The sequence below is a fragment of the Molothrus aeneus genome, chromosome 2, assembly GCF_037042795.1.
Source record: "Molothrus aeneus isolate 106 chromosome 2, BPBGC_Maene_1.0, whole genome shotgun sequence".
Taxonomy (NCBI): Eukaryota; Metazoa; Chordata; class Aves; order Passeriformes; family Icteridae; genus Molothrus; species Molothrus aeneus.
This window is the reverse complement of record NC_089647.1, coordinates 23,059,515-23,203,693: the sequence shown is the minus strand read 5'-3', so window position 1 is coordinate 23,203,693 and position 144,179 is coordinate 23,059,515. Positions and strand designations below refer to the sequence as shown.

At 45.4% G+C, this 144,179-nt stretch overlaps 2 protein-coding genes across 4 annotated transcripts in view; one reads left to right on the top strand and one right to left on the bottom strand.

The window, feature by feature from the left end:
• LSAMP (limbic system associated membrane protein) overlaps positions 1 to 47,021 on the top strand; it is a 988,586-nt gene extending 941,565 nt beyond the window's left edge. For 2 of the 3 annotated variants that reach the window (XM_066572102.1, XM_066572100.1), the window contains 5 exons: positions 12,275 to 12,409; positions 16,159 to 16,279; positions 17,245 to 17,393; positions 23,280 to 23,315; positions 39,688 to 47,021. In XM_066572102.1, the coding sequence (XP_066428199.1) occupies positions 12,275 to 12,409; positions 16,159 to 16,279; positions 17,245 to 17,393; positions 23,280 to 23,315; positions 39,688 to 39,785 (539 nt within the window). In that variant the 3' untranslated portion in view covers positions 39,786 to 47,021. The remainder of the gene's footprint in view (positions 1 to 12,274; positions 12,410 to 16,158; positions 16,280 to 17,244; positions 17,394 to 23,279; positions 23,316 to 39,687) is intronic. The other variant, XM_066572103.1, reaches the window with a different exon arrangement.
• Positions 47,022 to 64,329: 17,308 nt separating this feature from the next.
• Positions 64,330 to 122,237, bottom strand: GAP43 (growth associated protein 43). Its single transcript, XM_066572099.1, has 3 exons — positions 122,132 to 122,237; positions 91,427 to 92,054; positions 64,330 to 70,293 (listed from the first exon to the last, which is right to left on the bottom strand). Exons 1-3 carry the CDS (start codon positions 122,159 to 122,161, stop codon positions 70,205 to 70,207), a joined length of 747 nt encoding a protein of 248 aa, XP_066428196.1. The 5' UTR covers positions 122,162 to 122,237; the 3' UTR covers positions 64,330 to 70,204.
• Between the last annotated feature and the right edge of the window lie 21,942 nt (positions 122,238 to 144,179).

Genomic DNA, 144,179 nt, shown 5'->3' with positions numbered 1-144,179 from the left:
AGTATGTGTGTCCATGCACATATGTAATTTACTGAGTGCACATGAGGGAACCAAATGAAAGGATCCTGTGCATGATAGCAAGATATGTGCAGGAGAAAGCAGGGAGCTCCACTGCATGTAGAAGAAATGAAGGGAGTGGTTGAGGTAGGAGGATGTGCCCTGTCACATTTGTCTGTCTTTCATAACACTGTATTCCTGACACCTTTGCCTTGATATCTGCAGCCAAAAGGAGTCAGAACATTTGAGAAGATGTGGTGCTGTCCATCAGCACAGCTCATCATCAGCACAGCTCAAGCAGGGAGCAGCCTCCATGCAACTAAGACCAGAGCCCTCCAGCAAGGATTCTGTAGTGCTGTGAGGACAACTTAGGCAGAAAAAAGGGAAGGTTTGGGCTTTTTATGGCCCCCATCCTCAAATGGCAACCTTACTCTCCTTCTGCTTTCCAGGAGAGTTTGAAACCAGGTGTTACAGATTTTCAGCCATTAATGAGGGGTCTTTTCCCATCTGCCAAATGTGTTATGTCGCAGATATGCATGAGGCTGCATGGATGGAGGCACCATGAAACACTTGGGAGGCAAATGATACTCCATACTTCAGTCCTCCACATGCAGGTCCACAGACACTCCCTGGCTCATCCTCTCACCCTCTCCCCTGCCTGCCAGCCTTCCTCCCTTCACATCCTCACCTAAATGCTCTGTCCTACTTCCAATCCCACACCCATTATTCCACGTGGTTTTTCCACCACCTGTAGACATGCACACATATGTGCAATCTAATCCCCAGGCACCCTCTCACCCACCTGCATTTCCTCTTGCACCCCCACAGTCTTTGGCACTGTTTTCCTTACGATGCTCAGCAGCTCTTGCCCACACACCAGCTGGTACTCACTCATGCTCACCAGCCTCTCCTGTTCTCTGTCTCCGAATGCCCCATGCTGTAACCAAGCTGTTACTTGTTCAGTTCAGTCATGTGTGTGTCCTGTCAGACACACATCTGCAGTCAAGTGGCCCAGAACAAGACCAGCATGTATCAGGGTTAAAAATGAATATGCCGGGAACGTCCCTCTTCTCTAAACTCACACCCTGATATCATATCCCCCAGGGGGATCAGTCTGTGGTGTAAAGAAAGCTGTTGGTGGTTTTCACTGAAGGAAAGCACAGGGGAGGAAAGTCCAGCGCAACACCTAGCCCTTCAAATGAAGTGACTTGTCAAGTATGCAACTGTGGCAGGGATTTGAGAAGCAGTAAATTTAGCAGCACTCACTTCCACTGACAACCTGTCATGTGCTTGAAACATAAATAGTGGTGGAGACAAATCACTGCTGTTTTCCTATTAAGCTTTGGCCCACTGGCCCTCTAGTTTGCCAGCAGCATTTCTACCTGGCCTGCCTGTGTGCTTTGTCTCAGGGACAGATGTGCCTCCCCGTTAGAGGCTTTGGGAGAGTCAGGACAGGTATTATCATGCTGTTATTTCCTAGGTGTCCTTGGTGTCTGGGTGCTTGCTCCTCAGCTGATGGATTTCTCACGCAGGCTGTGTGCTGCTGGCATCTCCTACTTCCACCCAAGGTTGAGGAAACATGGACCCTCTCCTTAGAGGGCTTATGGTTTTCACCCCTGCCCCTGGTTTCTGCCACACAGACTGGCAAGGTCACACTGATGGAGTAAATGAGGCACTGATTTGAATAAAAGGGTAGAGGTGAAGTTTTCCAATGCACCTGAGTGACTTACAGGCACAAATGCCATTGAAAACCAAATGGTCTTGTCCTGTTAAAGCATTTAGTGGCTTTTGGAAACTCTGCTTTCAAATATCAATTATTTTATAACCATTTAATAAAACATGCCATCAGTAGCTCACATTAATCTTTACAGAGATGAGAGACATCCCTTAGTGCTTTAAATTGAGGAACCAGGGATTCAGTACATTTCACCTTCTTCCCTCTCTCTTATCAGTTTTGATGCCTCTTCCTCTCCTCAAGAAAGATGAAATCATGGCAGTGATTAAGGTGGCCTGCTCTGTGCTGTTTAATTAGAGCAACTGCTGTTTCAGTTCCAGTGAAATTCTCACAGGTGTGCAGTTGCAAAGCACTCTAATGAGACCCCTGCCTCTCCAGGAGCTTGGCAGAAAGGAGCCAAAGAGTCCTCAACATAACACGGATGGTTTTTCATGCTTTCTTGTGTTTTTTGACTGACTGGGCTTCTGTTGGAGCAAGACGTTTCTCTTCCCACAGAAATCAAATGTGTTTGGGGAGTCAAGAGAAGATAAATAAATGGATTCCTGTCCATGATGGTAATAGGGGGATTCAGAGAGGTGAAGCCCAGTGAGACACATTTTGATTGACATGATTGGCCATGGTCTGCTCATGCCAGCACAGATACAAGTTGTTGGAAATTTTATGTAATCATCAGAATAAGTATTAGGAAGTTGGTATGAAGGTAATTAAATATCTTTTAGGTTTGTCTTCAAACACAGACCCTTCCTTACCCCTTCCTAAACTTACGCGGTAAGCTGTAAGAAATCAGAAAGGAGTTGTCTTCACTGTTTCTTCTACTTACAGTTTTCTGCTTTGTTCCATTCTGATGACTCCTTTCTTTTTTTTCCCATATATCTGAGAGAGAAACCCTGCTTCACAGCCAGGATTTTCAAGTGTGCTGATGGCCAACAGCCGCACTAGCAATGGGAGTAGCTGCATCAGGGAGCTACAAGACCTCAAAATCAGTGTATTTCCTCTCTGCTTGACTCCCCTGTAGGACTACGCAAGATGCAGCATTAGGCATGGAGTAAATGCCTTCCTTCTCCTTCACAGCTACTGCCTTGCAAGTTTGAGAGAGGCTTTTTATTCTTTGGAAAGCAAGGGAGTGGCTAAATGCATAAGAATTAAATATCCTGGACCAAAGCAATCATTTATCTCAACTGCTATCACTATGAATCATCGGCAGGCACCTCAGATGATAATATCACAGGAGCCAGCCCAATTGATCAAAAGTCTCTGCAGCGTGTGAGCCCAAACAATCTCTTCCTGGCAAACCCCACCCTGCCTCAAACCTCTGTGATTCGCACCTTGATAACTGGCAGTATTTGATGCCTGCGGAATCCTGAATTCAGCTAGTTAGTCTCATCTCCCGATCCCTTGTTGTGCTCCCCACAAAGTATTCCCTTTTCCTCTTCCACCAGGACCAGATATGGGGGATGGTGTCACAAAATTACTATGTTGGATCTGATTGAGAAACATTGCAGCAAGGAGAGGGGTCAAGAGAAAAGCAAACAAAACGATTTTTCAAGAAGCTAATCCACCTATACAAATATTGGCGCCAGGCATCACAACACTCTGGCGTGTTTTTGAAAGGGTAAATCTTGCTAAGGGGTGGCTTAACTTTTTGACCTCATTTCCTCAGTTGAAAACTACAGCGGTTTAAAAGCAGAGTGGCTCGATCCAGGCTGATACAGAAATCCCAGTCTTTAGGTTTTGTTTGTGAAGTTGGTGTTCAGAGTAGCCTCGATGAAAACAGGGATAAACTACAGGAATTGCCATCTTGCAAAAGGACAGGAGATTCAGGGGCCATGTTATCTGGTCATGAAGCGTTTGGCTTCAGCTTACAAAGAAAGAGCCACAGCAATGCCTAAGCCTCTGCGTTAATGCTCTTTCCCATTTTAAGTAAATTTTTGCCAATTTGTAATTTCTCAAGACTTCTTCCAAGTTTCAAACATATAAGAAAATAATTCTGTGGGCTGAGTTGAATCATTGAGGAGGAGGGGTTCGTCAAATTTTTAAAATATTTTGAAGTTAGATTGAAGTTCTAGGTTCATCATTACTCTCTCATCCCAAGAAGTGGGCATAGGACAAAAGGGAACAAACACCTTATATTTAAAAACAGAGAAACATTCTGGTGGATGCTACAAAAGCAAACCACTTGATTAATGCACAATAGTGTATTGAGCATATCTTGTGCTACATAATACACAAGAGACTTTGTAGAGAACACAACAAGGATTTTTAAAGATGCCACCAAACACAGACCAACCCCTATAGTTCCTAGATTGAGCGACTGGCACAGCTGGTACCAGTGAGTGCCGTCACACGAGGTTTCCCTAAAGTCTGGGGCTGACATAGTGATTTGTGGAATTAAACTAGGGACTGCATTGTAGTCCATCATTGCTCTTCACTGGCAGGACAGAAATTACACAGCTCAGTCAGGCTTCTTGCCCCAGAAGGGACTTGTTGCTCTCAGTCTTCTCTTTGGTCTTGTGTTTGTGAGGAGGAACTTATCTTCAAACTGTACAACAATGATAGTGCAAGCGCATTGTCCAAAATAAGAAATTTTGTAGGAAAAGGAGTACATGAGGCCAAATGAAAGGAAGCTATCTGACAGAGTCACTAGAGACTGTAATAAGTTGACTGCTTGCTGTTTTATTTTATGCCTTTCATATGTGTCCATGACATGCAAGAAAACTCAGTACCCTGCATCAGCTCTTGGCTTGCATTGCCATCCTGTGCTTAGCACAGTGGGAAACAAAGACCTATTGATTACACACGCATGCCCCTGAAAACACACCCTGATGTTCCTCTTACCAGGGCCAAGTGTTGGCCCATCCTCTTCTTGTAGGTGGTGGAGGAAGAGGGCACAGGACCCTGCAGTGCTGACCACACTGCTGGGAGCCAGATTGGTGTGCTGCCATCCACAGGTGCACATCGAAGAACTCCTGAGCCTCAGCTGTAATTCTTTGTCTGACCTGTTTTCAGCCTCCATTTTGTTAGCTGCTCCAGCACTGTCCTCACAGCCCTGATGAGTTACTAGCCCCTGCCTTCCTAAGGCTCTCAAAGATGTGGTGGCATCTCATTGATTCATCTAGCTGATGATGACTCCTACCTCATATTGTTTTAAAATACCCTTCAAAAGGCAGCAGGCAAAAATTTTGTGATGCAGAAATGGTGCAGCTATTGGTTTGGTCATGTTTATATGTCATTTTCTTGGCAGTAAAATTAAGGCTTGGTGTTTGGTAGCATAGTCATGATAATTTGCATTGCAGTATGCAACACTTAGGGAGTATAATATTGTAGTTGTGACATTACATGACTTAATTTACCTCATGGTTCATAATTTACTTTATATATTGGCTTCACAGCCAAGTTCTGTTCAAGAGTAATTAATCTATCCAAAAAATGTTGTTTGTGTTCATTAAAAAAGTGTTAACAAATTTGGGCTAAATTCAGTAAGTAATTTTGAGGGGAAAAAAAGTGATCTTCTTTAACATGAAATCATGTGATTTAAATTGTATCTCAAATTGAGGTGGAACATTATTCCTTTTTCTGGTTCAGCACAGAGAAGGAGAAAACCACTGGTCAAACAGAGGACTTTGACCTGAAATGGGTCTGGATTTTTTCTGGGGAGATGGTTCACTTTCTTTCTGGTGTTCATATGTGGATTTCGAATGGAAAATCGAATCAGCTGCTGAGATGAAGTAGTATATTGCACACCTGCTCCATGCCCAGACTCAGAGCTGCGTGTGAGAGAGTGTGATGACCCTTAGTGGTCATTTATAGAAAAGAGGGGGTGGAAATTCAGAGATACAGCTGATCTGCTGAGGCTGCCTCAGGCAGATGACCCCCGCTGACACACACCCACAGCCGGAATGCAAACTGCATCTGAGCTGTCAGATTTTGGCTTCCAGCTCCTGGGTAGAGCCGTCAGCGATGGGTGAAGTCCCAAGTGGTTTGGTCAGTGCTGTCCCAAGAGAGAGAGCACAGAGACATTGTTCAGTCTGAGAAAGCTGCTCTGAGCCTGGAGGGTTTTGTTTGCATGCTGGATGCATGGAGTTTGAGAAGAAGGAGCCCATGAAAATCATGGGCTCTCTTAACCCTGGTCATGACAGCGGGTGCTCACGTTCCCTCAGCCAGGGAGCTCCTTGGGCACTGTCCTTGGCTCGAGAGGCAGGGCAGGCAGTTTTGGTGCAAATAAGGTGCAAATGTGATTGCTGATGAGCAAAGTCCTGGTGAACGCCAGGGGAAACCATGCCAGAGTGTTTCCTCCCGGTCTGACTCATTCTCATTCATGAAGCCAGAGCCAGGCCAGAGCCCTCCCTGGCACTGCTCTAGTTTTTTGGTTTATGTGTAATAGCTACAGACCTGAGGGCATGGGAGGCATGAGGCCAGCTTAAACAATAAATACCCTGCTGTGCCTTGCTGCTTAAACAGAGTAATTACTGCCTTACTACATGTGACCCCTCTGTTCCTGTCCCTCTGGCAGTTGTTATTTCATGGCTCCCTTTACACAAGGGATGGCTGTGCTCCTCTCCCAGCTGTACATCTCTCTGTCTGCCGCTGTCTCACCTCCTGTCTCTCTCACTCGCTGTGTCTCAATGTGTTTCTCTTTGTCAGTAGCTGAATACCATTTTCTCTTTTTCCCAGTCACTGAAGAATCTCCCTTTTTTTTTGCATTTCTCTCTCCCAGCCACTCTCCCTCTCTTCATTCTCCCTCTGTTTTTTCTCCATATATTTTTGTCTGCTCTCAAGCTTCCCCATTTTCACCACTTCCCATGCTACTCTAGGTTTTCTGCCTGCCTTCCTTACTGTAGCATGCTAGCACTAGTTGTCCCTTTGCTTATCCACCATCTGCTTCTCTCTACTGATCTCTTTGCTAAAAACAAGCTTCTTCAACTAAAGGATGGGAAAAAATGACAAGCTCATTGGAATCTGTGATGGCTGAGGAGACAGGGACTGATAAATGAAAACTTCAAAGTTTTGCATTTAAAAAAAAGAAAACCCTCAGCTGGAGGTAAAACAATAAAAATCATGTCAAAGGCTCCCTTAGCTATTTTTGTCTTTCAGAAGCCTGTTCCTAGGGAATAGAAGGTGCAGAGGGAAGGAGGAAAGTTAGGTGAGCAAAACCTCAAACACTAAATGGGGAGTGCAGAGACAACAAAACCTGCAGTTCAGCAATAGAAGTTGCTACACACAAAAAACTTCAAATGGCATCCATTGATTTCCAATCTTTTTTATCTCCTTGCATCTTGTTTTAAGCCCAACAAAGATGCATAACCCATTCTGCTCCCCTCTTTTCACAACTACAAAGATGCTTGGAGGGAAAACAAACATAGTAGCAGGGTGGCTGATCTCTTTCTCCACATGCCAAATGCAAACAGATACTTTCAGCAGATCTAAATTTCAGTTTAATTTAAGACTACAGCAGTGTTTAAAAAAAAATAAATAAGACAACTAAAGTAATCTCTGCACAAGAAGAAGGCCGGTGCTGGATGCACGGACAGGAGAGGAGATGAAACAAAATGCGTCTGCCACCTCTGGAGATCAGCTTCCCCTTTGGAGACGTAAGAAACTAGGGCATGAAGGGAAAGGCCTCTCTGGTAGACAATGTGACTGAATGCTTTGCTTTCAGGCCCTGACTACCTGAAAGAGCTGTCTGCACACAGTACAAGTGGGATTTTGACTGGGTATAGGTCATTTGTAGAAAGGAAGCATTTGGCCTTTGAGGAAAGAGTGATGGTGTGTGGCAGTGCAAGGGGCCATTTGGGTAGAGGTGAGAAGGGCCCATAAATGCCTGGGGGACACGTCAGTCTGTGTTTCTGCACACACAGGTGGATTTATAGATGTGAAAACAAATAAAATACACAGTATATAAAATATATACTGAATATAGCATATTATATAAAATATATACAGAATATAGCATATAGATATATATCACATCTATATGAGAGCACAGGCAGGTGTGCACAGCAACAGGACAATATGCAGAGCCAATGGGGTTGTACAAGGCTATTTCCAGAGGGTAAGGGGAAAAGGAAGGCTGCTTGCCAGCAGGCTAGCATAGCCAAGCAGATTTGCTGTTCAGCTTCATTATTTACTGGGTCCAATTAGGAAGCCAGGGGATAGGCAATGTGGCTGAGGCAAGCAGGCCTTCAAAGCCTTGCTGCTGCACACATCAAAGCTGCTGCCGCAGATCCCTCTGCAAAAAAGGCTCAGCCAGCTCCAAGCAGCAGCAGCTGCCTGGCTCACGCTGCTCAGGGTCGTTCCCTCTTGGTTTGATTGTCAAGCCTCCCGGGCTCATGCTCTCTCTATCTCCAGCCTCCAGAGCAGAAAGCTCTTCTTTCTGATTCACTGGGACAGAGTTAAGGAGCTACAGCTTGGCAAGATGGTGTTTAATGGGGCTGGAGCAACAAACCAAGCTAACTAGGAACATGTGAAAGACAAAAAGCCTGCAGGGAAGCAGGTTGCCTGCAGTGATGCAAGGGGATGGTTTAGGATGCCAAGAGCTGCACTGAGTGAGAAGTCATCCACCTAGGGAAACCTGAAAGGACCCTCACTGAGAAAGGGCTTTACTGAACCAGGCAGAACAGCCAGGAGACAACCCTTGTCAGCAAGGAAGTTTTGGCAGTACGGTCAGAATTTCATCCTTTGATAATCTGCTCAAGGCAAATGTCTTCTCTTAATGGGAATGGAGTGGCTCTCTTGCCAGGAGTTGGCAGTCCCTCTTTCACCTAATAGAATATGTTCATTGTTATCGGTACCAAAGAGCATTGTCCAAGCCTTCTCCCTCCCTGCTTTGATAAACTGCATAGTGACAACCATCAGTTCCCTACCAAAGCTGGCTCCTGTGCAGAAACATTTGTAATTTCACTCGATGTATAAAGCTCTGTTCCTGGTCCCCCCACCCCCTGTTTGCCTTAGAGGTTAGAGTTAATATGACTCACCTAATCTGGCTGCCAAAGTGAATTAGTGAAAACATCTCTACAGCTCTCTGCAAGATATCACAACCTGACATTTCTCTAACACACTGTGATACATCTTTCCTCTCCCTGCTCTGTGCTACAACACCTCAATTTTATATAAATGCTTTTTGTTAGAAATGGTTAATGTGCTCTTAGAGGGGACAAGGCGGCAAGGAAAAGGGTCTGTCCTGAAAGTGAGAGCAGCTCAGTTCTTGTAACAAAATGTTGATGCTCAGGGTCACCAGTGCAGAGACAAGAACAGTGCTACCACTTATACAGCAAAAGACTGTCACAGAAACTTTCCCTGAAGTATTATGTTTATATGTGTGTCCTAGAGCAGGGGAATGAGGAGCTGAAATGGGTTATTGATGTTTTTGACATGCCCTTTAGAACAGAAGTCCGGCCTTTCAGTTACTTCCAGAGCACTCCACTGGGCAAGCCAGCAGATCATCATGTCTTGGCAAGGGTTCTATGTAGCTGTGAAAGCTCTCCTGTCAGACATGGTACACTGTACACTTCAAGTGCATGTATGTATGCAGGGGAGAAGCTCAAAAACATCTTCCCTTGGGAAGGTATCTACCCTTGTAGGTTACTTTGGAGCTCCACTGATGCAGTTCTCTGACAGACTTAACAGCACCCTTAATGAGGGTGCCACTCCATTAGAGCTGGTTAAGTCACCCTCAACCCTGTCTTCATTATGGTGACAGTCTTGTGACAAGGGCAAATTGCAGGAGAAGCAAGTCCCACTTGGAATGAACCCTGTGTATAAACAAGGCAGAGTTGCAAAACAGAGGCAAATTATGTTTTAACCTTTTCTTTGGGAGTCTTTCCCTGATGTCTGATTAACTTTCCAGTCAACTCACTGACCTGCCAACTGGGAGTGCTGCTGTGAAAGGAGAGGAGTGTTGGTTGTCAGCTCAGTTTGGGGGTGGGAGTTTTAAAGTGCTTTATTAGCAGGTAGCAATGCAAGCAATGTGCCATAAGAAAACCTGGGAATTAAGAGAGTTTCCCAACAGAAATTATCCCTGCTGTAGCAAAACCAGAAACAATGTGTTGCCTCCACAGACAGCAGCATGGTGCAGTAGTTGCAATGCAATACTTCATTTGTGTTCAGCCACGGTAACGCCTCATCTGAAATGCTGTGTTCAGTTTGGGGTATCACACATCCAGAAAAATGTAAACTTGTCAGAGAGGTCTAAAAGCAAAGAACAAGAATGATCAAGAGCCTAAAAAAACATCACCTACAGAGGAAGTTTGAAAGACCTGGGCAATGTTCAGCCAAAAGAAAAAAAAAAAAAGATGACAACTGAGGGAGGAACTAAGTGATTTAAAAGTTGATAAGAGCCTATTGCTGGGAAGAAGGGAATGATTTGTTCTTTTTGTCTGTAGTGGCTAAGACAAAAGTAATAGCTTTAAATTGCAGCAAGGGAGACTCAGGTCAAATTTCAGGAAACTGCTCCAGTGGTAAGGACAGCAAAGTCCAGGAACAGATTGCCAGGAGTGGCTGCAGAATCTCTGCCACTGGATGGCAGAGGATGGCTGTGTGCATGACATGACTCATGTGTCCTGCCTTGGGACTGCAGAACAGATTAGATGGTGACTGAAGTCCCTTCCACATTTCTGAGACTCACCTAATTCTAGTCCTACTGGGGTTAGGACTCCCTAACATGTTCATGACTTCCAGCAATAAAAAACACCTGTGAAAAACCCACTCTGCTTCCTTCTAAAATGACTCTTCACAGCATCAGCCCCAGCACAGGGCAGAGGACTGAGAGCCATGTCCTGGCAGCAGGAGCCAACTTTGCCTCCTTCCCTTGTGCAAAACGCTGCTGCCATGCAGGAAGGTCCTGCAGCAGACTGTTGGGGGATGCAAAAAACAAAGCAGTTGTAAATTTTAGACATAGCAATGAGATTTTTGCTACCTGAACATCTGGTAGGAGCTGGAAGAAGGGACTGCTGATTAACCCTGCTGAAAGAGAGGGGGAGCCTTTGTCTTTACATGAGTTTAATAAGTACACTACTGTTTTCATGCTGAGTCTCTGTGACAGGGGGTGGTTTTCTCCTAGAATGATTCTGAAAATTGCCTGTGAAAAAGAAAAATTAAAAAAAAGACCAAAATAATTATATAAGGGACAGAGTTCTGAGAAGATTTTGAAGCTTCTGAAGTTCTTCTCTGATGCTGAAGGGAATTGCATTCAGATGGCATCACCAATGTGTGTGGCCAGGCTGACCTGGCCAAGACACTGCAGCAAGCCTGTTCCTCTGGGGTGGGATTTGTTGCAGGTGGCTCCATGGGAAGTTCAGTTCCAGAGACCAGACTTAGCCACTGCTTTCATGCAGTGCCATAAACCAAGGTGAGCAGTAGGTACTATTTGAACTCTCTCAAAAACTGCACTTTTGTGAAATGGGCAGGGTTTCAGAAGTGCTCAGCACCTGTTGAGCAGAAAATCCCTTCTGGGCAGAGAGTTTTTTGGAAAATCTGACCACTCTCTGAGGAACCTGAATGGGAGCTCTTGCGATCTGACTTCTTTTTTTTTTTTTTCAAATCTGTCTTTTACCATTTTAGGGTTGGGGGCTGAATATTCTCTAAACATACACAGGCACACAACTGGGGCTTGCCATTTCCAATGCTGCAAAGCAGTGCTTGCAGCCCTCTGAGAGGAGGAAATGTGCTTCAGATTCTTTTCAGGAGGTGACTTATTTTGCTTTCCTTTTTGAAGGAATAGGGTAGATATACCAATCCTAATATTTCATGCTTCCCTGGCAATTTTCATGCAATGAATCTAATGTGTTTTACATGGGTTAACCTCACTGCCCTGCTCAAACCAGGAGGTGATGGGAGAGGGGGTGCTATTTTCCGCAGTTTACAGAGGGAGAGCAAAGGAGTGACTCACTCAAGGTCACACAGTGAGTTAAAAGCAGGGCCACAGACCTCCCCTGATTCCTGCCCCTATCCATAACTCCGACTGACACTCAAGTCACTGTTTTCCAAAGTGTGTAAGTGAGGCAGCACACTTTAAAAGTGTCATTTCATATGTACAGTAGCTCAGGGATGCGTGATGATTATTGGTCTCTGCAGATCAAATTATGGTTTGTTTCTCTCAGTTTGGCTGTGTTTAACAGTAGCTTGATCTGATCGATGGCACTTCAGGGTGGTGGTTGCTCTGGGAGACAGAAAGATATTTTTCCCAATTTTGCAGGAGAAAAGGGTGCTGACAACACATCTGAGGACCCAGCTAGCCCCAAGTCCAGCACATCACCCACAGCATGACTAACCTCTGGTGGTACTCAGCCATCACAGTAGTGAACTTAGTCTGATCTTACGTGGTGGACATTTTGCTTCTCAGCCTCGGCAGCCTGTGAGATGCTATGGATTGTACCACCTGTATGGTGCCTTCCAGATTTGCAGTTTTCAGCAGCTTCTGAAATAACTTTAAAACAGCTCATGACTGTTGCTTGTTTGCAGACTCCATGTTGTGATTGTTCCTCCATAGCAATTTCCTAAATCTGAAAGCCTAACAGAACCACTCTCTGTATTTTTCTGTCCTACCAGGCAGAGAGTTTGAAGGTGAGGAGGAGTACCTGGAGATCCTGGGGATCACACGAGAGCAGTCGGGCAAGTACGAGTGCAAAGCTGCCAACGAAGTTGCCTCAGCAGACGTCAAGCAAGTCCGGGTCACTGTGAACTGTGAGTACATAGCAGCTGGGGCAGGGCAATGGGGAGAGCTTTGCCCACAGGCAGGGGTTACTTCAGGATAAACAGAGAAGCCTTTCTGGGCTTGGATTATACAATCTGAAGAGAGGACGCTGAGAAAACTATCTGCAATCAGACACTTGCCACAGGGTACAGTTTGTGCTTTAAACCTAGTAATATATTAAAAAAAGGCTGGGGGAGGTGTGGTACAGAGAGACAGACAGAGAGGGAGAAAGAGAAAGAGCTGTGATTTGCCCCCGTCTCTCCCCTCCGAAATGTTGGCAATGCCTTGTTTTCACTCATTGATATTCGGGTGAACAGTAGCGTGAAGAGAAGCTTCACCAAGGCAGCGGGGAGAGATAAGGGAGGGCTCAGCTGGCTCAGAGCAAACACATGCCTGCCTGCACCCAGCCATCTCTGCAGTGCCTACACAGCTATCACAGCCAGGGCACACGGGGCAGAGGCACGTGCTAATGACAGGGTGCAAAAACTTAACTTTTATGCTGGTTTCAAGTCATTAGTTTAAAGCTCTGTCTAAAAGACCCTTCATGCACCAGTGCAATACAGAAAGGGGTTTTGGCCAAAGGATACAGCAATCCCCTAAAAGCACCAAGTAAGCTGTGGCTCACTTCCACACATGTGGATTGGGGCACGGATCCCATCCCATATGTGCTTAGACAGATGTCCACTTCACTCTGCTGGCATTCTTCTCTCACAGGAACACAAGATATTTCAAACTGATATTACTCTTTAATCCTGCCTGTGTATATGTCCACCTCCATACTTGTATGGCTTATATTTGGCACTTGAGTGATGTAAAGTGAGCTATCCCCATGTACCTGCTTCATTTCCTTGCTTGGAGGCTAATAACTTTGCAGCAAGGATGGATGAATGGGATGTATGTCCTCTCCCGACCTTCTTCAGTTTAAATTGAGACTTAAACCAGAATATTAACTTAAATTGAAATTGGAGATGGCTACAGACATAATTCTGGGTGCATATTCATGCCTTGATTCACAAGAACTGCTAGGGAGCAGGTTAGGGCAGAGAGCTGATGGCATCAAGTGTTTCAGGCAATACCAGTCTTAATTTGACTGTAGGTGATTATAGCACCTTTTAATACCATTCTTGCTCTTCATTTTTTTCCCTTGGTCCAATGTGAGCCATCATATCAGATCAACTTTTCTGTCTCGCGTAGAAGTTGAGGTTATAGGCTCCCTGCAGCATCCTTCAAATCTACAGTTTTTTATAGTTCCCTTTGAAATTGGGTGGCAGTGGTTTAATATCAGCTGCCTCATGGGCCAAATTTGGCATTAATATGAACTGTAGTAGCAGATTTTCTGTGCTGAAAGTATACAAGTGTCAAAAACAGCTGAGTTTATGTACTGGAGACTTTCCATGAGAACCAATTAATAGTTTCAAACATTTCCGTGAAACATAATTTCAATGGTGCTTTAATGTGTTTGAAACAGATTGTTTGTATAAAGTCAGAATGTTTGATTTTGATTTAGTTTCAACACATAATAACTATGCTACGGTAAGATCTTAAACATTTTAACTGTTGAAAAATATGAAAAAGTGATGTTAATATGTGGTGTAATTTGTAATGTAAGCAACTTAAAATTCCTTAAGGACAAATTTTTTTTTGAAAGAAAGGGAAATAAATCTAAGAGACTATGAGGACCAAGCAGAAAAAAAACCAGTCCTATTAGAGGAAAGAAAACTAGATATTTGCATACATCCTTCCTCATCCTGCTTTGTTAAACAACACCACAAGCAGCATAAAGCGGGAAAACCACAGTAAGTTTGAAAAATGAGGATGAAAAATAGGGCCTGTCCAACCTCAGGAGCTTCTTGGCCATCTCTTATCATCTGCCGAGGATCACTGTCAGCTCAGACTGCAGGAGAAAGCATCTCACTTTGCTTTGGTCTCACACTACCACCTTCAGGCTTCCAAAGTAATTGCCCTTGCACATCACAGACAGGGAAACTGAGGCCTAAGGAGAGTGGGAGGAGAACAGCTAAAGGGAACCCACCCCTGGCTTCCCAGGCAGCAAAAGCTACACACAGAGCAGCTGATTCCTAGGTGCAATAGGCTGGTTTGTTTGGGACTGCCACCTGCTCCTTCTCCCGGGAGAGCACTGCACCAACTTCTTAAAGTGGTGAATAAGGGGACTGCTCAGAGTGAGGGGCTGGGCTCCCTGGCAGCAGGCCAGAAAGCAGACACTTGCTGGAATCATTTCTTACAACCATGGAGAGATGCCTATTCATTCTGTGACTCACCTCTTGTACCAGATTCATGAAATTGAATGGTTTGCCTAAGAAGATAGACTGCTCAAACCAAAAAATCAAATAAGAAACGTTAAAAAATCACCTTTGCTATCCTTTTCTTATCCCTCCTCCTTTTCAAATTAAAACATTTACATGAACCCACAGCCTTTGAATGTAGGATCCTATTTATGTAAACTTATTAATATTTATGATGTTAGAGGGCGCACTGCAATATCCCTAAAGCCCTGCATAAAATCCCGATTAAGGTCAGGGAAGGGATCATATTGAGATGGCTAATGTGTTCACAAACAAATTTCCTTCCCTACATTCTCCAGACAGAATTATTCTTTTTCTTTGACTGACATAATCTGTTTTGCTGCTTTTTTTTTTTTTTTTTTGGCCTTTCAGTTCTGGGACAGATACAGATGGCAGAGTGCGTTTCATGGTAACTTGAGTCTCAGCAAAGTATCTGTCTGAGCCGCAGCCCTGTAATCTCAGGGTATGCAAGTATTAGTGACGAGAGACAAGGCACTTATTCCTTGATCCCTCTCAGCAGCCAGGTGGAAATAATTCTGCCTTTTAACATGTAAAGCTTATCACTTAATATTTTGAACATGGGGCTGGGATTGAAGATGCTGGTGCCTACCCTACCTGCTATCCAGCAAGTACTGAGACCAAGCTCCAGCAGAGCACACCAATATGCTTTCCAAGTTTGGTATGCCCATGGCACAACACTCAGACTTCAAAGTAAGCAGAGGTGGGAGCAGCGTGCTGGACTGAGGGCAAACTTCAGGCAGAGCAGTCACAAGCAAGCCCTTCTGGAGCTTTTCACAAAGCACTATGTCCAGGTGATCAGGATTTGTAACCTTGGACACCTAAGGGAAGTGTCTCAACATTAGCTCTCTGAGTTGCACCCACAGCTTCTGCTAAAGTTCTTCTCTTTGAAACCATTAATGTATTTCTGTTTTATACATGTTGCCTCAGTCCTTTCTTATATTTTTGGCATTAGGTAAAGAGTTTGTATGGAATATAATTTTCACACTAGTGTTAAACTCTTACTTTATTCCTTTACTTTTGCTGTCTTCTTTTACCCTTGATGAAGTCTTTCTCTCATCTTCTTCTCTCTGATAAGCTCATGTGAACTACAGATCCATAGGTAAATATTAATAAATTGCAGAAGTCCATCATTAACCTTAACTTTGCCTGTGTATGCCTATGCATTTATGACAGAACTTTTTTCAGCAGTGCTGAAGAGAAGCATGTGTAAGGAGTGCTGCTAATGTTGTATATCAGGGAATGTTCAAAGAGCAGCATTCTGCAGAGGAGCAGGGGGGAACAAGGGCCACAGCAGACAGCTGCTGTGGGTCTCCAGTGGCCCAAACAGTTTGCATGAGGCAGGCAGCCCTGACATAGTTTCACTGTTTTGTTCCACCTGGAAGTGTGTGGATTGACCACGTGTTTCCTTCCTGCAGACCCTCCCACCATCACAGAGTCCAAGAGCAATGAAGCGGCCACGGGACGACAAGCCTTACTGCGGTGCGAGGCATCAGCAGTGCCCACGCCCGATTTCGAGTGGTACAGAGATGATACCAGGTAAGGCCTTTAGCTCCCCTCCTCCCTCCTCTCTTCTTCAGTCCATTGAATAGGGGCTCCTGTCATCCTCCCCAGCTCCTCTCAAACAAATTGCTCCTTACAATCCATTTGAGTCACAGTGTCCCATCAGTCTCAGCAGAGCCAGCATGGTCATGCTGGCAGGAGGAGGCAATTCCTCTCTGCACTGGGGATGCTGACGGAAGTGCAGAGGAGGGAGCTCCTGCCTTGAAGTCAATTATGGGCCAATACCCAATTAATACACTGTTCACATGTTAAGTAGCCCATGATACAGACAAAAAAGTAGGTGTTATAAGTGTTCAATTAGGTAATGCTGCTCCAGGTGCATTCTTCTAGGGAAAGGAGCTGCTGAGGTATGAGATTCCCCCACCTGTGCAACCTGAGCCTCTCAGACTTGCATATGAGAATAAATGAGAATAGAAAAAGGATCTGTCCTTCTACCTGAGCATTTACCTAACATTAAGAAGTTGTGTTATTACCCTACATTTTAGGATAGCCAGCCCTGAGCAGGGTGCCCAGGTTCAGGGGTGACTCAGCATTGCTATAGGCACATATTGAGAATCTGTGTGTTTCACTAAGAATATGATGCTCAAGTACAGACTAGCCTTCAGCTGGCCATGGTGTGTTCACTTCCAGAGTGACTCAATGCTGGGTAAATGCTTCCTCCCTTTCCCGTGTCTTTGCTTGGTTCTTCACTGATTTACCAGTGGCATTTAATCCCACTGAACTACTACATTCCTTTTATTCCCTCCTCCTGTTTTCCATCTTGGTCTCTTTCTTTGGTCTTCCTTCTTTGGTCTCTTTCCTCTCACATCCCTTCCCTGCTTCCCTCTATCCTCACCTGCCAGCTGGGCTGAATGACTTTGCTTTGCTGTGTGCTGGGGAGGGATTTCCTTCCCAGTACACAACTGCCATTGCACTAAAAACCTCTTCTCCTGCCTTCCCAGGATAAACAGCGCCAATGGTCTGGAGATAAAGAGCACGGGGAGCCAGTCTCTGCTGATGGTGGCCAATGTCACTGAGGAGCACTACGGGAACTACACCTGTGTGGCTGCCAACAAGCTGGGAGTCACAAATGCCAGCCTATACCTTTACAGTAAGTACGGGACAGAGTGAAGGGAGGCTCTCACAAAGCCACGGCTGTGCAGGAAGCACATGGTAGCCAAAACTCATGAAGGAAGGCATCTGCTTGACAACCCCGTCCCCTCAGACCTCCAGCTATGACCTGGCTTCCAGCATTCTGCTTTGGATACCTAAGTGTTCATACTTGCCTTGAAGCACAAACAACCAAATCAAAAGGTTTACAGTCAAGCCCTTTGATTGACTGGCTTTGCTGAAGACAGATTTTGTTAAAATAATAAAAATGTGTTTGTTTTAAAGCTGGAAACAAAAAGCCCTTTAGAATGACAGCCCCTTTAATAAGTAGACAGAAGGCCAGGGCTCGGAGGATCCATGACAGCTGAGAAATGACAAGTAATTCAGAGAGATGGAGAGAACTAGCCACCGAGCCTGAGGAGAACAGTGACAGAGTCAAGAAAAAGAGAAATTGGTTTGAAACTGGAAGGGACAGAAATGAGAAAAGACAGAATGATTTTAAAGGGATATACCATAGGGACCATGGGGGGAAAGGTAATCAACAGATGAAATATGGAATAAGGTTCCTTGGATCTCATTCTGCTACCTTTCAATGGCTGAGTTTGTCTTAGTAAGTATAAACACACAGAAGCTGGGACTAGACCAAGCACTAGAGCAGAGTTACCTGCTGATTCTGAATTTTGCAGCGGATTCAAACCTGACCCTAAACAGAGGCCCCGCCCCTCACCTACCATCCACACACACATACAAACTGTGGTGTATTTAAAATGCAGTTCCCAATTCCAGGTCTAAAACTTGGGCTAGATTTGGCCCACGTGTTATTGGCATCAGAGATACACTGCAGCAAAATGACCCACTCACACAAATGAACACGTAGACACAAAAGTGACTGATGGCAGTGTTCCTGTGACGGTCCCAAATTGAATTTAAACTCTCATGTCATGACCTGCATGTCCTTTTAAACAGAAAAAAAAAATAAGCTGTGTAAAGCAGTCAGTATAGGATGCAGTTTGGTCTAGTTTCTGCTCTCACCAAAAAAAACCAAAGTTATAGTTTGGTTATTTTTAAGAGATGGGAGGAAAAGGATAAAGCCATGGGCATTCTTTGTTTACCTCCTTTGGATTTATTTCATGGCAGCTTGAAATTTTGTGAGTTTGGGTATATTTTGTGGCAGCTATTTTTTAAAGAACAGATATTATCATAAAAGAACATATATTTGATTTCTTGTAGCATTGCAGCACACAAAGCAAATTTCTACTTTGAAAGTCTTTTCACCCTGGTCTTGTGACTGTCATGAGATTAAAAAAAAATCCTCAGGCAGCAATCTGGAACAAAATTTTCAAATACTCCAGATTTGTTCTTGCTGATATTAATATAATTCTAAGTTTAGAATCCATTATTTGTGACTGAATTCTAAATTTGGCCCTCTCTGTTGCTTCCTGTTACACAGATGAACTGAAATGCATCACTGAAACAAAATATAAGATGAAATTCAATCATGTATATATGCACATATGATTTTAGTTGGGGGCTTAATTTTGCTAGGGAAGCATTTTGCATGACTCCAGAACTTCACCTCAAAGGATCTCAAAGGATTTGCTAGCAATGAATATTTAAATATCTCAAGTAATTTAGAAATGGGCGAGTGTTGCTGGCACCATTTTGCAGTAGGAAAGTACAGAGTGAAGAAGTGGTTTACCCATGGTCATAAAATGAGTGGCAGAACCAGCGAGAGACTCGGGGAAACCTTGCAAAGTTGCTGTAAACTGTTCCATGAGGAAATGTGGCAACTCTTAAAGATGATTTTCAACAGTGAGGATCCTATTTTAGCCCCCTTTTGATGTGTATGAAGAACACTTTCTTTCAAGTTGTTTGATTTGGTTTATAATTTTTTAGAAATTCAAGGCCTGTTTATACTGGAGGACACTAGAGAACTTCACAAGAGCCACGAGAATGGAAGTGCAGGAGCTGAGAGAGATTTGATGATTTTTAGTGAAGTCTTTCTAACTTGTTTTTGCTGCTTGGTTAATCCCTACTTTTTTCACTGTGCAATTGCTTCATATTGTTCCAGGAAATCTCTGTTCTTCTAGTTAGTGTGGAAGAAGGAAAGGCAGAGAAAAAAAAATAAATTCAGGCAGACTACAGCTGCTATTTTGAAAGTTAAGAAATCAGGGGGGAAATGAATGAAGGGAATCCAGCTTCAGAAAGATAAAGAAAGCTGCTGAAAAAACCTACAAGCCCAGATGAAAGAAATACTGTAGTGATCACACCGTAGCTGAAATAACAGGTAATGCACATTCCCAGCCACACACCCAGACAGAAAAATAAAGCAGTGCCAAGTTTTTGCAAGGTGTACAGCAGATACTCAAATACTTGGGAGTGTTTTTCATCCCTGGAATCAGAGATCTTATTTCCTTTTTAAAGAGAGAACAAGCTCACTGTAGAGCAACATCCCACCGGGGAGGTAAGTACAGTGATGGTTCCTCAGTGTCCCATTGCAGCACAAAAAAGAATGGCAGCAAGGAGTAAAGAAACAACCAGAGAGTTAATAATGAGCTACTGGCAGCTTTGCCTGAGGTGGAGGGCAGACAGGGAGCGAGCGAAATGATGTGAAAGAACAGTTAAGCAATAGAGAAAAATTGGTGGCTACCATTTCATGAAATCTCAGTCAGCACTGAAAAACTCTCAGAGAGACTGAGTGCCTTAGATGCCAATGTCATAGATAGAAGATGGATTAAAATACAAAAACAGCCTCCTTGAGCTGTATGAATAGATAGCTAGTGATCTTCCTTAAAGGATGTAGCAGCAGAATTGCCTGCTGTAGGTGAGATTTATACCCCTCACTCCTGGAGACTGAGTTTACAACAACATGAATACAGCCCTACCAAAGGTTTAACTTACCCAGGAAACTGTCTCCAACAACAAATATGGAGTATGTTTGTAGAGAGGGTACTCAGGTACAGTGTGATGATACAACTGATCTGATAGCTTGCTGACATTCCTTGCTCCCCAGTCCTTTTGCCCATCCTGCTCTCTGCCACATGGTTTTGTTATTTCCCTTATTCTGCCACACAGTGGACATCCCACTGAAGCTGTCTAACCTGCTAAACCAGTGAATAGGTAAATGAGCTTTACTGCTCATCTCCCTGAAATGCCGCAAATGTTTTCTTTCATTGTACTGAGCTGAACAAGTTCCTGACGGGGCTCAACAGGCACCAAAGCCCATGCAGGAGAGGAAGCTCTATCACACATCTGTGGGTATGAAGAGTTGGGAGGCAGGGCCATGTTTGGCAGCACTGGCGAGCCAGTCGGTTAATTCAGCTCTGCAGAGCCTGGGAGCAAGGTTTTTAACCCCTAAGCACAAAAAAAGGGACAGTAGTACAGATCTCTGTGAATATTACCTGATAGAGAGGCAAAGCCAGGGCTTCCATCACAGAACAACAGAGGTGAAAAGCATTATCAGTGAAAGTCACAATTTGTATCTTAACACATGCTACACAGAAGTTGTGCATATATATATATATATATGTGTGTGTGTGTGTGTGTGTGTGTGTGTGTGTGTGTGTGTGTGTGTGTGTGTGTATATATGTATAAACACATACCAGATACACATTTGCTGGAGGAACACAGATACATGGGTTTGTGTGTAGGTGAATATGTATACATAGGCATGCACCTCTGTGATGTAGAAGCAAACCCACATGCCCCTCCACAGGCACACATAAGCAGGTGCAGCACTATGTGAATTCTAGCAAAGCAGAGAAAAGAAAGAAAAGCTTTTCCAAATTAGTTGTCCTCTGCCTCCTGCCGAGCTAGCTCATCCCATAGGCTGAAACAGGAGACAGCAGCACAGTGCTGCACATCCTGATGCAGTCCTGCTGGCTCAATTGGCTCAATTATGGGAGACTGCCACATCAGCAGGTCCCCTGCTGCATCCTCTGCATCCTTTGGGGAATCAGCAAGCGTGGAGGTGAAGCAGAAGCTGGCAAGACAGTGCCAATTCAAGCAGCTTCAGGTGGAGCCCAGCAGTTTTGGTTGCAGCAAGGCATGTTCCTAAAAGCTGGCATTAACCTCTAACTTGTCATTATTTGTTAGTATCCTGCCACGAGTGTGCACACCCCTCCTTCCACTGTGCCCAAGCTTTGTTGTGCCCTGAGCATTTGGTTACAGTGGTGGCTGCTGGGGTTTGGAACCTCGACTGTGGCCGAAATCCCTCTTAGTGGCTTAGTGCACACCCCCTGTTTTCCTCAAGGCTGTCAGCAACAGGGAGACTCAGGAGGGAGGAAAGTGGTTTGGGCTGACAGTCAGAGGGGGCAAGGCTGAGACACTGCTAATGAGCCAGGGTGGAGCAATAAAAGCAGCACACAGTGGGAGAGAGGAACAGAGACAGAGTCCTTGAATAGAAAGCAGCATGATAATGAGGCCGTAGTGCTTTGCTTTAACTGCTTATGCTGTGCAGCCTGCAGCCTGCTGTGCAGGAAGAAGGTAAAGGGGAGTTGAGTTATTTAACCAAACTAAATAACAAGGAAGTCTTGTCAGCACAAACAGCCTGCTTTCGCAGAACAATAGTCCCCTGTTGCTACATAAACAGAGAGATCCAGGCTAGACTTGTATTTGATCTCTGCTGTGCCTGCTGTGGATTCAAACAACTCCATTACCACCATGAGGGCAGGAGTTCTGCCAGTGTCATAGGGATGGGCCTGACCTGCTCAATCCTCATGAGCTCCAGCAAGACACAAACTCAAGTCTTTGCACCAAGGATACTGTAGAAAGAGCATTGGCCTCCAAATAGCTGGGCCTAGGTGATCAGAGAGTAATAGTGGCCTACTGATTTATCCTGCCAAGTTCTGTGTCCATCAGCAGTGATCTTAGCAGGTAAGCCAGGAGATAACCCATTGCCCCAGACCTATGAGCTGTTGCAGCTAAATGTCTACCTATGGATCAGTCCATGGGTAGGAGCTTGTCTCAGTCAGTACAAGGCATCCAGCAAGCTCTGTAGGCAAAGAAAGGAGACCCAGTGATACCAGTCAGGCCTGGGGGCCTTGTATTCTTGGGTTTGTGTCTGGCTCTGCCAGCAGTTCAGCATTTGACCTTGGGCAAATTGCTTCCTTGCTCCGTGCATCACCAGTACCATGTATGAAGTAGAATTAACACTACTGTTAGCCTCAGACTGAGGTCTCTGATACTGGTTTCCCTCATTATCTGTGCAATTCTTTTGGGATCCTTTGTGGAAGAAGCAAACTGTGAAGCCAGCAGTGACGTATATCAAAGTCCTGCTGTGACGCATAGCAAGGACACTTTATAAAAACCCTATAAACAAGACAGCAGGCTCTGCAAAAACTCTGTCCCTCTCTGAGGACAAAAACTAAAGAAGCAGAATACCTTTGAGGATTCACCAGGGTGACTGCTTCCATGCACAGATCCTCAAGGGAGCTGTCATTGGCAAGAAATCCACTGTGGAAAAGGTTTTGGGTAGGCAGCAACTGCCCATGGAAGACTTCCACAGCTCACCTCTCTGCCAAGACTAGCTTCCAGGCAGAGGTGTAGCTAAGAGGAGCTGTAGAGTGATGACATGAGTGGTCTTGAAAGTCAGAGGGAAGATATGGACCATCAACTCCAATTACCTTCACTGCAGGTGTTTAATCCCTCTTGCTGTTTGGCTATTATTTGTTTAGTTTTTCAAATCACTTCTCTCTCTGACTCCCAGTCCCAGGGGATGTTGATGTGTATTAGGCGTGTTGCTAGCAAAATGCTCTGTATATGAAACCTACTCTAGTTCATTTAATTTGGGGATGGACAACTCCATCAGGTTTGTATCTGCTGCTTGCTTGGTGTGAAAAGTGGCTTTTCTCCTGCACGTTGCTTATTGTTTCTTTTCCCCCTTTAGAACGAGTTTTACCCACACTCCCCAATCCTTTTCCAGGTCAGTATATGCTTTATGTTGAAGTAGCTCTTTAGCCGGGTCATTCTCCGTCATCCTGACAAACTCTCAGACCTAGGCATGGGCAAAACAGCTCAGAAATGCAGGAAAATAAGGGCTTTCCCTTATCATTTACATGTCATTTTCTCATTTCTGCTCACTTTCCTCATCCTTCTTTTCCCCCCTCCCTCTTCAAAAAAACAATCAGCTGAATAGCAACAGCCTTTAACCAAGCTTTGAGCAAGGACATTGAGTTGTCACCCAGGTGTGGACAGTCTTTAGTGAGGTTCAGTCTCCCTGCAGACCTACTTTTAAAACACATTCCCATCCTAAGCTCTCTTTGCCCACTTGTTCACATTTTGGATCAAAAGCATAAGCAGACCTAACATTTTGCAGTGACGGTGAAAAGGACAAGTGGAAAACTGAAAATTAAAACACTGCCAGTTTTTTTTCACTCTAGCTGAGCATCTTATCATCCACAGTGAAACACTTTGTTTTCTCATGCTTTTGTCCCACCTCTCCAAGTCTTCCACTCACATAATCCTACATCTGAGGCAGAGAGCATGAAAAGAGGCACATGGTGAGGTGTTACTGTCTGCTTTATTCCAAAAGGGAAGTAGGTATGAAGGCAAAACAGGGTCTGTGTGTTTTTTTTTTTCTGTCTCTGTGTTGCCCACTCCTGCCTTAGGCCTAGAGAGCATGGTCCCAACATCAACATGAGATTTGGGGCTTGGTTGTGACGCTTTCATTCTGAAAAAGCACAGAGACCAGGCATGTCCAGAAAGCAGGCTACAGCATTTGAAAGTGGTGTTTGAAACTAAATCAACAATAAGACAGCAAATCCCTGTGTTTGAAAAAATCTTGGCCTACATCTCCTCAGTATCTTTGTTTTACTGCCATATGAGGAGGATGCACTCAACTTATGGGTTGCTCAGAGACCTAAATTGTTAATGTCTGCACAGAGCTTTGGGATAGAGCATTATTAGGAACCCATGTTGTTTTGCAAAAGAGCACCTGCTTGAACAAAGCACCTGCAGGTACTCCCATGAAAAGAACAATAAATGCTGCGTGTTACACATGCTCCGTTTAACTACTCTGCTGTTTTCAAATCAAGCTCTGCTCTTGGCAACTTATTCAGGCTCAGGATGTAGTCACAATTGCCTATTTAAAAGGCAAATCCACAAATACAATTAAAGAAAAGTACCTAAAAAAAGTATAAAAAAAAAAAAGGAGGTAGAAATCAAGCAACCATTAAAATTAAATCCCAGAGAGTGATTTGTAAATAACATTCAAGGAGCTGAGAAAAGGAGTAAAGTAGGCCATTGGGAACCTACTGTGGAAAAATAAATCCAATTAAACACCATTATCTTATGTATTGCAAATAAAACTTGTGCTTGGATATGAAATTAAAGTTGCTGAGGCTGTTTTGGATGTAGGGTTTTGAGGAGTTTTCCAATTTTAGGTGTTCTTGTTTTTCAGCAGAATTTTCAATGACAAATATTTTTGCCTGATGAAAAACCCAGGGCTCTTTGGTTTTATGATTATTTTTATTATATATCCTTAAATTCCACAGGCAGGCAGTGTTAATTTTTTTCACAGCAGCCCTGTTTACAGCTGGTTTTGAATTAGGAGCCCATTAAGCTAAATGATAAAGCAAAATCTGCGAGTGAGCAAGGCCAGGATTCCCATTACAAATACACCTCCTAATCAACTTGCCAAGGCCATCCTGCACAGCTTTAGTTGATCCTTTAAAACACTTACCCCTCTGTCTCTGAAGCTGTTATATTTTTACTGCTCCCCAGTCTCCTGAGATCGTCTTGAAGGACATCCTGGTATGCCATCCCTCCTGTGAGGAGTCTCCAAGAATTTGTGGTGCCAAATGCTGGTGTATCTCCAGTGACCCAGGACACCCCAAGAGGATTTTGCAGAGTGGGAAAGCAGAGTTTAAATACTCTGGGCCTCACTTGTTTTCTGAAAGCCCTTACCAGCTTCTCTGTTGTGGGCCTTCAGCACAGATGCTTTTCACATTTGCTTTTACTTTGCTGCTCACCTTCAAAGAAACCTTGGGCATACAATTTTGTTAGACCTTTTTCTTCCTATGAGCTGATGTTCTGAAATGTAGTCCTCAGCCCTCAATTAAGCTGTTCCTCAATGACCAGAACCACAGCCTTCTTCCTCTTTCTCCCTCAATTTTCATTTCTGTTAATCCTCAGTAACACTCCCTGCCCTGTGGGGTTTTGAGCATTAATTTAAAAGGAAGGTGATTTGAGACGAAGAGTGCTGTAGTCCTGCTAAGCATTGCTATCATTAGCTAGCTGCTGTGGAAACATCTTGCTTTCAGGCAGGCTGGAGACTCAGAAGCAGCCCATTCAACTAAACAAATGGGACTTGAATTTGATGAGACACTTTCCTAAAATGCTGGTGGAGCCCAGCTGATTCAGCTCTCAGCTGAGTTGTCCTTGACAAATTTTCCAGCTCTCCTTATTTTGCAGCCCAGCACTCAAAAAGCCTTGAAATGTCTTCTGGGATGATGCCACATCATCACATCTTTCTGTCTGCATTGTAACATCATGTTATAATGGGCTGACACAAGACCTGGCAGTCACAAAGCAGGGGCCTTACTGCATCATCAGATGCCTTTTCAAAAGGATTTTTCTTCTGAAAAAAGAGAATTTGTTCATTCCACACCACATCTGCCAATGGAAGGGCAAGCGTGGCCACTGTTGAACCTCAAAGGGACCTGTCACAATTATGGCACTAGCTCCATCTTTGTCCTTCATTGTCTCTCATCCTCAGCCCTTTGAACATGAACTCCTTCCCTTGGATTAGCACCCAGTGTCCACATCAGAATGGCTTGGCCAGACTGATGGGCTGCAAAACCTGTGAGTCTTCCTCATAGGAGTTTTGTGATGAGGGCTTGCCAGAGGCTAAGTAGGGGCTTTCTCAGGGTGGTGAGCTTGATGCCCTGGGAGCTAGGCAAGGGAGATACGGTGTCTCAGAAAGCAGCACATTCAGAGCTGCCCACAGGGCAACAAATGTGTCAGTCTTTGGGGCCTGATAAGACAAAGTCACAGCCATCAATAGGTTGACACAAGATTTATAGCTGTAGTGTGTTAGCAATTAGCAGAGTGGGAGGGAAAAGGAGAATGAGGAGTCCTGCCTTTCTGCCAAAAGGTGCACTGATCGGAGAATGACCCTGTGTGACTGTAGATCGTAGCTAGTCTCCATTTAGCTGTAGCCTGTGTAGCCTGTACTGTCACTAATGCCTTCATCAGGTGGGTGGGAGCTGGGGGAAGGGAGAAAAGAGATGTTCATTTGGGTCTGATGGCCAGAGTGGGAAACAGAGAGCACATTTCTTTCTAGTACCCTCTCAGTCCTCTTTCCTCTCTCTGGGTGTCCTATCTGTGCAGAAGAGAGCTCCTCTGTTGCAGTGGGCACCTCCCACCCATTTCTGCTCCCCTTTTGCTTTCTGCAGTGCATGGCCCTGCCAGTTCTGCTGAGCTGGCTGCTCTCGAGTCAGCAGGGCCTGCTTTGGCAAAAGGGTAGACATCTGAGTCCACCAAAGCTAAGGAGAGAAGCAAGGGAGATTACAGCAGAAACTATAGGCTGTAAAGGGTTAACTTTGTATGGAAGTTTGCTGACTAGGCAGTCAGCCCTGCCAGTATGATGTGACCAGCTGAAAGACCCATCCACCTCTGGAGCCCTCTTCACTGAGGCCTGAGGGTGCTGTCTCATTTGGGCTCCAGAAAAGGGTCAGTGAAAATCCAGGCCTTCAGGCCCATGAAGCAAACTGATTGGCAGAGCTAGGGAAGCATAGACAGGCCAAAATAGACAATCTTGTATTTTTGTGATCCCTACAGAGAAATAGAGAAAAAATAATGACCAGAAAAAAATAATAGCCGTAGGGACCAAGCACAGGAGGGTGTATTTGAAACTATGTCAAGTCTGGTATTCCCATGAATCCTAAGGCATTTGAGGGACACAGTTCAGCTGTATGGGTCACTGCACAGGGATGTGTGGCTGACTACTCGGGGTATGCCTCCCTTCCCTGAAAGCTGCCTGAGCCCCAGGCACCAGCAGCTGATCACACCCATGGCCCCAGGTGGGAAGCACAACTCACAGCTCTCCTTGCTTCTCACGGATGCTGTCCACCCAGGTTTTCCAAAGAGCTCAGTGTCCATTTGGGGAGTGCAGAAGGGATTGGCCCTGCAGGATGGATGCTCAGACAGACCAAGGTTGTCTGGCTGCTCAGGGTCAGAGTCAGTCCCTGCCAGCGCTTCAGGCACTGAGGGCTGGCACTGAACTGGGTGCCAAGCCTGTGGGGCCTTCAGGCCAAGGGAACAGGGAGGACAAGGCAGGGTGAGGGCAGGCAGCCAGCATCACAGCAATTGCTTCGTGCTGTTTCATAGGTACAAGGCAAGGGATGGCACTGTATCTTATTTTGGCTGTGTGGTTTAAAGCGAGTAATACCAAAGCCAGAGGTGAGGATACTGTCTTCCAAAAGGAGGTAGTATGAATGTAGACAAAAACAGCAACTTAGGGAAAAGAGACATGCCAAGAATTGATGCCAAGCTACCAACATTGCTTGGTGGGTTTTGCTGAATAGCAACAGACAGCTTCTGTTTGTTGAGATTGCTTAAAAAAATTAAAAGCCAATCTGCTGCTTCCCACCCCTCCCCCCCCCCCCAAAAAAAAGGTGTAGAGAAAAGAAACAAGCTTTCTTAGAGAAAAAAGAGAGACACAGGGGAAAAGAAAGAGAAATGTCTTTACTGCCTGATCCGTTTCTGTACTTTTTGTTCATTATTTTAATTTAGATTGATTTATTCCAAAATGAGCCTTGGGTTGTATATATTTGCATAGTACAGTGCTGTGGAGGATCCAGTGAGTGAAGACGATCAGCAGCGGAGGGTGGGAACTGAGACTGGAAGTCCCAGAAAGATATTCCTCCAAGCTGAGCCCTTGCAGTGGATAAGGAAGACATTTCAAGGTGTGTGCAGTCACCAGTGTGGCTTTGCGTGCATGCAGAAGAGCCCTGCAGAGCAGAGGTCAGGGCACAGCAGTCAGGTAGGAGAGTGGAGCTTGGGTAAATCCAGTGGGTGAGAAGACACATAATTGCACTGCAGAGATTAGAAATGAACCCATGGAAGAGCAACTGCCATAGAAAATCAGTCATCTGACAGGCACAGTGATAGTGTTAGTGTTGTAGCATGGACAGAGTACCCTGCAGAGCAGAGCTGGGGCAGGCTCTAACCCTCCCAAGGCAGATATCCCCAGCCCAGAGGACACTCGTAACCTGAAACCATCTGCATGTTAGATGAGCTCCTGAAGCCATCAGCTGAACCTTCCCCCTTTAGAGACTCTGAAAACAACCCATCCCCACTGCACAGCAGGTGTACTTAAACCTTTGCTCTCTCCCTCCTGTTCTCCTTATTTCTTGTGTTGACTGGCTGACTGGAACTGTGGAGGGCAGCAAAGAGGAGGATGAAGAACTGCCACTGTTGTCTTGATTTAATCCTTATACACACGCAAAAAACTCCTCCAACCCCCATGAGAAAATGACCAAAGAGTAATTTCCACCTTCCTCCTCCTCCTCTTAGCCCTTCCATTTCCAGAGTAAACCTTGCCTAAGGAGCTGGCCTCCCCTCTGGTTATTGTCCCAAGTGAACAGTCTCTCATTCACTAACCCATGACGGTAAGTTGGTTTGGGAAGCAGCAGGTTTATCTTCCCAGCTCAGGCGGTGCACCAGGCCCGCTTGTGAACCCGCTGCCATTCAGTGTCTGCTCTGCTGTTGATAAAGCACATTACACATGGCTGGGCTTGCATGATTAATACAGCTGTCTAAGCGCTCTCTCTAAAAACAAAAACAACCAGAAACGAGAAGGGAGGTGTGGGATTTGGGAGGGAGGGAGGGTGTGCATGGGGATAAAACCCAACCATTCCAAAGAAATCAGGCTTGCAGGAAAAGCACAGTGCTGTTGGAAGGCCTTCCCTCCCATGGGTGAGCAGGTCTGTCAGCAGAGCTCCCCTGCAAAAGGGAGAGGTCTCGTGGCAAGGTGAGCAAGGAGCAATGTGTGTGGTCCTTCCCCAGCATCCCCTGCATGTCCCTCTGCAGCCTGGGGAGTGGATGCATGGGTGGGAGCATGGGATCAGGCCCTGGAGAAGGATGAGCTCTGACCAGCACGGCTTCAGCAGGGTCTGGTCAGGCAGCCCCTCCGGTAGTTGTTGCAGCCACACAGGCACACTGACCCTTGGTGACACTGGCCAGCCACATCACTGTACTCACTCTGTGCTCAGAGGCACAGCCCACATGCACTGAGCAATCTCCAGGCACCCAAGAACATCTAATGAGGAGCAGGAATAGCTTCCTGCATATTTCCTATTGCTCCTACGTATCCAGCTGAAGGCCTGCTCAGCAGCCTGTGTAAGCTGTATTAACTTTCCCTTTTTAATACTGGTTTTTAATGGGCTGTGGGAAGCCACAATGGCTTCCTGCTCTGGCTTTTCCCAGGCCTGGGCCAGGTATTAAAGCCATGCTTGCATTGTTAGGGTGTTAGGTGACCAGGAGTCTCACTCTGGCACTGCACACACACAGACACTTCCATATTTTGATGAGAACTACAGGGAACACAAGGTAATATTTACTTAGACCCCACACTTCAGAGACATATACCAGCACCTGGGCCCAGCTTGACTGTCATGACATCTCTAATTAACTTAAATACTGAGAGTGACATCCCTAAGAAGATCTCAAGGATAGACTGGGAGGACACTTCTCTGCAGATGTTAGAGAAAGATAGGGAGACCAGAGGTTCCAGTAGGACTGGATTTCAGTACCAGAGTAACCTCAAGCATGCTGGCCACTCTCCACCCCAATTTAGTTGTTTTTCTGCTCCAGTCACCCCTATGCATGTCCCCTGCCTCTTCATTTCTGTCCACAGCCACTCAAATCTTTCCTATGCCATATATCCAGTAAAGCCTGTAGAAAACCATAGCAGGGATGAAGTGAGTAAACAGACAGACATGAAACTGATGAAAATATTAATTTTTCAAAAGGTTCCAGAGCCTCCAATTAGCAAACCTGCTTCTTAGGGCTGTGCGTGCTCTGGGTGAGGGGGGCTATGCTGTTTGTCTTCTATTGAGACACTAGGTTATGTGCTTGGTATCACCTTTGGTCTGCTGTGCCCTACACATGTGCTTGAGAGCTGAGCAGGAGAGGGATTTCTTTATCCTTGGAAAGCAAAAAGCAGAAAAAGCTCAGATCTTCCCCATAATGACTCCTGAAAAAGTCTGTGCTGTGTGCTTTGTTTGTTTGGTTTGTTTGCTTGTTCGTTTGTTTTATTCTTTGCTTGTAGAATGAGAGTCTTTAATGTGTGATTTGAAGACAATACAGTTTTAAGTATATGATTTTGTATCAGTCACTGGGGAAGGTGGGTTTTGGGGGGTGGTTGATTTTTTTTTAAATAAACTTTCAGTTGCTAGGGAAATAAAAAGGGTGGGAGAAAATTTCTTCAGCAATGAGAAAACATTGAAACTTTTTATATATACCATTCAGATCTGATGATGAAAGATCTGTGTAACCTTGAAACAAAGGTGGTCTTCTATCCACCACCAACCTCACTGGTCAGGATAACAGTTCAATTTTAGACTAGGATTACTGTAAACCAGCTCCAGGATAAACGGTGTAAGCAGACAGCTCTTGAGCACCACGACCTTCTCAGAAAGACACTGAGAAATACAATTTCAGGGATATTCTTCAGAACTTAGGGAAGAATGGGTGAGCTGCATTACAGAATGAATCTTCATTCCTCTAAGACATGAGGTATGATAGATGAGTACTTCGTACACCATGAATGAGCTCCAAAACATGGGGAAGAACTGTTCAGTGCTAAAAAAAGTATGAGCAAATTCTGAAATACATTAAACCAAGTGCAAAGACTGATAGACACCAGAGACATTTCCTTAATCTTGTTGGAGAGTTGCTGGAGGGCATCCTCCCCGGCTTACACAGCGGTACTGGCACCTCTAGGAAAGCCAGCCTAGTATCACTGCAGTCACAGTCAAGTTTTAATTACAGGAGCAGAACTGGTAGTGACAATGGGGAATGAGCAGGCAATGAGCAAAATAGCTTCAACACTGAGAACAGGGAAGAAAAAAAGTGTCTTCTTCTAAGAGGGGGGGGAGGAACAGGAAAGAAATAAGAAAAAAGGCCCCAGATGAACCCTAGTAAGTAGAAGCTGGTAATCCCTAAAGCCTCAGAGTAGAGTGCAAAGCCCTGGAAGAAAGAAATTAATAACTTTCAAAGTATGACCTTGAAAATGGAATTAACAGTATTCCTCCCTTTTAAGCCTTCATAATAATAAAGATTTCATCTTCTGAAGCCCTGGCAAGAGAGTCAACAGACTAGGAAAAATTGCTTCCTGCAGAGCAGCTGGCAAGTGCAAACCCTGAGACCCCTACAGGCCCCAGGGAGTGAGATGATAGAGACAACTGCATGATACACATCCTCTTTCCCTTGTGCCTTCTGCTTTGGAGGTGGGGTTTGTTCTCCCCCCCCTTATTTTTGATCCTATTTTTTGCTCAAGAAGTAGAACTTCAGCCTTCACTGTAAGTAGAGTCAGCTTATCAACAACATGGAGGCCAGAGCTTCTCAGAGTGGACAGCACCTGGAAAAACAGCAGGCTGGCTATACTTGGTTTATCATCACCCCTTCCTTCCCAGCACAGACAAGTTCTCCAAGCCCATCCCATGCTGCTTTCTGGCTTCTCTTCCATTCAGAAACTCATAGGGACCAATTACTCTCAAACACCAGATTTTTACCTTGCACTCCCTGGCAGGATCCCAAGGGCAGAGTCCCCAAAGCAAATCAAGAGCCAGGAGCTCTCTGATGCCCTTTGAACCTTCTCTGTGGGCTCTCTTCCATCAGCAAACTGCAGATATGTCAAACTCTGGAGTCTTGTTAATGTAAATAAGAGAAAAACTGGCACCCACTGTCTCTTCTTCTGCCTTCATTTTGGTTTACTCAGATGATGGGATTGGCAAATGTGGATGTGAGACATATAGATGGGTGGATGATTTTTTTCTCCTTTAGGAATATATCTGCTCTCTGCTTGCATCTCAAATGATCTTTTTAAAAGGTCTGTGCTGGGAATCTCAAAAGTAACGTGTTCAGTTTCTGCTGGTGATGATCATGGTGCACACATTTGGAGGCATGTCTCTGGTAAACTTGTGGGTTTACTTACACATCTGCCTTTATTTGCTTCTTGAGCAAGGCTTGTGTGTCATGGCACAGTCTCTCTCTAATGGGCCCCTTCAAGGGTGCTGCTGGTGTTACAAAAGGGAGCTGGAGGAAGTGGAGACAGAAGGGGAAATATCTGTGTGGGGGAAGTAGAATAATAGGATGGCTTGGGTTGGAAGGGACCTTAAAGACCATCTGGTTTCAAATCCCCTGCTATGGGCAGGGCACCTTCCACTAGACCAGGTTGCTCAAATCCCATCCAATCTGGCACTGAACATTTCCTGGGATGGGATATCCACAGTTTCTGTGAATGCCTCACTACTCTTATAGTGAACTATTTCTTCCTTATCTACAATCTAAATCTACCCTCTTTCAATGTAAGACCATTACCACTTGTCCTATCACTATACACCCTTACAAAAAGCCCTTCTCCAGCCCTTGTCAGCCCCTTTTAGGTACTGGAGACCACGGTAAGGTGGAGCCTTTTCTTCTCAAGGCTGAACAACTCTGACTCTCAGCCTGTCTTCATAGGAGAGGTGCTCCAGCCCTCTGAGAATCTTCATGGTCCTTCTCTGGACTCACAGCAACAGGTCCATTTTCATGCTGGGGGCCATCATAAGAATAAGTGGAATAAGTAGAGAGGGTTGCAAACTTCACCACCAGCCCCTGCACCCTCGGTTTCTGCTGCCATAGTGGGTAGATATCCTGCTTTTCATGTATCTTCCAAAGAGGTTGTGCCGAGACTGCAGATGTAGTAGTTGTGGAAAGATGCAGGCTGGTGGGGACCAGATTCCGTGCCACGTCCATGTGTCCGTCCGTGGCTGCCTCTGCTCGGAGCGCAGAGCCGGCCCCTCCCCTGTGCCGTAGGACCCGGGTTTTCCCGGGGGGCTGTGCAGAGCCGCCTAGCCCCGGGGTTATTCCCAGCGTTTCCCGGGCCGTTCCCAGCCCGGAGGCTGCCGGGATGGCGAGGCGGGTTTGGTGTCCTTCGGCTGCCACCTCGCGGGGAAGCAGCGGCGCTTCGGCGGCGGCGCCCGGGCGGGGACACAGGGACAGGGGACAGACCCGCAGCGAGCGGCCGGCCAGGGCAGGTGACAGACCTGGCGAGTACGAGCGCTGTTCCCCGGCATGAGACCACAGCCCTGGCAGCACACCGTGGCTTGCTGCTGCTCGTTCCCCTTTTTCGGACCTGCTTCTTGGTCTGAGCTTCTCCGGGCACCACGTCCATACCCGAACAGCTCTGCTGGAAACCCCGCTCTTCCCTGCACCTCTGAGCCCGGGCTGGTACTGATTCCCTCTTCCCATGAGCACCATCACTCCCCTCTCCCTGTCTCCCTCATCCTTGCTTTCCTGTGCCTGGTCAGGACTGATTTCTTCTCTTTATCTCCCCTTTTCCCAGGACCCGTTCTCATTATTTTCCTAACCTTTGTGCTTACACAACTTCATCCGTTTCCCCATTCTCACCCTGGCTGAGCTTTCCTCCCCTTGTCCTCTTCCATGTCATGAGCTGAGCATTCCAATATTGCCATTTCAGCTGAAGATCTTCCCTGGTATCATTTCCTGTGCTGTAGCCCAGCATTGGTACAAGTGCAAGGTTCATCCTGTCACCTCAGTCCCCATTAACCCCTTCCTATATCTCTCATCATAGCAGCCTTTTCCTGTGCCTCTGCCCAGATGCCCTTACATATTTTTCACCTCCTCATGCAGCCCCCAACCCCCAGTTGTCACTGTAGGCTTTAGGAGGCCAACACAAGCCATGAGGCAGGGCCTGTGCAGGGCTGGCCCTCCAACCTCGGATACTGCTGCAGAAGCTGGGTGTGTTGCAAGCTTTCATGACAAAAATACTCATCTTTCCCTTTCCTGGGAAGATCTGAACACTCCACAGTGAATTCTTCCCACTCTGAGCAGTTTCCTTAGCCTGGCTCTCCCATAGTCAGCAGAGGAGGCTGCAGAGCAAGGAATGACTGAGACAGTTTTAATCTAGCCAGTTCAGGTAGCAACTAACAGCAGATGGTGTGCCAGGCCACCTATTAATGCCAAGGTCCTAAAGTCACAGGAGAACATAGCACCCAAATTTAATGTGGGGCCACAATGTCATTGCTGGTAGCTGACTGCTGCTGTCCTTCTTAAAGAGCTGAGGGAAGTCCAGAAGTGACCAGACAACAGAAGAAGAAATTCATCCCAAAGGGGTCAAGCTTCTTCTGGCTCATAATGACTCTGAAGCAGCTGAGGTAGGCCAGTATGATGCCATGCTGGCCACATGCTCCTGGCTGGCCCCCACCCAGCCCCCCCAGAGGACAGGGCTGAAGCTTAGACAAGACCCTTAGACTGACCCAGCAAACATCTTTCCTTGTGGTGTGTTCCTCAGGCTGGTTTTGAGGATGAGAGCAGCTCTTGGCTTTGCAATCTGGCTGTGGTTTGCTCTAAATGCAAGCAGCACCATGCTTTTCTCATCTTCCTCTGCCATCTAATCCAAGTCCCCCCATCCTTCTTGCTGTGTCTTTTCCTACACCATTCATGGGAGTAGGAGCAGTTGTTGAACCATCACACACACAAGCACTACAGCTATCCCACACCAAGCCTGGAACAGTAGCACACACCCCACGTCCTCTCTAGTGAAACCTTGGCTAGGCTGACTTGCAGCCCTCTGCACGTGAAGGCATGCAGCAACTCTTCTGCCCCATGCTACATGGAATGCAGGAGTGTTAGGCACTAGGTGAAATTAATGATGTCCCAAATTGAAGGGTCTCGCCACCCCTTCTGCATCTTCACTCAGAAGTATGTGGAAGTTCTCCCAGAAGTGTTAGGGGGATTGCCTGGAGCCTTTCTGTGCCAGGCTGTTGTTCTGGGCTGTTGCACACAGGCAGGTGTGGCCGGAGCAGTGAGGCCACCGTGGCATGGTTGTTTTTCCCATTGTTAAATTTAAGGATGCAGCTAGGGTTACATTGTCTTGGGGAGAGGGGTGGGATGGGGGACGGGGGCTGCACATGGTCCCCTTCAGCCATGCGAGAACTACAGCTCTCTAAATCTTGGCCAAGGCTACCTTGTGCCGTGGCACCAATGCAAATCACCAGGCTGGAGGTGTGGCACCAATAAAGCCTTGGAAACACAGGATGCAGTGTCCCATGCACTTGTGTTGCAGCACAATTGGGCACCATGGCAGGGCTCCAGCTGCCTCTGCACCAGATATCCAAATGTCTCACTTTTGGAAAAAGGAAGAGCAGTGCAGTTCTGCCTTTGACAGCTTTCAGTCTGCTCCTTCTTGATTTGCTTAATGGGATCAGACTCGGTCAGCATTTAGGGTCTGGGGTCCCTTAGGGGTTTAGCTGTGAAATTCTGCCAGATATTCATATTAGCTTATCAGCATCAGAAACCGAATTTCCTCCTCTTCAGAGCTGTTGCATGGTCACGGACTTGACAGTGCTGTCCAATTGCCCGGGCGGGGTGGGAGGATGAATAGCCCGGGATATTATAGGAAATTCCCAGAACACAGGCTCAAGGTTACCGAAGCGGGAGACCTCAGGCACAGCCCGAAGCTCCCGGTGCCAGCAGGGAGCAGGGGTGGGCAGCCGGGGATGATTCGGGGGGGCTTTCTGCCGGTCCCCAGCGGCGGGGGCGGCTCCGCGCGACGGCCGCCAGAGGGCGCCGGAGACCGCGGGCTGGCCCGCGGCTGCTGCGGGACCGGGATGGCGAGGGGAGGTGACAGGGGGATGGCGAGGGGGTGTGACATGGGGATGGCGAGGGGATGTGACATGGAGATGGCGAGGGGGTGTGGCATGGGGGCGATGGGACCGGGATGGCGAGGGGAGGTGACATGGGGGCTACGGGACCCGATGTGTAGGGGACGTGACATAGGGGTTGTGGAACCGCGACGCCGAGGGGATGTGTGGGGATGGCGAGGGAGCTACAGGGCAGGGGGTTTGCGAGGGGCCTGCGCTCTGGGGGCTGCAGGGGTGGGGGCTGTGGGGGGGTCTGTGCGCTCTGGGGGCTGCAGGGGTGGGGGCTGGGGGGGGTCTGTGCGCTCTGGGGGCTGCGGTGTGCGTGTGCACGCCTGGGGAGCTGTGCCCACGCGTGCCTGTCCGCATGTGCCGCGGGGTGGGCGCGCTGGGGAGGGCGGTGTGCGGGTGGCGGGTGCGCTCAGGTGTGCGGGTTCTGCAGCACACCGTGGCCGCCGTGGGAGCTGGCACTGTCCCCCCCGCGTGGGGCTCACCCGTGGCCGTGCGGGTGGGCAGGGGCACGCACAGCCCGCAGCAGCAGCTGCTTCTGCACACACATGGAGAAGTCATCATGCGAACATGGGCTGGCGTAGCCTGAGGTGTGCCTGGGAAGGGAGGGTGACAGTGATAGAATGAATTGAAAACAGATGTTATTTCCTGCAGAAAATCTTGCTCAAAGACAAGCATTTTACTTTCCAGCACTTTCACTCTTTTTCTTATTACACTCGAGCAGCTGTTGTCCCCCAAAACATTATTTTGTGATAGAATTATAAGCTTCCCACATTTTTACAGTAATTGTGACAGTAAATGTAGCGCCCATGGAGTGTTCTCTAGCTAGATGTGCTGTAAAACCCAGGGATTCCATGTGGCCCCCAGGGTTATCTGCAGAGGCCACACTGGATCCCAGTGCTCCCAGTCAGCCTAACACAGTGCCCAACACCTGCTGGTGAGAACAGCTGCTGGTGTAGCCTGTGGTGTGGCACAGGAGATGATAAGTTCTGCACATGGAGAGGTTTCTGCAGCCATCTAACTGGGACACAGGGAACCACGAGAACATGTATCATTTTTCATCTCTGGAGATGGGAGTTTTGGCTTTTCAAATGCCCTCAAACTTAGGCACACAAGCTCAAGCAGAACAGAAGCTGGTGTGACCCTCTCCCAAGTCCTCCATCCCACCACATGTCTTTGTGTGTCCTTTCTTACACCTAGACATTGCAGAAGCTCATCTCTTCACCACACCACCACCACACCATGCCATGCCTCTGTCCCCTCTGTCCCCAGTCCCCACCAAGCTCACAAACACCGATCCATGCATTTAGATGCATTAAGGCAGCAGTACCCAGCCAAGGGCAAATGTCCCCTTGCCTCTGCTATGCTGGGTGTGCAGTGCTTGCCACCACTGGTGCAAATGCCCTTGCTCTGGTTGCAAGGACACCCTAGAAAAGTGGCAAAGAGGAGGAATGGTTGTCACAAGTATGTTTGTACATGTCCATGTATGTTTTAAGACAAATAGTATTTAAGCCAGAGAGTAAAAATGTGGTGGCTGAAATTTTTTGTGGCAATACACCCTGCCTGGTATGCTGTACTCTTGTTTATTCTGGGCCAGAGGAGTCATGTTTTGTGCCAAAAAGGGATGCAAAAGCTCCCAAACAGTCTCCACACCATTATTTGACTGTGAGAGATGCTTTTTCTGAAACATAGGTGAGGTAGGAGTAGTAGCTGAACTGAAATGTGTTCCTGAGTTTAGGGGAGGAAATAAAACGAGTAAAAAAAACAGTGCTGTAGGATTTGTGTGACAAGCCACAAAAGTTGCAGGTGGACTAGCTGAAAAAAAGAAGCCATAGATGGAACATAAATTTTCCACACAAATCAGCACATAATTACTTAATAAAATAATAGAACTGAGGCACAAAAGCTACTCTAGTCAGCTAGCTTAGGAAGAAATCAGACAAATGAAAGTGCAATGGAATTTGAGGGATACTGGAGATATCTCTCTTGGATTTGCTGCCTTTTAGTCACTAGCTTGAGTTTAATAGCGACTGTGCTGCTGAGCAAGCCTGTGGCACCTGTGCTTCACCCGGGAGAGCAGGGCTCTTCACCTCTGCAGGTTGTGAGGGAGCAGTTGTACTTCAGTCTCATGGAGCTCTCCTGAACAGGGCCTTTTTTAATTTTTTTTTTTTTTTGCTCTCCTCTGCCATCACAGCCTTTCTTGGTAGTAAGCATGATTTCTTTTTTCCACAGCAGGATCAGTTCTAACATAAAACCTCATCTCCATCTTCACACTCCAGCATCTTACAGGCACATATACGTATAAATGCACACATACATGTGTGTGCATGCTTACATACATGAGCATTTGTGTGCACATACACAGGGTGAGCCTGTATTTACAGACCCACAGACATGTGTCCTGACCAGCTATAAAGAAAAGGCTGTCGAGGCTTGGGATTGCAGGGTGAATTTAAAACAGCATCACTGCCATTAAAGTCATCCAGTAGAGGGAACCCATAAATGAGAGGATGAATGAGAAGATGTCAGGAGTGTTAGCATTTAATACTCCCGGAGCGGGGCTGCATTATTTGTTGCTGCAGCAGCGCGCTCCTCCCTGCCCCCTCTGACAGGAGCCTGCGGATGCGCAGCACACACGTGCAACTTCACTTCCCAATCTTATGAAAAATCAACCTCCTTGGCATACCCTGCACCCTCACCCCATAGGTGTTGTGCCACAGGGCTTTAAGTGCCACAGCCAAGCCTTCCTCCACCCTGATTCAGAGACAATTCATTACGGTGCAGCCCTGGGAGGGAGGGAGGGAGGGAGGGAGGGAGGGAGGGAGGGAGGGAGGGGAGGTGTCTGCTGGTTGGGCCCATGTTTTATTGATCGGACCACGGTGATGAATCAGCTCCTGTGGAGCTGGTGTCTGCCTGCAGACAGGTACTGGCCACTGTGCACAATTATAAGGAGTCCTGGCATCTCAGGGCCACCACTGGGAAGGCAGCAGAGCGGAAACGTGTGGGGGTGGTGACCAGGGGCTGGATCTGCAAAGGGATGAACCATATCCTTGCACTGAAAGGCCAGCAGCTCCCAGCTGGAGGCACAGCAAGGGCTGGGATGTGGTCAGCAGCCAGGGTTGAGCCTTCCCACTTGCTTCAGGCCCTGTTCCTCCAGCGTGGGTGTTGTTTAGGGAGAGCCACATGCCATTGGAGTGTTGGGCTGGGGGAAGGAGGATGCGGATGAGCTGGCAGGCAGCAGCCTGTAGCTGGGCTGGAGGGAAGCTCACCAAGGTGGGAAGGAGGCTGTGCCCTGCAGCCCAAACCCAGCACTGCAGGAGCAGCCTGGGACTGAAGCACTGTGTTCCTGTGTCACACCCATCTCACTCAGCCTCGTGTAATCTTGTCTTCTTTTCTTTCCCTTCTCGCACCCTGCAGGACCCGGCACAGGGAGAGTAGACAACGGCTCCATGAGTTTGGCCGTCCCACTGTGGCTTCTGGCAGCATCCCTGCTCTGCCTACTCAGCAAATGTTAATACAAATCAGAATTAAAATAATAATATTAATAATAATTAAAAAAACAACACGACAACAACAACAACAACACACAAAACAAAACGCGTTATACAGGAGACAGAGCGAAGAGAGGGGAGAGAGAAAAAAGAGGGGGGGAGAGAGAGAGACGACTGCTTCTTTCACAACTTTTGTGTGTTCAGGAGCGAAGAGGGGGGAGAGGAAAAATTACAGCAAAGACTCAGCAACATTTAATCCAAAACCTGAAAAGCCGCTGTCAAGTCATCGACTGCCTAGGAGGCAACACGAAGCAAGGGAGAGAATGGGGCACCAGCAAGGATCGTGTCGCCAGAGGATGCTGCAATGTAAACAATCCAACAAAACCTGCAAAGCCAATCAAAAAGAAGATCCCTTTTCTTTTCTCTCCTCCTTCCTCTTTTCCATACTCCCTCACTTTGCTTCCTTCCTCCTCTTTCTTTCTTTTGCAGAAAGAGGTCTTTGCTTCGTTGTCTATAGCCATTTAACTTTTTGGATGCCCTGGGTCATTTTTGTGAGCTAATGCTCAGCCAGTTCATACTTTTAAAAACAAATCTAAAAAAAAAAAAAAAAAAAAAGAGAAAAGAAAAAAAAAAATAACAGCCACAAACCAGAGCAAGTCACCTGAAGCTCTCTGCACACTGGTGTCCTGTGAAGAACCCCTTCCTCTCTTCACTTCACCCTGTGCTCATGTGCACCCAGCCCTTTCTAAAAACCTTATTTCCTTTCCTGTCCCCTCCTTCATGCAACATCACCCCCACAGGCCTAACCTAAAGCTGTGTCAACTCTACTGAAAGCCTACTTTTTTTTATTTTTAAATCCTCTTCCTTCCCCCCCTTCAATTCAACCAGGTGTCTTTCTCTTTCTCCTGTGTATGCCTGTGTGTGTGCGTGCATGCATGTGTGGCTTTTGCTCTGTCTTCCCTCTTTCTCTCTTCCTCTTGCTCTCTCTAAGCATGCAAAACGAACAGCCCATGTGTACATATGCTCATCCTGTTGTAGATAATGTCCTGCCTTGTAAGTGTGAGACAAGATACAGAGAGATCACTTAGGCAGAGAAGAGGGGTGAGGAGAGAGGGGCAGCTGCAAAACAGGTTCATATTGTGTCCCCTCTCCTATGTCCTCACTGGCTTTTTGTCTTCTGGCCATCTTGCTTGCAAGAGTCAGTCTGCACCGTTGTCTAGGCTTTTTCTCCTCTCCTACTTCCAATCTGTTTGGCTCTCAGCCTCCAAGTACCAGTGTAGCAGCTCTTGCTATGCATGAGTGCTTGCACACATGCATGGGGCTGTGCACTCATGTGCAATTGTCCAAGCAAGCAGAAGAAACCAGGACTGGCCTACAACACTATGGACTGAAGAGTGCAGTCACCATTCCTCCTGGGGATGGGAGGCTGGGCCGGTGGGATGTGAGTGATGAGACCTTGGACATCACCAAGCAGCCATTCCTTTTAGATACAGTGTGCATAGGAACAATACCTCAACACGAAAACCACAATCTGGTCATTCCTAACCGTTTTGGTAGACATGCAAAAATAGAGCCAATACCCTTTTTTGTTGCTTTGTTGTTTTTGTTTTTACTGTCCTCCCCAGTATAAAAGCAAATGTAGGCTGTGTAAGGGGGAGTGTGTGTGTGTGTGTGTGTGTGTGTGCTCTATACCACTGCTATTACAAAACACACTGCAAATTCCACATTTGAAAGAAATTGGGTCAGAAAATGTCCAGGACTTGTGAATGTAAGAAATAAAACAAATGTCAGGTCCAAAATCCTGGGCTTACAAAGAAGGAGCATAAAATGATGCAGCGAAGAAGTGGGCAGTACAATTTCCCCTGCTCTCCTCTTATCTCAAGGGTGCTGGTTTTGCTGGAGAGTGCCCCACACTTCCCCTGTGGCAGAATCACATACAGAGGTGCCAACAAGAGAGGCTTTAGTCGTTCCAAGTGAGGAAGCGAAAAAAAGCTGTGAGAAACAGGACTGAGAAAATGGTGGGCAGTGGCTGGAATTTGCCACACCAGCACAATGTCTGCTGCAAGAGCCAGTGAGCAGGGGCTGCAGTGCCTGTGTGTGGGTGGGGGCAGTGGGGAGAAGATTCCTGTGTCCCCTGGCCTGTCACGAGCCATAGTATCCACCAGCAGCAAAGATGATAAAGCACAGGGTTTATCAGGTAGGCCTTTTTTGGAGAGAGGGATGTGCAGGGGAGAGCTTGATTTAGCCCAGGGAAGTCGAGTGACCATCCCACCACAGCAGAGTGTTTTACAGGTGCTCAGCCACTCGGCTTTCAAGCAGCAGCCAGTTTGCTCCTCTGTCTTTGCCCTGGGCACCAGGGCAGTGGCAGCACGCTTGGCAGCTGTGCTCACATGAAGGCAAGGGGGAAACAGCTTGGCCTTGCAGTGTGCGGGAGGGGATGCCCCCAGGTGTCCCCTGACAGGAGGGAAAGTGGGAATTGCTGCCTGCGAGCCCGTCCCCACCTTTGCGTGGGCGGGACACAGTCCGGTGAGGCTGTGCCTTGCACTGCGGCACTGCCGGCGCTGCTGAGCTCAGCTCTTCCGAGAAGCAGCAGGCATGCGATTAAGCAGGCAGTCAAGGGCTCCTCCTAGGCAGCCAGAAGAGCAAGGAGATTTATTAAAGAGATACATGAGAGGCTGAAGTTTGGGCATTGCAAGAGCTACTGTGGAATTGGATGGTGGTAATTTATGCTCCTCCAGATCCCAAAGCCATACCTGCAAGAGGGTGCAAATCACAAGTGGGCAACTGGTGCTTGAAATCCACCCAAGGCATCCAGGGATGGCTCCCTTCCTCCAAAATTGTCAGTCATTGATGGGACTTGGGCATTTCTTTTGGAGACTGGTGTGTGTCAGCCCATGAAAAAATATGCCCTGCATCCTTCAGAGCATTCAGACGTCCCAGTCCTCGTGCCTAACTTTCAGGAGGGCCGTCTAATTCAGTCTTAGTAACAAGTCCAGATTTTCTACTGCAGCAGGCCTCCTCTTTCCCCTGGTACAGCCGTGAGCTGATCCTGGTCCCAGAAGCCAGGTCTGGGAGCTGCACCCTTTCCTGCACACTGGCACGAGGGAAAACACACTGCTCTTTCTTGGGCCTGTACCTATGCCTGGATTTATTGCCACAGGATTTATTTGTTGAAAAAGGTGGGCAGCCTGCAATGTCTTGCTGTGACAGCCTGCTCCTAAGGGCTGAGTCAAGCCCACTTTAGGTTCTTTGATGTCAACCCGGTTGCTATGGTAGCACCTGTCCCATGTGCTCTCTGCATGTGTTTTTGTCACTGTGGGGTCACTCCTGGCCACTGGGGTCACACACATCAGACCCCTACAGTGTGGTGGTGGTCATTGAGTCCCAGCTCCTCATTATCTCATGTCTGTTTTGGTTCAAAGGAGTTTTGAGGGGATGGTTTTTTTAGATGTCAAAGCATATGGTTAAAAGGGAGATATCTCACTAAAAGCAGGGAATCAATTTTTTTTAAGTCATCTGCCCATTAGTGGGGGAAATGGCCTCAGCCCCAGTGCTGGGATCTGGTTTCTTCTGCAGGTCCTGGGCAGATCTTTGCCTCTGTTGCGTGGCTGTAAAACAGGGTGAAAGCCAGTTAATTGCAGACCTCTCTGAGAAAAGCCACCAACACCAAGTATGCCTGTTGTCTGCAGAAGTGCTGGGAACCATACTCCTGGCAATGTCTGTTCCTAGGGAAATTGTGGGTAAAATTGTGGGTAGGTTGGAGCTTGATTTTCTCCAAGAATCTAATCCTGTGAGCTGCAGTGTACTTCACAGGGTGCCGTAAAAATCCCCCTGTTTCTCCTGAACTCAAGCTGAATGCAAGCTTTTTCCCATTCTTTCTCCCCTCCATCCTCTGATGGAGATGTTGCAATGGCTTTTCTTGTGTCTCAGGCCCTTCTCCCTGAAACTCTTTCTCCTAATCATCTCTTTTCCCTGTTTGCATTGCTATCTTTCCCATCACCTCCCAAAAAAGCTGTGTTCTTGCTTCCTGCTGCCTCTCAGCTGGTTGGGGACCAGGGAAGGTGGGTGTTTGAAGTGGGATACCAGTTCCTTGAGCTTGTCAGTGTAATTGTGTTTGATTGATGGAGATTTAACATTTAGTGTCATAAAAAGATATGAACAAAATGGAAAAAAAAATTGTATTTCTTCTACTGGTTTGTAAATATTACAAGAGTTACATGAGATGTCTGGTAATGTCAAAGCAGAGGAACAAAAACTTAGATTTCATATATGGCCCCATAATTGCTAGCAGATTTCTAACCCTTTTCGGATGACTGAGAGGAGGGGTGAAGGCAAGTCTTTCTGAAAGGACCTGGGCAGGGGAAATGCAGCCACCCCGAGCCACATGAACTCCATGCATGATTGTAGCATGTTGGTTGGAGCGTGTGCCTGGTCAGATGGAAAACGAAGCAAACACCTGTCTCTGAACGGCTGGGAAGGGCGCTGTGGGATGCTCCAGCCGGCCGACACCTGTATCCTGGCAGTCGTGTTCATTTCTGTTTGTTTGCAGCCCCACACTCGTGGCTCAGTGATGCACCCTCTCCTCCTCCTCCTCCCCCGTACCCGCTTTCTTCACCGGTGAAGTTGTGTCGCCCCATGCTAACCCCGAGTGCATGTGAACGTGCCATTCATGGAGATCTCATTGGTGACATGCATTGTGTCAAGAGTTAGTCTTTGTCTGCACATCTTTCTCACACCACTGACTGTTCACCACTTGGGCAGATTGCTCGTGCACTGCTGCTTGACCCACTTTTGGTCAAAGAACATCCAAGCCCCACCAGCTCTTCTTAGTTCCAGGTGCATCCCGACCATGCCCCCAGCCACCTGTCTGAGCAACCCCGTTCTGAATGTCCAAGCCCACAGCATGGACAAAGCCACCATCAAAAGCCATGTGGTCTCCAGGCTGAGTAGAAGCTACACATCTGGAAGGAATCTGGGGGAGCAGCAGGAAGTCCTGATGAAACAAGAGGATCTGGGAAGTTGGAGGAGTTATGCTAGAATCCTTCACAGACCCACCAGCAGATGATATTTCAGCTCAATTTTTGTGTAGTGTTTCATCACTTCGCCCTTCCCTGGTGAGGGAATCTATGGGCACAGGGAAACACCTCTTCTCCTCCTCCCAACCCCTCACACCTCTGCTTCCTCTCCTTCAAGCAGACTGACCTGCAGCCCAAATCATCATGGTGCTTGATGTGATGTAGCAACTGACATGGGGGATGGCTGACCAAGACAGTATGACAGAGGAGGTGCCAGGGGGGTGAGCAGTTCTCTCTCTTTCTCTCTCTCTTTCTCTCCTGATGGTGCACAATCTTACTGCTTCTCTGACTCAAGGACACAAAACTTCTTGAGTTTGGGATGCTGGGAGCAAACTGTCTTATGGGAAGAGCAAAACTTGAGGCAGGGAAGTGATGGAGAAGCTGGATGGTAATTTCCAAGCTGTGATGCCAGTGGAAAAGGGTAGGGATGAGTGCTGTCCATCATCCATGCGCAGAACTCTCAGGTTCACCAGCGAGGAGACCACGGCCTCTCAACGCTAATCTTAGAGTGGCTTCATTTCCAGTGGGATGCCCAGAAGATGATTTTTTTTAATTGCATGACTGCTGACTAAGAGCTGTGTCACACCACTAAAACCTCTTTCACTTTTCCTTCTTGTAACTTGCTAGAACAGCGATTGGGCAGCTCCCACAGCCCCTAGAATTTTGCCTAATGGTTGGCTTCCATTGGGGCAACATATGGTGCTTGCTTGTTGGTTCACTCGCTGTAAGGGGGAGCAGAACTCATCCTGGTGAGAGTACGTCAGTATGGTCCTCTGAACCTCTGTGGGTCGGGGTGATAGAGTGAGGCAAGGAGATCTCCAAGGCAGGCCTTGGGCAGGAGGAGCAGCTCTCCTAATTAGCCCAGGCTGGTGGGAAGCAGTCCTTCATTTGCTGCAGGCTTGGGTTAGCTGGCGCCACAGCAACTCGGATGGCCCTGCAAGCCTTGTAGGAGTGGAGAAGGAGGGGGCAGTGACAGGGGGACATGACTGCAGCGCAGGTGGTGGGGGCTGCATGAGCAGCAGGGCTCCTTGGGCAGCGCAGCTGGGGAAGGGGCAGAGGTTGCATCCCAGGTGGGCCCTTCTTTCCCTGCCTGTCCTCATGGTGCATCAGGAGCTCCCTCCTGACCTCCTGGGGCATGCTCACCATGCAGCAAAATGGGCCTCAGTGAGTAAAGCAGTGTGGCACCACGTGTGGTGGCTCCAGCCATGTCCTGAGGAAAGGCGTGTGGATGTTTCTGTCCGTAACAGAGGGGTCATGGGTGGAGACGAGGAGCAAGGCCTTCCTAGGAGCCAGCCAGTGGGGAGAGCACGTCCCAGGCGGGGCTGTCCTTCTCCAGAATTGTGACATTTGCTCCCCGTTTGGGCACGCACAGGCTCACACGCACACGCCCGCCAGCTCCACGGCGCACATGCTACAGGGGTGCTCCTGGGCGCTCTCCTTCCCCACACGCTCCACCACGCACAGCCAGGCAGGGCTCAGCCTCCTTCCTGCTTCTGGCCGTGGCTCTGCCTGTGACACACAGCTACCTTGTGACCTCCTGAGGAGCCAGGAGAAGGCCTGGGCACGCCTGTGCCTGTGCCTGTGCCTGTGCCTGCAGGAGCACACGTGTGTGCCAGGAAAGGGAGGAGGGGGCACAGAGCAGGAACTTGCCTCCACGGTGCCACCTCCCAAAATCATTCAACCTTCCCAGCTGGAGCCAAGATTCATCCTCTAGACCTTGAGAATGAAGTCCAGTCCCTTCTTCTTGCTACACGGTGGGGTGGTTAGAACTCTCCTCATTAACAGTGTTATATACGTATAAATATATATATATATCTATATCTTTATATATATTTTTCCCCAGCACTGTAGACATGAGCTGAACTTCTCTTTAACGAAACGAGAAAATGGCCATTTTATTTTTTCCATTGTTTTGGTTTTGAAACTAGCTCTGTGAAAGAAAATTTTAAAAGCGCAAGTGTGTGTGTAAAGGAACCAATCAAAAAAATTAAACCCAAAAAACAAATGAACAAAACCCAGTGATGAAATAAAAAAAAAAAAGCTTTTTATTTTTTCTTTTCTCAATGTATTTAACTTCTGTTATCTCGTTTCTGTTTCTTTACATGTATGAATGCTCTGCTCTTCTGTGATCTTAAAAAAATATACAAAAAAATACAAAAATTAAATAAACATGAAAAGGAGGTAATGTTTCTTCATTTCCCCTCCCTTCCTTGCATACTCTGGCTTGTCTCCTCTCTGATCATGTCTAGTGCTGACTTTCCAGCCCACAGAGAGAATGTGGGCCAAGATACCCCTTCCCTCACCTTCCTTTGAGGGTCAAGGTGCAAGTGAGGCATGGGCCAGTGGCTTGGGACTGAGGGTGTTGTATCACCCCGAGCAGTCTGACCCCTTTAGTGCAGTGCCTGAGGATGAAGAAAGCAGGCTGCCTGGAAATAGATGTGACATGGGGCTGCCAGGAGGAGATGCCATAGACAAAACTGCAGTGCACACCCTGAAGTCAGCACTTGACTTCAGCTTCTTGTTTGGTTTGGGTTTTTTAATTAGTTAAATTGCATGATTTTATGTGTGTGCACAGATAGAGGTTGGGATCAAGGCTGCAGTCCCAGGAGGGGAAGAACAAGGAAGCTGTTGGAAGGAATGAGCTGAGGCTGAGCTGCTTAGGCAAGCACAGGACAGGAGCACCAAAAGACAAAGCATGATGGTGGAAATGGTAGAGAGAGAGAGAAGGGGGATGGTGGGGAAGGAGGCAGGAAATGCTGGCCAGAAAACAGCAGGATGCAGCACTGGAGAGGCTGGGTTTTATGACAAGGAGGGAGTGGAGAAGCAGGGGAATGGAGAGGGCATGGGGCTTGGAATAAGAGCTGCCAGAATAAGGGGAGGAGGGGCAGGAGTCTCGTGCTATAGTCACAAGCCGACATGAAAGGAATAGGTAAGAAGGAGCTGGAGGAAGAGGGCAGCAGAGTAGCCTGGGCAAGTTTACAAGCAAACACAGCCAAAGAGATGAAAAAACCAAGAAGCAGAAAAAAACCTGTTCAAAGGAGAAAGCAACACCTGGGCAATTTAAATGTGAGGGTTGGACAACCCAGGATCTCTACAGCCAAATTACTGTAATGGGGAATGTGTCATGTAAATGCCACCCAACTGTCACAGCCTGGCATCACTGTCCTTTTCCCAGTGGGAGAATCTCTATTTCCTGGTAGCCCCCAAGGACACACCTAACTGTGCCACTGCACAGGGCAGCATATGCCTGCACCCAACACCAGGGCAGCAGCACGAGGCTGCACATGGCCAGGCTCAGCCTGGGCTGCAGGAGAGAGCCTGGCTGCAGCTCTGAAGGAGAGGTGGTCTCATCCTCGCTCACTGCTGGATCGTGAAAAACCAGGGCTTCCTATTTCTGGGTCTGCTCTGCCCACACCTATGTGCTGCCTTCACTGCCTCTGTGTCATCTTCCACTGTCTCTCCTGCTGCCTATTTACAGTCCACTGGGGCAGAGACTTGAGACCTGCATACAAAGCAGGGGTATATTCTGTGAAAAGTTATAGCTAATTTTGTTTCTGGAAAATAACACTTAGAACAGTGTAAGCCTTGTTTCCAGTAGAGTACAGACTTTTCTTAAATGGTGTGAAATTAAAACCAGAGCTGTCAGAAGCTCAGCACAAACAGTGGGCTAAGCAGAGGTACATCCCTGAGCACGAGGTGCAAGCAGGATGGGTGAACATGAACGTGAGTAGCATTTACATCACCTTTGCTATTTGAGACTGAAGAGAGCAATGGGTTATGAACCCTCCACCATCACCATCGTTCCCTTCCATTGTGCTGGGAGAGCCAGGAAATGCAGCATGGAGGATCCCAGCAGAGCTGGAGGGGAGAGTGCCAGGGCAGGGGGTACCTCTGTGCTCTGTGGATATTAAGGTCACTACTGAGCTTTACTGGCTGGTCACTGAGGTGGAAACAGGCCAGGTTTGTGGTGCTGTACAACAGCACACCCAGGTCTGAATGACAACAGCACTACCAGGTCTTCACCTCCGTGTGTGTGCCCTGAACACACCTGGAAAAGCTGTCTTTGCCTTTTCACCTCCAGCACCCTAAAGCTGAGGCTAAAAAGACAAGATAAACCCTGGCAAGAACAACTCCTCTTTTCATTAACATTTTAAATGGTTATTTTTAATGGTACATTTAACTAACACTAAGTTATCCATGGGAAGAGAATTTGGCTGTTAACACTGGCATCTGCTTAACAAACAAGCTTTGCATTTGGTGAGGCGTGAGCATAACACCAATAGTACTCCTTGCTAACAGCAGACTCATTAACATTAATTCCTGCTTTTACCACCATGAAGAGCTTTTTGTATCTGTAAGAACAATTATTAGATGTACCCTGTTATTCCTGCAAAATGTACACAGGAAATTATAAGCAATGATGCAGACCTACCAGTAAATGAGGATCTGAATTCTTAGCACTTACCATAACTCAAAATTTCCAGAAGAGTAGGAAAAGTGATGAGATGTTCTGGGGACTGTGCTCTTCATCTTTCCTCATGGAGGAACTTGAACTATGTTCAAGCACTGCTAAATTGCACTTGGAAATTAGTTAAGGGTTTTGGTACTCAAAGGCTATGGGAAAATGTGTGTCCATAAAAATATCTTGCAATTCAGCCAAGACTGGCATTGTCAGAATGGGCAAAGAGCCGGATTTATAAATTGCTATGGATAAACCACCAGAACTTAAGGTGCACCCTCACCAGTGCTGAGTACAGGGGGACAGTCACTGCCCTAGTCCTTCTGGCCACACTATTGCTGACACAGGCCAGGATGTCATTGGCCTTATGGGGGAACAAGCTGGCTCATGTTCAGCCACTGTAAACCAGCACAGGTCCTTCTCTGCTGGACAGCTTTCCAGCCACTCTTCCCCCAGGCCAGTTTTGCTGCATGGGGTTGTTGTGACTCAAGGGCAGGACTCAGAACTTGCCTCACTGAATCTCATGCTGTTGGTCTCAGCCTATCCATCCAGCCTGACCAGAATCCCTCTGCAGAGCTTCCTCCTCTCCAGCAGACCAGCACTGCCCCACTTAGTGTCATCTGCAAACTGACCGAGAGCAAGCTGAGCTTTCATCCAAGAGCTGGAAATTGCATTGATTTCCAGAGGAATATCTGTACCTAACACCTTTTTATTGGTCTGTTGTCTGTGTTATGAACTCTGTCCACACATGGCAGGTGTGGTATCTGTAGAAACTTGAGAACACGTTGGAGACTATGAGATTTACACAATGCTTTTTGATGTTTAATACTTTCAGAGTATATGGTTTGTAGGACATTTACTGCTTCCTCTTCAAAAGTGTCACCTTCCCAGTTCAGCTTAAAAATGGTGCATTGACCAGGAAACTAGAGGAATGAATGTTTGAGCCATTATCACAAAGAGGAAGGCTAATTGAAATGCTTAATAGAGTTGTCACACATTCCAATAACCTTGATGATAAATCTGATTTTAGGTCTTTTAAAAGATTACAAATTATTACAAAATGCTGACCAGGAATAATGTTACTCTGCCAGTAGAAAGCTAATCCAAAATTTTATACAGGGCTGGAGGGCAGCAAGAGTTGGTTTGGAAATCACACCTCAGCATTGATCTGCTGCTGCCCCATTTTGTATCCAGATGTTTTTAGGTCTGTGCCCAGGATTCTAGGGTTGCAGTCACCTGATATCTGAGTTGACAGGATGCAGTACTTGCAGTGGGAGAGTTTGTGGAAGTCACTGGTAGAAGTGGATAATCTCACCTTCTTCTGCCAGCTCAGCACGTGAATCTGAATTTTCCATCTCTTGGACCCCAGCCTCCCAGGCTGTTTCCTTAGCTTGCAACCCATTTTGCAACACAGTCCTCCCAGATGGAGAAATCACTCGTGGATCCGAGTCTATTGAGGATGCCACACAGACAGAGGGTCAGTGAGTATGCACAAGGCACTTGACACAAGCGTAGGAATCCAGCAGAGCTTCAGTCCCTCACAGTGCACTTGGCTCCCAGTCCTGGCCCTGTATTCCTGTAGGGAATATATTGTTCTCTGGCTGTAGCTTCAGATGGCACAAGTTGTGGGAAACAGGCACTGAGCAGTCATCTAGAGCACATGTGAGCCTCTGGCAAGCTTGAGCTAAGACTGTGCATCCTCTTTGCAATGTGGTTTGGGAAGCCTGCTCAAATGAAGGCTGCCTTGCCTGCCTGTGGGTCCATCACCCGTTGCAGAGTGGCCTGAGAAGTTCCAGCCATGTAAAACCTCTCCCAGTCTCACTGGCTGCTGACTTGACCAGTTTGCATAAAGAGACAAGACAAGCCCCTTCCCAGCACCTGTGCTTGTGTGTTGGTCATCTGTCTAGTGAAGGGAGGGATGGGCTCTCCACATCTTTCCATGCACGATACTTTACTCAGCCTGAAATTCCTCCCACCACAGAGCCTCGCACACCTTCCGCACAGCCTCCTGCCTCTGATCAAAGCTCTTCCCCACGGCACAGCATGAAGATGTGCTGAGGTTCATTGCTGGAGGCAGTTGCTGGTGACAGCCCCTGCTGTCCCTCTCACTGTGTGGCAGAGCAGGAGCGCTGCTGCCGTTCCCACCCACAGCACGCAGTGGGAGTGAGCACAGAGCTCTTGAACAGTCTGCTCTTGCTGCTGGTGGTGCTGGGCTCTTCTGCGAGGATTTTCTGGGGCAGCTGTTGGCACAGCAGAGCTGCTGACAGGCATCAGGGCAAGCCACCCACGCTGCAGGATGGGGCTGCATCTGCCACAGCCCTGGTGCCCAGCACAAGGCGCGGTGTGAGCTCTCTGAGGGAGCAGATCGGGCCCCAGAGCCCAGCCAGCCTGTCACTGCCAAGTGATCTGGCACTGAGCGGGCTCTGCAAGCATGGTCTGGGGCTGCTCTCTGCCTGAGGATGATAGAGTGGGGCATCCCCCTGGGGAGATGCACATCTTGGAGTGCTCGAAGACCAGAGGGCTGCGCAAAAGATGTGAGGATTTGTGCTGCTGGCTGCAGAGACGGATCCCCAGAGCGGGCTGAGGTGAGCACTCTCTGTGAGCCCGCAGCTGGGAGCCGGCTCCTGACTCCAAGCAAACCTCAATCAGCTTGAGGGCAAAGACCTCAAGAAGCTCAGAGGACATTTTCAATGCTGTCCAAACTCTTCCTCTTGTACTTGTTACTCCCATTACTAATTGAAATGGAAATATAGGAAGATATCAAACATCTCTTGCAAGGGGCTGTAACACTTGCAGATAAAAGTTTGCAAGTGCTCTAAAGCACCTCCCTAGCCCCTGCCCCAGGCAACTACCCCAGGCAGCAATGTGTCCTTGGGAACAGGAGGGATGGGGCATCCAGAGGCAGCTAGACCAGACTAACAGCATCTGATTGCCACTGAGTGATAGCCGAGTTAACAAACTGAGAGCTATTAAGGAGAATGACTGAAGAAAAGGGGGAAAAAAGGCACTGGAGGCACTTTGTGCCTCTAATGATGGCTTTGATGTGGCAAATGAGGGAAAACTAGCACAGACAGACAAATGGAAACTCATTTCAAGAGGCACCAAATGAGACAAAATTGCAAAGAGAAGCTCAGAAGATTGATTTCATAGCAATGAAACTTTATCTCCCAAGGAGTCCCGTGTTCTCACCCACTCCCTTGCTCACTGTCTGTTCTCTGGGAGCTCTCTCTTCATACCCTTTTAGTGGTCCCCCTTGCTCTTATATAAATACTAGAGCTGCAAAAACAGTTATTCAGAACAGGAGTGTGAATTTGCTTTGATGCCATCCCCCCTCCCACCTTTTTAAATTTGTGTCTGCAGCAGTTTTTTACTGCATTGAAGGTGAACAGGAGCAGGAGGTCATCATTACCCTGGTAGCCAAAATCTGTTGTGTTCAGCTTTGCACAGCAGCATGAGAAACTGGGATGGTCTGATCACAGCTAAGGTCAGGGAGGTTTGGCTTGGGACACAAGGAGAATGGCTGTGTGAGGTGGTTTTTGCTTGTATACCAGAGGGAACAGGTCTCTTCCTCAGCCAGTTGAACAATTTAAATAAATGAATTGCTGAATTCTGTTCATCTCCAAAGCATTGGCAATGCCATTGCATTCTTTTGCTTTGTGTCTGTGACATGTGGTTATTTGGTGGTCTTTTATCCTCTTTCCCTAAGAGAAAAAAGCTTGTCAAGGATGGGAAGAGGTGCATGTCATGAGGAGGGAGCCCATCCACTGCCCCGTGCCTCCTTCTGCATCTGGTACCAACTCCAGGGTCACCTGTGAACAAGGAACAAGGCTTGACAGCCAGGCCAGGGTGTTGTCTTCAGTCAAAGCAACACAGCAATTTAGGGAGTGGGAAGTCTACAACCTGGGACTCTCACTGTGGCAGCAGTTTCTGTCCAGTTCTTACAAACAGTAGGGATTCATTCCAGGGGTAGACTCATATCTGCCTAAAGTCCTTATTGACACCTTCTGAGCTAACTGTGCCAGATTTGACTCATTGCCCTGGATTAAGCCTCACTTTCAAAGTTTGGCACCAGCTTGGAGTGAGAGGTTACTCAATGGGGAATCAGGCACAAATGTTTGGGGGTTTTTTGCCTTATATGCACATTACCAATGTCTGTGGATCACTCTAAGAGGAAGAGCACAGGGACACTGTTTGTGCTCACCATCATCTCTGTCATGTGAAAAGGTCTCTGTCATTACTGTGCAATTTTGATTCTCAGCACAGACACCTTCTTTAGGACCATGCACCCATATGGTGAAAATCAGCACTGATGTACCAACACCAGTGAGTCTCCTGGGCTGGAGACAGGTGAGCTCCTCTCCCATGGCAGAGTTATTAGACACAGAACCCACCAAACAGAAGGGATTCACCCATGTCACATAATGATGGGCCTCTGTGTTTGATATGTGCCACAGAGGCAAAGGACAGGAGTGACATCTATGCTGGAAACTTGAAGTCCCTCTGTTCTAAAATGGCAATCTTACCTCAGAAACTTAATTTGCAGGGCAGCCCTAAATAGCTGAGCTGCCCTTTGTACGGCAGCCCTTGTGAAAGGCTGTCTGGGCTGTCACTGATCTGTGCACACCCTGTGTTTGCAGTGGGACCCTGGTGCTGGGCTCACTGGTCCCTCTGATGCTGGTTGCACATCCACATCCCTCCAATGCCAGCAAATCACCACGGGCAAACCCATCAGAGGCATGGGCAGTGGCTGAGTCTCACCCAGTGACTGGCAGGTACCAGGCTGCTCTAGTAACTCCCTTTTAATGAGTAAATTACCTAAATCAAAATCAGCCTCCAGATACGTCACAAATAAAGACTAAAGAAGTGTTTGACAGGTGCTCAGCTCCCTTCTTCTCTGCTCTTGTCCTCTTGCTTCTCTGTTTTCCAAATCTCCTTTCCACCTTTATTGGCATGAGGTGTGGCTACTTTCTTTGCTGGGTTAGTGTTTGTCTCTCCCCTTTCTGTTTCTCATGCATGAGTTTGTCGAGCAAGCACAAGCCATTTGGCCCACATTGATTATTTATGAAGGTGGGAACCTTTTATCTCGGCTGCTTAGTAACTTAACTCTGGTGTAGAGAGGCTGCCTGCAAGCAGCTGCACGTCTTGCAGGAGCTGGGAGACAGGGAAGGAGGCTGAGGCGTTTCAGCATCTGAGAGGAAGGGTGTGGATAAGGGAGACAAATAGGGCTGAACCCACTCTGAAGGGTGATTTATCTATAATGCCGCCATAAAGTAGGGTTAAAATGACACCTTTGGGATTTGATAGTGCTTTGCGTTCACCTTGCAGAGTTCCTAAGAAAATATCAGTAAAAAATGAGGCCCATTATTATAAATTCCAAAAAGAAGGGATGAAATTTTCAGGAATGAGTGTAAAGAGAACATGGCACCTCTGCTTTTGTACCTGCAGATACCTCACTGTTGCCTGGGTGCTAGCTGTACAGTCTGACTTCTGTGAGTGAGGGCAAAGCCAAAAAGAACAAAAGATTTCCAGTTCAAGCCAGGCTTAGTGGGAGAGGTGTTGCAACCCTCTGGTGAGACTGCATACCGTGATTTCTGCAAAACCAGGCAAGTCACGCACTCGTAATGGGTCACTGGGACGTGGTCAGGTGGAAACAGAAAATGTGTTTGCCTCCTCAGCTCCCCCCCTTTCCTAGCCCAGATTTTTGTGTTTTCTCTCTTCTCGTTGCCTATCTGCTCACAGTGCACTTCATTAGTCTGGAAGATGGGGAAGAAATACATCTGGCCAAATGTTCACAAAGACATTTGCAGAGGGTCACCCATATGAAATGCACTGTTGAGAAGATCCATTCTCAGGATCCAACATACAAATACAAGGCTGGCAGCCTGGAAAGGTGTTGTCCCTTTCCTGTATGCATAAGTATGCAGGAAGGCAAATTCATTGTGTGTTGGAAACTGCTCTAGAGCAAAACAAATAGATCAACACCAAAGGACAGGAGCTGAACTATTTTATGAATGGAGCTGTTATTAGAGTGCACTGCAAACAGGATAATGGAATATCAGCTGAAATTTCATTTTACTGTTGCTACTAAATCAAAATCCTGCACAGAGTTTAATATAGTTCTCCTAAAAATTTCCTGTCACTTCTGCTCTTCCCTTCATCCAGCAACAGCTGAACATGTCAGATTCCAATCTGTCCCATGGCTTAAAAGAAAAAAAGTTGTATGGAAAAAATATTTTATGGGAACATAAATTTAAATGCTGCTCCAGTATCAGTGCCTTTCAGAGAGAGCATGTTACAGGAGCTGCCTTTGAGGTGACCAGCCAGAACAGAGTATGGGTAATGTGAGGAAAGGAGGAGGACACCCTGCCCCCTTCTTCAGCTGCCTGTTGTCAGGATGTTCCAGGATATTCTCTGGTGGGATAAAAATGAGACAAGGGCAGGGCGTATCTGGGAGGCATCCACAGTCAGCCAAGTGAGTGCACACAGGCACCATGGGTCCTGAGCCTCATTCAGCAAAGCACAGGTCCCAAGGATCCCTGCCATCCTTCATGGCTCTCTCCACCACAAGCAGGGCAGGAGGCATAGCTGTGGAGGGAGGCTGATGTCTCTGTGGCAGGGACACAGTGAGCTCCCAGACCCAGCTGTGAGAGGAGGAGGCTCAGCTCTTGGGGTCCCTCTCAGCTGAGCCAATACCCGAGTGCAAGCACCAGGAGCGGGTTCTGCTTCTCCCCCAGCCACTGAGCGAGGCTTTCTGAGGCTGCCTGAACAAAAGGCAAATCGAATTTTCCCCTCCAGCAGTCTCAGCGGCAGCAGAAAGCAGGGCTGAGCTGATCTGAGCAGTGCACCGATGCTTTGCTGTGGCTGCCATGGAGCCTGCAGGGCTCTCTGGCTGCCCCATCCCCAAAACCTGCTGCTGCCCCTGACTCCCCTGTTCCCCAGCAGGGAGCAAGGCGTGCATTCCCAGCCACTGATTCAGCAGTGCTTTGCCTTCCCTCTGTCAAGGCCGCCTAAAATCCTCATTTTCCTTTCCTATTAGACCAGCTAGTGTGTCACCAGGTGGCAAAGGCTGCCCAGTGCAGGTGTCTGTGTCACTGTAGTGCCGGTGGAATGGCAGTGGCATTCAAACCTGGATATTAACAGAAGCCTAAGGGGTGACTGGCTGTGCCCGTGGGCAGTGCCAAGGCTCTGGGCACAGCTCAGCTGCACAGAGCAGCTACTGATGAGCAGCTGGGTGAGCTAAAAAGGTGTTTCTACTTTAAAATTTGATCTTACGAGCTGTCTGGGGATGAACGTAAAGAAAGTCCTACCCTACATGTGCAGAGTTTTCTGTGACAAGTGTATTCCGAGCCGCAGGGACAGGATGCGCTATTTAGGGAAAGGCAGAGGCAGGCAACACATCATGCGGGAACGTGCTATCCCCAGGCATTCCACTCAGCGGAGCTCACCTACAGACACGCCCCCTGAGAAACCTCTTCCCTGGTGGGTGTTTGCTTACACAGGCATTCCCCAGAGATCGTCCCTAGAGACAGTTTTAGCCTGAGAGGAGAGCTGTCTTCATGGCATGTATTTTTAACAAGGCTTAAAGGTATGTGTTATTCCCATCCCCTTCCCTGCAGAATAAATACTTCGGGGCAGAGCAGTTACTGATCTGATCTCCCTGAAATCCTGAGAGATTAGCTCAGTTGTGTGTTCTGTCACAGCCTCTTCACAGAGTCCTGCTGCCCAACCAGGAGGAAGGTGCCACGAAATGTCTGGAGGGTCTAAGCCTTCACAGCCCTCTGTTGTCATAATTATCCTTCCTACGGTGCTCCAGGGGCCGTGCAGGTAACACTGATAAGAGCACTGACAGCTCCCAGGTGCAGGGTGATAGGAATGCTGTGATGCCGAGGCTGGCAGACTTCTGAGATCTGGGGACATCACCAGCGACCTGAGACAGTCCTTAGGTCCTGGCAATACTAACACCAAACCTGAACAGCTAGAGCTGGCCACTGGGCATCCAAATGATGCTGGAGCATCTTATTTACTTGTAATGGCCACCAACAGCCAAGTGCCTGTGTGAGCAAAGGCCTAACATACACAGGGTCTTGAATAGCTAATGAATTGGGATGTGGAAGATTGGGCAAAACTGTTAAAATTTCCCCTTATGAACAGAGAAGAAAACCCACATCTCCTTGTGTAAACATCCCTCGGTGGAGAATTGAGCCTGTGTTTGTGAACTCCCCCCTTGCTTCAGATCAAAATGCTGGTTTGATGATGCCTCTGTGACACCAGGATTTGTATTTTAAATGGAAATTTCTTGTCATGTGATGACAAGCACAGCAGAGACAGAAAAGGGTTCCCTGGTTCTGGGCTCTGTGATTCCCAAGCTCCACAAATAGGCAGTAAATTATTACAGTCACATTGAAGTGTGACCTTAATAGCCCTAAATGCTTCCAGTGTGTATAACAATGTGATAGGATCATCATGTGGGTTTTGCTGGTGCAGTGCCACAGGGAAGGAAATGAAGTCAGCTACAGTTGTCTGAAGAGTCCAAACCTTGTCAGACTCACAGATGGTAACTACAGAGTGATGAGGGGAAACCTGAATCTTTCTTCTGTCTGTGCTTAGCACCTCTGTGAAATCACCTGAGAGGTTACATGAGAGATTGTTTGCTGTGGGGCTGATAGAAAGTGCACTGACTAAAAGCAAAGACGTGACTGTGATCTTTGTAGATGCCCACAGCCTCAGTCCAGGAGATTCTTCAGAAAAGTTTAGAAGAGCCATGAATTGTGCTCTTTCTTACAGGAAGTGCACTTTGCCTCAGAAAGTTCTTTCTTTCCTTACCTCAGCAGTGTGTTTTCTGACTGCCTCAGCTAAGCCAAGCAGTCCTTCATTTCTTTAGGAAGTGCCTATCTGCTGAGTACCCAAGATGTGCCAGGCTGCAACCCATGGATGGCAAAACCTCATAGTTCCACAGTTTTTGGTACTTGATCCTTGATTTTTGTCTTTTCTACAGAGAAAGTTGATAGACTATGGACCTGGCATGTTTAAATCTCTGATCTGGCCTGGTTACAACTGGGATCATTCTCATCTCTATCCTGCGTGGAGGGACTGCTGCAAAAAATCAGAGGTAGCCAAGTCTCACCCTGAGACACTCTCAGTGTCTGCTCATGCCCTGCTGCTGCTTTACAAATGTCTCTCTTCTCTCCTGGAAAGAAATAAGTAACCAGACAACCTAGCAGCTCAGATGTGAGGGCGTGAGGTCTTGATCAGGAGCCGTGTGTGGCAGTGGAGGAAAAACGTGGAGCTCATTCATGGAGATGCTGCATGGAGCTGCCCTGGAAGAGCCTGTGGGCGTTTGCTGAATGCTTTGTAATTAAGCTGATTCTGGGCATGCTGATTATAATTTCAGGGAGATGTGGAACATCCTGCAAATACTTGCATAAACATCTGATTCCCAGGACACACTCAAGCAGGCATCTGTATGGGTGTACGGGAGGGAAGGGGAAGCAGCCTGACTAGTGAATGTTTTGAGAGCAAGAATAAATAGGTGCTGTTGCACCTGTGACATTGTTTTGGTTTTTAATCCAGCGGGGAGGAACCACAGGAAATGGTACATTTATAATCTTGCCTTCTGTCTCTGTCAGCCAGAGTGAACAACTCATTAGGATGAAGATTTTGCTCTTTTTGTTCATCACAGCAATAATGCAGAGAGAAGCCAAGTGAACTTGGAAGACCATTGTTGAGCATCTCTTGTACTTTTTGCAGGAATAGCACTGATGGAGGACCACTCTGTTTTCCTAGAGCACTATCCAGGTTCTACTGTTGTCCATGGAGTCCTTGATAAAAATTTTCTTAGGACTTTAAACTGCATGGTTTAGGACTGTGACTGCTGCAAAAAAAGTTTGACTCTGGAGAAAAGTTCTGAGAGTTGCACCTGTCCCCACCCCCAAAATCATAGAACCATAGAATGTTTTGGGATGGAAGGCACCTTAAAGATCATCTAGTTCAACCCCCCCTGCGATGAGCAGGGACACCTTTCTCTAGAATCCTAGAGATACTTGGCTGTAGACTTTGGTGGGGGTATATCAGACTATTAGAGCCCTGGTTTAGTACCTAACAGGTCTGGAAAATGCTCTGAGATCCCACCTGCCCTGATCTTTTGGGACATTTCATACCCCATAAAGAGTGCAATTGCACTATTTTTTACAACCTTTCTCCAAACTTCCCAGCAGGATCCTTGCTGTGCCAAGTACTGCAGACTGCATGGGGCATCCATGATCCAGCCTCTGTGCTTCTGTGCTGTCTCATGGAAGCTCTGGACTTTCCCTGTATCCTAGCACAGCATTGGTGCTGAGGTGAGGAGGGAACTAATTGCCTCCAGGCTTTTTTGTCAGCCTGTGCCATTCTTACAGAGCTCTTGGCCTTGCACATTATGAAGACAGGCAGGGAGGCAGACGTGGGTGTATCTGTGTGTCAGGGTGGGGGCAGCAGCTCCAGACAGTGCTCTGCTTAATTGGTTTCCTTCCTTTCCCACTATTAATCACCTCCCTGAGCGTGCTGCCCAGGGCTCATTTCCAGTCATTTCGCAGGCCTAGTGAGAGGCCATGGAGCAGCCCAGGAGTGGATTGCTTCTCAGCAGTCCCTGGGCAGAGGCACAGGTCCCTTTTTCTGTCTCCCTGACTCCAGAGCAGCCTACTTTCCACCCAGTCCCCCTTTGATGCTCGTTAATGGAGAAGGAGGTGAGCATGAAATGGACTGCTAAAACCTATGAATATTTCAGAGGAAAAAGTCAAGGGACTCCATTAAATCCTGTTCAGTTTCTGCAAATGGAGCTGGGGGGCGGGTGTGCTGCTTAATGAGAAACTCCAGCACCATGTGACTGCATGATGCTTCCCAAAGCCTCCCTTTTGCAGCATCCCCATAGAGTCACCAACACTGCTGCCATCCTCTCCTTTCCCAGACAAGTCAAACATCTCTGCTGTCAGCTGTGCTGCCTGCTGCCTCAGCCTGCCCCTACATACCCCCCAATATTTACCACCCAGTTGTCCTCAGCTGTACCTCTTTCCCCATCACACTCTTAGCATGAGGCACCCCCCTGAGCTGCCCAGCATCCCAATGTCCCACAGCAGCCCACCAGCTATAAGCACACTGTTTACCTTCCCAGCATTTCCAGCATCCTTCCCAGCTCACCTTCTATCTTCCCCCAGCCCCTTCCCAAGTCCCCATTCTCATCACAGTCTCCTCCAGACAGCTGCTGTCCCCCCAGCAGCAAACAGCGAGAGCAGAGGCAGCTTTCAGAGCAACAGACAGAGCCTGACAGCCCCATATGTTTCAACAGAGACAGTTCCTCCCTCTAATGGGCCCAGAGGAGCACGGCTTTCAAAGGATTCAGCATGGAAGTGACAGCCTGGAAAGTCTTATTAATGGCCTGTGCGCCAGCAAGGGCTGCAAGCAGCGCCTGCCAGCAGCCCAGAGGGCACAGCCAGGCAGAGCCAGCCCTCCCCAGCCAGCAGCACCCTGCCACAGCCCATGCCCTGGGGCAAGCAGAACCCTTCTCTGGGTTGGTGATTGCCCTTTGGCTTTTTTCTAGAGACCAGTCAGCATGTGAGGTCTTCCCAGACCATGCAGCCTGCATTGCACCCTGTTCTCCCAGCCCTGACTGCCAAACGTGCCCTGTGGAGGGTCTGGCACCAGGCTTGGCTGTCATGCAGGGAGAAGAGCCTGGAGGAGACGACACACAGCTGTAGGTCTTCTCTCTCCTTGCTTCTGTGAAGCAGTGGAGTCAAGGAAGTCAAAGTGACAGCATGCAGGAAGTGCTCATCCTTTTGCTAGGTGCTGCCATTCAAACAGGAATTATCTTCTGGTCTTTAAGTGACTTCTTAAGAAAGTGATCTGTCATCACTCACAGAGCTGCCCCTCAGAGATATCTTCTCCAGGAACATTGGCCTACCCCATCCAAAAGCTCAAGGTGTCTCTGCTGTTAGACACCAGCACCCCCTTAGGCCACCAGGACGTGTGGCAGTTTCTTAGCTTTCACTCTGTTTTTTCTAAATCACTCAGGTCTGCCTCAGAAGGAAAGAGACCCAAGAAGGAGAGATTCAGGACCTGGGCAAACAGAAGGAAGGAGCCGCTGTACCACAGCACCCACAGTGAAATCATCTCCTCACTTAAACAATGAGCTGCTGCACAGACAGGTGTTGAATGAGGCTTCATTGAAATTTAAGCCACAGACTGTACACAGATAAATGGGCAAGGATGGGGACATCCAGTGTAGAGGGGGAAACGGAACCCTCTCCATTAAACCTCACCTCCAGTGAGAGAAACTGTTTTCCCTCTCTGGCTCAGGGTCCTAAGGATGGCCACAAAACCCTTCAGAAGATGACTGTCTCAAGGTAAGAAAAGCATAATTATGGGCTCAGCAGAGAGAGGCCTCACCAGTAGTTATCAGTTCACCCCAATTAACTCTTCCTCGTTATGCAGCCACAGATGACCTGTACCACCCTTCCTCTCTCTCACCACAGATAATGAAGCTTCTCTCTCTCTTGGTTTAGCATCCACCCATTGCTCCTGAAATGCTAATTACATTTTACTCATAACTTGCTTAATCAACTACCATAATTAAATTAAGCAGTGCCTTTCTAGCTATATACAGCTTGTAGTTTGGGCTGTGAGCTGATGCATTTGCAGAGACCCAAGTGCTCCAGTCTGTCTGGTACAAGCTACCACCTCTCTGCAAACCCTGCCTCTCAGCCAGAGTGATGTTCCTCTGAGACAAATGGGCTTTCACTTCCTTGCTTCTCTTATTATTGACGTTCACAGTTTAATGCCAAGCTGGAGGAAAAGTATTTCCTCTTTAATATATAAAAGTGGCCTTTCATGGAGAAAAGTGATTTCATTTTTAATAAACAAAAGTGATCTTAGGTACAAAAGTGCATCATTTCCTTTCACTTTTTCTGCTCATCTTCAACAAGGGAGTAGCCCTGTTCAGACTTGATGCCAGCTCTGTATACCAGTTAAAAGGGACAAAGTGTTGCAGATTGGGAGACTGTAAATGTCCATTACAGAGGGCTTCATATCCCCTGCTGGGTAAAGGAAAGCAGACTTAGAAATCTGAGTAATTCTATGAGAAACAATGGTCTTTTGCCTGCAACCTCACTAGAGCAATAAAGGTGGCAAGTGTGCTGTGAAGGTGTTGGCATTGTCAAAAAACAGGAAAACCTAAAGTTCCTGTTGCTGTTTCCCCAAGGAAAGGAGGTCTTCCCCAGCCCAGAGTGGGCTAAGCCAGGGGAACACCAAAGGGATGGGAAACACTTTGCTCATTCAGAAACTGGGGGAAGTTTGCTCTTGTAGTCCATGGATGTGGCAAGATATCCAAAGGGAGTTCACCTGGGCAAGTGGAGGAGGTTGAACACCCAAGGTTGAGTCATGGGTCCCTTTTCTACAATTCAGGCAGAAAGTTTATTTCTTCTCGCAGTGGCATGAATATGACTCTGGAATTGTGCAGGACAAACTTTGTGTGCCTTGTTAGAAAGTCTCAGGTGGAGATTTACATTAGGCAGAATTTTACATTCAGCTGACACACATGCCCTGGACCAACTGTTCAGCTCCTGCCCTCCCCCTCTGCTGTGCAGCAGATAAAAGAGTGCAAGGCAGCCTTGCTACCTCAAGACAACCATTTACTTGGAGAGAGGTCCTTGAGTGTCCTTTCAGAGGTGTTCTGCCCCACAGAAGCAAAACCAATCTGCCAGGGCTGATCCCTGCAATCTAGTGATGTGGCTAATTGAAACCACTTGATTTTGAATGCTTAATATTTGTTTGCACACAAGATATAGTCCACGCCTTTTTTGGAGAAGCCATGAAGCAACTGATGATTATATACAAGAATACAGACATCTAATTGTGTCATTTGTAAATTGGCACTTTGTCCAGAACCCATGTGAGGTGCTGAGGTCTGCTCTGTTTCCCAGGCAGCTCCTTGGAGCCTCATCAGGAATTTTCTGGGCCCTTGCTAAGCCAGCTGCTGTATTTCATAGATGAGTTGCAAGTGATTTCTAAACAGTGGTTGTAAAGCTTCCTGGGATGAATAGATGTGACAAAAATGCTTGATTTCAGCTCTGCTCTTGAGCTGCTGTCAGATACAGCTCAGGATTAAGTCCGAAGCCTAGCACAGCCCAGGCAACAATTCCTACTCTGTTCTTATATCATTGCATTTGGCACAAACTTGATACTGAGAGAAATAATTGGTGGGGCTTCTTGGCTGCTGAAATACATATTTCTGTCTCAAAAAACTTCTGGTGTTTCCCAGTGAGCTACTGAAGATTTAAATCCAATGAGGAATTTGATATCTTTAGATAAGCTTGCACAAAGTTGCCTAACTTCTTTCCACTGAGGGTAGCAGAGCACTGGAACAGCTGCCCAGGGAGGTCATGGCTCTCCCTCTCTGATGATATTCTGGCTTCTGTGCCACCTGCTCTAGGTGACCCTGGCTTGGTAGAGGGGTTGGCCTGGATGATCCTCAGAGGTCCAACCATTACTGGTTGGTAACCCCCATTCCCATTTCTACATCCAAGCAGATTCCCTGACTCAGAACATCCCAGGCCCAGATATTGCCATGGACATTTTACAGCTTTGTGGTGCCCAAGCACAGCGTTTCTCAGTTCAGCCTTTTCCAGGCAGTTTCCAGGCAATGCCCAGACAGCCACAGGCCTTTCTTGGGTCAGAGCATCTGTGGGGATGTCTGTGTCACGTTATATAAAAACCCAGGACTTTGGTGACCACATCATCCATCAGGCTAGTTAGATATTCTGCCTCAAGGGATATTAAGCACAATAAAAGCATACTGGCCTGTATGGCTTTTTACTTCACCATTTCAATGTAACATAGCTTTTTACCCAGACAGAATAAGTAGAAAGCATTTTTTCCACAGTAGTCAGACTTGACTGAGAAGGTCAAAGGAGAATGAAATTAGATTTTTTTTGTAAAATATCTAAGCCCTACACAAGGGAGAAATTTCTGTTCCAGGAGCAAATAATTGCACACAACTACACGAATCTATAAGTGAGAGACTTTATTTGAACCAATTTTTCAAATACAGACATCTGTATTATTCTCACTTCTCGGGAATGTTTTCTGCTCATTTTTGAAGCTTGCAACCTTAGGACAATATTCAGGACATATGTGTACATTAGATCTCTGCAGATGGACACATTCATAATGCACAAGTACAATGAGTGAGAGACTCTTTCCAGATCCTCACACAAGAGCATCGGAAATGGGCCGCTCTAATTGTCAAGTTCTGCTCTTTTTAGCTTCCAGACACGTCACAGTTCTTGATACTCTCTAGGCTGTAGCCACCTTCTTCAGGCCCTGATTTATTACTGTGTTACTTCAGCTGTATGCCAGTGGAACTCCTCAAAATAGGGCTTAGGTGATGCACAGGGATTTGCTTTATTTATTGGGAACAGGCATGAGCAGAAAAACCAAGCTATTGGGTGAACAGTTCACCTGGGATTTTCTTTTGTGAGAGTAGTCTAGGTCTCAGGCTGGGATTTCTGGATTTTTAGAAGTGACCAGTGGTTCTGGGTGTGTAATACATGAATCTTGATGTTCAGAGCATACAGGGGACCTGTGGCTTGGACCCCAGTGAGGTGTCTCTCAAGTTGGGCACTCCAGATGTGAGCCACTGGGGTCACTAGCCTGTTCTGCAAATCTCGACCTTCACCTCTTCTTCCAAGTATTGCTCAACAGAAGAATGTAGTAATAAAGCATTGTAGGTAAGAATGCAGGCTCGCACATGACCTGAGATCAACACCCTGAAAAATGGATAGAGGGTAGCGCTTTCAGGACCACCTAAATGACTCATGATCTTCAGTTCCATTTTGGGAAATTACTGGAGAATTTCGGGCCTGAGACCCCCAAATGCGCCGCAGAGAGGAGTTTGGACATCCTTCAGCATCTGGGCCTTAGGAACTTGCATCTCTTTGAAAGCCAGTGAAATGTGTGCTCTCAAGTGCCCATGTCAGTTAGGTTATTCTGAAAACTGTACCCTATATACATATAGGTAGATAAGGGGCAGACTTTCACAGGCACAAGTGGCAGTTAAACATGTAACTCCCATTGATTTTTTTTCCCCCTCGGGGACCTGGAAAATCCCCCCCCGAGGAGTTGAATCCTCCTCTCGCATTATTTTCACACCAGATTAACACCACTGCTTCCAGTGGAGCGACTCCTGAGTTACCCCAGTGTGAGCGAGAGGAGAACCAGTCCTGAGGTGCTCTAAATATCCAGTGAAAGTGCTAATGTGGCAATGCAGAAAAGCAGGGAATCTGAGCACAGGCCTGGAAGAGGACCCCCAGCGTCACCTGTGGTGCCGCTGACCTGCAGGTGACCACCAAGCAGACTCCTTAGCCAAGAGGAACCACAAAAACATTCATTCAAACCCTTCCTTCCATCTCTGCAAACCACAGCCACTCCATTTCCTTCCTAAGACACCTATGACAAACAGCAGACCTTCAGTATGAAAACTCACAAGTGCTAGTTTGCTGTTTGGAGACCACAGGAAAAAAGAAATAACTCCTGTGGGGAGTTTGGTATGAATTCTCTCTTCCTTTTTTTCTTCTTTCCTTTTTTTCTAAATTCCTCTCCATCACTCATGGCTATTTCTTTCATCTAGAGTAATATGTTTCCCAAGCAATGCTGTTTATGTGGTCACCACAAGTGAGCTCCTTTTGGCTAAAGCTTCTCATGAGGCTGCATTAGGGCTTAGGATTGGAAAACACTGGGTCTGAAGGGATCTCAGCAGGATGCCCTTCCCCTCCCTTTGGAATGTGATTCACAGAAAAGCTCCTTGGCTGATGCAACTATTGCAAGGGTTGTGGGGTTTCATCTGCTATCAGTACAGACAATCAGAATGGCACAAGCATTGCAAAGCAGACCAAATTCATGCTTACAATCTACTGCATTGGTGGGGAGTTTATGTTGGAATTTTTTTCACTTCTTCAATGCTTAGTCTAGTGAAATGTAGTAGTGAAATATCAAGAGCTACAGCTGGTAGCAGCATTCAGGATAGCTGTGGGTCACTAGTGTATCTTACGACAGGCACATGGAAAAAGCCCCTCTAGGACTCTGAATTTCCACTGCACTGCATGGTGAGGTCAGGCACCATATTCCCAGTGTGAGTCACTCTGACATGCCCTGCCCTTTTCTTACACAAAATAACAACCACAGGCACCTCCAGGCAAACCTATATCCTCTTCAGGGAGAGAGAATTAGATACATACTCCCTGGGGAATTCCTGTAGGTTGTTATGGCAGGAGTAGTAGAAAAGCTTCAACTACTCTGCTGATGACTCTTTGCCTCATTCTTTTCTTCTGGGACCTCCTGCTTCTTCTGCTTTCAGCTGACTTGATGTCCTGCTAGAAAAATCATTCCTCAAATACCCTTGTTCTCTTTCCAGTTTCCGTCCCATGCTGCATCCTTTATAGTGTTTCCTTTTAGCCTTTGAAAACCTAGCTGAAGAGGCAACTCAAGGAAATCCGAATGCTTTTCTCTGCTCTCTTCCTGTACCCTGAAGACAGCCCAGCTTCCTATACAAATCTTGTGTATTACACATTAAACCACTGCCTGCTCAAGGCAGGGTTTGTCTCTGTGCTCTCTCTCTCACGCTCTCTTTGCCCTGACTCTCTGGCAGGATCAGGACACGGTACAATAATAAAGATAGGGAGTGCTTGGTTACAGCCAGTAATTTTAAACTGGAACCAAGGGAGAGGAATTAGTATTTAAATTATTTCGGTTTGCAGTTGGTAACCACATATCCTGTTCTCTTTGTGGGGGGAAGAAACCAAAACACAAAACCCAACCCTTTGTTCTCTAAGCAACATGGCAAAGTGTGTTCTTACAAACGGTGACAAAACACGCGCGATGCCCCAACCATCAGCCAAAGGGGAGGCAACATGCGAAATACAAAGGTAAAACGTCCCTGGGGGGAGAAAGTTGTTTCATTTTTTGAGGAGGGAGGAAGGCCTGTGTCCAGGAAGACATGAGAAGTGGTTTTCTTTTCCTTATAAAGTTAAAAGTAGTAATAGCAAAGTGGAGGCAAGATGAAAACTTTGGGGTCTGAAATCAGAAGAGCGGGAAGCCGCATGGTCTTTGCAGAAACAGGCAAGAAAGAAAACCTTTTAAAATGGTCATGACAGGAGATAAGGCCAAACAAAAAACATGGCCCCTCCTTCCTGCCTCCTCCCAAACACCTCTCCCACAAATCCTGAGAGCTGAACCTCAGTTTTCTCAACTTGGTGCTAGAGACACGGGGTGTCTGCAGTGTCTGCACTGGGCTGGGCCCCTTGTGTGCTACAAACAGCAAACATATTGTACACCTCTCCTCCCTAGGCCTCAGCCCTGTGTCCCTCAGAGCTCTCCCTCCCAACACCATCCACACCCCGCTGCTGCCGTGGCAGGCACGGGCTGGGTGGTGAGACCTGACATACGGTCCAAGCAATGCCTGATGTCTGCGCTACATTTGCTGAATTGAGGTCAGGCTGGAAGGTGTCTCAGGGTTTACCACCCATCATGACATGGGAATATTAGCATATATATCATTTATGAAGTATGACACAATACCTATCTGTCAGTCAGCCCATCTTTCTACCTATTTAGTCTGTCTAATCTACTTTAGCTATCTACGTTTCACTATCTCTATCAATCGTCTATTGCTCCATATTATCTAATTTCTTCCTGTCTCTCTCTCATCTTTTGCACTCTAATCTTTCTTTCTCTAGCTATACTCCCCTCTCTCTCCCTATCATCCATCTATCCACTCAAAAATCTTTTCCCCCCTCATCTCTCTAATCCCTGTTTTTAAAAATCTTTGTCCAATCTATCTCCCACTCTCTCTTTCCCTCTCTTTAGAAAAAACCCTCCCTATCTCTCTCTCTCTTATTTCTACAGAATGCCAGGAAGCACATGGAAATGAATCCTGACGTGTTTTGATGGCACTTCCAGTGAGCAGTCTACGTTCAAAGTGATCATTTCTGAGGAGACACTGTTCATCTTTTCTCCCTATTTCCAACAAAGAGATGGAGAACAAAGGAGTAGGACAAGGAGTGCCAGCCAGCCCTCTGAAGGCCATGGGGCTGCCACTCCAAGAAACATCAGCCACCAAAGGACGTTGGAGCTGTCAGCATTCCCATCTTTTGGTCTTCCTGCTGTGAGGACAATTTAATCCTGGTCCTGCAGCGTCACACAGCTATGCTGCAGGGTACTCTGGCTGTCATTGCCAATGAGGCCAGGAAACCATACAGGATCTGCTGGGAAACCACATTAAAAAAATCAGGGCAGTGAAAGAGCAGTAATTAGCTTTTATGAAAGCCCAGATATTACTAAATGTATTTTAACTGCTTTCTCTCACAGCTCATAAACACAGCAGCAGACCCAGATGGCTGCACAAGCTCAGGATTTGGTGTCTGTCAGTGTTCCACTGGGACAGGCTGGGTGGCACCAGGGAACAGCCCCACAACCTGTGGGAAGCAGTGGCGGAGATTTAGGAGGTGGGGCTCTGCCCACAGCCATAAATGACAGCTGAAAGCCTTGGCCCTCATTAGAGCTGGGTGAAACACCCTGGGTTCAGCAGGAGCAGGAATGAGGTATTTCTCAAAGTGCCACCAACTGGCTCCTAGGCCACCAGGCCTTGTCCTGCCCGTGTGCCTATTTATTCAATAAATATTGAATAATAAATGGCCCAATTCATTATGCCAAACAGAACAGTTTTGGGGGGTCACACTATGCTTCTCAAGGACTTCAACTCCAGCCCAATGGGATGAGCATTATCCTACTGTGGTGAGAAGATGAGGTCCTAGGGTCTAGTCTCCTCACAGCCCTTGGCACACCCCTTGGCAGGGGTTAGACCTTGGGCATCGATCAAAGCTGGTCCCTCTACAGGCTCATATCTCCAAGGTCAGCATAGTTCCCCAAATCAGGGCCTGGAGGTCTCCTAGAGGCATGCTTTCAATGATCTTTCCTAAACCTGGTCTTGCTACTTTCATCATTTCTGTTAGTCAGTGCTAACATCTCGCTCAAAATCCAAGCCTGCTCCCCTTAAAATCCCCTCAGCAGTGCCAAGGAGAGCAGTCAGTCACTGACTTGTGGCCAAGGAGCACAGCTGGGCCACACAAGAAGTGGCCCACCAAAGACCACAGTTGAGGAGGATGTACGGCAGCATAGAAATGCGACACGGTGGTATTAATGATAATTATTCTCATTTATTATAATTATTGTTCAGTTTGAAAAAGGAGCCTGGAGCCAAGTATTACGCTAATTGGCACATTTTCTAGTTGTTATTTTAGTTCTGAAAACAAACTGGGGTTTAGTATTCTTTTTTGTTCATTTGTTTGTTGTGTTTGGTCTTTTGTTTGTTTTTTCTTTCGTTCATTCCATCACATTGAAAAAGGAAGAAAAGAATCTTTTTTTCCCCCTTCTTTTGTTTTAACTCACTCGGTAAGTCTGGACTCCTCAGATGAACGTAACATTGCACACACACACACTTGGAGAAGAGAGAGAGGAGAGAGAGAGAGAGAGAGAGCGAGCGCTCGCAGTGGGCAGACAGACACACGCACGCGCCAGGTCAAAGAACTCTGATACAGTGCAAGAATTTTCCCAAAATGATTGGATCATCATTACCAAAAACTTGCCATAACAACACCAAGAAACAAAGAAATGTTTAAGCCACACTGTTTGACTGGGATTTTTCCTGCTTTTTTTTTTCTTTAAATGTTTGCCACACAGAGAGAAAAAGGGTTTAAGTGGTAATGGGAGAGGGACAGACACAGGCTCACAGATGTGAGCAGGAAGGGGGAAATCGAGATTGGGGTGGGAAGGAAGGATAGAGGATAGGGGGAGGGAGGGAGGGGCAGTGGGGAGTCATTTCTTAATGTTCAGGCATTTTCTTGGTCCGCCTTGCTCTCTTCTTCTTTCACCTCTTCCTGCTGGGCACTTTCAGTAGGTTTGGTTTCTTCTACAGCATCTAGTGGGGAAAGAGATGGTCCAGCGTTAGTCAGCCATGATCTAGAGCATCCTGCATGTGCACACAGCTTGATGGACTGCATAGCTTCAGGCTTCCCTCTCTCCAAAGTCACCCAGGTCTCAGAGTCCCTGGAATTTCTGCCACATGAAAAGAACATGCCAAGGTTCAGCCCAGCAGGCAAATATGTAGCTCTCACAAAACACCTTCAGCCAGAAAGCATGTGCCACTGGAAGGAGCTGCCTTGCTCACTTCTGATGCCCCAGACAACTACTGTTCATTTCGTTAGGGGCACTGATTAGACTCCTGGCTTATCAGCTAGATCACACACCCTTTTACAGAACCCACTGACTGTACCAATCACTGTGCCCCAATTACAATATGGATACTCCCAGACAAGACTTAAAGAGAGTCACAAAGAACAAACTATACACATTTGAAGCCTGCAAGACCCAGAGGGAAAAAATTTATACCTTGTAACTCAGACTTCTCTCACACTCAACAGAGATCTAGAGAAATGTCTGTAGCCTTCAAGAATGGGAGCCTTCATCCAGAGGCTGCCACATCTCTCCAGTTTTCTAGTCTCTCCTTTCAAAAGCAAAGCTGCCCTGGGGGGAAGCACTGAGTATAACTGGGAGCTAGCTCTGCCTGTCAGTCAGACACCTTGTTCTGGCAAACCATTCACATGAGAAGTTAAAACTACTGCTAGGAGCTGTCCCCCAATGAGCTAGACAGAGGATCAGAACCCAGGAGAAGGCAGAGGCAGCCAGTAGGAACAAGGCAAATGAAAGGCATGCCCCTCAAGCTGGAGTGATCTCACTCCTGGGTTCATCTGGCCCATGCCTCCTTCATTGCAGCAGGACGGATTTAATTGTCTTGGAGTTTCTCCTGCCCAGCTCTGACCAGGGTACACTAACATGTCCCCAGCCTCTTTCAGAAACAGTGCATGTACTGTGTGGATTGCTTTTTACAGGACAAGGTGGTGGACCCAGGGCTGCAGAGCTGTAAGACAGAATAATGCACAAGGGCCTTAGTGCACTGTAGTGACTGGTCTGCTCCATTGCCATCTCTCCCTTTACCTCACTGGGTCCCAGTCCCACACATACAGAGCCCAAGGAGAGGTCAAGCAAGCAGCAATCCAGACTTGGGATAAAGAACAGGGGAAAGAAACACTTGGGATACAGGGAACAGGGAAAAGAAACAAGCACTGAAGGAGGAGGGAGTGATGTGGGACAGACCACATGTCATTGGTATGACACATACTGTACCCATCTCTTTCAGAGAGCACTGTGGGTTCCTTGCACAGTTCCTGTCATCTCTGATGGGCTATCAAACTACATTGTACCAGTGAATAAAATGAGCCAGGGGCTGCTCCTTGGCCCCAAGGCTGACTGGCACCAGCAGCTTATGTCCATATGGCTAAACTCTCTTCTTCTCCAGAACAGGGTAGCTGTGTCTGGGGCCTGTCTGATGCAAAGCTGCTTGGCGTACACAAAAATCACACCAGGGCCTGTGCTCTCAGCCTAACAATGAGGATGTTCAGTAGCCAGTGTTTAGTTTGTGAGAAGTAGCATCCTCATACCCATGTTTCAGGAGAATGCTAACTGGGATGTGAAAATTTTCTTACTGACACCATTCATGCATTTTGGCCTGGTTCATTTGATGCCATCAGATGGCAGACTTGTATTTGCTTCTGGCGGTAGGTGCTACATTCTTATTTCCCTCGTCCCCTCAGCTCTTTTAGCCTAGGTTTTAAACATGTTACTAAGCACCACTTCCTTATGAATCACCTTTAAGTTGTGTGCAACTTTCCATTCTGAATCATCTTCATTAAAGGCTCTGCTTCTGGACCTTCAAATACTTTTAATCTTAGTAAATTCTGACTGCTGATTTTCTGGAAGGAAAAATTTCTGTGGGAACATCCCCACAGCCTCAGCCTCTGCATCTGCAAACCTCCTGTCAGCAAAAACATCTGTGGACTTTCCTTCCCTTGACACAGAACAGCTAAGCACGATGCTATTCAAGGACTCCATCTATATCTGGTACAGCTACCACCACAGACCAGAGACAAAATAGGCTACTGATTAAAATAGGATCATAACAAGTATCATTGGGAGGTAAAGCTTGGCCTACTTTTTTAATTTTCCTGAATGACTTTATCACTGGGAGGGAAGAGAGTCCCTTTAATGCTGCTCTTCAAGGCATTCATAGCAGGAGACACATTGAATTACGAAGCTGAGAGTAGAATCCCAGTGTGCAACCATCTACCCCTAAATATGAGTGAAAAGATTATTGTTAGCCAGCAGCAAAGTCTGATTTCTTGCATGGCTCTGACAGATTCTAGTAAGGCAGAATTTCTGGGGTTTTCTCACATAAATGGAAGATGAATGAAAGAGCAACAAAGAGACATAACGTGGCTTCAGGAGCCCAAGTCTGACACTGCTTTTCATTGTGTTTAAAACTTTTTGTGTCTTCCTATCAAAAAATATGCACAGGTTTTAGCCAGCAGTCTCACAGCCCCCTCAGGACAGGACAACAGACAGGCACATAACACAGCAAGCACAGGGATGGACAGAGAGTCACTGGGAGTCCTGCTCATCTGCTGTGCTACCAAGTCACAGAGATGCCCTGGTTAATCAGCAGCTGAAAGTGGGGTCCAGCTCCTACAGTGATGAGCTCTTGACAGCACTCCAGGAAGGATGGACAGCAAATCTGCTCACACTCAAGGTGGAGGAGCTGGCAGTGATGTTGGTTAGCTCTCAGTGTTCCCATGCTGCCCTTGCTCTTAGAATAAGCAGGCAAGTTGAAACACAATTTTCTGCCATGTTCTATTCCCTGTTAACTCACCACAGTGGCAAATCTAATTTCCAGGGAGTACCCATGGCGCCTAGAGATCCCTGGCTGGCAGAGGAACTGCACAGAGGTGCCTCTCTGTCCCCATTATGGTTCTCTGGGGAGCAGATAGTGGCAGGCTGATGACTCTCTGCTGAAGAAGACCAGAGACTGCACTGATTTCTGCCATGGATGAAATAGACTGGACTAACAAGGACCATGGAGCAGCAGGAACAATTTAAGGTCACTTCATCACACATTTAAGTGAACAGAGAGGGATCATACAACTCAAATGCTGCACTGTGCATATTACAAGTATAAACAAGAACTCTAGCTTTTTGAATAAGAATAAGAATTCTCACACAAAATTCAGTGAATCACTCTCCCTCTTTTCTCTTGAAAAGCTTTAAGGGGAAAGAGTCTGTGTATGGCTACACCCTGTTAAGCTATGTCTTATTTCCTAGAAGCTTTACCAGTGCTTCATTGATCTTTGGGATGAGGGAAAAGAAGCAACCTGGTGTTATGATGTAGTAATTAACTGTACCAAGAAGCAATATCATGAAGGAAAAAATAATTCAGCATAAAAAAAAAAAAAGAAAAAAAAAAGAAAGAAAAAAAGTCAAGCAGTGGCACTGCTGAACCACAGCAGTAAAAAGAAGAGGATTCACTCTGCGCAGTGGGGGCAATGCACCACAACCCCAGTGACATCAGGGCCAGTTAACAGCAGCTTCTGATTCACCTTTCTGAGGAAAGGTGAGACATTTCATCTGACTCACCAGTTTGTTTGATGCAGGCTATTTCTGCAGCATGTTTTCTGGGCTTTCTCCAGCCTTGTTTTCAGTGTCCCAGCAAAGGAGGGCAGGGTATCCCCAGGGAGATTGCAGATAACTGTCCTGGGCATTCCATACATCAGAGAGGCCATCTCTTACACTGCTTTTTACCCAGTATTAGTCTTGATTTTCCATTTTTTTGAACTCTGGGATATTGTACCTTTGGGTTTGCAGAGGACAAATACCATTATACAGCCAGAACTGCACAGTTTGGGCATTTTTTCATTCACTTTGTACTTTGTTGCAAAGGTGACAAAAAAGTGGTTGAGAATTCAGGCCATCCCCTGCTTGAGGAACAAAAGCATTTCCTCCTGGGTAGCCAAACTTCTACCTGTCTAAAGCTGCCTCTCTTCTGAACATGTCAGCACTGTGAGATCTCCTGCCTACACAATCAGAGCCCCCTGTGTCCACTTGCAAGGGACAGAACAAGCAGGAAGCAATGAGCTCTTTCTTCAGGTGGCCCTGGACTGGGGCAGCATCAATGTGCATGTGGTGACATCATGAAATGAGAAAGCTGAAGTCAGAGTAGATGGACATCTCACCTAACTCCAGATACCTACAAAGAGATATCTTCAGCTGATCTTCTCATCCTCTCCTCCCTTCCTAATTAGTGGAAATAAATAGGACATTTCTAAGAGTCTCTTAACCTGTCTTATTTGGATGCCTACTTTAGGACAAATTGCAGCCTGGGAATATCTACACCTGCACCAAGCCAAGGTGGAGACATTCACGTTTGTTCTAGAGCACTCCAGCTACAAAGCAAAAAGAAAGATCCAAACTCAGAAAATAAGAGAGTGAATGAGGAGGGGAGAGGGAGCTGTAATATAAAGCAAAAAAAAACCCCAGCTTGAGGAGAGGGGGGCAAAACCAAATTCAGTCCTGAAGGGAAAAGCAAGAATGGCTAGGTCAGAAAGCTAAAAATAAATCACCTCAAGCTAACAACAAAACCAACCTAGTTTGTGCTTGCAATGACCACCCTTACAGTTCTTTTAATGCACACCAGTCATCACTTGCACTCTTTGTGGTTACTCCAGTCCTGTGGTCCCACCCTTCTAGCTCTAAGATTTTAGTTTGCCTTTTTATTTCAATCTTTTCTGCAGTCCAGATCATCTTATAGCATAAAATAATTTTGCCAAAGAGACAGGCATCTGTGACCGGAGCTGCCACTGTTCTCACTTCCATTCAGCTCTCTGGACGGTGCAGTCAAGTTGAGAAACCTTTTGGGCAGCCTTGGACAAACCTTAAGCCATCACTGCAGAATTGTTTAGGGGTAGAGCTGCACGGTGGGAGAGGCTGATGTGTGTTTCCAAGCTGAAGGGCCTGTGTCAAAGAGAGGCTTTATACCTAGAGCTCCAACTGGCACCTGCTGGGAAACATCATGGAAGAGTAACATGGAAGTGAGATACAGAGCCTTGCTGCAATAGGGTCTTAAAGAGCTCCTGCTCCTCAGCCCTCCACTTATTTCCTGGAAAGGGTGAGAGTCGTGTCTGCAAGCCCTGCTGGGGGAGCAAATGCCTGGAACATGTGCAGCTCTGGTTGCTGTGGAGCTGAGGCAGGCACGCAGGCAGCAGTCCTGCTGGATGGTGGTGCCTCCAGCTGCCTCTGCCGACACTGTGCTCTAATGGCTGAGCGTGCAGGCTCCCCTCCAAGTCTCTCCACTGCCCTACATTAGTGAAATTAGGTTGAGTGGATTTCCGGGTAAAACACTGTCTCTTGGGACCTGCCCAGCTCCCGTCTGACTTGCCAAGATTAATTAAATCAGAGCAGACATCAGCTTATGACCACAGCGGCAGCAACCTCTCTGATGATCATTTCTTTTGTGACTGGTGGCTTGGGTTTTGTTTTTCTTTTTGTCTCTATTCCACTGCAGATCTTTAAATTACCACAGCCAATGCCAAGAGATGAGAAATTGCACAACACTCTGGGATTCTAATACAGATGCAGAGATTTTGCTTTTGCTGCTTTCTCAGTGTTTGCATAATTATTGCTGATCTTGATTGTGTAGCTAGAACTCTCCTGTGCATTCACACTGAAGAACTGCCCAAATCTACTCAGATGCTGCTCTCTCTAGCATTTATCGTGCTTCCTCCTTTCTCTGTCCTTTGCCAGCTACAGCTTGGGCAGGGATGGAACTGAAAACCTGTTCCTCATCCAGTCGTCACTCTACTTCCGAATATTAGTCTGGGCTTTCCTGTCCTGTTATAAGCAGATCTCACATGACCCAGAGATGACTCTACCTAATTTTTTTTTTTTTTTTTGAGGATAAGGAGCACTGGAAAGCCTCATTTAAAATCCCTGCCCTGAGCATCTCCTAGTTTTAATGACATTTGGATCCAGATTTGGATCCAGGCTTCACAGCTTGATTCATCTGTCCCAATCCATCTGTCCTTCTAGCCAGCCAGAAGTCTATTCCAGGCAGACGATGGTAGGTCTGAGACTGCTGAAACAAGACACACTTCAGGTTCCGAGCTGTTGCTTACACAGTTCTCTTTCTGATCCCTGTTAGCCCATTGCAGTCAGCCCTATTATGCATCATATGCAGAGCTAAAATCCTTCACCCTCCAGACTTACTGCTTCTGAAAACTGGTTGACTTATGCTGTCCCAGCTAAACACCAAGAAATGAAGGAATTGGGTTTTTCACAGAAGTAGCTGTGTCTGGTCCAGGGTACTGACTTGTATGATTTCTCCCAAATCCCTGGTGAATCCCTCACTCAGCAGAGACAGACCCATGGTACTGATTCCTGCAAGCCCTGGGGATCCTGGTGAGCACATGGCAGGAGGGAGATCTGCAAATCCTTGGCACACCCTGCAACAAGTTGGTGGGGATGAATGTCCCCAGTGCAAGTAGCAGGCAGTAGGTGCAGGGAAGTCACCTAATAATTACTGGAAAGGAGCAAGCAAGTCAGCCTGTTAAGGTTGAAACAATAATGCTGATATGGCCCCAACACATGGTAGCTTGGGCCTCCTATTCCTGTACCACCTCATCTTTTCCCAGAACCATATAAGAATTGTTCAGTTGCCCTAGCCCTGAGGAATAAAACCTAAAAAACTACAACTTCTGCAAGTCCCATAGCTGGTAACTTTGGTCCCAGCTTGGATATCTGCCTCTTTTTCTGATCCTGCTAAACCCTCAGAGGACAGCCATACACAGTTCTGTCACTTCAGCTGCCCTTGCACTTTGTCAGGGTGAAGAGCCAGTGGCTTAGGGATTTCCTTCTCATCCCACCCCATGCCCTTCTCCCTCCAGCACCACCATGGAAATCCAAGCCTGCACTGGCATCCATGTGTGCGGTAGAGGGAAAGGGAGGGAATGGTGGGAGAGCTGCTTAGGGTGTGCAGCAGTGGGGAGGGGGTGTAGAGGGGAGTCAGGCTCACAGCTCCATTGCAAAGCATCTTTCACAGTGTCTAGACACCAGCTGCTGGGTTGCCGAGGAAACTCCCCAACTTAGCTGAGGGAAGGGAGCATTGACGTCTCCAGAGAAATGGGAGTGATGGAGGAAGAGGGTGGGGAGAGAAAAGGGAGGATGTTCCTTGTGAATGTGAGGTGTTAACCCTGTTAGAGCTACATTTGCAAATATTCTTCCATCTTGGAGAACGGGAAAGAAGCAGCTCGCTTTCTTCCACTGCTGTTTCTTTCCCACATCCATGGATGCAGCCAGACATGGAAGCTGAGAAAAACTACGTGCCTACTGCTGACTGTTCATTTATCACTGCCTATCACCAGCAGTTTTGTCCCAAACTCCCTTCCTGCTGTACCCAAAACTGGGCAATTTCAATCCAGCTACAACTGGAAGAAGTGGTTAGGTTTTCAGACAGCAAGATCTCCTTTAGCAAGGCCAGTCCCTTGGCCACTGTCACACTACAAGCAAAAGCAGCTGCAGAGAGGACAGAGTGCTCCACCTGGCAGCAGTGTCATCTGTCACAGTGCTTCTCTGGGGATGCTCTGTGGCACCAGAAAGTGGTGGGCAGGTGGGAGGCTGCGTAGTACGGTGGCCAAAGGCAAGGTAAAGGAACTCTTTCAGGACGAGATGCCTTAGAGGCAGATATTTTATACTGGCATTGAGTGGCCTCCTACGAAACAGCAACAAAGGTGCTGTGACCTCAGAGGTGTTGTGACCTCAACAGACCTCTACCAAGGTTCCATGGTCTTCACAGCCAGGGAGCTTGAAGGGGAGAAATGGGAAGTGACTTGTGCAGGGTGTCCCCAGCCATCAGCTGGGATCAGAGTTGATCTGATGAACAATTTAGGCGCTCAGCTGTCCTGATGAACCAGAAGGGCTCCCTCCATGAGTGGTTCCAAGCTACCATCCCCTCTATCTCCTGCATTCATTACTTCACCTGAGGAAAACCTTAGAAAAAAATACCCATAAGTTGTTCTTTACTCCTCTTCTCCCCTGCCCCTGTTGATCTCACATAGATCCTGCAGACCAGAAAGGGTACTCTTTAAATCTTTAAATACCTTATGATTCAAAGAGTTTGAATATAGAGGTTTTAACTTCCTTCCAGCTGTGGAATGTAATAGTTGACAGCTGCTCTTGGCACGTGTATTGGAAAACAGGATGTTCCTGTCTCATGCAACAGCATTTTTTTGTGTCACCCATCTTTTCTCCCTTGCTGGTTTAAGTTCTGGAGGATGGTTTAGAAAGAGAGTGCATGTGAGGGGACAGAGGAACAAGGTCTTTCTAAGACACATGCATTTATTCTTTAGCTTCTTTAGAACAACTGCCCTATGAGATTATAGGGGAGAAATCAGAAGAAAGATAAGAAGAAATGGAAATACCCTGAATAGATATAGGCCAATTGAACTTTATTGAAGTGACAGATAGATTGCTCTACAGCCAGGACATTCCTAGCAAAGTAATTAATTCAGGGAATGAAGCTTACAGCCCTTTGGGGATGGAGGTTTGAATTTGGAGAGGCCAAGCAGATGCACAGAGAATAGGACAGCAAGCGACAGAAGTCTGACAGACAGATCAGGTCCTCAGAGGTCTGCCCATCTCACAGCTCTGCTGAGAAGCCTGGCAATGGTGGTAGGATGAGTAAGGGGATAAAAATGAACCTGAAACTGTGGCAGACTGCTGGCATTCATGCACTGCTGATCCTGAAATAAAGAGGGTTAAGAAGAGGAAGGAAACGTGCAGAGCATTAGAGCCTTTGGGTTCTCCATCTACAGCTCCCACCTCCTCGCACAGAACTGACTGTGAAGCTCTTCTCCTCCCCTTCCCCAGCAAAACTGGCTAGGGAAAAGAAACTAAAGGAGGAAATCTTCTGTAATTGTGGGAAAATGGTCTAGAAATTCCTTCAGTGCATCCAGAATTGATGTGCCGCTCCTCCCCTCGTACTCCTCCCCCTTCAGCTGTCGGTGGCAGGAAAACAAATGGCTGCAGCCCTTACTACAAACCATGCTCCCGCCTCCCTTCCCCCAGCCCAAAAGACATGTGCCATTCATAAGCTGCCTGACTGCTGGTCTCCATTATTAAAGCCTAGAAGACTGATAAATTGGGGATTCATGGAGCCTGCAAGCCTCCAACAACCACATTGCCATGGAAACCAGAGGCAGCCTCCATCTCCAGCAGAAATGATATTGATCTAGCTGAAGGCAGGGAATTACAATCAAGGGGAGGATATAAAATGTCTCTTTTTCTTCCCTTTGCCATCCTCCCATTTCGAGTTTAAATGAAGGAGAAATTTCATTTAGAGATCATTAGTTTGTTTCTGTCCATCATCATACACCAAGGCTCTGCAAATTGGATGCTAAAATTATTAAATGCCTGTTGTCAGGCTTTCCACAGCCATCTTCTTGATAACTGTACCCAGCAGCTGCAACATCAACACCACCAGTTCTTTGCATCAAAGAAATTACTAGTATTTCTCAAACACACGGCTGGTGCACACCCATAGAATCCCAATGTGTTTTGTGCAGGATAATACACAGGCTCTGCTCTCCAGAAGGCAGTTTAGGCTTCGTGCTGTACCCAGAGAAACTCCTGGGAGCCTTTGCTTTTCATTTCATCAGGAGGAGGCTTGAGAGCCCAGACATAGGAAGAGGCATTTTGAACTGCAAACACTTGTGGGAAAAACCCCATTTTGAGACATCAGAGCGGCGTTTGTGGTGCAGAGCAATTCTCCCCTCTTCTTGAAATCCCTTGTCTGGGACTGCTGAACAGCTGCTTTCCTGAGGATGGAAAGATCAGAAGTCACAGTGCCTGTCCTGCAAAACTGGGTAGGCAGCAGGCACTTTCCCCAGATTATATAAAGGCCAGATCCTCCTGGTTTGACTTCAGGCGAGGGGTTGGGCTGTGTAGTCATTCCTTCTGCCCCAAGAAATCTGTGAACACAGGTGTGTGATGCTTGCCCAGTAAGTGGTCAGCTCCACGGGAAAGGAGTTGTAGGGCAGCCCTGAGCCTGGCACTGGCTATTTTCAAAGAGCCTAGCTATATAGCTAGGAAGGAAGGAAGGAAGGAGTTGTCTGGAAAACGTCTCATGAGTGCTCTTATTGCCAGCACCAGTCTTCTCTGTGAAGGTGGCGGCAGTTTGCATCAGTAATTCTGATTTTAATTCAAATTTGGCAAGCTCTGTTTTATTTTATTTTTTGACCAGTTTTGAGAGCTGTTTCTCCCAGTTGGAGAGGGACTATTGAGTCTCTGAACTCTCTGAGTGCTGAGCCAAGTGAACCGATGCAGCTGTCCCGCAGTAGCCATCTCGGTTTAATTGGCTTTTCACAATCACAATTCCATCAGGCAGATAATGAATTCAGCCATGACATGAGGGCATTTGGTGGGACAGCTGCAAGTGCTGGGGAGACCACATAGGGGCACAGCCAGGCAGCCCCATGCCCTGTGCACAGCCAGCTGTGCCATAGCCAGGATGCACCACCTCTCTGGAGCAGCAGGAATGTCTGGGTTGTCAACAGCTCCTCACTACTGTCCATTATGGTGGAAAAAAGTACCCTTACAGGGGGCTAAGACAGCCCTTTGCTGAACTAGTCTGCAGTGACAAGGCTTCTTTTCCTCATCAAAGGACATTTTCCTTGGCCCTGACTCAGCTGTGGGACCATGCAGTAGCTGCTCCTCCACAATCTCACGTGCAGCCAAAGTCTGCCATGAAGCCTGGATCTGCACAGGTCCATGGAAGCTGCTAGTTACCACAGCTTCCACGTGCAGAGTTTACATGTTTTTGGCCAGGGTGGAGCAGCCCATAATTTTGGCTAAGGACCATAATTTTGACAACAGTGGTCACAAGGAGAGGGCCTGATATGAGGCATGAACTCATGAGGCCTGAGCTGCTCTGACATTGCTCTGAAATTGCACTGAGGCATAGGAAGTGGCACCCCACCATTTTGTGGTCTTATTGTCTCCTCCTGCTGATTTTATTTGCTATAAAGGTCCTTGGCTCGGGTCTTGCCTGCTGGTCACAGAGCAATATTGTGAGGTATCCATGTGAATGAACACGTCTCTCTTACTCTCTTCCTCTCCTGCTGGAGCTGTTCCACTTCCATAAACCATTAAATATTTATTGGGCCAGAGGAAAACATTGACTCTGTAGACCAGTGGTGAGGGCACTCATCTGGAATAGGGGAGACCAAATGCCACATCCTGGCTCCAGCAAACAATAAATAATTTATACAAAGTGGAAAAGCTCCAGCAGGAGGGATCAGGGGAAAATGTGTCCAGCAGCCCAATGGCTCACTTGCAAAGCTCAGTGGATTTCAGCTTCCTAGCATAAGGCTTCTGTCCCATTCAGGGAGGACCTGACCCTCACATGCTAGCTACTCTAAGAGCAGGCAAAGATTTTCCTACTACTTCATTCTAAAAGTCCCATAATTCATGGTAATGATATATAATATGTTTGGGTTTGAATAATTAAAGGGTCCTTTAATGAAAAAAAGATTATCACAGAAAAATTCCAATCTATCAGGACTCAGAAGCCCTGCACAACTGTGGTTTGAAATGTGATCAGGCTTATCTCTTCTGTTTGGCAGAACCATGTCTATGTGTTTTGCTAGAAATGAGGCCAAGAAGTAGTTGCATGCTACATCAGTTAGGAGCATCTGGAATTTTCTTCTTCTTCCCTGATGTAAAAATCAGTGACTCCATCCATCTTTCTTGTAGTCATTTGGCTTCAGCAATGTAAAACGTTTCTATCTTGAGGCACAAAAAACCATTTTCTTTCTCATTTTCTGTCTCTTTATTGAGAGCAGTGAACAGTGCTGGGTTAGTGTCTCTGGAGACCAAAGTCTGCTGCTCAGCAGCAGTGCTGAGCATTTCCTCCCTGTACCTTCCTGGTGGGCCTCAGCTGTGTTTGGGAGAGGATGTCTCATGGACAAGAGGTCAAGCTTAGTCCAAACAGGCACCATGCCTGGCCACACTGCTACGTCTCCCAACAAAGGCTTGGCAACAGTGCTGGGATGGCTTTGTGGAAACACATCTGCAACCCCAAAGATAGGCTTAAAGGCAGGTGCCAAACCTGTTTGCAGTGTTTGAACAGAGTTGCAAGATCAAGGTGACACTCATACCTCCTCGCTGTTTGGCAATAAAGAAGTTACCTCCTTTCACCAGCTGGATCCCTGGTGTACCTGTTGAGTAATGGACTGTGAATGCGGACAAACGGCCAGACAGAATTGCCGCTCCTATGAACTGTAGCAGCCCTACTGAAGGTAAACTCACAGCAGCCTTCTGATCAGATCCCATGAATGTGGGGGATTTCCACCTCTTCTGGAAGCAAGGGAAAGCAGAGGACCAATGTTGCAAGATTGCACTGAGTGCCTTCCAGGGGGACAAACATAGAGACCATTTGTAAGCAGATCTAAGATTAAGACAGATTCCTTCAACTCACAAATATTTCTGAAGGGGGGCAAACCTAATCCCGGGCTTCGGTCTCCTCTGACATATTCCTTGTTTCAGCACTGATGACCAGAGGTTATTCTGAACTGTCTGTGACACTGAGGCTGAAATCACAGGTGAAATTCTAGCCTTGCATAAGCAGAATAGGTAACACAGGAGGTCTAAACTGGAATACATACTCTTTTTTTTCTAAACCCACACTCAGTGAGGGAATGGAGTCCCATATGAATGTGAAAACTAGACTGTTATGGACTTAGTCCACACAAGCTTACATTCACACCACCCTGTTAGAGGCTTGTGTCATTTACAAATCAATGTGTGTCCCAAGCTTTTAAGAACATCAAAGAGGTTTTTACAAGTACTTACCACCACCCCAACTTTAAATTACTTCTACTTTATTCTATCTTTTGTCTCTTCAAGTGGTTATCAAGCAAAGTCTTTGAAACATTTTTCACAGCAGCAAAGACAGTTTTGTCAAAGTCAGTAGCACTGAGGAATGCTCCTGTATAATGGTGACAGCTCTTGTTCCTGCTCTCCTATCCCCTTCCCTGTACCTGCAATGCATTATCAGATATGGTTCTGTACCACTGCACCCACTTCAGCATTGGGATTGGGATGCTCTTCCAAATGTCAGAGAGATTTTCTTCTTCATTAAGCCCTGGAGGTTACAGGTAATGTCCAGTTATCATTACTAGCATTACCAATTACTGTGTTTTGCTGAAGGAAGATGGAGAGGCTGAATAGTGTCTCCCACCTTCTGCTTTCTTTCATAATGAAAGGAGGACTCATTTGCTATTGCCTCAAGGTACAGAGGGGAAGTCTGTCATTCTTTGAACACTGGCTAATTGGGACCTTATGACCTTTATCTAAGACTTATTTGCATGAAGCACTGAGTCTCACTTTTCTGGTCATTAGGGGAACAGCATTTTCCTTTACATCCCTGGACCCTGTCCAGCTTTCCATAGCTCTTTTCCTGACTACACTACAGCCTGGCGAAGGGCAGGTGTCCAAGGTGGATTCCTGACTGCCAGGACTTCAGCTGAGATTTTCCGCTCTGTTCCAATGTCCCATGCTGACACTGATGTAGTTAAGGACACAGCAAGAAAAAAGAAACATTTCACCAATTCACATTTGGTGATTATATAACCAAGGCTCTTAAATGGTACAGGCCATTAGAGCTAAAGGATATGTAAAGGGAGCCTTTGGCAGGGAATACAGAAGTAGGAAAGAAGTCACTAGAAGGTTACTAGAACCTGCAAAACCAAACTGGACTCTTCTTCAAAGAACAGCAAAGCACAAAATAGCGGTACTCTCCAGCATTTGGGTTTCTTACATGCATTATTTTTAATATCTCGTCTATTTTCTGCCTGAAAGATATGCAGAGAGGAAAGCTAGGAAATGAGGAAGCCCTTCTTTAAATCAAACTTGCAGCATGAATGTAGTCTTGAGAAATACTGTGTCTAGAAACCTGTTCAAATTGAGCTTGTGTAATATGGTCTTTCACAGGTCTATTGGAGGTCCAGAACTGGAGGTGGAAACTATCCCACAGAGCTGATGCCAGTGGCTTGACTTGTAAGCCTTCTGTCACTGCTTACATTTTCCTTGGTTCTCTTGGCCACTGCCCAGTCTCACAGAACATCATATGGCTACATAAAATATTTCAGTAGTGTCTTTACAAAAAGAGTCATTGCAGTCATCTGTGCTCATACAGTAACTGTCTGCAAAAAGGAAGGAGACTGGTGTGTGCAAGGACTAGGATGAGGAACAAAACAGAAGAAATAATGCCCTTTGGAAATGTGTAAAAAGTTACAGCTTTTTTTGGACTAATGTGAAGACTATCTGTCGTTCCATCTCATAAAATAGATTTGCAGATTTGAAGGGAGTGCAGAGAAAAGCAACAGACCTCTTAAAAAGCATGGAAATAATGTAATATAAAAAGCAGTTGAAAACACTGCTTGTGTTTTCTTCAGGAAGGAGACGAACAGCAAGGGCTATGAGCCTATGCCCTCTGTGAATAAATGCATACTGTATGATGCTATTTACCATAATCAAAGGCATGAAGTAGGACTATCACAAGCTTTTGCTGTTTCTGTGACATAGCACGAGTACAGAAAGATATTTAAGGCAATGGTGGCCAATTTGTCACTGAACTTTATGGCCATTGTACAGTTGGTTGGAGTTGGGAAAGCTGTTGATACTTAATCAGATATTTTGTGTGCATACACACACACACATATATGCCATACAACACCACAGTTATATTTAGTATCAAAAGAGAGAATACACCATGCTTTACCTGTTAAACCAGGTCTTAGACAGTAGAAGACAGGGATGAGTCCCAACAGCAGAGAAGGAGCTTACCCTGGATCTGCCCATAGCAGTGCTTTGTGTTGGCCACAGAGAGCAGTGCAATAAATGGATGTTAGCTCTGACCTAGATTGGCAATTTCTGTGTTCCTCTACCAGTTATTTGCATGGATCCTTGTGAGTGCAACTTCACCTTGCCAGAGTCTATGAAATTTTCACAGAGATTGGAAATGATCACTGCACTGACATTGATAATCCAGTATTAATGCACCTATTAAATAGCTCTTGAGGAATGGCTAACTAATCTGACTGTGCTAATCTGGTGAACTTTACAAATCCTTTTTCTCTGCATGTGGCAGTCATCTGTACCACAGAGTCAGTATTTCTGCTTTTGAGTTTCAACTCCCTGGAGCTGTAAATCCCAGCTGATATTCTGCAAGCTCATATGTATCTGAAAAGTCCAGCCTACGTGATCCTAGTGTAAAGAGATGACACTGGCAGTGGTGCAGAGCACTTCTGGCATCTACAGCAAACAGCCATCAGTTAAATGTCACTGTCTATCTGTCCAGACTGTCCACAGGTCTGCTATTTGAGCCTTTCTCAGCAGAAATTTTGTTTATCATTTATGACAGAAAGCCTTCTTCCCATGGAGCATATTCTGAAGATGATCTGAATGCAGATGCAGTGGGCCACTGTGGAAAACATCATAATGAGAGTGATTTAGAGCAAAATCTAGGTGGAGTTTGACCACTGGCTCTTGGCTGTAGAGAGCCATGTGTTAGCATGAGTGACTACTCTACAACATGGCACACACTGTGACACTGGCAGGCATTGCCCTAAACAATGTCACCTGTACATGTGGTTTGGAAGAGCAACAGCTGTAGCTGCCAACCAGAAGGAGTGAAAGATTGCTGTCACCTTTCCTGTAATTTGCAGCCTTCGCAAAATAAGCAGTGACTCCAGTAACCAGCCTTGAGTGTCCATGCAGTCCTTACTAAGGTTCCAGAAGTACTGGTACCTCTTAGGTATGAAGGAGTGATTACCTTGCTCTCCTCAAGGGGCCTTTTCCAGAGCTGGCTCACACCAACTGGGAGGTACAGTAAATATGCTTAATGTCACCTATGATTTCATTAAAAAAGGTCAAGTACTGCTTTACCACTGGCCCACTAGTGCAGTTCCCACCTCTACGAGGCAAACTGCACATCATTAGGAGCCGCAGACCCGAGGCTTACAAGGGACAAGAGACAATATTGCACTGCAATAGAGGAGGAAATTCTGCACCTGTATCAGGTTATGTGTAAGCAAATTGTGACATTCCAACCTGCCCCTCATATGGATGGTTTGCACCAATGCAAACCCAGCTATGAAAGAGGCGATGTTTATACCCATGTAGACACAATGCAAAGAATAAAATTTCAGAGCAACTTGGAACTAGACACAGACTTCATACTTCAGCATGTGTCAGGCAATCTAAACTACATTTATATAGTCTTTACTTTGTTGCTGGAGTAGCACTACACACCAAAAAAATGCTTCCATGGTTGCTTAGAGTTGCTCCCTCTGGGGCAGTCATGGAAAGACTATTGTATTTGCATTGCTTCTTTGGCTACCAGGTGTAGCAGCAGAGATAAGCTCCCTTGAACAGGAATGGCTGTGAGGTTGTTCTGCCTCATGCCAGCTACTCATGAGTCAAGGCTGAGATTCCAAGCCACACAGCTGCAATCTCTCGCATAGTGCAGGTTGCACGTTCTGGCTGCTACAAGACAATAGACAGACTCCCTTTCCAAATCTTTATACAGCCAGTGCTCCCAAAGTGCAGCAAGTATTGTCCTTTCATCAATATGGGGATTGAATTGAAAACAAAGAACTGATTCAACTGTGAACCATGAAAAAGGATCCACAGAGACTTGCTCCCTCTGAGGAAGTGAAGGGAAGATGGTGCCTCCCAGTGCTCCTTGCTTGCAGGATACAGGGCCCTGGGGGAACTGCTAGCCCACTTACATGCAAAGCACTTGTCACCTGCCTGATTTTTCATTTCAGCTGTGAAGCTGCTCCACTGTAAAGCTATTTCATGAAGCAGGAAAAGCATTCTTCATTTCCCAACAAAAGAGGATCCGTTTGTTTCCTTAGGCACAATTTACTCTTTCACATTTCTGGGCTTTGCATTCTTACCTGACAATCTGGGAGTGCTTTGATGTGACAGCCAACCCAATTTGGAGGTGAGACTTGAAAACTTGTGAAAAGTAGAAATCAAATCTAACACTGTGTGACATTCACCTCCTCTCCTCTCCAGGAGGACATCATAGCTCCTCTTCTTCCATAGTCTGCTGTGCTGGATGCTGATCTCATTTCACAGCTGCACTACCAGACTCTTTCCAGTAACCTTCATGGAGACTCTCTGGATTTAAGCCAATGCAACCACGACTAGAATGAGTCTCACTTCCTCATCCATATGTAATGTATAAATTCCCCCCATCACTTTTGGATTTTGTCCTGTTGAGTACGTTGGCATCTAAGGGAGCCTATCTAAGCATAATATCAACACCAAAGAGCTAAAAGCTGGATCCTAAGAAGAAAACCTATAAATCTAAGTCTTGACAAGGATGCTCAGATGTCAAGATAACTTGTTGGCATTCCTGCCATCCACCAAAAGACATGAAGAGGTTTGAGAGATCATCCTTCTTACATCAATTCTTCAATGCCACTGAACAAAGCCCACTGACTCATTTTATGCCTTACCCACGTTGGAATCCATCTCATTTTTACTTTTACATACACTGAGGATAGCTTAGGAACTGCCCTACTGTATTACTGGGAATGCCTGGGGTCCCAGAACAACCACCATTGGATACAGGACAATTGTTTGAAGCCATTTTCTAGGCCATTACCAAAAGACAGATAGAGCATGTAGAACTGAGTAACAAGGAGAGAGGTGAGGACTGTCAGGGGAATTACTGACTGGTACAAAAAACCACTCCCCACTCCAGAAATATTAAGCATTAAAAACTGTGCAGTGCTCTTTATCAGGTTAGGTGTTGCTTTCCCCACACCCTGTCTTTTTCTGCCCTGCCCTTAGATAAAGGCAAAAATCCCTCCTGGGTATGAATTAAATGCCCTTGTCTTTTGCTTTGCTTGCACCAGGGAAGGTATCAACAGATAGCATGGTACAGCCATTGTAGTAAAATTCAAGGCAGATGAGCATCACCACCCCAAGGCAGCACGGTCTGCACGCCTCAGGGTAGTAGCAGCCAGGCATGCCATGGCAACCAGCCAACTGGTGACACTGGCCAGGAGCCAATTAGATTTATTTTTGGCAGCCTGATACTGCACACTTCTGTGCCAGTCTTCGATCACAGAAACGATAAGAGGTGACCTTTGAAGGCCAAGGGGACAGATGAAGCTGAAAGAGGATCTGTCCCTGGGCTGGAGGAGCACTGAAGTGGCAGATGTCCCCTCTTTCATGAATGACCATCACAGTCACACCAGCAACCACCAGTGCTGTGTTGGCTGGGGAAAGACTGGGAGAAAGGTTGAGACCTGGCAAATGTGTTAAAGTCTATGGAAAGAGTAAGTAACAAGAGAGACAGAGAGCTTTAAAGATATGAGAGACTAACAGGAGGAAGATGGTAAAAAGAAAATACAGGCTTTCTGTCAGGAAATATTTCCTGTCGGTGGAGATTTTGTCCTGTGATGATGCTCTTCAGAGGAATATTCTGTATTGCAGAGCACAGCCTGGAATCCTCAGAGAGATGTACAAGGAGACCTATTTAATCTTTTTTTGCATTTCTTTCTTGGATGACTCTGGGGTCACTTAGCCAGCTGTTCAGGTTTGTGACTGGAAGGCTGATATCATACTGGAATAGGAATTCAAGAAAAATCTATATTCATTAACATTTTAAAGAGGCTATCAGCTTGACTCTGGCCACGCACCTTCCATGTTTGCTTTCTGCAAACATTGCTAAGCTTCAGTGTTACTGCATGCATACTGAATAAGTATAAATGGATGCACATACTGGTTTTGAACACTTGATCACTGAAAACTCATTTTTAAATATATATTTGATTGTAGATTTTCTAGCTTCCTCTGTTGGCTAGATGTTTACATAAGTGATAGTATCACGTGCAAATGCATATTAAATTGTGCATTTTAAATGGCCACTTCAAATGATGTGTCCATGAATGGTTGGCCACTTTAAATGATGTTAAGACCAACAAGAGCATGGGGAGGATATCTGAAAATGATTCAGAATATTGTGTGGAAATAAACTATTTTTCCATGAGTTCCACTATTTTTTCAAAACAGTCAAAATAAATGAAAATTAAAATCAAATAGCTTGCTACTATAAATTTCCTACCTCCCTCCATTAGAGCAGATTAATCTAAATAAAAATGGAATATCAATTTAAAGCAGAATCATTATTGCTTAGGAAAAAGGCATCCTAGGTATTAAATAACAGGGAATTAGCATTTATTATCCTGTGTACAGAGGACCACAAAACACTGATTCACACTGCCCTATTCTTGCCATTGATGTTTATACCTTTGCCCAAGTATAAAACCAAGACAAGTACAGCATGCAACATAGCAACTTACATTTCACTAATCACTAAACACATTTATGTTGCCACCTAACTCATCATATAAAGTAAGAACAAAGGACTGGAGACTTGGACAAGAAAAAGCAAACCTAGACAATTCAATTTCAAGGCTTATTTCTAGAAACTTCTAAATAAGGAGAAGTAAAAACAGCAACCCTTTGTAGTTATGTACAATCAGTTCAGACTCATGCTCTTGAAGGCTGCTCCCCTTGCCTATCCCTTAAATCACAAATGTCCTGCATTAGTTCCTTTCCCAGTATTTGTATTTTTGTATATCTGTTCTTCCCTATCTGTCCACTTTTGTTGAGTAGGAATATCACTTTTGTTGAGTAGGAATAGACTTGCCTGAAGCCCCAGGTTAGCTACAAGGCTTGGAAGCCTACTTGGAGAGTGGGAGGTGCAATCTGTGGAAGAGTAGTGGTCCAAATGAAATTATGGAGGAACATCTGTAAGTACAAGACTGGTTGCTGAGGCTCTCTAGAATTTACATCAGGCTGTTTATGACCATCAAGGTGGTATGCAACATTTTTCTCCAACAAGCTAATGAATGCAGGCTGCCCTGTACAACAGAGTAGTTCATAAACGTGAAGGCCAGTTTTGCTTGGTACTGCCTCTTAACTGAGTTTCATGCAGAGCCTACCTCCAATGTTATCTTTTCTTTTTTTGTTTATGTTCTATTTCTTTTATAAAATAAGAAAGGTCAAGAACAAGAGAGGAAAATATCCTCAGATCTTTGATTCATTTTCTACTCAGCTCAGTATCACAATTTATAATAAATCTTTCTTTATGGCTTTTAAGTGTCATACATTTGTCAAAAAATGTCCACTTTCGCCTCTCAAAACTCTTCACCCCTTCCCAGGGGAACTGGTTAAGCAGACTTGCACTTGGTCAACAGTGAGGAATTGCAAACGTCTCCTAGAGTGACTTCTCCTCTCTAGAGGACTTCTTCCCCTCCTAGGGGACTTCTTCCTCTCTTCTCCCCTCACTTACTGAGCTGCCAGGGCCCTTAATCTTTCCTTTCCCTATCTGATTCTCTTGCTACCCCTGCCTGAATTAGCTGACACGTCTAAAAGCTTGATGCAAGCTTGCATGGCATGGGGCACTCCAAGTAGACTGCAGTAGAAACCCTACAAGTATGGGTGTGAATGAAACTATAAGCACTGCTGATAAGATGTTCCTGATTAGGATGTGGTTGTACTGAGCATCTCATCCATACAGATGGAAGCAGATGGAAGAAAGACCCTTTTGACTTCATGACCATCCCACCAGCAAGGGCTCCTAAAGTATGAGAGAGCTTTTGTCTTGTGAGATTTTCAGCTAAAATTGGAAGCCTCCAATGACCTGGCCAATTTGCCCCACCGGAGCTGTCTGTGCTAGTGTGACTGAAAAGGTTCATCACTATCTTTAGCATATGCAGAGCTTGGGGAGCTCTCCCTCCATGCCTCCCAGCTGGCAGACACTCTCCTGCTGCCATGGGAAAAAGGGCTGATGGCACCTCCATCTAGAGGAACAGGAACCTCAGCAGGAGCTGCAGTATTTCCAAAAGCTGACTGGAAGCAAGAAAGAGGGTGTTAAGCAAGAAAATCATCTCCCGCACCCCAAAACACTAGCCAGGGGATTCCCTCGTTAATTCTTAACCTAGTCCCCACACCAGCTCTTGCTCCCAGGAGACCGAGGGAGGTATCCATTTCTGGAGAGGCCCATTCCCTAGCGAGGCACCACTCACCTGTCTTCTCTTCGGTTTGGCTGCTCTCCACTGTCTCCATTTGGGGTTGCGCTGTTGCCTTGGCAGTAGCATCCTCTGCGGCAGGGGTGGTGGTGGCAGTGGTGTCAGCAGCAGGCACGTCGGCTTGTTTAGGCTCCTCTTTGTCTTGGGCTTCGTCAGCCTTCAAGGACGGCGAGTTATCAGTGGAAGCTTTAGTGGCACTTTCCCTTTCGGGGGCAGCGGCAGCAGCGGTCTTTTCCTCTGAGGAGGCAGCGGGAGTGGCAGCCTGTGGGGCTGGCTGCTCTGAGCCCGTGTCGGCGGCTCCGTCTCCTTTTTTCTCCTCCACTGGCACGCTGCTGTCTTTGCTGCCCTCCTCCTGCTGGGCACTGTCAGCAGCGCCTGCTTCTGTGGCAGCAGGAGCCTCGCTTTCTTTGTTCTCGGCCGCTCCACCAGCAAGGCCTTCCTCCTTCTTGTCGGCGGCATCAGTCTCAGATGCTGGGGCATCTCCCTTCTTCTCCCCCTTGAGCTTTTTCCTCGTTATGTGTCCGCGGAAGCTGGCCTGGATTTTGGTGGCTGCCTTATGAGCTTTATCTTCTGGTTTGATGCCATCTTGCTCAATCTTTTGGTCTCCGTCCTCATTTTTTTCAACCTTTGAAGAACAAGGGAGGAAGGCAGAGGAGAAAAGAGGGAGATAAATTAAGATTTCTACAGGTGTACCAGATGCTCTAATTTTATTGAGAATATCACACTTTCCTGCTAACCAGTGAAAAGTTTCAAAACAGCCTTTCCATTTGGTATGGGTTTGGAGCCAGGTGGCCCTAATTTCACCCTCAGGCTGGACCAACATAGGTCTCCAGCCAAACCTCCAGACAGAGGTTTGTAAAAGAAATTTAAAGCACCTCATCATCTCTGTCAGCAATGCTGAGACCATCTTGGCTGTGTGGAAAGGTTTTCACCAGCTGGCTTGTCTCTATTCCCATGATTTATGTTCCCATTCATTTTGAAATATACCAATTTTTTTCCCCTACTCATTTTCAAAAAACTCTCCTGAGGGAGATTTTCACAGTCCTTCCAAACCCACCTCTGCTTTCAAGTCAGTGTTTCTTTTTAATGACACCTTGTTTCGCAGGTGTGTGACTCTAATGACACCAAGTACTTTGTCTTTTATAGCTTTTTGGCTGGGATTGCCAGCAGAGAATGGGATTGCTGCTCACCCTGCTGCAGCTCCATGCTGTCAGACACACAGGGATATTCACAGGATGTACTCCTCACCAACGCCCTGCCTGCAAGCGCTCCAAGTGCTCTGCCTTTGCTCTTCACTCGTGGTTTCACTGAAGGATTAATGGGCAGATTATTATCACTCTTTCCAATTTCAGCTATTATTATTTCTGTAACTATTGGGGGGAATTCAGCCTTACAACAAAGAACAGGCATTCCCTGTGTTTTTTAGACTTAAATCGTGCATTAAAGTCTTAAATGGGACCAAAACAGAGCCTGTGCCTCACATTGGTCTGCTGCAGAGAGATAATGCTCAGCTTATAAACCTTCACTGAATCTACAGGACAGACCATAATATACATGAATCTACAGGACAGACCCCCAGTAATTTAGCAGGCCTTGGGCAAGTAACAGCTCAGCAGCATATTGATGAAAGGACACTGTTCTATTAATAGTCCCATTGGGAAGCATTCAAAAGACCTACTTGGAAGCAGAGCCGCTGGCCTCTTTGCTGTCTGCACCTGGTTTCCATCACTGGCTCAGGTCACAAAACAAAGAAAACAAGCTGACTGGGAAAGACAGAAGCATTTACTCCTGCGTGGGAAGTGGGAATTACTCCTTTGGCCATTGCAACTGGGATGTGCCATCTGGGGAAAGGCTCCAGACCAGAAGAGAGAGGGGACAACCTACAAACACGTTCAGTAAAAGAGTGGCAGGAAGAAGGGAGAAGAAGCCACTGCAGTGTGCAAGTGTGCCACTGGAAACATCATGACTGTGGAAAGGGGGAAAGAAGAGGGGCCACAGCAGCAGCAATTCCTGGGAAACAGACTGGAAGTGATCATTTCCACAGCACAAAGCAGGGCCCAGTACATATGGGAGTGATGCTCAGCCAGGGAACAAATCTTGTGTCCACTGCCATGCCAGAGGTGGTACCCACTATGCTCCTCTGGGTCCCCACTGAGCACAGATCCCTCACCCGAGCATTGGTGCCCATCATGCCTTAAGTGGGTATGGTGGCCAAGGAGTGTGCAGCCCCAAATCATCAAGGAAAAGAGCCACCCTACACAGCTGTGCAGGGATGTGGATGGGCCTGTACACAGCAGGAAGTGATATGGGAGGGGCACAGGATGCTTATGTAGGGGGTGAAAAAGGCAAAGGTGAATGAATATGTAAATGGCATTAATACACGGAATTCTGCTCAAGGAGTTTTTCTGCTCCTGATCACATCCAGGGACAAAATGGTTGTTGCACCAATCACAAGGGTGAGCATTATGTCTACACCTCCTCAAGAGCATTAAATGTCACAGTATGGAAAGTGGGCTTTTCATGTTTCTCTCAGCTTGTCAGAGAGCAGGTGATGGTTACATGCAAAGACAATACAGGCAGCAGCAGGCTGCAGCCATTAATGTGTCTTGCATAGCTATCTCAACACTGTTATTCAGCATCTGGGTAAGCTTTTCAGCCGACTTCAGCACAAGGAGGTGGAACCAAATTGGAAGTATGTTTAAATCAGCCAGATAGTGCAGAGCTCCACACATCATCCATCCTGTTCCTTAGACAAGTTTTGCATCTTGAAGTAAATCCTGTGTTGCTGTGGCAACCTAACTGCTAATACTTGAACTAGCTGGTTTAAGAAGATCTTGGATATGCCAGCATTACACCGTAGTCACAGCAACATGAAAATAGACTGGTACTCCTTCAGAGAACTGTGGGACACTTAAATGCTGTAGCTTTGACTTCTTCTCCCCAAGGATTGAGGCTAGTCTCAAACAGCAGCAAGACTGGGGGACTGGAAAGACAATTTAGACATAGCTACAAAGCCTTTAGGGTCCAGTCCCCACGCCTGATTCCTGTGAAACCGTTAGTGAACGTGGCAGGATTGTTAATCCCTGGACTGAAGGGAGATCTTTCTTGCCACTGGCCTTGCTGCTCTCACATCCCACATACCTCCTACAGCAACCAAGACAGCTATTGCAGGTCATGGACTGCTGCATGCCTGACTTTCTGACTCCAGAGGAGCTGCTCTGTTACCCAGGCTATGCAGCCCTGTAAAGGTTTATCTCCTTCCCCTGCTAGCCAGGGCCCAGGGCATAGTGAGGCACAGGGGTGGCCCTGTATCCCTGTCAGCCCCTGACCTGGCAGAGGATGGGAGAGCACTTCTCTCCGGGGACATCAGACCAAAACCTCCCACCTGCACCTACAGCATAGCAGAGCTAAAAAGCTCCTTTGCTATTCCAGTGACACCATTGTCCTCTTCTCCCAGTTGGGATGGCATCCAACTGAGTCCTTGCCAGATCCCAAGTTGTGCAACTGCAAAATGTATTTCCAGTAGGGTGCTTTCAGCATAATTTCAGCTACAAAAGATAAGAAACATGAGACCAGGGAAGAGGTGGAGTTCAAGATCCTGGATGAAAGAAATGTACTAATGGTTTGTCTTTGCCAACTGTGGCCCTCAGGAATCCTGTTTCTATTCAGTCCTTCCCCAGTAAAGCATCCCAGGCATTTGAAATTACTTTTTTTTCAAGCTACTTCCCTGCAGCTACTTCTAGGGTAGGACATGGTATCCATAAAGTATGTGTGTCATGTTGTGTAACAATGAGTTGGGTAAGAAACAGGTTGTTCAGGGGGAAACTTCTGTTCACACAAAAAAAAAGCCCCAGGGGTGTTTCATCTGTGGATTATGTGCACAGCAGATAAACCTTAATTAAGGAAGCGCTCAAAAATAACCTGTATACAGCAGAAGCTCCTGGAAAGCAATTTGTCTTCCTTGGAAAGCTAAAAGGGTGAGTCAGCCCTGCCAGGATGCATTCAAAACCATCTCAGTGGAAAACAAGAAATCTGTCTGTCTTATCTATCTCCCAAGCATTCATGACATCTTGTCTGTAGTATTGTGACTAGAATAAAGTGACTCTTATTACTAGTGTTTGCATGGAATCTAGAGTTCTCAGCCAGGAACCAGGTCTGGTAGGGATAGGTTTCAGATATTAGTATTCCATCACCTCCCTCCCCTTCATTTACAAGTCTATTTGTAGAGTAAACTCATACTAATACTTAATACTGATATATTCATGATACTGTTAGGGTACATGCAATGTATTGCCATTTTACACAGAGCAACTGTCCTCTGTTTCATTTAGTTTTAAATAAATCATAGATCCTGTAAAGTCAAAATGGTATCACTGAGGCAGGTGGATGAAGAGCTAAATGGATCTATAAAAGGACATAGTCAAACATGTCCATTTTTTTCATTTAGACCATCCTCACATAACCAATGAAGCCACTGTGCAAAACTCTGCCTTTATGAAGCATACATTTATGTCTCCTTTTACACAGCCCACAGCATCTTCCCAGTTCTAGAGGGATGATCCTCTCACCATCTCCATCTGCTTCTCTGCCACACCTTCAGGTTTCTAGGACATCCCTTCCCATGCAGACTGTTCCTGTAAGTGAGAATTTCCTTGCTATCACGTACGTGAGAGAGTAGGAGATAAGAAATTAATGTTAAATCACAGATAGGGCAGAGGTTAGTTCTCAGGTACCAGAAATGTAGAAATTTCCTGGGGCCATGACAAGCAAATTTCTAATCTCTGTCCGCTTTTACACCTTCCATCTCCAAATTCACAACTTATTGGGGGGGAGGGGGGGACAGTGTCAAATTATGGCAAAGAATTAAGGAAGTATTACCATAACCTCCAGACCCTTTTAAATGTCTCCTGTGCTGGTGTTTCAGGAAAGGAGAAATGGAGAACCTAGGTGTTTTCTAGATGTTCCACATGTTTGCAGCCACATATAGGCAAAGAAATGAGAGGACTGAGTGCTTTGGTCCTTGCTTGCTATTAGTCCACTTGTCTCTCATGGTGTACCTCATTGCCGTTCCTTGGAAAAAATAATCACATTGTTTTGTGTTCTGAATGCTGGGGTGAAGAGACCGAGAAAGAACTTACTGTTTCACTGAAAGGTGTTTGAATATTACACAGCTTCCTCTGCTTGTCTCTCTAACTTTCCTTTTCTTGGTGTTTTCTCTGCCCTCCAATATAAAGCATGTATCAACCTCCTTAACGTGCATCCTACCATTAGGTTGCTTTATGCTATAGCTATGCTATATGTTCAGCCTGGTATCCTGCTTCTTTCTTTCCTTACTTAGGAGCTCCTCTTCAAAATGACACCAAATCCCAGAGCCCTTTGGTACATGTGGCCATCTCCCAGTATTTTGAAAACAATGTGCTGAGAGGCCAGATTTAGGACTTACACACCTTTCACCAGAGAAGGCATCAATACTGGCCAGAGCCTGGACATCCATAGGACCATTGACACTTATCAATAACACACTTTACCCATTTTACCCAAGGGAAATATGATATCTGATTATTATTGGGAAAACAAAACAAAACAAACAACTGTGTTCTCCACGCAAAGGAGTAAGGGCCCAAAGTCATTCTTTTCTCATGACACCTGTGCTAAAGTACATGTGGAAACCTTTTTTTCAGTTATTTAGGTGAACTAGTGCTGAATCACCCAAGCACCTGAGCTATTTGTGGAGTTAAGATGCATCTCAGCTCATGTTCTGTTCTTGACTATGTATGTTCTTACTGATGTTACTCAAGGCCACTTGGGCCTAGACTCACAAAGAAATTTAGGCATCCAATTCCCAGTGATTTCCCAGGATTGAGTGACCTCAGTGTTTTTCACGGGCCTGGCTCCCCATGACCTGATTTGTCTCAGAGACGGCATTTAAGGAGCAGAATGTATTCAAAAAAACGACCAGCTGTCTCCCCAGAAGGAGCAAAGCGTGGACACGTGAAAGAGAGAAAAGGCTTTCACGCTTTGGGAAGTGAGGAAGCAATTTAGCACACAGAACAGCTTTTTAAACCCAGTTAAATGGTGTGAAGACACCTGGCTAGAGGATGGCACCTGTCAGCACAACCTGTGTTCAAGGGGAGGAAACAAATAGAGTTCCTTTATTCTCCTAGGATGACTATGGTGATGGTGGGTAAAACACCCTTGAGAAAGAAAAGGTTAATTCATCCCTCTGAAGGCCTATGCAGGATTGTTTCCCAGGGTATAACTAGCAGGGTTTCAGCTCTCCAGTTTCAAATCCTCTAACAATGGGGCTTCCATCCTTTCCTCTACAAGATCCTCCCATATGTAGGAAAATCCCCCTCTATTTTATGGTGCCTAGATTAAAATAAGATGACAGGCTGGCCAGATGGATGCATGTTATTCACTCATGTACAGTGGCTGCAAAGAGACGTAGAAGACAACCAAAGCTAGACCTATTTAGGTATTTCTAGTGAGCCTTCTCAATAAATCCATACTCTCCTCACCTGTTTCATGACTCTCCCTTCTGTTTGTCACCCTATTTCTCTTAAGCTGGTGGTCAACCACAGTGTCCTCTACCACCCTGAAGCTCCAACAGCTCCAGCAGTTAAATGGAAAAAGGCACTCACCACTGCTTATGTTGCCTTTGCAGGCTGGGTGAAAAAAAGCAGAGCCTTGCCCCTGAAGGGGACACAAAGTGGATGATGTTCAGGATGATGTTCATGGAGAAGAGAAGCTCCATGGTTGTGGAGCAGAGAAGCTCATAGGGGAAAACACTTGCCTTGGGTCTGGTCTAGGCTCTATGGAGCACTTTGGTGGTTGTGGGGCACAGACTGCACTCACTCATCTTTCAATTTAAAGGACCCAGAATGTCAGAGACAGGACTGGGCTGGAACTTGAGAAGGTGATGCTTTTATAGTTCATGCCAAGGGTGTGTGTATACCCTGGGGTGTGCCACTCCAGGGCACAAGGTCTGTGGGGACTGTGTCAAAAGGTCTTGAGTGTTCGGCACAATCAACATCTGTGCTCTTGTTTGAGGTTGGATCCTGGTGCATACTGTACTGTCAGTTATGTCTAGTCTCCTTTCTGGAGGGAAATACTTGTGTCACTCCAGAAGGAACCAGTCAGCAGGCATTCAAATCAAGGGATCAAAGCCTAGAAAGGAAGCAGGAAGGTATCCAAGCTGACAGTGTAAATCTACTACCAAAATAGTAGATTGAAGAATTTCAGCAGAAGGACCAGGTGGTAAATGTCCCTTGAACTATGATTTGATTAGAAAAGTCCATTCAAAGAACAGATTATTTTTGATGCAGATGTGCTTAGATAGAAATGCAAGCTTGCATGTCACTGGACTAAAGAGAAATTTTACCTTATTAAGCTCAGACTATGTGGTTTGTTTGGTTGGGTTTGGGGCAGTTTGGGCAAGGATAGTTGCTGCTATGTGGACTATTTTGAAGTAGCACCTTCAGACTCTGAATCCATATCTGCTGACCATGACCGGGTAATGAAACCCAGAATTATCAATGTCTCTCCCTCCCTACCTTTTGTCTCCCAGTCTCTTTTTTCCCCTTTTTTTTAGATTTGGACTCCACAAAATTTTTTAGGGAATTGTTATATAGCCTCTGGTGGCTCAGAGTGCCTGCCCCTGTGAGAGCTGGACACATTTACTTCTGATCTAGCTGCACACAGGGCACAGAGGCTAATTTCCTGCTCAGACTTGCTCCCCTGAGATCTTGGGCAGACAGCTGCTGAGATTCCCCAGAGTCCAGGCTTATACAAGGTCTCCAGAATGACCTCCACAGGAAGCAGAAGCTTATGTCCTGCTCCTACCCCACTCCCTCCATGGCAACACAGGGCATCCCATCCTTCAGGCCTGTCGACAGCACTCAGCTTGGTGTGGTCTGCAAATATGCTGATGGTGCACTTGATCCCACTGTCTCTGTCACTGAGGAAGACATTAAATAGCACTGGTCCCCATATAGACCCTTAAAGGTCACCACTTGTCATCAGTGTCTACAGGGGCTTCAAGCTGTTGACCACTACCGTCTGGAGGTAACTGTCCAACCAATTCCTCACCTACCGAAGAGATCTCCCATCAAATCAATCTCTCCAGTTTAGAGAGAAGGATGTCATTGGGGACCATGTTAAAGACCTTGCAGTAGTCCAAATGGTGACATCTGTACCCTTCCCCTGCTCACTGGAGTAGTCACTCCATCACAGAAAACTACTAGGTTAGTCAGGCAGGACTTGCCCTTTGTGACACCACCACTGCTTTATACTGAGCACCTGCATGAAGAAGAAAAGGTGTTTCTTCTCCTGAACTGCAGCTATAGCTGGAGTGAAACACTGTGGCTGCCACCTGTGCCTTCAGTTACACACAGCAATTAAACTTCAGCAGGGACAAAGGTGTGTATCCCAGCTGAAATTACAGGGTGAGATGAAGAAAGCAAAAACAGAATTTTTGATCGGGATCTAGCAAGGCCAGTAAAGTAAGTACTGCTTTTCTTACTGTTCCATTAACCTATTGGTCAGACCTTTGCCTTTTGTTTTTCCAGTCTTGAAAGAGAGCCTAGCCCCAAGCATCACTTTTAGCCAACAGCTTCCTCATTCCCTGAGGAGCACCATACAACCTTTTGAAAAATCAGAGTTGCTCTTAGCAAAACCCAAAAGACCAGAGTTGTAGATCTACACAATTTGATAAACTGGCTTTAAAACAGCTCTGCCTAAGATATCCTCTCCCATAGCCTCTTCAGCTTTAGTTCCAAATAGAGCAATCCCCCAACCCTGCTGCAGAGCTGAGCTCCATATGTATCATGACATTATATCCCCAAGGTGCAGCAATCCATTGTGAAGGCTTCTACCTATCGGTAGAGACTCTATCTCCTCACTGGGGCATCTGGCCTTTTGTCAGCTTCTGGTTCTGATGGATTCAACAGATCTCACTGGCATGGCCTCTCCCTAACCAGCCAGGAGTAGCCCTACTGGCTCTGCTTCTTCCTCCATGGGATTTCCTGACCCTGTTAACACCAGCCTCAGTTTCACTAGGACAGGATATCAGCCTAACTGCTGGAAGGCAGCGAATGAGGGTGTTGAGTCTGGATCTGATCTTCATGGAAGCTCAGTTTATTGATTTGTGTTGTGGATCTTCATGCCCATTGGAACTTGACTGACCCAGAGATTGCCCTTATGCGGACTCTGGCTTGCCCTGGCCTTTTTCTCCACTGACTTTTACTTCAGTGGCACTGGTGTTGATATTTGCCCCACAGATCTTCCACAAGGTTTCTGATAAGACTGTTGTGACAACCTGTGTATGAGTTCACCACAAGCAGTGGGTAAGACATGGACCTGTCTTATGAATCTGAATTCTTCACAGCCACTCTAGCTCTTGGATGCCAGGGACCTTACAGAAAACCTGATGTGAAATTATTCTTGGCCTACATTTACTGTTCATTTCTCATACATGTTTAAAGTAGAAGCAGAGAAGAAGAGATATCCATATCTCCTCCCTGCTTAGGCACTGCTACAGGTGAGAAAAGGAAGAGTTAGACCTACTTTTAAGATGCCAAATACAGGAGACAGGTCACTGGTCCCACTACTAGTTCTTATATACTGCTGACTCACAGAAAAGTGTGAGAAGACCCAGATCTACTTTTTCTATTCTTATATTCCAACTTATTAACTGATTAACGGTTGTACAGTAATCTTATTTGAAGTCCAGTATCAAAAGCAAAGTCAGATGATGAAAGTGGAGTTTCATTTCATTGATTCCAGAGACATTTTGCTAGGGATAATTTTTACAAGATCTCTGTGGTCCACGCACCAAACAACTTACAAATGGAGACATTGTTAAGTTCCAGAAGGACTCTGAACATAATTAAATTAGTATTTTTAGTGCTGCAAGAACCTCAAATGGATGTAGCTCAGTAAAGCATTGCACAATATTTAAGCCATGCTCTTATCTACTTCCTCCTGTCAGTGCAGAATGAGAACATTCTTAAAGGGGGCTTTTCAGGTCTGCCAGAACCTGAAAAGGTCTCCAGAGGGATGTATATGACACAGCTTCTTTCACACAAGCATCTGGGCTTGACTGCCAGAGACCATGGCCAGTTTGTGTAACTCCAGTGCTTCCCAAGGTCTGTAAAACTGATCAAGCAGGCCTCTGATTGCAGCTGTCACTCTTGAGTGGCACAGTCCCAAGGGCATAATGTTGTGCCGTACCCCTCTCCTCTCTCCCCTCTTCAGGTGGCTTGTCACCAGAGTACAGGCATGGTTTTGACTGGGGAGATCCTGAACACAAGACTCAGTAACTCCAGGGCTTAGTCGCTTCTTCTAGACCCTGGCACTGAGCTATGGGAAATGCTTATGTGGCTTTGAGCCATTTTGTTTCCTCCTTTGCTCCTTTACTGTATTCAACCCTATTGAAAAGGAGGGAGGGGGAGGCAAGCCTGCAGTGCCTGCTCCAAAAACCCCTTTGTGGACCCTGCTATTTTAGTGCTATAAAGCCCCCCGACCAAAGGGACATGTTGAATAGATGTGCTAGGGAAAAAGCCCTTGGAAAAAGTCTTTGGATCCACCACTTATAAGGGCTAGTATATCACAGGCACATTTAAATAGTCATCCAGATCTTCTAGTCTTCCTGCTGCACGACAACTGTTATTTATTTCAATTTTTTCACTGCCTGGGCTTCCCATTTTAAAGTTGTTATTAAAAAAGGGCTTCAATGAGTATTTAGTATCTGGTTGTAAGGTCTCCTAGTTTGTTTTTTTTTCCATCCTTTAGTCAGGAAGCACGCCAGTAGCCTCAAAGAACTGCATATCATGATGTCTTTTCCCCAGGCACACAGTTCAGATGACTCTGCAACTGGTGCATCTGCAGCAGAACTGCACTCTACATCCAGAAACCCCTGGAGCTCAGCCTGTGGGGGGCTTTACTCAGAGGCCCCGTGGCAGAGAAGCTGAGGGAAAGGGGACCCTGATAAGAACTCCAAGGATGGCTGGGCAGGCAGAGTGCACAGAGCTACTTCCACGTTTTTCTGCTCTGATGCAGGTGGGATATGGAAAGAGATTTTTCATCCTAGGAAGGACTTATGGGTTTCTGGAATAGGAACCTTCTTCCCTCAGGAATCCATGCAAAGCCAGATAGAAAGCACTGGGAAGCTTGAACAGTTGATCTAACACCAGAAAATGGACAGTGTTTCCTCTTCTCTCAGTAAGGGCCAGGTCACATGGAGTGGCTTTGTCACACACTAAAGAGGAAACAACTGAAAATCTCCAGGGTCCTGTAGACCCTCCCTGTACAGTGCAGCATGGCTGATTTTGTTCATCCACCCTGCAGGAGTGGTTTTCACCAGTCTTTGGATATTTGCCCCAGAAAATGACACTCTGGGTTCCTGTGGCAGTTTATTCCTTCAGCGAACTAAAGAATTCCTCCCAGCATTTCAGCCAGCCCCTGCATCTTGTCCATGCCAACATTAGTTTGTTTCTGCTTTCTTAGTAACACTCCTTCATATATCAGTAGCTCTCAGTTGTCATACCAGCTCCTTTGTCAGATCACTCCTCCTAGCCCTCTTAAACCCTAACCAGAGATCTTACTTGATTACTGAATTTACATTTGTTCTACTTAGAAATTACTAAAATGTCTCCCCAGCTTTAATGAATAATGAAACACTATACTTACAAAAATAGTAATTAGCAATATAGCTCAAAATAAATCAATGTGTGGATCACATTCCCAAAGGCAGAAGGAAAAGCTGCAGCCATTAAAATAGGTGGAGCTGAAAATAGCTAAGCACTTGGGGAAAAAGAAATGGAGAAAAAGCTTAAAGGAACTTATGAATGGCCATGTCCTATAGATAATTAGCAAACCACACAAGTTGGATTGCTAACACTGTCCTGAGTCTGACTGCTCCATTTCCTGTCAGTTCCCTTCAAATACCATTCAGCACTTTTAGGAGTTTTCTAAGGATGTGAAGCAGCTGGAACAGCCAAGAAAAGTAAGAGGAAATAGAAGAATGTCAAACCCTCATCAGTGGTTGTCCAAGAGTTTCCATCAGAGCTCCTATCATTCTTCCTTGCAGATAAAGGAAGAGGTGCTCACACTAAGAAAAACCAAATGTATAAGGATTTATAACACTGACAACCATTATTATTTCCACATCCTTGGGATGGATATCCCTTGTGGTGTTGGAAAGGAAGCAATGAAACAAGCAATGGTAGACATGACAATGGGAGTGTGTTGAAAGGGCATAGGGAGCACACTGATTTACAGAGGAAAACCAATTCAGATACTACAGCAGCCAGCTTATTTTCCCCTAGCACCACCTAAATATAGTGTTATTTTTGGTAGAAAGTCATTATTCTGCTTCTTCAGGAAGTCACAGAATAAGGTTGGTTCTTGCCAGATCAATTTATCGACCCTTTCACAATAAAAATACCAAATTGTTCATAAGGCACATCTTTGGAGTCAAGCAACTCATAGATCTGCTAAAAAACCCAGATTATGGCATGCAAATGTCTATATTACATGGCCAGGTCATGTCACTTCTTGTACTATACTTTTCATATTAACCAGTCCCTCTGTTAGGAAAATAGAAACAATGCAAAAATCATGCCAATTCCATCACAGTGAATGATTATCTATCTAAAATTTTAGCCCAGGAGTGTAGTGGTTTCTTTTCTTTTTTTTTTTTTTTCATTTCTTACTTTTCTTTTTTGGTAACTCTTTCTTTTCCCTCCTTCCCAGTCAGGGGGAGGAAATTATATGGTACAACTATCACCAACTGCATGTCTAAACATACACATATGTATAAACATAGTGGAGTAAGTGAGCAAATTGCAACAAAGACACTGCCTGAAGTCAGTCTGCATAATTGAATTCATTAAATCCTACTGAAATTAAATCAGAAATTAATCCTAAATAGAGAATACTTTCAAACAGATTAAATTCAACAAGACTCATTTGATCCTTTCCAGAAAGAATGAGTTATGAATGTACAAACACTTGCTGTACTCTCTCAAACCAGCCATTAAGTTTTCTGAATCTGCCTGATCCTTAGAATATCTGAGGATACTCATGTAGGATTGCACCTGCTGGGGCTTTCAGGTGACTAACACTTTGATTTCAGTGCAAAGCAGAGAAAAAAGTTTCTATACGTAATTTCCTTTGGTGGAAGAAGCAATTATTTTGAAGCCTGAAGAAAATATAACACATTCCCCCAAGATGCCTGCTTTACAGATTGTACTCTCACAGAACTTTACCACAAATTATTAACATTTTAGTATACATTCCTATGCTTTAGCTCTAGCGGTTCCCTATAAATTTGATTCAAAGAAGAATTAAAGGGCCAGGTTTTAAGGAACGAATGGTGGGATCTTAACAAATGCCTCATTGCCTTAATCCTTTTGAAACCAGTGCAAATTAGGCACCAAGGCTCTCTGAAAATCCTGCTAGGCTCCTGCCTATATAAATCTTATTTGTTAGGGCAGTTCTGTAAATTACCTAATACCACTCTGCCACTGTTTGGAAAAAGGCTTGTAAATATCTGCTGTGAGATTGAAAAGTAAAACAAAGTAGCTTAAAGAAGACTTAAAGCCTTAGTAGGAAATCTGGATATTTGGAGTTTAGGAAACTCGAGGGTATAAAGGGATTACACTAAAATCTTGGTCCTAGTTTTTGCAGTTGGAAGTTGAAAGTTATAACGCAGGAGGGAGAAGTTTGGCAAAGCAAAACAGAGGATCCCAGGGTAAGGGCAGCTAACAGATGGCTGTCCTACACTCTGCCCCACCATTGCTCCTGATTCCTCTGTTACCCTGGCCCATGCTTTTCATGGGGTCATTCCAAGTGACAAGTTCTGCATCTCTGAGTAGCTGACTTCAGACACCTTGAGTCTGATTTGGAGCAGTGCCGAGCACTCAGAGCTGCAGCTGACAGTAATGGGAGATGTTTTCAGATATGTGCAACTGAAAACAAAAACTATGAATAAAGGTCAGGCCCTCTGTTTCTGAAATTCTGGACATAAAACTAGGGTACCCTGCTGACCAAACTCTTCATGCCTCAGCTGTCCACCTGCAAAAACAGAGTTATCTCACATGGGTGTTGCAAAGATTTACTAAGTGATTATCAGGTACGTGCTCAGAATCACAAGACAGCTCAGGAGAGAATTAGTATTTCTGATTTCAGAGCCAGGTTTGAACACTATTAAGCAAAGTTGTGGGAGTCACACACTGACTTATTTGAGAATTCAAAATATTGAATAACTGCTCATTAAGTGAGCACTGTCCATTCTGTGACCTGAATATAGTCAGAATCCCTGAAAAGAAAAATGTGTTCTTCTCATTAGAAGTGTACTGAAATGCATTCAGAAGAGATGATCATACTGAGGTTGCAAAGTCAATTACATTTCCAGTGTTGGCTTGGCTTTTTTTATATTTGCCTTAGCATCTTTATTAACTTTCTTCTAACATAGTTTCTCCATGGTCTTTCTCACACATATATTAGCTCATACTACAGCTGAAGTCAAAATCTATTTCCACTCCCATTAATGTGGTATGATTCAACTTTTACCCAGATTTCACTTTCTAAAATGTAATTAACTACATCATGGGAGTTCAAACCTCTTGGTTTCATCAACATCTTACAACAAACACAAAAAAACCCAGAACAATTTTAAATGTCCAAGAGGTGTCAAGCGCCTCACCAGAACCCTTAGGCAAGGTGTGGGATTTCTCAACAAGCAGCAGCCAGGCAGAAACAAGCAATGGCCCCCCAGGGTGTCAGCATCCAGTGTGGGATGGGATGAGGCTGGGTGCCCAGCTGAGTCCCAGAGCTGGTAGGAAGCTGGTGACCTCAGAAGCCACTGGGGGCTTCCTCCCACATGGAGATATGGATAAAGAAGAACTTGTAACATCAGCAGTGTGCTGGCAGGATTACAACATATCTTCATAACCTCAAGCTGCACCAAGGGAGGTTCAGGTTTGACAGGAGGAGGAATTTCTTCACAGAAAGGGATGCCATGCATTGGAATGGGCTGTCCAGAGAGGTGGTGGAGTCACCAACCCTGGAAGTGATCAAGAAGTGACTGGATGTGGCACTCAGTGCCATGGTTTAGTTGACAAGGTCCTGATCAGACAAAGGCTGGACTTCAGAATCTCAAAGGTCCTTTCCAACCTAAATGATTCTGGGATTCCATTGTGGGAGTCATATGTCAATCACTCAGTATCTGCCTCTGAGTCCAAAGCCACAAGTTGTCCATTCTTGAATTAGGTGAAGCAGGATTATCAGTGAAAAATGAAGGTTTTTTCTTAGCAAAAAATGAATTAATAGAAAGTACATCATATCTGGCAATTTAATGAATGCACAATTACTGCATCAGGGGAAAGCCCCCTAAAGATTTAATCATTTAATATGTACAAAAAAGCTACTGAACAGAGAATTACTTTGTTCAAAGGATCAGCTATACCCTTGCCTAGTTTTTGTCTGCTCTGTAGCTACCCTGAAACATCAGAGCTGGAATAGCAGGGCTGCTGCAGGGCAGAAGCACAGGGCGTTGATAGAAGTGGAGCAAAGGAAAGGCAGAAATCCTGTTTAGCACTTTCCATGCTCTGTATAACTGAGCACTATTTCACTGCCACTGGCAGTAAAATGACCTTCTGTTTACACCAGTACTTGAAGCTTGTGGTTTTTAAAAAAACTGGGCCTATCTCCAATTCTGATTAACTTCTCCAGACATTTCTGTACTGCTCAGCTTTCACAAATGGATTTCCAAATAGCAGAACTGCTTGGTATGGTACCCCTCTGAGGTACTCAGCATCCTCCGCTGTCTGCTGCACCTGACAGCAAGAGTTTGGAGGCACGTATCTAAGAGAAGTTGAAAAATTACAGGTTGAGGATATCAGCATCGATGATACCATACTGCATGAAGCTAAGAGAAAATGAATCATATGTGAAAGATGGAACTGGTTGGATATAATGAGGCAGAGCAACAAGAAGCACATTTTGCCCTCTGCAGGGATAGTTCAGAACCATGGAAGAGAAACAAGCAATCCTTGCCAGTGGGGCCACTTACTGCATTTTGTGAGATGGGAAGGCTGACCTTAGCTTGGTAAGGCCCCTTCAGTTCCAGGACAGGTGCTTACAAGTTACAGTATTATCTGCTGTCCTCAGTGCTTCTCCTTCTAGAGGGATAAGAAGCCAGAGAAGTCCCACAATCACAGATACTTCCAACAAATCTATCTCCTGATGTAGTCCAATGCCTTTTCTGCCACCCCTCCATTTGTGTGCTGTAGCAGTGCACATTTCCAAAAGTGTTACAGCAAGGTTAGCCTAAAATCCCATCTGCTTTGGGAATAGTAGGGACTATAAAATCCCCACCATCTCACAAAAGCTAACACAAGGTCTACATTTCCACTGCCTTCCTGGCAAATATGCATCAGGTTTGGTGCAGAGAGACAACCACATTTACACTTGGCAAGATGGTCTACACTTTCTTCCCTACACTGACAGCCTCTCCACTTCCATTCTTAAGTGGCAGCAGGACCCACAAACAAGACCTTCTCTTTTGGCCACCTACACTGCCTCCATGAAATCTCTTCTGATCACTCTGTCTTGACTGTCAGCTCTGCACCAGTACTTTGTGCACCCCTTGGAGAAGTAACTTTCTTCTGGAGATAATTCATGGACACAGAGGCTTAGGAGGCAACACAACAGCTCAGCAGCAGCTATCATATGTAGGCATGGTAGGAAAAAATCCCCGCCTATGCCTGACCAGAAAATTGTGTCTCATCTTACAAACCAGAGATCTGAGAAAGGCAATACAAGTATTCATGGTCTCCACAACAGCAACACCATATTCAGATTTGGAGAAGGCTCTCATCAATAAAAGTGTATGACAGTGTACTACCATGGTTCTTACCTCTTCTCAGACTCCCTGTTAAGTGCAATTTGAAGGCTCTGATCTCTTTCTTAGGTGCATCCTGGTGTGGAGCTTATGATCCAGACCCTGTTGTGAGCACAATCTCCCCACCTGGAGATCCGCCAGGGCAACAACCCACAAATTCATAAGCACAGCACAAGCTCAGAATACAGGACCTATGATAGCATGGGCCTGCTTGCTTCCACTACTTCAGGGCCAGTTCTACCTTATGAGATCCTCCCAGAAAGTGCCATAGGCAGAAACATGTTCCACCCCACAGACACAACAAAAACAACAACAAAAAAACCCAAACAAACAAACAAAAAACCAAACAAAAAACAACAAAAAACAAAAAAAAAACCAACAACAAACAAACAAACAAACAAAAAGACTAGCAAATAAAGCAAACAAATTATCTCTATTAATCAATTTATTCCTGGTGAAAAGAAGGGAGTGGAAGAAGAGAGGAACAAACCTATCCTTTTTCTGTCCTTTCTAGATTAATTCATTCAGAAGGGGTGTGAATACTAGTTTAAAAGCTATTGGTTGTATAAAGAGAAAACAGGCAGAATTACTGCAGTAGATTATTCCACTTTCTTCTGTGTCTCGGTTTCCTCACATGCAAATGGAGTAATAACAAGAGTGTTCCAGGACTGATCTTTTAAGGATTTTACCTCAAATATCAATGAAAAGTGTAGTACTAGTTTCAGTGATAACAGCTTTGGCCCATTTTTTCCCAATTATTTTGCAACCCACCATTCACAGGTACAAGTCAAAGGCAATGGGACTTATCTATTACATAAAAAGCCTGTCTTACAAGCATCTTTCTGGGCACATGTTAAAGGCAGAAGCAGAAAATGTAAAATGGAGACTACCTCTGAAACCTCACTTTGACCTCCTCCTGCAGATGCCTTTTAATAGTCCTTATTGTATCTTTTTTTTCCTTGAAACTGTCCCTCACCTCAGCTACTACAAAGGAAAGAGCTCACAGAGTGAGCAATTCAGTATTTTCCTGTTATCCTAATTTCAAGCACAGCAAAGTGCCTTATTTGCCACACACCATTCAAACCCATCACTGAATTCAGAATACTGATTTCCTCACGGTCTTTTTCTGTGTTGCTATTTTGCCATAATATCTCATTGCTTCACAGGCCTTAATGGATATTCTGCCAGGGAGATAGGTGGGGTTGTTATCTCTATTTTACAGACACTAAAATCAAACAAAAAGAGGCTAAGGCCAAAACGGCCAGAACAATGACAAATTTTGGGTCCCCATTTGGTGATGCCTCAGATTAGTATTTCCCCAGCTCAGTGTGTGTTGACAGCAAACCTCCATACAATAACAGCTCTGCACTTCTGCAAGTCAGACCCCAGGTGTCTCAAACTGAGAATCTAGAAAATGAGAACACACCAATTAGTGGCCACCCGTGGAAAACCTCATTTTCGTGGCCTTTTCATATCACATAGGAAATTGTGACAAGAGGCAGGAAAAAGCCTAATTCTTCAGGGCAGTATTCAATTGCCAAAATACGAGACCATTCTTCTGTTTTTGAACAGCCCCCTGCCCAATTCAATATATAACCTTCATCACTGTCAGTAAATGAAACAGGAGACCTATAGAAATCAGCTTTGTTTATGGCAAAACTCATTCAGTACCTAAGTGCATTCCATTCTGTGCACTGAATGAGACAGGGGTCCTATTGAAAAAAGGTACCAGTGTTTGATCTTATAATTAAGAACTACATTTTTATGTCTATTCATGAGAGAAGACAAATTAAAGATGGATAGGCAACCCTTTTAATTAATTTTCTGTATACTAAGTGTTTGACTTTGAAAACTAAATATATGCTTAATAAAGGTGTTTAATCTTTTCTTTTAAATGTAAACTAAAAAGGGAGAAAATAGGAAATTTCATCATTTGAAATCATAACATTCTCCTCCTTTGTATTATAAAGGTGCAACTGTTACCTATTAAATGGTTGCAAAATTCTTTGCACTTTCAAAGCTTTATTCCTCTGATCTCATCAGACAAATAGATTAAAAATCCACAGTGTCTATTTGAAGAAGACCCCTACCAAGAAAATTCTTGTCCAAACAGGAAAAGCCCAGCAAAGTTTGATGTAGATGAAAAGATTGTCTTTGACTATTGCAATTTATCTCATCTCCCCAAAGCTGGGTAATCCTGACTATAGGCAGGGTGTCTTGTTCTCCCTCTTGTGTTGTGAAAAGACTCGGGAATAAACAAAGGATATCTTCCTAAGGGTTATACAGATTTAGCATGAGATACTGGAAGATACCACAGATCAGCTTTAGCTCCTCTATATTTCCATGCAACAATAGCTCTAATGGCAGCAGAGGGGATTAAGCACTGAAGGTGACTTCTAGCAGGAGTACAGCACTCTGGTTGGGAATTTCTGAGTGACTGCCATACAAATGCTTTGAGACAATTCATGTCAGCCAGGTAGAAGAAGCCACCAATTGATAAATCCCTTGTAATAATTCTCCCGTGAAGATGATGAACAGGGCACATCAGTGTGGAGTTCCAGCAGATGTTTGTGTTCAGGAGACGGATGTTGGAACTAAGCCAAGGAAAAAGTTGAGATGTCTTGCTGAAACCACAGCCTAAAGTCCACTAGAAAATATGGGTAGAACTGGGCACCTCAGTGAATGCCTTTAGAACCTCTCTATAACAAATGCTGAAGACAGAGTGACATCTAAACAGTCTGGGTTTGGGCATCTTGCTCTGGTTATTGGGGAGGTATCTTCTGGTTTGGATCTAAGCCCCGAACCCCTGTACTGAAAAGAAAAAACTCTGTTCCTCTCTGACAGCATGTAGTAAATAACTATTTATTCAGTATCTCAGTGGACATACAGCTTCCCTTAATTATGGAAGATGTTGATCCAATCTCTACTGTACCTGAAAAGACCTCAAGTCTTACCTCCCTCCTACAAAAGACTGCTTAGAGCAAGCTGCTCCTAGCTTTTCCTGCATAAGCTCCTTGGCTTTTTCCACTGAAGAATTAAATAATCATCAGGCCAGAGAGAGAGAGCATACAAAAGTAAATAGCACTTTATATCCTACTGGTTAAACACAGTCCTGCAAGAGGACAGACTGGGTCCAGGTTCTGCTTCAGTGAATATTTGATAATAATCATATGAAATAGTGTTTAAGGAGCACAAGAGGTCATTTAGTCCATCCTCTGGTCCAGAGGTACTTCCTGCAGCCCTTCGGTGATTGAAGCTGCTATAGTTTACGCAATATATCACAGTGCATCACAATCTTTTTGGACTAACCATTAAAGACCATTACTCCTATTTTTATACATCATGGGCAGTGGGAACAGATTACTTCTGTTTTTTTTTCACTTGCCAGGCTAGCATCTGGACCACTCTTGGCCTTATTCCTTTTAGGTTAAACAACCCTAATTATTTCAATTGTTTCTCCTTTTACCTCAAGCAATTCTTACTATCCCAGTCTATATCCTCTCATTGGACCACACTTCCTCAGAGTGCAGTACAAAACTAAGGCAGGACATTTTAGCTGAGTCCTACATGTGTACATCAGAGCTGAAGGCTTATGAGATGTGTCTGACAGCCTGTGCTCCCACTTGCACAGCCTGGTAAAATGGTGTTCCACTTCCTGGCAACAGGATGATGTTCTAGCCTAACACTGAACTTGTGGTCCTCTAGAGACCCTCTCTGTCTTCCTGTAGGACACCCTGTGGTGTCTCATGTAGAACTGGCTGCAATTTATTAATCATTCCCATGGAAGGCACTTCATATTCACTCTGATGTTCAAACCAGGTCCCTGGTCTGACAAGCTTTTGTTGAATTACAGCAGTTTCCCCCAGCTCACCACAGCTGGTTTATGCCATCTTCAGATTTTATAAAACACTTCCTCTAGACAGTTACCCAGGTTAAAATTATACTATAAAGTACAATGTTGGTTAATGAAAATATGAAGCACTAGCGGGCCACAGCACAAGCTTGTGGCAACCTGCTCAATAGTCTTCTGTTTCAACAGGAAATCAGAGAGAATTGCTCATTGAGTAAAATTATCTACACCAGTTCTGCATCCCTGCTGTAATGCCTTCCTTTGGAACATGTTTCTTTGCTTCATTTATGATAAAAGACTGTGAGATAATGTCAAAATCCTTACAAATGACAAGGTATGACAACTACTTCCTCTGTATCCACAAGGCTTGTTACAGAAGAAAGCTAAATTAGTTTGACATGATCTGTTCTTGACAGATCTGTGCTGGCTCCTAATAATCTCCTTTATTTGATTATTTCCACCATTTTTTTTTTCTCCAGGAATGAAGTTAAACTGGGTAGGCTGCAATTTCTTATCTTCTGCTTGTTTTCAGCCTTCTGACACCTCATCCAGGCCTCATGGGTCTTCAAAGCATTCAAAGCTTATGGTACAGAGATTGCTTCCCTCACCTTTGTAAATAAGCTAGGATGACTTGAAAGAGCCATCTTACATCAGTACATCCTGATTTGTTCTGCCCTTTTCCTAGATCCTGATCTTCCTCCTTTGTGGCTCCTGTTACCTCTTCTAGCCCTCAACTTGCAGCTGATCACATTACTGAAGATCTGCAAAATTAGCATAAAATGCTTTGGCCCTCTTGACAATGCTGGATGTAAAGCTTCAATCACAGCTCTCCTCTCCTCTCCTCTCCATGAGCACCATAAACAGAGAGTCAGGATGATATTATTTCACTCTCTTGCTCTGGCTCAATTATTATTTTGTCTGTGTATCGAGTTGATTATGGGTTATAAAAGGATCATCTAGGCATGCCAGAAAAGAGCTTATGAATGTTATGGGGACATTACAGTTTTAAGTATAATTGTGTGAGAGCTTTAGACACCTCCACACTTAGAAAGGAAGGAAGGTCTAAAGTTCTACAGCCTGTGACAGACATCTCTAAGAACGTACTTCAGTTTAGAACAATCCCTTATTTCTCAGTTCAGAACAATGGTAAAATACTGTGAGGCATTTTAGACTCCACTTGGCAGTCACACCCTGATTAAAAAGTAATTAAATTCTACAAGATAAGGCATTGTCTTATGGTATCTCTTCCTGATTTGTGGAATCATACCACTCAAAGAAAGAAGACAATGAATAGAAGTAAGAATTAACTGTAAGAGTTCCTATGAGCCATTTGGGTCATTTTTCATTAATTTGTCTTTTTTTTTTTTCTTCATCTGCTACAAAATCTTGTACACTGGCATCATAATGGAGGGTTCTTTTTGCTGCATATCCAGTTTTACCATATAACAGTCAGCTTCAAGTATTGTTTCACATCTTAACTTTGCTAACTTTTCTCTGGAACTTATCCAACTTCTGTTTACTTCATGGAGATTTCAGCTGGCTTCAGTTCTTCTGTTATTTTGGAAGGAGATATTTTCTTTCCTTGCTCCATTTGCCCTTTCCTTAGGCTTTTATCTCTTCTAGCTGGTATTCTGAGTGGAATTTAGGATACAAGGGAAAGGCCATTTGCCAGTGCTGTGCTTTAGGCAGGACTGGTTGCATACCTATCAATTTTAACAATCAACATTAAGCATCAATTTTCTGCTATAGTTGTCAGTCTTCAGAATTCTATGTAGGACTTGAAATTCTCTTGGGTTTTCCAGAGGAAATGTAAATAGGAAGGGTTAAAACCACATCATTTCATCTTTTATCAGGCAAAGTCTCCATTCTGACAGAATCATAGCCTGTGCAATCCAGGCTGTTGCAAGCTGCCAGTCTGACTTCTCCAACATAACAAGCTAAGAATTAAAATGTTGAGACTAGGTGAAGTGAAAGTTCACAGTTCTAAGGAACACACTGAAGTGTCCCTGCAGGGGGTAAACTTTTGGTCCAGCTTCTAAAAGCCGCTCTGCCTCAGCTCCCCATCATTCCAGTACTGCCTCCCAGCTTCACCACTCCTCTCAGGCACAGCCGAGCAGTTGATGCCCTCCTTGCATTTGCTCAGCAGGTGATTTCCAGCAGTGGATTCCACTCTTACATGAAACCAAAGGGCTGCAATTTTACTGTCAGCAAATCAACAACTGACACCTGTTTCTTTACGTCTACCCTTCCAAACCTAGATGACTTTTTGTTAAATTATTTATAAATCCACCACTGAATGCTTTACTCCTAAAGCTGTGGGCAAACAGAAGGTGAAATGACACAAGGCGAGCAATGGTCAGCTCAAAACCATTGTGGTTTACATCCTGCTGGTTTCAATCTGAATTAATATAAATGACTGGCCTTTTCTGCAAAAGAGCATACCATAGTACCATGGTGCCCAACCTGCACACCCTGGAGTACTTAACATTGCAGATTTATAAGGTCATTGGATGCTGTTAATAAAATAAATGGATTAGACTCCACTCAATAGTCTGATGAACTGAATACTAATTGATAAGTCTTAACAGTTATAAGAATAATCGGAAATGTAAATTATTCTGTACATTACCAATTATTAGCAATCATCCCAATTCATAAATAACCTGAAGTTCCTGAAAGCACAGTAGCACTTCTAGGCAATTTTGGGAAGGGTGGAATAAAACTAGCTTCAGAGTGGGGTTCAGATCAAAACACATTCCCTTGCACTCCTGAATTTTAGGGGCATTCAAACCAAGTAAATGATATTCTTTTGGAGCCCTTTAGCTTTACTAATTATCAGCTCTTACAGAAAGGTGTATCCTCCAGAGAGAATGCCTAAATATTGTGAGATGTCCCAGCTTCTATAAATAGGGATATACTGTGATTATGGCTGGAATTAATTCAAGAAACTTCAGCTGCAAGATGAGTAATGAACAGGACTGACATTTATTGGCCATAATTTAAGAGACTGTAAGAACATCCTGGCTCCCCTTTTGAGACATAAATGCCAACCATCCCTGTTTGGCAGATTCAGGACATCCTGTCTTGGGCCAACAAGACAGCTGTAGCACAGCCTGCCACCCAACAGCAGCATTAGAAGCCAAGGGACAAGCCTGGAAGGAGCATGAACCATCCGGAAAGCAGGAATGCTGACACCAGTTTGTACTGCACACATTGCTCCTGTTCCAGCCACACCCTTCCCAGCTTCTGCTGTGGCTGGGGAACCTTTTACCTGAGCCAACAGGAAGGTGAGAAGTGAAGATGCACCACTTGCTGTCTCTGTCTAGGGATGCTCATCTGTGTCAGCTGCAACTCTGCCCAAGTGGAGAACTGAAGCAGATACAAAAGCAACTGGAGCACAAAGAAGGAACCCAGTTCTCCTTCAAATACCAGTGCTAGGAAAGGTGAAGGGAGCCAGACCCTGGTGGTAATGGCTGATGCTGCCAGCAGGAGTACTGTGTGGTCAAGGGAGCAGGGGGAAGGCAAGGAGCAGAACAGATGGGAAGAGGAGACAGAATGAATAACAGGCGGAGACAGCAGGAGCAGTGTAACTCCAAAAGCACAAATTCCTTTTGCTGTATTAAAAACAAATCACTATTTTCATTACACTATTCCTTCACCCCATACACATATTGTGGGCGGGATCACTGTGGTGGTCGGGGAGGAGCTATCACTCCAGTGAATAGCAGGGAGAAAACTAAGTTTTTAGCCCAGCTCTCAGGCTCTGGTCCATTGTAATAAAGCCTTGGTCTGAGAAGAAAATCAATGGTTTGTGTTGAAGGAGCTCAAGGGGCTAATAAACATCCTAGCACTGCAGGAGTGACTGAGGATGGATAAAGCAGAGCTTTGCCTGTCTAAAGCATCTCTCAGTTCAGGGCTTCTGAATCCTTTTTTTTTTTTTTTTTTTTCCACTCTAATTGTTTAGTTTCCAAATTAAAGAAGCATCTTGCAGAGATGGCCATAACAGTCAGAGAATGTATGCTTAGATCAGTCAGAAAGCAGGTTAATAGCACTGCCAGAAAGAGAAACCAGCTCTCCCTAAACCAATTCCTCTATACTGCCCTGTGGTGCTCACAACCATGAAAAGCCATCGAGTTTTACACATGCACTCAGCAGGTGATAGAAAGAGCCCAAAGGAAATATAAACACCTTCTCCACTTGAGGCCATCAGAGCTCTGAGGTTACACGTCACCTCCTGGTGTGCTCAGGAGGATCTTGGAATTATAGATTAAATGAGTGTGGATGGATTCCTGACTTTGATTTTGGACCTCAGATGTTGAAAGGTGTTTCATCAGGGTACCTGCTCTGGTACTCCCACAGCAAGATATTCTACCAGCAAACATTTGCACCCTCCACCATGCTTTTCTGGATGACCAACCTCCTATCAGCCCAATATTCCTCTGTGTAGAGCTACTGGGCTATGGTTGTTTCTTTATAACACTAAACACTGGGATTTCAAAACTTAGATGCAGACAGGTAAGGACTGCTGCCAAATCTACCCCTGAGACCTGTCAGATTCACAGCAAACAGGGGAATCACACAGTGACTTCCAAAGGGCATCAAAACAGAGAGCTGCCATCAAAAGGTTTCTCATCCTCAGGTATCTTTAGAGCACTGTCATCAGAGCTTTTGTTCATTCTCAAATCCAAAAAGAGCCCTCCCAGTGTAAGGAGGAAGCCCAAAGCAAGAAAGGAATCACAAGTCATTTATGTTCAGGAAGAGGACAACGGGAGGTTGTACAGAAGGAAAGATGCATGCCAGCAGTGCATGCACTGAGCAAATGGCAGTCAGCAATGCACCACCAGCCTTCCACAACCATGCAGAGGTCTCAGTTTATAGAGCATGGTGCTAATAACATCATGGCTGTGGGTTTCATCCCATATGGACCCTTCACTTAAAAGCTGGACTTGCTGATCTTTGTGGGTGCCTTCCAACTCAGAATATTCTATGATTCTGGAGCTTTTCTTTCAAATTATCTCAGCCAAAAGCAGAAGCAACCTTCAGGCTATAGCTGCTCTTTTACCTGGCAATGCACCAATCCCTCAGCAGATACTGTCTGCTTGGTAGAGATTAGGCAGAACCCAATTCTGCCCCATGTCCTCTGCCATGGACAGCACATGAAGCACACGAGTCACTATGAGGAACACATGCCTCAAAGCACAAGCACAGCAAATCCAAGCAGGAATACACATCCTTCATTTGCATCATGCAAGACTATCAGCCTACTTTCATCTTTCAAGGGCCTCATTTTCCTTCCCATCAGCACAGAAGGCATTGCAATTTGGCAGCTCCTAGCAGTGAGGAATTCCTGCTCTCTGGGAAAAGGGGAGAGGGAAATATAGCATCTGTGCAGGAGGATCCTAGGGTGGCATCACAAAATCCAAATCAGATAATATTCTGAGTTCAAAGGGATCCACAAGATCATCAAGTCCAGCACTTAAGTGAATGTCCCACTCAGGTATTGATCCCAACCTTGGTGTTAATAGCACCATGCTCTAACCAGCTGAGGTAATCTCAGGGTCCAGTGCAGCTGGCCTGCAAGTAGAGTCGATTTGAGGTGAAAACTCTTTGCACTTTCTCATTCTAGTCAGTCAAAGCCACATGACCAAAGGAGAGGTCCCTCTCATCTCCATCCCCAAGCAATGCCCACCCTTTCAGCATAGCATGGACAGAGCCTGGAGCTACAGCTCATTTCCTTATCCAATGGCAGGAGCAGCTCTGAGATATTCAGGCAGCCTCAGCATTAGGCCAGGACAAGTCCTCAGTTGGTTCCTTGGGCTGCACACGTGTCCCCAGCCTGGCATGGTCACACAGAAGATTCAGTGCAGCTCTCTAGGCAAGGATGCCTCTGCATACCAGTAGGTACTGCCTGACTGGTTTTTGCTGGGCCTTCGATTCAGGAGCAAGTGGCCAAAGACAATTTGGATCCACAGACTGATTTCTTTCCCACTGAGCACTATTGCTGTCCTTCTCCCACTGGAATCTCTGACTGCAATTAGTTCCCTAGGAGGGGGTTTGTCTGTGCCATTAAGAACAGTTACATTATATGATCTAGGAGAAATCAATGTCTCTAATAGTCAGCAAAGGCAGTGGAGGAGAGGGTGATGGGAGGGCTGTTTCTCTGGAGACACCCTTCTCAGTAGAAATCCCAGGGGTATTGCCCCAGGAAAAGAAATAGCGAGGACAGTAATTAAACTTCCATGGAACAATTGTTTACTGGAAGAAGCACAGAAGCTGCTCAGTGTCTCTCAGAAAGGCAGAGGCAGTGGCTAGATTCTCCCTAGGTGCAGATGAAGTGCCTCTGCCCTGAAATCAGCAGTCTGTGGTGATTTACACCACAAGTGGTGGGAGGCAATTGGTGGGAGGAGGGGTGTGGATAGACACCTTTCCTTTAAAATACCCCTTTTCCACTGTCCACAGTGGTATTTTAAGGTAAGACCACGCCTTGCAAGTATTGAAGCATCTGGATCGTGCAGTATAATTAAGTTACCCTAAATGAAGCCTGAGACATTTGAATACCCTGAAGCAAGAAAACCTTCACTCTGCAGGCATCTTCCTCTCTCTCTTTTTCTCCATTTCCTCCTTCTTGTACACCTCTGCAGATCCTGGAGTGACAAGCCACCTCACCGGCTGGCTGTAATTGCTGGAACTGTTCCCTAATGCTTTTCTCTTCTCCAATTGCATTAAACTGCATCTTTAGAGTTACAGCCCTGTTTATTCATGCTGCTCGTGTGGAAGGGGGAAGAAATGCAGACTGCCTCTTCTCCCCTCTCCCTCCTTTGATTTGATGGGTGTGGCAGGTTTTAAACCTTTGCAGCCGCTGGCTCTCCGGCGCTGGGGTGAGGAGGAGTGGATGGAACAGGAGGGAAGCCATCGTCTATGGCTGGTGATGAATGGGACTCATCTCACCCACAAGTGGGAAACCTGCTTGCGGGTTATTGTTTAATCACTCATGCAATCCAATAGTGAGCACATACCCCCATAATGTCCATCTGTTCTAGTATGCAGTGCATGCAACACTTGCATTTCTAGCCACCTATCTCACTGCCCAGCCCTGTGTGTTACTGACTGCATCTCTCGCTGGCAGGAAAGGCTGAGTTCAGGTTTTCAGACACAGCTCAACCCAGCTTTTCAGTTATGCTACCTCTCAGCTGATAATTTTGTGGGCTCAGATTCAGAGGTGCAGTCAACTGTAGGCAGAAATGACAACACTTAGATATCTACATCTCTCATGGGCGGGCACAGTCAGTCAGTCAGTCAAATACTTCACTCTTCACACTGGCATCACACCCACAAGAAAAGAATAATCTGCAAGGTATGAGCGTGTGAATATATTTGTCTCTGAGGGGTGGGAGGACAGACACACACAGGCACACCTAGACACAAATGTGAAGAGATTTCTTCCACGCCCAAGCCTGTAATTTCAACATTTTGCTCCTTAACTGCCAAAAAGGCGGGACATCAGGGACTTCCCCTGAAAAATAATTTGAGGAGAGCTGCCTTTATTTTGGGAAGGAAACTCCTGCCAGAGCTGAAGAACCCATTCCATCTTTTTCTCTCAGTGAAAGGTCTGGGTGGGGACAGAGGAAGCGCACATGCCGAAAACCGAGGTCTTTTTCTCCTCCCAGTCAGGGCTTTCTCTCGTGTACGATCACCCTTCCCGAGCGAGCCGCTGTATTGCCAGTTTGGCAATTGCGGTGCGCGTTCAGGTAGAGGAGCAGCAGCTGGGCTCGGAGCCCACCCCTAGGCACGAAGGGGCTCGGGCAGGCGCGGTGGGGCGGCGTGGCTGCGGGAGGCTCGGGCATGGAGCGTGCGGAGGGAGCGCACGGCGAGCCCGCGCGTGTGCCCGGGGCGGCGGGGAGCGCTCGCCGAGCGGGGCCGAGCGCCGCGGGCACGCGCAGAGACAGGGGTGTGTGCCCGCGGTGCGTCCGGGCGGGAGCGGGCACTGAGGGCTGTGTGCCAGAGGGGCACCTGCATGCCGCGCATTCCTGAGCGCCACGGAACACAAAAAGACACGAGTAAGCCCGGAGAGGTGTAAAGAACAGATACATCGGAACATCATTCGGGAGCTTCAATGCCCAACATGCGATGGTACGGGCAGAATGATCCCTATTCCCCCGTAGCTCTCTTCTGACTCCAAAGAACCCCAGAGCTCCTACTTTATTTTAAAATTTGCCGTGCACCTCCGCCCACTGCTCTGTCACTTTGCCTCCCTGTCTGCCTTCCTTCTCCTCCTCTGCTCTTTTCATCCCGTATTTGCCATCAGAACGTGCTCTGCTGGCTGACTGCAACGTGTTCCCCCCTCCTCAGCCTTCACCCCCTCCTCCCAGATTTTGGTGAGCACATAATTAATTTCAGAGTATTGAAAAACCCGCATGAGGAAAAAACATAGGATGACGCAGGGTCTCCTTCTATCCCAATCACTTGCCCCTCCCCATTATTCTACAAATTTCTCCTTCGTTTGCTAACACACATCTCCATTCAGAAACACACTTTAACCTGAATCTTCTTGCAACACTGTGTTGTTCACAGGAACTGTAGTTACTCACATCAGCGTGTGAATAGAATACTGCAGTGCTGTGCTGTAAAAGACACTGAAATTTATGCATATATAAAGAAAGTAATCAGTATAGTGCTGTGCCTGAGTTGAGTTTTGTGCTCAGAACAAGGACCAAAGCTCCTTGTTGCTACCTACAAATCCATAATTCTTGGAAGTTTCTAAAATGCCTTGCAAAGATATCTAGGGTCAGTTCCTGCCTCAAAGTTCCAACTGCATAAATCCAGTATCTTCCCGAGGAAGTCCAAGAGGTTCAGCCAAAAAGGCTTTCTTAATCAGGAGTAGGTTTGGGCTTTCACACAAAATAAAAGGGGGAAGGGTGAGGGGGAAATGATCTAAGTAGCTTTTTTTTCCCTAATTTCATTATCATTTTGGACACAACAATTTTGACACTGAAATGAGCCCTCACCCAAACCTTCCATCATCTCAATTCCCTTACAGCAAAAGCCAGGCAGTACCAGGACAGAAAATGAGTGGGTTTCCAACAGGTTCACACCGTGAGCTTCTCTTATCCCACCCCAGTTCGGAGCTAACAGAGGCGTGGTCCTCTGTGTCTTTCCCAGCTGGTGCACAGTTGTCTAACTGGTTGTACTATGAAGGGTATTGCAAAGAGGGTGACTCTCCCTATCCTAAGGCTAATGCTTTTGTTATTATTTAATTGGATTTTTCACTGTAGCATAGGTTAAAAAAATTCCTTCAGGTTAATTCTTGCTCAGATTGTTGCAACACAAAAAAAATGAATACACCTGTCCTCTGCGCCACCTCACAGCATGGGCACATAAAGCATCTCCCATTCATCAGAAACAGGAGCAATTGAGAGCATTCTGACCAGGGATCAAGGCTCACTGGGCATCCGTTCCTTTTTGGCATAAGATGAAGAATTGCTTCCTTTATCTCTAAGGTAGAGCCAGAGCTCATCACGTTTCCTGCCAGCCGCAACACTCCCCTCCACTTCCCCCCCCCCACCCCATCCACACCCTCAGAACCACAGACAGAAAACCCTAGGCAATATAACTGCCCCTATTAAAGAAAAAAAAAGAAAAGAATAGAGGGGGGATTCTAGTAGCTCCCCCAAATGTGGATGTAGGCCACCCCCCTTCCCCACATCACCAGCCCCGGAAAGGCAAAACAGTCACGTTGCAGGGTGTGAAAAGAACCTTCAGTCGCAAGATGCTAAAGAATTGCAAAATAGACGTCTTCTGAAAGCAGCTGAAATTTCCTCCCCCCTTACCCCAACCTCTACCCCAGCCCCTCACACACTCAGGCAGACACGCACCCCACGGACATACGGACATCTAGCAGCCTGGGAGGCTTCTTAACAGAAAGAAATATAAAAATCTTAAGCTCTACCTGTTTTGTTCTTCTCATACAGCACAGCATGATCGTATTGTCCCCTTCCTTCCTTCTTCTTCCTTCCTTCTCCTCTCTCCTTTTCCTCTTCTCTCTCTTATCTCTCCCCCCCACCCTCTCCACTCCCTCCCTCCCTCCCTCTCTCTCTCCCTCTCTCTCTCGCTCACACACACATACACACACGAGCACACGCGCGCACACGCACACCAGGGCAGTTAGCAGCAACTGGAAGGTCCACAGCTACTGCTCATCACACATGCACACGCTGCCTCTCCCTGCCTCCCTCCCTACCCTTCCCAGAATTGTTCGCCAGCTCTCCCTGACTCGTCACCTCCCCACCCCACCCCCACCCCGGCAGCCACCCCCACCCCCCCAAGTCCCTCGCCAGCCTCATGAATAATTAAAATCTTCAATCTGGACCCAATTACCCAACGACTTTCCCACTGTACAGAGGCGACAAGGGAGAGGGGACACTGCGGGCTGCGCAGGGGTGGGGTGGGCTGGGGTGTGTCTGGGAGGCACCGGGCGAGCAGGGCACCGGGCGGCTGGGGAGCCCCCAGCCCTACTCCCACCGCAGCAGCCAAAGCCCCCTGGCCACGGCCAGGAGGGGGATTTATAAGTGAAGAAAATATAAATCTTTGCTTGGGTGGGGTGGCGTGGGATGGGCACGGAGGGGAGAAGAGGGAATGGAGGTACTGCCACAGCAGGCAGTATATGCCGTGCACAGGTGATGTACCGTACCGTAGGTGGGAGCTGCGAGCTAAACGGGAGCTGGTAAATATGTTAAAATGGCTGTTAAAAATCCCTCTCCCCAGCACACTCATAAACATATATGCACGTGCTGCCTTCTCCCTATGTGCAGGCATAAACCCTGAATAGTGATGTCCTGCACCACTAAACGGGACAACTTTCTCCCTTGTTCCCTCACTCCATCCCACAGATCTTCCACAGGCACAGAAAGCGATACTCCTACAACAGATTTTTTTTTTCCCCCAAACAGAATAGCTTCCAAACCCACAGAAATCCCTTTTCCTTCCATATAGATCTCAATTAATTTCCATGCCGAAGTAATTTCTACACCTATTGATCTCTGCCTGAAAATTGCTGTGAACTATTGCGAGGCAGCTGTGCGTGTTCACACATGGAGGCAGCCCCATGCACGTCATGCAGCAGCAGGAGTGCATGGGTCTGCATGCACAGGAGATCATGGCGATGCAGGAGCCCCAGCAAACATTAATGTGCACATGCACTCCCTCCCAAGCACGTCTGGAAAGTTATAGCACCATGTTTTCTCAGAATATACAAGAGCTGGATAGCTGTATCTGTTATTGGGAAAAAATATCCCACATAACAGTTAAACCAAAGTCTGACAATGTTGGGCATGTCAAATAATATTTTTTTTAATTGCTGAATTTTTAGGATTTCATCGACCAAAATTCAAATTTTGCTTATTTCACTTACTTAGTCTGGGAGGCACAGTCAGATGCTGTTCTCTATTTAGTACTAATGTCACTACATCAGCTCCTCTGCCACACACAGCATGGAGTTACTTTTAATTTATTTTTAATATAAAACTGCCTGCAAAAGAGAAGGAAATTGTCTTAGGTTATTACTAAGGTCTTTGCTCTTTAATTACATCTAAATACATTATTAATACAAATATTCATGCATGTGTGCACACTTATACAAATAAATGCATACGTATATAGATACAGTTTCTGGAATACCCCTCAGTACAGACTCCTACATAATCATATCCTGTTGCTATGATATCATTGCAGTTCTCAGTACACCATTTATTTTAAGAAAAGCAAACAGCATTTTTAAAAAAATCTAGCTAGCTATCTACATCTGTATGCAATTTAAGAAAGTGTATTTTGGGGTCAAGAAGGTATCAGCATTAGTCCTGGGTTACAGACTAGAAAAAGAAAATAATGATATGGTAATGACATTCAGAGAAGATACTATACTGGGAAGAGTTGCAAGTACCAGCTGACACCGAAGTAGACCAAAGGATTAAGTAACGAAAATCAGATTCAGCTTCAGAAAATGCATGCAGAGAAAAAGAAGGCAAACTGTGCAATCATAAAAGAAGAGAGGTAAGAAGTGGAGTAGTAGAAAGCAGTGGACATCACATTTGAGGAAGAGATCTCTGTGACGTACATCGCTGCTGACGACACCATGCCAAGGCACTGAGGAGCAGTGCAATGGCATTTTGAATTACACCTGGGGGACTTAGGAGCCTCTGCCTTGGCCCCTGGAGTTGCTGGGGGCTCATCTCCATGACGAAGAGAAGGTGTAATGAGCTTGTAGGCACTTGCCAACCCACATAGCTGTTCCCCATGCCACTGGGAGATGGGAATCCCCTGGTCAAACGTGTCTGAGAGCTTCAGCTGGGTCTCCTTTTGGTGACAATGAAGAGAAACGGGAACTTTGAGGGTGTGACTCAGACCATCCTAAAGCAGGAGCCTAAACTAGGTCAGACAAATCACGCTTCAGAAGTGTTATAGAAGCTTCATTTTCTTCCCACTGACAAGGCCTTTTTAGGGAACCTCCCTGTGCTAGGGAGCCCTGATGAGGAAAGCCTTCCCAGCCCCCAACTTTCTCAGACACCCACCTCGAGGGGGAGCAGGCTGGCAGCAGAACTGTGCTGGTGCAGTCAGGGAGGGTCAGGCTGTTTTCCTGTGCTCACCCCCATCAGTCACAGCCAAAGGCAGAGCCAGCTCTCTTCATGCCCAGCCCCACAAGCACTGTATGCTCCAGTTTATCACAAGTAACTTTTGGCAAAAAGACAAAACCTCTTCAATGTGTTGCCCAAACCTACAGACTTAGTGGTGAGTAGCTGGTCTTCTGCACCTGAAATTCTTCAGCAAATCATATAGTTCTGACAATCATATCCCAGCCATGGATATCCATTGCCCTGCCATTTTGGCTGTTTTCACTTCAAACTGTAAAGTAAATTATCTCATAACACAGCAGGAAGAGAGGACAAGTCCACAGCAATGAAAAAGCCAAAGAGAATGAGAGGGAAATAAAGGCACAAACTTCACTCAGGGAGTTAATGAAAATCAGAAGCAAAAATTAAGGGAAGAAGAACAGGCAAATCTCTATCTCTTTAAGTGCCCAATTGAAGATGGGATGCTTTCATCCAAATGACACCTTTGTCTCTTCAGGGCACTGCCAGCTCTGGCTCATTCAGTACTCCTTCGGAGTCGCAGGATAACACTGCATCACGCAGTGTGGATGTGCCCTGAAAGGCCCCTTTGACCTTGGCATTTGAATCTACACAAATAAAAGGAAGAGCAGTTCCATAGAATAACATGAATGGGGGACCAGGTAAGTCAGCTAGAAGAAGGGGGTGAACAACCACCGTAGATTTTAAAAGCTTCATCTGTGAGACTTCACTGAATGACAGCTAAGGAGGTGGAGAAGTGTGATATTTTCAAAAGCTACACGCCTTTAGAAGGGAATCATCTGGAGTGATATATAGTCCACTGTTTGGTGTATGCTGCGTGTTGCTTCACCATGAAGGGCCATGTGGTTCATATAAAGTAATTATTATGGTGACTCCTTTAATTCAAAGTAATATCTTTAATTTTAAAGGGTAAAAATCTTTTCAAAATAAGAAGACATATTAGTGGTTATTACAAAATAAGGTGGGTGGAGTAAGAGACACAAAACTGTGCTTTTAAAGCCTGTTCAGTTCTGCTTCAAGGTTACCCCAGTAGCTTGAGGTCCATATAGATTGAAAGAAAATTTATCTTCAGTCCAGCCGCTAATTTTGGTTCAATAGCAAGACATCAGATTCAGTTTCATTTTGAAGAAGCGCATAGTTCCAAACTGCTCCTGGGACTGTAATCAGGTTAATTCCCCAGCCAAACAAAACTAGATGAAACCAAGAAGAAAACAGTTTGCATATAAGAGCTGTCCCAGTGGTAACCATACTAAACTGAAGAGGCGTCTCTTTGAGAGAAGTACTGTGAAAGTCCCGTTACTAGGGATATTTAAAGCTTCAGTAAAAACAGCTCTGAAGTGAGCGACTTGCTTTCATTGGGAGATAGACTGGGTTTTCTCTCTATTCATATCTTCCACATATAGTGGTAGCCTTGCCTTTTGTTAGCCAACTTTCATGCTGGCAGGAAAAAAGCCAATTTCATAAAGATTTTTTGGTATCCTCATTTGAATAGGCATTCCTGAAAATCCCACTGTGGGACCACTTGTAATTTCAGTCTCCTCAGTAGCTTTGCAGGTCTGGTCTCATTTGTCCTCACTTTCAGTCATCTATGTCTTAGTGACAAAAACCAATGCAGTGCAACACTACAACCAAACTCCTTTTCTAAACGATTTAGACATAGTCATGAATCTTCTCGGAGGAGTGCCCATTTTTCAGTATAAGGATCACTTATGTCAATTTACCTTAGATTTCACTTAATCCTGAATTATTAATATTAGAAAAGGAGAGCCTAGTTTATTTTGACCTAAGACCGAAATAAGAGGTTTTAAAGCCATGATTTTCAAAGCCACAATGCCACTTACTCTTGCAGAGCAGGCTTCAGAAAATGCCAGGAATGCTCTAATTCATCCAGTGTCTTTAATGACTGCTGGGTTACTTATCCTGGACGATACTGAGCTCACGTGACATTAGCACCTGTTGCCATCAGGCTAGTCACAGGGATGTACACAGGTGCTCTGCCTTTGTTCCCTGTGATTTCCATTTTTCTTCCCATGCTGCACAGCTGGGCTCACAGCACTGAAGACACCTGACTTTACAATATCCCACATAATAAGAAATGGGCTCAATAATTTCCCTGTTTTCAGCATTTTAGAAAAAAAAATGTTTTCTATAAATTGTGTGGTATATACATACTCAAATACCTGGGTAAAACCATGGGGAGAATAATTTTAACATGCACAAAGAATGATCTGAACAACTCCTGGGTCAATGTTAATTAATATTGAGCTTCAGAATCATCAAAAATTCAAACATAACAGTTAAATCCCAGCAGAGCTTAGTGCTGAAACTGTAACTCTTCAATAAAATGAAGTCTAATCTGCTTGTCTGTCAAAAAGAAAAATGTCATCACAGAAAGCAGTCAACCTATCAGCTATTATTCTCAGTGTAGTTGTAGTTTGCCATGGGAGAATGTGATACTTTACAAGCCAAACCAAATGTGAGACAGGATGACCCAGGAAGTCCCTTTCTTATTCTCCTGGGATCCTTCAATATGTGCTGTGGTACACAGTCCCTCCTGCTGTAGCACAGGCTCAGAAAAAGCAAGCTTTGAATGAGAATCAGTGTCAACCAGGAGCTCAGCATAGGCCAATTTCCCCTGCTTCTCAGGCTGGCCCCACCCTTCACTCTGTCCTGCAGTGCCATGACGAGTGGCTGTCAGAATCCAGGCTCACACCTCACAGGGCCAGTGGGGATGGCTGTGCTGTTCTGTGCTGCGGGGAGTGGTGGGGCTGAGGCGTGAGACCCACACACTGACTGCACACATGACTGGAGAAGGAAAGTCCACCCTCAGGTCTGTTTTACTCCTCTCCTGGCTTCCTCTTCCTCCTCTTCCTCTAGTGCCATTCCCCTGGCACTGCAGTGCTGAATACGGGAGCTGCCCAGTGATACCAGTATGATGACATGACAGTACTGTGGTGTGAGGAACAATTTCCTGAGCCTGCTTTGCACCACCTGGTCCTGCTCTGCTCGTGCTCACAATGCCCCTCATTGATGCCAGGGTGAGGATGATGACCTGGATGCTTCAGCACTGGGAGGAAGAATGAGCAGAGACAGGTTCATCCTCCTTCTGTGCTGTCCCCTCAGCTGACCAGACTCCTTCTTCTCCCTAGACTAAGAGCTGACTTGAGCTGAAGCAGCCTGCATGAGGGAAGGTACATGGGGTACCCCGGACAAAGACAGGAAATGAATGAGGGGGAAAACAACTGAAGACCTCCCTATGGCCTTAACTGGCACTTCAGTGTCAGCTGTGGAGTGAAGTTTCCAGAGATGAAGGACACCCAAAAGGCCAAATCTGCCTTTCAGGCAAGAGATTTAAAAATTCTAACCATGGTCATGCTTCATGCACAGGCACATGGTGACCAGGCCACACATTGATTGGGATCAATGATAGAAGATAGAAGCAAACTGCAAAACACAGACTGTTAATGGATGTAGGAAGTATTTGTATTGGAGAAGCAATGGAGTGAGCTGACAGGACCCTTTCACTTACCCACAGCTGTACATGGGGGAGTTAGAACAGCAAAGATCTACCAAGAATTGAAAGAGTGGGAAAACTGTAAACATCCACTTGCTGTTAAGGACCTAAAAAGGCTGACTCGCCTTGACTTCATTTAATTTAGCCACAAGATAGCTGCTGAGAGGGAAGAGGAAAGTCCAGATCCCTCAGTCTGCCAGGCAGACATGGTATATGCAGAGGATTGTTCCCTTGCAGTAGGATCTTCAGCACAAAACTCACTGCATCTGATTGAAGTGGAAGAGCTTCCCAGTCCAAAACACAGAGCTTGGACAGAGAATGGGTCATAGTTGAGTCTCACCACAGCTAAAATTTTGTTACAATTAAGAGTTCTACATTATCAGATCCACACCATACCCAACCTTCTTAAGAGTGCCCTGGTACAGCAATTATTATTTCTTTTCCAAGACCTCACTGCTAGCCAAAGGAATTCACCCCAGAGGACAGGAAACACAGATGGAATTTTATTAAGAGTCCAGGTCTGTGCAGGCGGGAATCCAAATCTGCTGCCCTGTGCATGGAAACTGCATTACAGCAAAGGGCCCTATTTTAGCTCAGCTCTACAGGATACCAAGCTATGTTTCTGGACTGGGATTTTCTGGAGGTTTAGGAGTTGCTCCAAGCACAATGGTGAATTTTCTGTGCAAGTCTGAGGGATTAGATCACTCCCCAAGCAATTCTGGTGGCAAGGAGAAAACTAAACTTTCTGGAGAGGGGCCTAATTTCTCAAAGCAGTCTACTCACTACCAGACATAACTATTCTATACAACAAAGTGCCATATCCCCTGCATGCCTGGCACTGTGACATGCTGCCAGCCTTGGTTCCCACCTGCTGCACCTCTTTCTTTGCCCTACAACCTGCATGCACAATTCACTCAGGTTGTCTCTGGTGTAGTTGCCACCCAGAGCTGTCCGTCCCCTCTGTCTAGTAGCTGAGGCACAGCATGACACAAGTAGAGGCCAGAGAGGGTTTCTGAGCCTGCAGAAGGCAGCAGGAAGCAGCAAGGGAGGTGATGAGGACCCACAGTCAAGCACAGAGAGACCTTTATGCCTGCTCTGGTAATGACACAGCAGATGCAGGGCTCAGTGGAGGGGGAAAGGTCTGCTTCAGCTCGAGGGAGAAAGGAGGAAAAAGGCATTAGTTTACCACCTACATCAGAGAGGACGAGCATACTGACCTAGATGGTCTTCTCGTGTGTGTTCATCTCAGTGGGGTCAAGTTTAAACTTATTTTAATAACATATGCTATAAAATTTGAAGGGTAATACTTCCATGTTGCCCTAATTTATTCAGCTAGAGAGGAGGAAAAAGAAGTTCATTCTCTGTTTGTTATGAAAGCTAAGCTAAAATATGAACAATGTTCCATAGTAAATGATGGAGAGTTTGACAATCTTATCTGTATCATATCATCATATATTGAAAGGTTCTATTGTTAAGAATACCTACAAGAGAATACAGTTTTATCTGCTTCGGGAAGTGTAATTCTGAGCTTTCTCATTTTAGAGTTCTTTTCAAGTCAGGGATCTGTGTTAGGTCTTTATAAAGTTAGAAAAGCAAATAATATATGTCCAACTTTCTTAAAATTAGTCACAGTTCAAAAATAACACCACCATTGCCTGGGCTACATCAAAAGCAGCATGGCCAGGAGGGCAAGGAAGGGAATTCTGCCTCTCTACTCTCTCTACTGTAAGATCCTGCCTGCAGTACTGCACCCAGCTCTGAGGTCCTCAGCAGAGGATGGACATTGACCTGTTGGAATGAGCCCAGAGAGGGTCACCAAGATGGCTGGAGGGATGAAACACTTCTCCTAAAAGGCAGGCTGAGAGAATTGGGATTGTTCAGCCAGGAGAAGAGAAGGTTTCGTGGTGACATAATTGTGGCCTTCCAGTAACAGAAGGGAGCCTGCAAAAAAGATGGAGAGGGACTTTTAACAAGGGCATGTAATGACAGGACAAGTGGGAATGGCTTCAGACTGAGAGTACTACTGAGAGTATTACTAGGAAGAAATTCTTTATTGTGTGGGTGATGAGGCACTGGAAGACATTGGCCAAAGAACTGGTAGATGCCCCATCCCTGGAAGTGCCAGGTTGGATGGGGCTTGGAGCAACCTGGTCTAGTAGAAGGTGTCTCTGCCCATGTCAGGGACTTGGAACTAGATGACCTTTAAGATCCCTTCCAATCAAAACCATTCTATGATTCTTTTCAAGAACAGCACTGAGTTCTGCCTAAAACTTTATATGTCATTAATTTCCTTCTTAAGGCTAAAAGCTTAAAAGCAAAATAAATCAGAGAAAACAAAACACTCAGTCCTCAGGCAACATGAAACACAAAAATGTAACAACCTGACAGTGTCAGATAATCTCCATGTTGCATATGACACAGGCCAGCTCCCTGCTTAGCTGTCAGCCACTAACAAGGAATGTTAAAATGGCAGCATGGCCAATTCATTTTTGCATTAAGCTCAGTAGTTACCATGCCATGTCTTGAGGCATGGTGATGCCCTCAAGGTCTTCCAGCATTTCCTGTAACCCTTGGGAACTAATAGGCTAAAACAGCCAACAGGGAGAGGAAAGTTGCTGAAACACAGAGCTCATTTAGTACTCTTGCTTGAAAGCCAGTGAAGGTTATTAATTTTTAGATCTTTGGCAAAACCTGCCTCCTTTGTATGTTTAGTCATCCAAGAAGTCAAAATGGCCTCCCAAAGGATGCTGAGCTACTCTGTCTGACTTAATTCTGATCATACTGTGCCCACTGAAAATGGGACTTTGCTGGATCTCCCTTTTTATCATTTTGTCAAACTCCTGCAGGCTCTTATTAGATCTTCTTCACACAAAGTACAACCTCACTGGCCCAAAATTTGTCTCATTACTTCCCAGGACATCGACAGATCCTGTCTAAGTACACAGGTGTCATACCCCAGGAAAACTAAAGGATGATTTTGTACTTCGAAAAATTATGTCATGCTCAGCATTAAAGCCCTATTCCTCTACACACAACAAATTTAGGAAGCATTTGTTTTATCTTCATTGACTTAAAACTGATCCTAAATCCTATTTTACTGTCACTTCCTCCAGCATTCTATTGTACAATACTTTCTGTCTTTCTTGTAGCAGTGAGATAATCTACATATCAAAGTTGTTTCTGCTGGACATGTAATTTCACCTAATACTGAGAATTTCACCACAATTTCTACAAATACATTATTAAAAGGCATAAGAGAAAATAAATCTGTTTACCCTCTCTTGAAATGCTATTAAGTGGACAGAAATTCTACTTGGTAGTCACACTCTGCTTTTCAACCCTCAAAAGCAAAATTCATTAATGATACTGAAGATTTAAAATTCTTTATTATATCCAATGCAATCATGCACTTCTGTAAAATCTATCCAAGCATCCCAATCATAAACCCATGGGGGTTTTGTTTGCTTTGTTTTATTGTAGGTTTTTTTGCTTGCTTTGGTTTGGGTCTTTTGTTTGTTTGTTTTGATTTATTGGAAATTTTTGGATCTGCTGTGAATTCTGTCGTTCTAAGATCCTTCTTCCTAGGAGGTAAATGCATAGAAGTATCAAAGTTAGAAGTCCTCCGACTGTCCAAAATATGCCTTGATAAATATTAGTTTATAAGTGGATTTAAAATTTGGATGCAGAACCACTTGCTTTCAGCTTTTCAAATTTCTTTGCAACATCTGAATGAACCCAACTCAGTTACACTATCACTGTCTTCAGTCACACTTTGTTCTCTCCTCAGTCACCCCAGTCAAGGACCTAATAGACTCTGCTGCTTTCCCCTGGTCCTGGTGTTCAATTGCTCTTAAGTAAAGCTTAAAGTAAATCAACATTATCTCCTGAAACAAATAGATATTCTCATAGACTTCAGGAAAGAATTCTTTAACAGGAACATGCATAAAGCTGAGGAACAACATCTTTTTTCTCAATGTATGCACATTTATGCCCTGGCAACAGCATTATCTATTTTTCTAAGGCTTAGCCCTGAGTTCATATTATTTAAAAGCTATATACTTTCACTGCAGTGTTTACAAAGCACTCACTCCTATCTTTTACAATTTCAAATCGTTCCATATCTGTTTTTCACAGCAGCAATGTATTTACTGCTCCTAACATGCTTTGGACCTTGATAAATTTACTTCAGTTACTCAATTACCACATTCCTAAAGGAAGAAACAAAATCCTCACTGATCTTTAGGTTCCTTTGAAATACATCATAGTTCATCTTTGTTATTAGTCTGCCAAACATATCCACGGGTAAGGTAATTAACATTACTGCATGTGATGAAGACATTTTTTGAAATAACTGAAATCTGATTCTTTTGAAGTCATATGTGGAAAAACTCTTATTCTGTGACCCCCATGGTACACTGTATCCCAAATTCTACCCCATGTTCTTAATATTTCCTCTCTACTGTACTTTTCATAAACTCTCCCTGACACAGCCATCACCTCTATAGTTTCCTCATTTGACTCCTATGACCCTGAATAACTTCTTTTGGCCTATCCATAAGGGAAGAAACAGAACTTGCTATGGCTCTTTCAGACTTTCTCTACTTCAGAAAGTATCAGAGCTGAAAACTCTTACAGGCAGGAAGAGTGTCTGGGAGAAGCATATTTGCTGTTTCTTTTATTGCTTTTCTCAGTCCCTAATTTTGGCTCCTGAATAAAGTGAACTAGACAGACCTTTGGTCTACTCAAAGATGGTCATTCTCAAGCTGCTAAAGAGAATGAGTAATACTTGATTTTCCCTGCCTCTCCTTCACTCATTTGAATCTTTCTCTGCCATCTACCCAGAGATGATATTTATGAAACTCTTGGAGGGTGAGCTATCTTTGTGACTGCTGTCTTGTTGTCAGATATGGGTGGGATGAGATAGTGAGTCGAAGTTTCCTCATGACAGGGACAGACTGACATTCTGAATCAGCAGAATCACCAGTATGTTGGTAGGTTTCTTTGCTAATGTAGTGCACTTTTAATATAAGTTACTCCATGGATGGGTTTCCAGATCAATGAATAGCATTTCAGACCCACCAGAAGCTACTCCCACAGCAGCTGTCTGCAAACTTATTCCTTCTGCAATTTCTGGACTTCCCAGCTGTTACCGGGTAGCAATATTTAACTCAAACCTGTGGTGCAGGGCTCATTCAGACAAGGATGTGTGTGATGCCTGTGGTAGCAAAGAACTGCTCTGAGCTGCAGCACTGTTAGGGCTCAAAACACCCATCTAGGCTTTCCTACTCAGCAGGAAGCAGTCACACAGTCATGCAAGTAAATTATAGGCTTATCATTCCTCATTCAAGCATCAGCACAGTCATTCAGCAGAATCCCTATGTCCCTACAGCAAGACCATAGAAATATAGTGGTTAAAACTGCACTGTGCATTTGTGCTTCACCTTTTTTATTGCCCCTGCTCTGTCACTTTGCTTCATGGTTATTCAACAGGTGCCCTTTGAATAAGGAGCATGTGGCACAGAGATGACTGGCAGACAAGGCAGTAGAAAAGAGCAGTCTGGGAAGCAGTTGTGCTTATTATAAAGGGCAGCTAACTGATTCATCAGTGCCCTCTCCAGCAGCAAACCACACCATATAAATGTTATTTTGAAATTAGCCTTGTGCTATAAGGGGGATTAGCTGGCATGCTTGAAGTATGAATACCTAATGTCCTCTCTCCCTAAAGAAAGATAGGTTGTGGGCATTTTTGCCCTCCAACTTCATGGTGCTTGGCTTCAACTCAATTTATGATGAGTGCCCCAAGGCCATTTTTTCAGTCAATTCTAGTTTAAAAGAATTAGCAGGATTTTTATTCTCCAGCATTAGACTGGTAGTCTGACTCTCACTCAATGCTGGAGGAAGAAGGTGAAAAAATAGGATTGCAATCCAGCATAAGATACTGCAATAGAAAGAGATAGGAACCAGGGTTGCTTCCTTTTGTAGGTCTTGCAAGGAAAAACAGCAGATCTGCCAGGCTACAGATTGCTGTGTGAGCATGCAGTGAGGTTAGAAGAGCATATGGCAGGAGTGGCTGCCTGGCTGAAGTGCACCTATTGCCAGCCCTGTCATTCAGGGCTGTGGAGACAAGATAAAGCTTTATTTTAGTGCCCTGACAGCTGACAGGAACTTGTCACATTGCAGAAGCTGCTGAATCTAAAGTCAGGGGAAGAAGGGGAAGAGAAGAGAAATCAAAAGCAATCTCCTACTTGGTGCATACTTGTTTAATCTCTGGGGGACGAGAGATAGGATGAGGTCTCTCATGTATTCTGTGCACACAGACTCTAGCACTAAGGGGTGGTAACAAGTGCAAGAAGAACACAGCAGAAAAAGGTGATAGAAGAATCTGGACTGTACTTTATTTCATGTTATACCCTCTTTTCAAAAGACATGGGGAATCTCTTGCTGTTTGGTATGGGTAAAACTGCTCTGAGATTTCCCTGTAACTACTCAAAATGGAGAAGAATCTGAGCTGGCAGGATCTTCCTTGCAGTGTTCCTGGTAAGTGTAGAGTTCATTTCCACAGATCCAGAGAGGGGAGATGGGGAGGAAGAACAGGGTTTTTACTTTGGGGAAAAACCTGATTCTTTCTGCAAAATCAGTAACAGTTATTGGGCTGGAAACATAAACACTGTAGTGTTTTATTTAAATTTTTCTGCAGACATTTTCTGCTAGTGCATTTAGGAAAAAAAGAGACTAAATAAAAAAGAAAGCCCCATAGGACAGTTCTGTTGAGGTTTTTGAGGTCATTTTTCTCTCTATTCAGTTTTAGTCACATGATTTAGACACAGTCCCTCTACTGAGTATTCCAACAACAGCTTCCACTACCTTTAGTGTTTATTCCAGGTAATTCATCACATAATAGGCTTTAGGCTGTGGGGACTGCTGTATCATTTCCATTCCTAGCAAACATACAGCCAAACATGCAGCCTTTTTCCCCACCAAACTTAGTAGAAATGTCTCTATTACGGTGTTCTGCATCTTATCAGATCACACCTAAGGGCTGCTGGTTCCTTGAGGCAGGAGACCTCCTTTACACAACACTAGATACAATGCTGGTGTGAGACAGATGTGTCAGCTCCTCTCATCTGTAAAAACAACTGCAATAAAAAGACAAATCTGACCTGGATTTCAGTGGCAGTCAGGACTAAATGCTAGATTCAGATCCAATGAGCGAGGTATTTTAGTCAGATTTATGTACCTCTCTTGGAACATAACATCCTTAAAAACAGAATCTGGATTCGCTTCTCATTGACATGCTGTGTCAATGACACATCTTCTTAATGTGCTGTTGGTGCCTGGTTGTTCCTCATGTTTCCTCTGGCTCTACACAATAAAACACCTTTTGAACAAGAACATGTCTTGGAAGCTGAATAAACTAAGTCTGTGCTCGAAACATTTAAAAATTGTAGGAAAGAAGGCAAGGAAATCTGCCAGCATGGCTGGAAGAGAAGCTTATCTTGCCTTGGCTGGATTCACTTTGGTTTTCCTCTCCAGCTTCTTTCCATCATTTGCTGCACCAATGTATCCCTGAGGATGCTGACCCCAGAACAATGTGCTGCAAAGATGATTACAGTCTAAAAAGGAAAAGAAAACCCTGTCACTATGGTTGTTATGGGTTTTAGCTTTTCACACTTAATCCTTTAATTGGTCTTTCTGGCAAGAAGAATTCGATACTTGGCTTTATTGCTGCATGGATGAGCCCTATTGCAAATCCCATTGGGATAAAGTTACAGTCATTCGGCAGTAAGAAGATCCATAGCAACCTCTCAAAAGCCTACCCAGAGGGTTCCTTGTTGACATCACAGTCTCTGTATGATGTCATTTTCTCCTAGAAAATGAAACACAAAAAAAGAAGTAGGACCTCTGGATATTTGATGAGATTGAGGCTAGCCCTTACTCCACTATTGTACCTATCAAGAGTCATGTCAAAGGAGAGTTTGGGTCTTGGCTTTCAGCCAGAACATTGATGAAGACAAAACGCAGTATAAGAAGGTTGAACAGGCTATAAGCACAGTAAAAAACATTTGTAAAGGTGTTGAGTGTGCTGGACCAGAGGGGGAAAGAACATTATAGTGAGCCATTTGGGCAGACCCAGATGAGAGCTAAGCCATCTGAACAACAGACTCTTTGGATGAGAGATTTGTCTTATGGAAGTATACAAGTTACCTTGGAACCTTCCTACTAAGTATCTCAGTGAAATTTAATTTTCTGTGTCCCAGGCCAAGAGTGACAGCAGTTTTCTTACATTCCAAATGAGCAGCTCTTGAGGTATGAAAGAGTGAAAAAACATCATTTAGAATCAAATAAAACGTGGGAGCTCTGATTCACAGTCCTATTCATTAATGACTGGTAACTTTCTTCCCCAAGAGAATGAGAAGGATTCAAATCATTGCAATGGGTACAACCCATGACAGGAGTGTAATTTCTTCTGAGTTAAGTTCCTGAATAGAAACCTAAAGGCTTGGCCCTAACAGCCCTTTTCAAGTCAGTCAACTTGTGCTGATGTAACTAATGAGACGTCTGGACCCATCGTCATGAAAAGAGAGCAGATTAACACCTATGAAGCTAAAAATAAAAGCGTCACCTCTGAGGTTGGGCCCATGGTGCTTATTACAAGGGGTGGGGTAGGATTGGCAGAGCTGTGCGTCCATCGTGGATGTCACCATGGCACACCCACGCCAACATCTCCACGGAGACATAGCACATTTCTAGCTCCTGCATCACCAACTTGTTGCCAAGGAAACAAGAAGATGCAAAATAAAAAAATAAAAAAAAAAAGAAGAAAAAAAAATCTCAATGACATTCAATTTTGAGACAGTCAAGAAACCCCTGAAAGGGATTCTAAAGTGCCTGAGAAGGAAATGGAAATTGGGCTTCTAATTACAGATTCTCAACCAATTCCTTTTTATTCCCTGGTTATTCTGTCTGCTCACGTCACTGTCTTCTTGCCATTCTCTGTCTACAGAGGTATGAATGCCAGACACCGTTGAAAAGAGAATCAGAAAGAGCTTTCCTGGAGTGAAGGAGAGGAGAGAGGGAGAGCAGGGGAGAAGGTTACTCAGTACAAGTACTAGTGGAGATTCCGTAACTCAGAGGAAGGTGGTGGAGAGAAGATGCAGAAAGGGAAATGTGTGGAAGGAAGGCAGAATAGGAAAGAAGGTTTCTGTGAGAAGGGAATATGTGCAGTTGGCAGGTGTGGGTGTACACATGTATATCTACACCAAATGCATGTGTATTTTTATACATACAGCTGAGAAGGTACATGTGCATACAAAGGTGTACCAAAATCTACATTGCATAAATAAAAACCTGAGCTGTGCACCCCCCAAAAATCAAGCTGACATAGAAATCAACCAACTAAACAAGAAAGAGTGTATCTTTTCATTTTGTTTCTTTTAATCCATTGTAGCACTATATTTTCAAGCTTTTTCCACAACCAAAAAAGCTACAAATCTCCACCTCTTTTTAAATGACAGCCAGAACTTTCATGCAACCACCTGACTCTAGGAGCTGTGGCTTTGCAAGAAAGGAGAAAATGTAAGAAAAATCGCAAGAAGGTGCTGACAGGTGGCAAACCTGGCAGGGCACATAAACACAAGAGCACACAAGAGAACCAGCAACCTGTATGACAGTATGAAGGGGAGGATGTGTTGGGTGTTACTGAGCAGAGACACACAGCCACCAAGATAAGATGTGCAGGTGTTGTCTAAGCATAGCAGAGCCACCCTCCTTGACCACTGAAACCTGCACAGTCTTGACTCAGACAGCCTAGTTCTCTTAGGGAATGAGCACAGAGAGGGTTAACTGAGTAGATGTCGTCTGCATATTATCTTACTTGAGCATGAAAGATAGGTAAAGTTTCATCATGGGATAGCACAAAGTGGTGCAGATGTTTAATGGCTACCCTGCATGGCTGCAGGAAGGCTTCAATTTGGGTTAGTGCTGAAACAGATGAAAGAGCTCTGTCTTCATGTACTTCTCTTCAATATTCAGTCGCACCCTTCTTCATTCCTTGATCTTGTCATCAAACTTGCAGCCAGAAGTAAGATTGCTATAGACCAAGAAGGAAAACTTGTAGACAGAAGTTAACCATTGCTGAATTCCAACAGAATGATACAGAGGGATCTCATTTAATAACAAGGAGTTGATGGATTTATGGCTGTTGATAGTAAAAGGCTGCTAGCAGTAAGGTTTGGACTCCATCCCAGGGAGACCAGAACCATTGCTAACTGAACACAAATATCCCTTTGTGCCCCCTTCCACCTTCTTCCTGCATCTTGTACAGGTCTTTGCTGGACTGAAAGGTCTCTACACACTTCAAGGCAGATTTTCTTCCCCTTGTTAGAAGATGCAGAGGATGCCAAGTGCTTCTCTAAAAACCTGTGTGGTGACAGTCCCGGCAGTCCAACGGCTTTCTCTAAGGTTGCCATGACATGGAAGTGATGGGCACATGAATCACAACTGTGGAGAACACCAGCCTACATGCAGATGCTGCATTCAGATTAGCAGAAGCAAGTCCTGACCACTCAGCTCTCCCCTACTTACTGTGTGAGGTACTTTGGAGTATCCAGTCCCCTGGGGGATTGTAAGCAGGAGAGGACGCGGAGACCTCCTCTTACATGTATGCACTCAGTATAAAACCACAGCAACACAAGAGCCTGAATCACCTAAATGATGAAACCAAGGTCAGATTAAAACAATTAAAACATTTTAAGCATTTATCAGTGGTCCACTTGCACTTTGTTCTTGAGTAAGATGAAAATAGCTAAAGTGCCTAAACTGCAGGACACAGAAAGTGGGCTCAGCTTTGTGTATTCCAATGCCACAGTGCCTCACAGACTCAGCCCATGGAAGCAGAACACAGTGTGGCCATATCCAAAGGGGCCATACGCCTCCAGCAGAGCTGTACAGACAGAGGGTGTCTGGTGCTGAGAGCTTGCCATAACTCAGATGTAGGGAACCAGAGGCATTGCTGTCAAGATGCAGGCTAAGTCCAAGTGAAGGAGAAGACAGTAGAAGTCCATTTCCTCTTTTCAGCACATCTTGATTTCTCCATCATATGTCTCAGCCATACTTTTTTTTTTTAGCATATCCAAAATGCTACATCTTCTCAACTAAGATAAATACATAATTCACATGGCTATTTTTTGTATTAAAAAAAAGAAAAAAAAAGAAAGAATGTTTTTATCAGGGAGTTTAGAATCACAAATTACTTGTGAAAAAGGATATAATGCATTCTGTTTAAAAATGCAGGTATATATCACAACTCCCAGCTTCTGAATCACCACTACATGTTCATGTTTCATGGAATCCAGGAAAGATTTTTTTTTGATAACTTACTGTTTTGAAGTGACATTAAAATTTGCTTTGGGCAAAATGCAAGTTCTGATAATTTTGGCTTTTTCTGTTTACTCCAAGTGCTGTTCATCAATGAAATGAACATTTATTCCAAGTGACTTTTTTCAGGCATAATTTTATAATTCATATTTCCCTAGATACAGTTTTGCCTCTTCAACAAATATTTTAATAGGAACTACTAAATTTGCTTTGAGTGAAAAAGTATAAGATGCCCTAGGAAATTCAGAATTTCAGAAAAATGTTTCTAAAACTCTGACAGCGGTTTCCTTTGTAAACACAATTGCAACAGAGTTACGCGGCATGACTTTCCTAAATGTTTAATGCACAGTACAGGCTCTCTTACTCGCATGCATACATACACATGCATACATTCTCTAACACACTGCATGCCTGCAATGCAAATACAGCATCATCTCTCCCTCTAAACACACAGAGACCTTCTCTTTAGTATAAGGACAGCTACACACACACCTGCACAGTGAAATCTTTCTGACACAGAGGCCCTGAAACACAATTTTATCTCTCTCTTATACACACTGTCATTCCTTTTTTCTAACACAATGTAATCTCCCTCTTGCTCTTTCTTTCATACACATAGACATAAGAACAGACACATACAGTGTAATCTTATCTCTCTGAGATTCAACTACAGTATCTACACTATTTTCAAAATTGCATAAACACTTTCTGCCTGACATTTCCATTTGCAGACTCCATCATTCACAACTACAAAATTGATTGCAGAGATGGGAGGATGTGGAAGGAAGTCCTTGATCACGCAAATGCCTGTCTCTTAGGTAAAGAGGCCTTTTCTGGCAAGATTTTATTTTACAAGCCAGGAGACATTATAAGCAATGTTTTCAGTTTGGATGCAGCATTAGTTACACAGTGCTCCTTGTTATATTACACCACCAACAAATAGTAAGAGACTTAAACAGCTTGATAAAAAAATCTGCTAGATCCCAAAAACATTTTTCCTGTATTGCTATCATTGTCAAACACTTCATTGATACGTTCCACAAAACGTGCTGCAAGCAAATTACAATATGCAGTTACACCTATATTTCCTGTGGCATATAATATGCTGTAGGCCCTGAGATTTCAAAAGAAAGATGTATAGAGGAGGTTCCACCTCCACTTAAGCTATTATTTCTACAACAAAAGTCTGTTCTTAAATCACTTGTATTAGCAGGATTGTTCTAATGGGAATATTAAAATGAATGTCTGCCTCTGCGATCTTCTCTACACAATGGAGATTGCCAACAGTGACAATTAGAGGATGTAACACAGAGCACTTCTCTTGCATGCCATTGATTCAGACCCAGAGTAACTGGCTGACAATTTTGGGGGGACCCCTGCAAAATGAAATTTCATACCCTCATTTGATTTCTCCAAATTACCTCATAACAGATTGAAATATTAAAATGAAAATGTAATGAAGGATCTGGGGTTGATCAGTGATCTTATAGAGCAGGTAAACAGGAATTTTTTCACAGGATCTAGTTGAACTGAAAGGGTTTTCATTACCTCCATTGAGGAGGCTTTAAAGAAAAACTGCAGAGGAAAGGGTTATTAAAAAGAATACCAGAAAACCAGCCTCAGAGTATTGTCTTAGCTCTAATAAGCACCTTAACTAAACACAACTAGAGTCCCTAACAGAGAGTAACTTGTTACAATTCCTGGAAAAATGTTATTCCTTCATCATGAAGGGAATTTTGCCTAAGAATTTGGACCAGAACATCAATATGGCTTTAAGAAAATTTCCTGAGAGACAGGAGGAAGGAAATACTTTTGTGGAGCCCAAACTCACAAAAGAACCTGATCCACTGAAGGACTGGAAAAGCAAAAGCAGCTGTCCTACTACCAGAGGAAACTAAAAGAAATGTTTTCCTTTAATGGCCTACAATACTGGTTTGATTAACCATACGTTGGTTTGAGAACGTTGTCTGACTGCCTCTGTCAGCACAAGGTCACACAGCTCCAAACAAAAAGACTGCTGAGCCAAGACCAACTGGGGTCACAGGCAACTGGAATGGAGGGATGTAGGCAAAGAACAGGACAGAGACAGGATCCCATTTTAGGAGTGTCTCAGAGGGTTTGAGGATGGAAGTGTGGTACCCCTGGCTATGACAATGATAGATAGAACAGGTGTATTGTAAGCAGTACTGAAGAAGTCATGGGAAACTCCCATGCCCTGCAGTGTTTTGTCCCTTTTTTAAGTTATAATCCCATTGGAAGTGTGAAGCAGTGGTTTTCTGCCAAACAGCCTTCAGCTACCACAAAAATACCTAAACCAAAGCACATGACCACTTCCAACAATACAGAAATTGACCCTAATCTACTGTAGGAAGCTCATATCACCACAGACCTTGCAAAATCCATGCAGTGAGAGTCAATGTCCCATTCTTTCTCTCCACAGAATTAATAGAGGAGGATCAGGTCCACTACAAACTTCTCCCACACACCACATACCTCCATGTGCCTTTTCCCCTCTTGCCCCTGGAACAGATGCCAAATGTCCACAACTCCATCTGTAACCCCATTCACAGCACTGGCACGCTGTGTTGCACTAGAGGATGGAAGAGCATTTCACAAGCAGGACCCAATGTCACTCTACCCCTGAGGAAGAACAGCATCACTCAGCCCCTTTCTACAGCAAGAAACCCAGGGCAGTTGCATGTAGCAACTGCAGACTGAATATAGCTCATGAGTTTCCTGACTCCTTTCCTGATATCTGTGATAGTCACCTGGCAATCTCCTGCATGGAAAATATTCCCTGGAAAACAGATTGGGTTACTAGTTCAGCTGCCCTCAGGAACTCCAGACTTTTTCCTCCTTCCTGAAAATTTCTTTTTGATATCAAATACTGTGACATTAAGGATCCTGATGATTTTGAATGCTGTTTAGATGTCTAACCTTGAGAAAATTTTGTAGTCCTCACACTACCACATGAGGGCTGCTGACCTTAAAATATTACTTGCTGGTTGTGAAACAGATTCACTTCTTAGAATCACCTTTGATGCACTCTTTGAGAACCTGTAGGAAAATGTCAGCTGTAGGTTAGTCAGCTCATTTGGAAAACTGTCTGCTCAGCATCTACTTGTCATGGTGTCTTGCCATTGATTTGTGACTTGTCGTTAGAAACAGACCTGAATTTTGGTGCCTTCCTGAACAAATAGGTTTCCACAGGTCACTTGGACAGTGGTGGTTGCTCTGTCACAAGGCATCTCCACCTCAGTCACCTCCACACCTTGCTGCTGTCCCTCCAAACCTGAGCAGTGGCCCTGCTGTCAAACTTTCTAGGTAAAGCTCAGTGTGGACTCCTGCAGCTCTTCCATTTCTACCTCTAATGAGATTGACCCATGGAGGCTGCTTCATTGAGGATTCAGGAGAAAGCCACTAATCAAGCTGACTGAAACACAACACAAAGCTTCCTTCTCTCTATCTCTGTCTTCCACAGTTTCCTCTTTCTCTCTTTCTTACTGTGTAATCAACCTAGTTATCTACCTTTCTGTCACAATAGTAGCTAACTAGCTCTTCAATATTTCAGAAATAGAAAAACAACAGCATAGTCTTTTCTTCTTTTCCTTCCCAGGCTGTAGGAGGAATTGTTCAATTCATTTTTTAGGTGGCATGATTTGTTTGCTTGTTTATAGGCATGCATGCAAGTGGGTGTTTTGTAGATGTACGTGCAGAGCTCACTGGGGGAGGGCGAGGCTGAAGAGCCAAGCTGTGTATTTATTACTGAGAGTGGCGAGATGCACGACCTTCCACAGCTGATGTGTTATGGACCACCACAGCACAGCCCCTGTCAGCACTCTGTCTCCTCCTTTGAGCTCAGACACACCAGCAAATCTGGAAAACAGCCTGGAAGGGAGATATTTAGTGGGTGAAGAAAGAGGAAAGAGCAGCATTATTATTATTTCAGTCTCAGCTACTTCAAGATTACCTCTGTCCTAGATAAACAAGATATCTCCTGCTATTGACTGAACATCTAAACATGAGGCAAATGCTGTGGAGAGGATGTTTTCTTAGGCCAGCTATTATGGACAGGTAGGAAATGATACACAAGCATGTCTACATGACAGCAGAAATTTCCTGGACAGTGTACTTCTCAAAAAATTATTTTTACCAAAATTCTCTAAAAAATATTTGTGCCATAAAGTACAAATACCCAAAAATATTTTGCTTTCATCGATGACAGATATTGCACTGGCTCCTAACAACCACATTTACTGGAACAGCTTTCATCCTTTTAACAGCTCTTCCTTTCTCCATGTACCATATGTTTTGTGTAGATCCTACAAACAGAGAGAGTCGGAGGCAATACCAAGGGTCTCCTGACATTTTTAAAGCTAAGTATTACTCAAGGGATAAAATAGCATTGAACATCATGTCAAGAGTTTCACAGGGAAAAGACATGGCAGAAGAATGTATTTAAG

Coding starts and splice junctions, on each gene's coding strand:
- GAP43 (XM_066572099.1), bottom strand. CDS start 122,161: ATGCTGTGCTGTATGAGAAGAACAAAACAG. Junction 92,055..122,131: donor GTATGAGAAGAACAAAACAG/GTAGAGCTTAAG, acceptor TGTTCTTCAAAG/GTTGAAAAAAATGAGGACGG. Junction 70,294..91,426: donor CCAAACCGAAGAGAAGACAG/GTGAGTGGTGCC, acceptor TTTCCCCACTAG/ATGCTGTAGAAGAAACCAAA.